We start from the raw sequence: 144179 nt of genomic DNA on the forward strand, positions 1-144179 counted from the left end.
GAATTGTATTGCAGTCTGTTGGGTTGCTGATATAGCTAAAGCAATGGTAGCACGATATAGGTTGGTCTTGGTTCACATACTTAAATTCACAAACATCGTCCTTGAATGAGATGAGCTGGGGGTTGTGGAAGTTGTTCATAAAATAAAGCAGGGGATGTCTCCTATTTTTCATGTCTTTAATGATATTAGTACTGTAGCATAATGTTTTAGGTATTATTATATCTCTATTATATAAGCCAAGGGAGGAGGTGTGGTGTCCTTTTTTGAAGTGACTAGAATACCCTCTAATTATTTAAAACAATATTTTTCTTTTTATAAAAAATTGGAAAATGAGAATCAATGAAACTTGCCATATGAGTAGGTCAAATAGAATATGCAATACCATTAATAAGTTGACAAACAAGATTGACACAATCAATTCACGAAATCAATTATCAATTAGAATCTTCAACCAAAAAAAGTTAGCAATATATCGTGATAACATAATATTTCAAGCAATGTGGTTTATTAATATTTATAATTGTTAAAGAACTATATTAAAATTGCTGAAAAGAAATTATTAAATCATCGACCAAATTTTTCAGTGACGGTATTGAATAGTTAAAAATCATTCACCTTTAATTTAAAAATATAATAACATCTACAAAAGAACCTCAATAATTTACATCACTACAAAAATAATTTTAGATAAAAAAATATGTCCATTTATATATACCAATATAAGATTATCGACGCACGCATTGCGTGCATATGCAACTAGTATCTCATGTTAGAAGAGCGGAGAATGTTGTGGCACACTTAATTGCTCGTTGGGATTGTAATCCTAATAACGAGATTGTTTGGTTGGATTCTTTTTCCCCAAAGTATTACTACTTTGGCGACTATTGATTTAGTTTAATAAAATTCTTTCTCTTTTACCCTAAAATAAAATCATATCGATCAATTCACAAACTTAATCAAGCATTAAATCAAAACGGAAAATCCAAACAATTAACAAAGTGAAATGATTTATTTAACACAAAAGACTATGTTAATACAACATAAGAAATCCTAAATAAATTCACTTAATATTCTTAAATTTATTATTCATCAAGTTTAATTTTAAAAACCTAACAAAATAAGTAAAAAAATTAATAAAATAAGGGTTAAGTGACGGAGGCGTAATTTACGAAACTTTTCCAAAAAAAGGAAGTTTGCCAAAAAAAAACCTTTTACTAGTTTATTTTTGCGAAAAAAACCTTATGAAGCATTTTTTGCGAAAACAAACCAAATCAATTTTTTTTTGCGAAAACAAACCTAGTATCATTTTCCGGTGTTGACCATACAATTTCTAGCGTTGACCACCTCTAGCCACCACTACCAACACCTGCGCACATCCCCGCACCCACCCCTGCGACCCCGACTTCACCCCTAGCCCAGCCCCCACCACCTGCAGCCCACCCCACCCCCACCAGCCGCCCCCAACCACTCCCTCCACCCCCTCAGACGGCAACCCCCCGCCACCCCCCTTCACCCCTACCCTCTCTCCACTCCCTACTTCCCTCCCCCCCTTCTCCTCTCCCTTCTTCCATCCCCCCACGCCGTAGTCCACCCCATCCTCCAGCAGCTCCCCCTTCGCAACCCAGAAAATCTGAACCCACCACCATCACATGACCATAACAATATGAAACCTCCCCCACCACCACGAAACCCACTACCACAGCAAATGAAACAAAAACTATCAAAAATAGAAGAAAAAAAACCATTGTTTCTGAGTGGCGCAACGGTGGGGGGTTTTGGGTGATGCAACGATTGGGGGGGTGGATGAAGGGAGAGGAGAGGGGGGAGGGGTGAAGGAGGGAAGAAAGGAGAGGAGAGAGGGCAGGAATGAAGGGGGAGGGGTGGGGTGTCGCCAGAGGGGGTGGAGGGAGGATTGGGGGTTGTTGGTAATGGTGGCTAGGTTTCATCATGCAAAAATAATTTTGATTTTGGTTTGTTTTTGAAAAAAATTTGATTTTGGTTTTTTTTTGCAAAAATTACTTTATAAGATTTTTTTTTTTCTCAAGAATGAACTCATAAAAGATCTTTTTGGCAACTTTTTCTAAAATTTTATTGGAAACTTCTAATAATTTTTTTTAAGAAAGGAGGTAGAGAAAAAAGAGAAACGAAAAGAGGAAAAAAAAAAGTTCCTAGCTTGATAAAGCTTAACTTAGGAAAAGCTGAGGCGGTGGCCGCTCACTTCTCCCCCCTCTCTCTCTCTCTAAACCCTAGTCTGCCTTACCCTTTCTTCATCAGTTAGGGGCTGCCATGGATGTTTTCATCCATGGTAAGCCCCTCTTCCTCTTTTATTTTCAGTTTTTATTTTTGTTGAATAAATTAGTATCTCTTTATGGGATTTTTTTAGTACTCTCTGATGTGGAGATCTCCTTCTCCCCTATGGGAGTTGTGAATATGGTTTTTTTTTTTGTTTTTAGGTATGAGAAATTGTTCTCATTGGTTGAAGTTCGAGACTCAACATGAAGGTATTGGAATCTCGGATGCGGTAAACATGGCTCGATCAAGATTGTTCTTCCCAAACTATATCCGAATGATATACTTCCTCATCAATAGCTGTTTGATTTAGCAAATACAAGAGGGCTGCGCTGTATTGTTCGATTTGGCTCATTGTAGTTTTTTCGAACACGAATTTAATTTAACTTTGTTTGATTGTATCTTTTTTTTTTTAATATCTATTGTAGATGTCGTTTGACCTTCAATTAATGAAATTTCTCCTTCAAACAAAAAGGAAAAAAGAAAAACAAGAAACATAGAAAAGGAAGTTTTTGCCCAACTTTGCAACTTCCCCGCAAAAAATAAAAGTTTGTTAACCTAACTATCCTAATTCCAATCCGTAGCATTTCCTAGGGAAATTCCATCTCTCTCTCCCTATAGATTACAGATTATAAATTACAGATTTCATTGCAGTTTCCCTTTTACCTAAAAAGTTCGATTTGCGATTTCGTATTTCCAGCATCAATTCAAGATATCACAATATATTTGTTTCAGTAATACTCAAGGCCTGCACAAAATGGATCAAAGTGTCATCAAACCTCCAATGTCAATGCAAATACCAAACCAAGCAATACCCAAGAAGTTCCATCATATGAGTCGCTGCTACCCAACACCTAAGATAAGGTGTGAAATTGCTCCAGAGAAAAGTGTGAAGTTGCATGAATCGGAGGAAAATACAAAGATGAAAGCAGGTTCAGGTCCTTACCCAGGAGGAATGGGCCTATATACGGGAAGGGACCCAAATGTGAAGAAACCAAATTGGTTGAGGCAGAGAGCACCTCAGGGGAAGAAGTTTGAGGAGGTCAAGGACTCTCTTTCTCGCTTGAATCTTCACACTGTTTGTGAAGAAGCCCAGTGCCCTAACATTGGTGAGGTCTCTCTTTCACCTTTCTCTCAATTCCCATCTCTGTTTTCTGTTAAAGAGAACATTTAGTGAGCTTTTCAGCACAGTAAGTATAATGAATATTTACCATCTACTTCAAATTTATATGGCAGTGTTGGAATGGGGGTGGGGATGGTATTGCAACTGCCACAATCATGGTTCTTGGTGATACATGCACTCGTGGTTGCAGATTTTGTGCAGTTAAAACGAGTAGTAATCCTGCACCACCTGATCCTATGGAACCAGAGAATACAGCCAATGCTGTTGTAAGTTGGGGGTATGTATAATAGAATTTTCTGGTATTTGTTTTTCCTCTTATTTCAATCAATTGCTTTCCTCTTACTTGCAGTGCATGTTGTCTTTTATTTGGTATATGTAGGAGTTAAAAATTATTAATGTTATTAGAATTTTGTTAACATGGTGTTCAAAGCATCTTGAATAATATGAATGTGATTTGGACGATAAAATATTTGGTTAGGTCCATGTTACTTACCCAAAAGAGGGCTTAGATGGAGCAAGCCTTAGAAATACTCCTATTAGGTTGGAAGTTAGGCAGGACTACAACCATCAAGTTCCAGAGAGGTATTTCTTAGTTCTTACCTCTATAAGATATAGCTATCCTCTCTTAATTAGGGGGTCCGTGAAACATTTTTCTAGAAACTCTCTTGAGCTTTTTGTGAGTTTCTATTTGAATGTAGTTTAGAAGCACATTGAATTTTGTGAGGCTTGATTTTGCAATCTTAATTTTTGTATTGTTGGCTTATGAATCGAGATCAATAGGTTGTGAATATGATCAAGTTTACAAGTTTAATGCACCTTTCTGCTCTCATTCCCATAGTGCATGCTATTTTCAACTTAATATGGGCCTATATACCTTTATTTCTTTTTGCAGAGGGTGCATTCTGTTGACCTGAATTTTGCTGAATTTAGTTGAACTTATTACTTGACTAAACTTTTCAGAACTTATTGTAATTTGTTGAAGCTTCTTTTATACTCCCTCCGTTTCCTAAAGATCTTCCTTGTTGCTGTTCCTACATATACCAAGGAGGATCCATTTGTGTGGGGTGTGGGGTTTGTAAAGGAGGAGAGAGAAAGTGGTTAAGATAAATAAACAAATAAAAAGGGTTTAAAGTAGGAGAGAGAAAAGGAGTAAAATTGAATTAATAATGTAGTGGTTGACCATATGTTAGGGACATAAGAGGGTGAAAAGGGAAAAAAAAATTCCAAATAAGGAATAAAGTAAAAGAGGGAAGATCTTTTGGAAAAGCACTTAAACGGAAAGAGGGAAGATCTTTAGGAAACGGAGGGAGTAGCTTATTAGAACTAATCTGAACTCATTTCTTTTAAGATGAAGAGAATGCAACCTAATTGAATGTGTTATATACTTTTAAAGTGCATGAAGGATTTGGGTATTTATTCTACAGGCATATATGACTTGCTATAGTTTAGGATACTAGGGTCCCCCAAAATGATACTCGTACATGACATTTTGGCTGAAGAACCCGTGTCGACCCGACCTGACACGGGGGTCCAGGTATGAAATACGGGTCGGATACCTCACTTTGCAGTCGGATAATGCTAGATCTGGAGGAGATGAAGAGAGAGAAGACCGATTATCTTATTTGTAAACCCTAGATTTGAAAATTGATCGCGAAGTACACAATTTTATTTCTTGAGATATAGGGGCTTTAACTCGGGAGGCTGAGTCGTTTGCAATGGTTGAAATTTCGTCATCATAAGTCATTTTCTCCGGCGACGGTAGAGGAGAGAGAGCGAGGTGCAGGGTGCTGGAAAGTGGAAAAGCAGATTGTCCTGTCGACTATGTAGAGATTCTGACGTTCTTTTTTTTTTTTACTTGATAATTAACTGTGGGGATAGGAAGGGGTGGAACTTGGGAGTAAAAAGAAGCACATGAACCAAAAAGAATACAGTTGTTCTTAACAAATAAAATATGGGTACAGCTTTACTACATGATACACCACAATTTACAGCTATTTAGTATACAGTAAGCAATTGCTTTCTTTTTTTTTTCTTTTACTTTTAAATTTTATCTTCGACTAGTACCCGGCTTTTGAACTTAAAACTGTAGAATATATTTTTTATTACGCAAGTGTTGTATCTCCGTAATCGTATCCAACATTAGGATGGTGTCTCCATATCCTAAAATTTTAAAATTACCGAATCGGACACTCGGCTCCCTATCCGTATCCGATACTCGTACCCATCACCAAGTAACATAAGACATGTCTGGAAAATGGAATTGAAGAGGGAGATAAGGCATTTTAAAGACCTCGAGTTTCATTTGTCAATATGTTTCTTCTTAACCGTATGATTTCTTGACATAAACCATGTCTAGGGTTCAAATTTAACTATGATACAGTGGGAATGTAGTGTCCAGGAACTAGCTTATGTAGTGATATACCCTGACTCCCGGTAACATCTTTGGTACCTTGTAATAACTAACATATGTTAACCAGGTCTCTTAGGGATGAACTTAAGAGCATTTTGTTTATCAGTTTGTCTGTTGTCTATGTCATCTCATGTACTGTCGATAGAAGCTGGTCCTTGGATTTAGCATCTTGCCAATGGCACTCAACAGCATTGAAAGTGTTTTATATTACATTTTTGAGCTGTTACTGCATTGTTATGTTACTTCTAGTTTTGGCTATGTCTTCATTAATGTTAGGCTCATTGAATTGACAAGCATGTGCTATTCATTTTCTTGAATAAATATGGGGTTTTCATTTTCTTGTCAAACCTAGCCATTCTATCATATCCCATTGAAGATCTTTCCAAGTGTACTAAATGCCTTTTTGTTATTCAATCAATTTTGTAAGAATAACAATTATTTTTGTTTGGAAGTCTTGGTATTTTGGTAGTGTAATTTCGTTCCGTATAATTTCGTTCCATCAATGTATCTCATGAGCAACGCAGCTTGATACCTAAATCTTTGTACAACATTTTGTTTTCTTTTACCCCATCAACCTTGGGTAGATGAATTAGTAGGATGATGTATGACGTATAGGACCTTTGCCCCTGTACTAATATCAGATCAGCTGTTCTAGGGTAAGGATGCCTACATCTGGATCATTCTAGAATCTTTTCATGATGGAGCCTATACTTGGGTAAAGAACAGGCTCTTTTTTTGGGAAAAATGGTTTCCGTTTGCTGATCAAAATAACATTTTTAGCCGGGTGAAAAATGTCTTTATTTTTAATATGGCCTTTTACTTTGTAGTGTTGATTACATTGTTTTAACAAGTGTTGATCGGGATGATTTGCCTGATGGTGGAAGCGGCCATTTTGCGCAAACAGTCAAAGCGATGAAGGTAGGTGAAACATTTTAGTGGCTTGTTTCCTTTGAGTCTTCTTATATTCTAGCCATGTGAAATTCCAAGAAATAACTGATGCAAAGTGCTTGACGAAGAGACTTTTGATGTTGCAGAAACTCAAGCCTGAAATCATGGTTGAATGTTTAACTTCTGATTTTAGGGGAGAGTTGACGGCTGTAGATACTCTCGTGCACTCAGGATTAGATGTTTTTGCTCACAACATTGAAACTGTTAAGCGGCTTCAGCGAATTGTAAGAGATCCTCGTGCCGGGTCAGTTTCGTGTTCTTTTGCTGTTAGCATTAATGTTCTGAAACTGCAACTCTTGTAAATGCATATCTTTCATAACTGTGTAGAGCATCCTGATGCGGATGTTCATAGGGGATTACATATGTATTGACTGTCAAGTCTTATAGGAGTTGACACATTCTGCTTTAAACCTATCAGATTAGGCTAGAGATCTCAAAATCTAACCAAACCAAGCAGAGAAAAATGGATCATAAATAGATATTGTGATCGGAAATCCGATGTTGAGCCAACTCAAATAAGTAATAACCAGTAAATTTGTGGGTCAGATCTGACCCATTGAATTGAGTATAAGATTTTATTTAGTATATATCTGATAAATGTATTACTCAAAAGAAAATAGTACAAGTCATTTTGATCCAAAACTACAGTTTTAGGCTTTTAGAAACCAAAAAAAAATAAAATTCAACTCCTTTCTGCCATGCAACACTAAAAATATTGAATGTCATTAAGGATTTTGAAATACGAGGAATATTCTAATTAAATGATGGATTTGTACATTAGTTATCGGATGCACAAATATTTTTTGTCATAATTCTCTCTTTTCTGTATCCTTGAGCTTTTTTCAGCCTTCTTATTATATACATTTAGGTTGAAATGTTATTTCGTATTATAACTTTTTATAATTAAAGAAAGGCGTCTAATCTGTTGGATCAACCCGTAACTAAAAAAATATGGGCATCTGTTTTCGAATCCGAAACTGAAATGACCTGACTTGTAAATAATCTGATCCTAAAGTCATCTTATTTCAACTCGACCGACCGGTTTGACATGTCTAGGTGAGTCTTCTTTTCTATTGGAGGCAATAGAAGTACAGTGGAAGCTGGACCAGACCTACTACTGTCTAAATAAATGTAGCCTCTCTTGTCCAATTATGTAATATGATGTGATGCATCAACTGAATAGGCCCAACTTACTCACTTACAAGAGGAGAAAGGCCCAAGGGGCACATCAGTAATTTCAAGAATATGGGAAACAAAATGATTCACTAGGAGACAAAAGTTGTTAAGAGTGAGAGTGGGTGTACAGGAGGAATTCTAGAATAAAAGGGGAGTGGAGAGAGAATGTTAGACAGCTGATCATTTGTGTAGAATTGGGATTTTGGGAGAGAGGGAGCCTCTCGAATGCTCACCATTTTGTAGTTATCTTCTACATATATCTAACATCATCTTCCTCTCATTCTTATTTCTTCTTCTCTATTTCTTTGTTTACTTCTTGTGGACTTTTGTGTGGTATTGCTGTGCTCTGTTTTTGGTGTGGATTTCTGGATAACAGGTGGTGGTGAACGGAGTTCATCACATATGACCAAAGTGCTTGTTTTTTTTTTTTAATCAGTTCAACTTGGGCCTTGTTCACTTCACCTTATCTTTACTAAACTAGAATTATTTTCAACGGGTTAAATTTTATGATATTTATTCTTGCTGATTAAGACTGATTTTTACTTTTTGAAATTGATTTTGATAATTTTTGCTGTATTTTTCTTATGCGTACTAATTTGAACTGATTAAAGTTTCTTTTTGCTGATTACAACTGATTTTCGTTGCTTTTTCTTTAGAATCCTTCCTCGGACTTTTTCTATTGCAGCATATGGTCTTCCACGCTTGCTAATGCACAACTTTTGTTATCTTTTATCAAGTATCAGCAATAATTATAAATAATTGATATTTTAAAAATATAGATTGAGATGAAACCAACATCATAATTACTAGTCTCTTTAAAAAATATAATTCAAACAATTCGCTCAAAGCTAATATATAAATAGACATAGTTTAAAAGGCAACATGTTGCAATAGTGAATTAAGGAGGAAATTTATCTTTTAAGTTGAAGTACAGTGCCTTAGAGGAACTGACAAGCTGGGAGTGATCAGTGGCTTGGAAAAGCAGGATCTGTGGCACACTCTGTATGGTGTCACTGGAGAAGGGAGAGAGAAAAGACCGAGAGCAGGCTTGTCAAGAGAGAGCATGAAAGTCAAAGGAGAGGACAGAGTTTAATATTGAACATAGGCATCTCTTGACCTTTCGACTGTTGTTTATTTGTAACTGTATGCTCTAAGACCAATTCAAACACATCCCTGCAAATAATGATTATGGATGGTAAATTAAACTCGGACTGCATTCAAATGAAGCATGTATGTTGCTGAATGGTTCATCTATTCTTCTTGTCTGATCCTTGACCGTGTTTGCCCTCCTTGGGTTCTTAACAGTTAATATTGGGGAAGTTTTCACCACGCACTTGTATACTTTCTGATAATGCACAATATACCCCATTTTATTTGTTGCACCTTTGACCGGAACTATTAAGAAATCCTGTGCTGGACAAAATGTGAGGGTATGTTATTTGAGATACTAAACTACATATGGGTACAGGGTGTAAAAATGGGCACATGGAGGTCTAAGAATTACTGCAGCTTATTCAATTCTTTTTCTTTCCTTTTTTACCCCCTTTACTTAATGGCCTAGCGCCCTAGCCTAATCCAACAAGTAGTGAGGTGAGAAGTAGATTGGGTATAAGTGTTACCCTGTGTTCCAGAAGACGTGCATACACTTGTTGCTATAGTGATACTAGCTGATGATGCAGGTATGAACAGAGCTTGTCTGTACTGAAGCATGCAAAAGTTAGCAAAGAAGGGATGATTACAAAAACTTCTATCATGCTAGGGCTTGGTGAAACTGATGACGAATTGAAGGAAACCATGGCTGATCTTCGGGCCATTGATGTTGATATTCTTACACTTGGACAGTATTTACAGGTAAGAATATATCAGCTTGGTGGCTTTGTTGCCATTGTTGGTATTGTGCTGTGGCAAAATTCAAGTCTAATTACGTTCTGACCCTCAATCCCCTATCCACTTATTTTTCTAAAATAACCCTCGTATATTGGACACTCTCTAAAATAACCAAACTTTGGGAGATTCTGCTCTGAAATAGGGTTGTTTGGAGAAATGTCTGTGCAGGGTTACCATAGTAAAATTGCTCATCATGGTGTTTTTTCATATGCTATATTATTCGTCAAGGACTTAAGACATATATTTGCTTGCAGCCAACACCACTGCACCTCACAGTTAAAGAGTATGTTACACCCGAGAAATTTGCTTTCTGGAAGGAGTATGGAGAAGCTATAGGCTTTCGCTACGTTGCTAGTGGACCTCTTGTAAGCATATTACCCTGCTTTGTTTGATTATAGAAAATGATTTTTCTGTCTCATGTATGGACTAAATACCTAAGGAGGTCTTGAATTAAGTGGGTTGTTAAAATCCGCATTGTTCGAGCAAGTCATGTGCCGAGGAAGTAGTAACAGATACTGTGCATCCTCCCAATAACCTCACATGAATAGTAAAACCGCTATGGGCCAATCAATTATCCTTTTTTTTTTCATTTGTAATTTTTTTTTTGAAAAAAAAAAAAAAAAAAAACTAAAATGGAAACCATAATATGTAGTTTCCAAAATCAACATGGCTATTATATCTATGACTAATTTTGAGTTTATTATTATAAAATCTTTATGACTTTGAAATCTTAGACCCAAAGCTACCAGGAACAGCCTTGAGTTGCAGTTGGTTAACTACTTAGGGGATTAATTATTCATGTGAGAGAACATCGGACAGGATACCGAGTACATGTTATTGGTTTGTCATCATCATATGCCTCCACAGCTTGAATTTCTGAATGTCCTTTGAACAACTTTGATGTTTTCTCGTTATATAATTGGTATCCATTGAACCTGAAATGTGCTCCATCCTTGCTTGAATTGTAGCAATTCAAGTGTTGTGACATACTAGCCTTGTTATTCTGCTGGTAATGTGTGTTATGTCAGCATCATTACTGAAGTGAATGAATTATGGTTTCTAAACGTTTTTGTAGGTACGTTCATCATACCGAGCTGGAGAGCTCTTTGTTCAGAGCATGGTCAAAGATAGAGCTAGAGGCACTTCGAGCATGAACTAACTTTTATTTTAGATAATTATTTTTTTTGAGAATATTTATAGTACACCTGGGTGTATCATGCTCATAGTACATCCAAGACTATTTTCTCCAAATGAGCAAAATGAGCAAAGGAGTAAATGAGCAAAATGAACAAATGAGCGAATGTTTTTACTCATTTAAGAAAATGAGCAAATACTTTTATTACAAAATGAGCAAAATAAGCAAATGAGTAAATGAGCAAAATGTTCATATGAACAAATTTGGTGTCAAATGAGCACCTGAAGTTTTAATTTATTATAAAAATATACCTGGGTGTACCATGCTCATGGTACATCCGGGTGTACCATGAGTGAACTCATTTTTTTTCTCGAGAACAAGATGATTTTGGTTGGTGAACGCTTTTTGTACTTTCCAATTTGATGAATAAGTAATATATAGTATATGATGAAATTGTTCATCTAACTTTGTGAAATTCAGTAGATGAATATTGAATAATGCATTGAAATGCTTGAAGCAATATAACAAGAGTTTTAGAGAGAATACAACTCTCTGAATTTTAGAGAGAGGAAAATTATATTGTATTTCATTGAGAAAACAATTATTACAATCTCAGCTATATTTATACAACTAAGCTATAGTAATAACTAACTCTAGATGAGCTGTACAAATTTGTTATTACATATTAACAGAATGTGCTGAGCTGGCTTAGTTTGTTAGAGGCTGAGCTGATAGTAGCTGCTGATCCTACTGCTGATGCCTTGCTGATATTTGCAAGTTGCTGAAGCTTTGCATTCTGCTTATGTAACTTCAACACCCCCCCTCAAACTAGGGGATAGAGAGGTAGGAACCATACCTAGTTTGAAAAGGAGATTTTTATGTTGAGCAACAGGAAGTATCTTGGTAAAAACATCAGCTAATTGGTTCTGTGTAGGAAGATAGCTAAGCTGAAGTAAGCCTTCTAGAACTTTGTCTCTAGTGAAATGACAATCCACTTCTATGTGCTTGGTACGCTCATGGAAGACTGGATTGCGAGCAATGTGTAAGGCTGACATATTATCACAATGTAGAGTGACAGGAGTGAGATTAGAGATGCCTAACTCTGTAAGAAGTCTGACTAACCAGCAAACTTCTGAGGCAGCTTGAGCCATGGCTCTATATTCAGCTTCTGAAGAAGATTTAGAAGTTGTGCCTTGCTTTTTAGATTTCCAACTAATGGAGAAGTCCCTAGGAGAAGGACATAACCAGTAACAGATTTTCTGGTATTGGGACATGCAGCCCAATCTGAATCACTATATGCTTGAAGAGTAAGCTTATCAGAGGCTTTGAGAAGGATTCCTTGACCAGCAGTAGAATTGACATAATGAAGGGTATGAACAAGAGCTTGATAGTGAGCAATTTTTGGAGAATGCATGAATTGGCTTAGACTTTGAACAGCAAAAGCAAGGTCAGGTCTGGTATTAGTTAAGAAGTTAAGCTTGCCAACTAGACTTCTATAAGCTGCTGGATCATGATACAATCTCCTTCATCAATAATAACTTGACATGTGTAGGAAGAGGAGTAGAGGTCTTTTTCTGAAATGTTAAACCACTATCTTGAAGAAGCTCTTTGGTGAATTTGTGTTGAGAGAGAATAAAACCATCAGAAGTGGTGAGGACTTCAATACCTAGGAAGTAATGCAACTTTCCCAGATCTTTGATACTGAAGGTGGTATGTAAATAAGCTTTGAGAGAGTCAATAGTAGCTAAGTTGGTGCCTGTGATGATTATATCATCCACATAGACAGCAAGGATGGTGATATCATCATTTTCTTTCTTGATAAAGAGAGAATAGTCATTTTTAGACTGAAGGAAGCCTTGAGAGCAAAGCAGAATTGAGCTTTTGAAACCATTGTCTGCTGGCTTGTTTTAAGCCATAAAGAGATTTGTTAAGCCTACAAACAAGCTTGTGAGGATTAGGAATACCAGTAGGCATATGCATGTATACTTCTTCATGGAGATCCCCATGCAAGAAGGCATTATTTATATCCAATTGATATAAAGTCCATCCTTTGCTAGCAGCCAAAGCAAGGATACTTCTAATAGTGCCATCTTCACCACTGGAGAGAAGGTCTCTTGGTAATCTATACCATATTTTTGAGTGAAACCCTTTGCAACCAACCTGGCCTTGTATCTATCAATGGAACCATCTGCTTTTCTTTTGATTCTATAAACCCATTTACAACCAATGGGTTTCTTGCCTTTAGGAAGAGACATAACATCCCATGTGTTGTTGTCTGTTAATGCTGAAATTTCTGAATCCATGGCTTTGACCCATAATGGATCCTTAGCAGCTTCATTATAACTGGTTGGTTCAATATCAGTAAGCAAGGAGGCTAGGAAAGCCTTAGATGGTGAAGGAAAATTTTGATAGGAAACTAAATTACACCAGTTAGAAAGTGTAGTGTGAGAGCAAATATAGTCATTAAGATGTGTAGATGGTTTAGAGATTCTGGTAGACTTCCTTAGAGTAGGAAGAGAAGAATCAGAAACAAGAGAAGGAGTAGAAATAGGAGAGGGACCTGAGCTGAAATCAGGAGTAGGAGAAGAAGTAGAGAATGGAACTGAGCTAGAATCACTCAGATCAGTTACTGTAGGAAGAAAAATTTGCAAAGGATAAATTTGTGAGAGAGGTTTGTTTGTGGTTGAAGAATAGTGAAAAGGGAAGTGTTTTTCAAAGAAAACAACATCTCTAGATATCAGGATTTTGTGTGTGACAAGATCAAGGACATTGTATGCCTTTTGTGCAGGGGGGTAACCAAGAAAAATGCAAGGATGAGCTTTGGGATCAAGTTTGGTTCTGTTTACAGAAGTGGTGTTAGCATAACATAAACACCCAAATATTCTCAAGTGTTTGAGGGTAGGTTTGTATTTGAAGAGTTTTTCAAAAGGAGTGGCATTTTGAATGCTGGTGAGAGGCATTCTATTGATCAAATAAGTGGCAGTCAATATACAATCACCCCAATATTTTGTAGGAATTTTTGATTGTAACAAAAGAGACCTTGCTGTTTCAAGCAAATGCCTATGCTTGCGTTCCACTACACCATTTTGTTGGGGTGTACCACTGCAACTTTTCTGATTCTCAATGCCTCTGTCAATAAAGAGCTGTTTCATGTCTCCTTCTATAAGATCAGGTGCATTATTTGTTCTCACAGTTTTAACCTGAGTATGAAACTGATAGTAATGAAATTCAAGAACTGAGTCATTAAAGCAACAGAATCAGATTTGCTTTTCATTAAATGAGTCCAAGTGACTCTTGTAAAATCATCAACAATAGTAAGGAACATGTTATGACCAGAATAGGTACAAGTTTTGTAAGGTCCCCATACATCTACATGAAGTAGTTGAAAAGCAAAGGTAGATTTTATTGAGCTAATAGGAAAAGATCTTCTAGGTTGTTTTGCTATTGGACAAATTTGGCAAATATGTTCAGCTAGACAACCATTAATGTCTACAGAAGGATCTAATTCTGGAATTTTGTTAAAAGAAATGTGTCCTAGTCTGAGATGCCATAGCTTGGCATTTTCTACAGCAGTGAAACAAGTAGAAAGATTTGAAGTAGACACAGTAGACACAGTAGTATTATTGTCTATAGTAGAAACAGGAAGAGGTGCAGAAGAAAGAACATCTTCACTTAATTTGTAGAGACCATGCTCCAGCTCACCAAGAACCATGCAGTGGTTCATCAAAGGGCCCTGAATGAAACACTTGTCATGAGTGAATTTAATTGTATAAGAATCATCTTGACATATTTTGGGAATGGAAATGAGATTAAAATGAAAGCCAGGAACATGTAAAACATTTTTAAGCTCTAAGAAAGAACCCAATTTAATGTTTCCAACATGTTTTACCTGAATTTTGCTTCCATCAGGTATAGTTATGAAGTGATTTGTACCAGATACTTCATGATAATTGATAAATAGGTTTAAATTGGAACACATATGATCAGTGGCACCACTGTCAATGATCCAATTTTGTTTCAAAACAGAATTTAGACAAAATGTACCTGCTAGTTGAGCACTAGCTGCCAGTCCAAGAGAACCTCCAGCATTATGTTCAGTCTGTTCTACAGTATTATGTTGATTAAGAGCATCCATCAACTTCACATACTGATCTTTAGTGAATGATGCTTGAATCATCTCACTGTTCTCATCATCAGCTGTATCACCATGAGCAATTGCTGCTATTTTCTTGCCTTTGGCATACTTATGATTGGCAGGATATCCATGAATTTTCCAGCATCTATCCATGGAGTGACCTCCCATTTTACAGTGATCACAATAAAAGAGTGAAGGTCTCTTGTTACCAGTGAGAACCTTGCTAGAATTGTAGCCTGAGTTATTGTTAGTACTGAAAGTAACTCTGGCAACTTGTTGCTTGTAAGGTTTCTGATCACTCTTCCTTGCTGTAAAAGCTACAACTTCATTGTTGTTCTTAGTAGGGTCTGTAAGTCCTCTGTGACTTTCTTCTTGACATAAAAGTCTATATGCTTGTGTTATGTTTGGTAGAGGTTGCATCATGAGTATAGTACTTTTGACCAAAGCATATTTCTGATTTGCTTTCATTAAGAAACATAACAATCTAGCATTCTGTTGTGACTTCAGAATGAGTTTGGTTATGTTACAATTGCAACCAGTACACACACAAGCAGGAATTGGATCAAGACCATCAATCATATCCCATAGAGATTTAATTCTTGTAAAAAACTCTGAAATATTTTCATCTTCTTCCTGAGTTATGTCATTCAGTTGTTGTTGCAGACTATATAACTCAGTGCCAGAAAAATTACCAAATCTTTCTTCAAGATTAAGCCAAATCTCTCTTGCTGTTTTGAAATACAATATTGATCTAGCAATGACTTGATCTAAAGAAGCAAGAAACCAGGATATAACTAGATCATTGCATCTAGTCCAGATTTTCAGTAAATTTGCATTTCCAGATGGTTTTGATATAGAACCATCAACAAAACCTAGCTTATTTCTAGCTGATAATGCAATTACCATGGATCTTTTCCAATCAGCAAAACCAGAACCAGAAAAGACTATAGGAACTAATTTTGTAGTATTTAAATCGGATGAACTGAGATAATACACATTGTTAGGATCTTGTGAAAATTCAAGATGTGATTGAGATTCACTTAAGTTTGCATTTGCATTTGAATTTCTAGGTGCCATACTTTGATGCAATTTGAAGAAATTGGGAAGAAGATACCTCGATTTCTTGATTTCAGTAAGTGAAGAGGATTGATTCAATCGTCAGAAAAACAATTTTGATCTCAGTTCTTCAAATCAGAGATTTTAGGAATTGATGCGGAACATTATAATCCAGAACACTTATGCTCTGATACCATGATGAAATTGTTCATCTAACTTTGTGAAATTCAGTAGATGAATATTGAATAATGCATTGAAATGCTTGAAACAATATAACAAGAGTTTTAGAGAGAATACAACTCTCTGAATTTTAGAGAGAGGAAAATTATATTGTATTTCATTGAGAAAACAATTATTACAATCTCAGCTATATTTATACAACTAAGCTATAGTAATAACTAACTCTTGATGAGCTGTACAAAGTTGTTATTACATATTAACAGAATGTGCTGAGCTGGCTTAGTTTGTTAGAGCTGAGCTGATAGTAGCTGCTGATCCTACTGCTGATGCCTTGCTGATATTTGCAAGTTGCTGAAGCTTTGCATTCTGCTTATGTAACTTCAACAGTATATGTTGAGCTGAATTCTTTTGACTAATCCACTAAGCCTAAAAGCCTTTGTGTGCGAATTATTTTTGACAAATTTCATGCGCTTCACCCGTTCACCCATTCACCGAGACTAATAATATACATCTATCTCATGGGTAACCCACCAACTACAAATAGCCAATTCAAAGAAATATTATATATACATGAGTTGGATTATGTTCAACATCTATATATTATATATATATACTAAAACTCAAGGTAAAAATATATTATGTTGTCACATGTATTCCTTCCACACAATCAAATGAGATATATTAAACAATAAAAATGTGTGTTTTAAAATTCGAATTCATAACCTCTCATTTAAAATACAAATACAGTAATACACCAACCAGTTGCTCTACAATTTCATCATGCTGGTATTTATTGGAAAAGAAATTATTTAAAGACACGATAATATTTTTGTTTTTAAAATAATTAAATGCAAATTAATTCTCATTAAGCTAATGCTAATAATAGTGTGTCATACCTTTTAGTAATCTTATATATAAAAGAAAATAAAACTATTCAAATTTTTATAACCTCTGTAATTAACACTACTACACCAATTACTTGCATCGGTTATATTCTTATACATTAAACTAAATTTCAAAAACAATATATATATATATATATATATATATATATAATATGTATGTATCTATATAAATATATGTATGTATCTATATATATATATATATATATGTATATATATATATATATATATATCTATGTATGTATATATATATATCTATGTATGTATATATATATATATATATGTATGTATATATATATATATATGTATGTATATATATATATATATATGTATGTATATATATATATATATGTATGTATATATATATATATGTATGTATATGTATATATATATATGTATGTATAATATATATATGTATGTATATATATGTATGTATATATATATATATGTATGTATATATATATATATATATGTATGTATATATATATATATATGTATGTATATATATATATATGTATGTATATGTATATATATATATATGTATGTATATATATATATATGTATGTATATATATATATATATATATATGTATGTATATATATATATATATATGTATGTATATATATATATATATATATATATGTATGTATATATATATATATATACATACATACATATACTCTTTTGAAGCCGAATGTTATATTGATAAATAATTCACACTGGTGGTTTTCAGCACGCCCACCCAACTGCGTATCTCCTGCCTAATGGAGAAACCTGAAAGACTCTTAGAGAGAGAGAGAGAGAGAGAGAGAGAGAGAGAGAGAGAGAGAGAGAGAGAGTAATGAGTCACTAAGGAACTTGGCACTTCAAAAGGTCATGAGCCTAGAATCCCAAGCGATAGCAGATTGTTAGGATTGCTCATGCGGCGAGATGCGAAGCTCGCCGTTGTTTGTTCGTTGTCCGGATCGTGAACGACATTCACTTCTCCTTCCACTTTCGTCAGTCATCAGAGTTTTGAGTCCACCATCTCAAGCATGGACCAGCGACGCCATCTTTAACATGCGACTCTTAATCGGTTGTATTTGGTTTTGTTTTTTAGGGCATGTAAGACCTTAAGAAGCTCATTTAGGTTTGTTTACTTTGTTTTATGTTTGGTTGTATTAGCATCAGATTATACTTATTTCATTAATGCAAGATTTCTCGTTGTCAAAAAAAATCAAATAAGTAAATCAGATGAAAATAGTCATTTAAATATACCAACTTTATGCTATATGGGTAGTTGAGTGTGGATGCATTGTTAAGAAAGAGCTGTTCAGTGTCCACTAACGACTAACCAACAGGACTTGGAAATACGATAGAGGCAGCTTCTTTGTCGTTACCAGGTTCTCGCTTTATCCCTCCTCTATAATTCATTCTATAAATATCAGATCAACTTCATATTTCTTTACAAATCAACTTCTTTTATCACATCATCTTCACTAGTTAATCTTCCAAGTTTAGTTCTTCAAATTCAATAGGAAAACACTATATATCATGGGTGTAATCACATGCACATTGGCCGACTTCACCAGCACGGTTGCCCCGGCCCGATTGTTCCAAGCTTGTTGTATTGACAACCATAACTTCTTGCCCAAGGTTGTGCCTCACTTTGTTAAATCTATGGAACTCGTTGAAGGTGACTCCACTGCTGTTGGATGCGTCAAACAGATCAATTTCCCCGATGGTTAGTTATCCTTAGCTTAGTACCAACTTACATTTTACATTATCATTGTCACGCCAGATAACTTTTACATTTATGCCAAGGTTGTACCACGTAACAATAAAATTACATGGCACTAAAATTTTCTCATAATATACTTTTTGATGTTGATATACATTGATTGTTCATATATAACTGATAGAGTGAAAAGTTGCAGTATACTTCATATGTTAGTTATGTATACTTTGATTATAAATACTCATAATGAAAATCATTTTTGCAGAGGCACCATTCAAATATGTGAAGAATAGAGTGGATGAGATTGATGCTAGTAAGTTCTACCTCAAATATACAAGCATTGCAGGAGATGTTTTTCCTGACATAGTGGAGTCTGCTGTGTATGAAAACAAATATGAGCCTTCCGGCGCCGGAACTCACTATACGATGGTGGCACACTATCACCTGAAGGGAGATAATGTGATGAAGGAAGGGGAGGTTGAAAGTGCGAAAGAAGGCATACTTAAGATGTTTAAGGCTGTGGAAGAACATCTCATTGCCAACCCTCAAGTTTATGCTTGAACTACTATATCCAATTAAGTTCAATGAGTGAAACTTGATTAAGTTTTTCGAGTATTTCATGTGAAATAATTATGTTTAAATATGAGAATGTCTTATGTGTGTGGTAGTGTTATACTTCTTATATTCTACTTTTTCTTTTTCCTCATTTGAAAATAATGACGAAGTGATCTTAAATCATGCTTGCTGAGATGTGAAGTAGTAAGATATGTTAATTTTCGTCACATATTTGATATTGTATCTGTTTTTTTAGTTGCAACACTTTCTTATATTGGATATTCTCAAATAATGTAACATATCTTTTTTGGGTATACGTGTTCTCTTCTTTCATCTTTCTGCTATCATACGAGTCTACTAAAATACCGTGCACTGTTCCTATGTTACAATTTAAGAAAAAACAAACGGGAAATCTCTCTGAAAATTTTCAATGGCTAAAAAGTTCATGTTTTGAACGTAAATAGTAGTTTACTAGAACAATCACTATAGAATATTATATTTGTAATTATATTAGTCTCATCCGAGACAAGAACCTCCATCCTCCAATGATCTTTTTGCAAACTTTTTTGAGAAAACACTTCTATTACACAATCTACGAAGCCTAACGAAGGTGCCTACTTGTCAAAAAGTTTAGGAAGCTTCGAATACAAAGAGAGAAGTATTAGTTTGTTCGTAATATCATTCTCATTTATTTATAGACTACATTGTCCTCTATGTTGAGATAATATTTGTACCAAACTTAATCTTGTGACTAATGGAAGAAATGGAAAGGAAGATGCTCACTAAAGATGTTGAAGAATAGTTAGTTTGTCTTTGTTGTAAAGCTCATATTCGGATCAATATCCCTAAATTTTGGTATGAATAATTTGTAAATATCGAGCCTCAAAACCCAGCATTGTTGCACTTTTTTAACCATAACTTTTTCTATAGATGTTAGGCTAAAAGCAAAGCAATGTGAAAATGTCCTATTCTTTAACAAGATAAATCCAGGAAACAACCTCATACAAATATTTGATATGGACACAAGTGGAACTCCTCAGCTTTTTTTAATTCTTAGTTTGTATACAAATTCAAGCAACTGGAATTATTGCTCAACTGTATAGGTAATAAATCTTACAAAAGAACAAAAAAATATATTGTATGTCACACATTTCTCTCTTTCACCCCAAATACTAGCCATCACCAATATAAACGAAGGGACAAAAAAACACCCCAGGGAAAAGAAAGAAAATGAAGAGGGTAAAGTTACCCGTAATAAAACAATCAATCTTTTTTACTACTTTCTATTTCCAGCTCTCCGTTTCGCTTCAACTGATACAGGTTGCTGCCTTCCAATTTTTTGGTTTCCATTTGGTAGCTTCCTTGATGGTGAAGGGCTGAACGTGGGAATCATAGGCTTGCTGTAATTGTAAAAAAAAAAAAACACGAGCATGCATGAAATAGTGATGACCCAAGAAGAAATATGAAGCAGAATAGAAGACATAAAGAATGCTTTCTAATCAGAAGTTCACTAATGAAATGAGCAACACAACTCCCCCAAAAAAGGCTCATGTTAAGAATGAACGGTGCTATAGTCGTCTAAAGTGACTCACAACAAAGGATTCCCGAACCTTTTCTCTCATCTCCAAGGGCTGTTCTCATTTTTGTGGACCCAATAATAAAAAAAAGCATAGGACAAAAGATTTATTGAAACGGATCCGAAGATAATGAAGCCAATAAGTAGTCCAATGCTTACCTCAAATCTGGACTTTTAGCTGGTTTCGCATCAACTTTCTTGGACTTCAACCCAATACCATTTGAAAGTGTAGGGAGTTTACTGTGGTTGAATTGCCACAGCAAATCTGGCTCAGATGAGTCGCTTGTGGCAGCATCAATCTCATCCAAGTCATCTGCATTAGTCACTTCGAATTGATTACTTCCACTGAACATGTTGTACGATTGTTCTGAATATAATTTGGATCCATCAGGGAAATATTTGTGGTAGAATGAATCAGCCGTATGTCCATTGTCTGCTGCATCCCAGCATAAACGGTTCCCTGTTTTGGGAAGTGATTCATGCTTGTTAACCATGATCTTATCTACCCAATCACCAGAATCCAAGTCCTTCTCGTCATATACATAATTTTGCCCAGGACTATTTACAGGGGGCCAAGGAGGTGAATTCTTCAACACCTCGTCGAGATCAAAGCTTTGCCTTTTTTGTCTTGATGCAGACTTGTTACAGTCCTGAAAACCCAAAAGATTTGATTTCTCAATAAATATCTTTGTTGTCTTAAGATAAATTAAACTACTATTCAGATACCATGGGTGATCATGAGGTTGTAATCATAACAATTCTTCCATCTCAATCAGCAAACACATTGACTGATCCTATATAGAGCTTAATTTAAGTTTAACGTATCCATCCTACTATCTAGCGTTTTGTTATTTTTCAAGCTTCGCTCCTGCAAAAGTGGTTCCCAAAAGATTACATGTTCCATTATGTGTGTGGCGAAACCCGGAAGGTTGGTCATCATTACTAAAAGCACAGCATAATTACTCATGTAACACAGCACTTACTATTTCAATCAATGCCAAAATAAAGTAGGCAAAATAAGATATGAAATGGAAAATGTAGCCAATATCTCTCACCTCTATGTTGCCGATATCTCCCATCACTTGCTGATGTCTACTTAAATCAAACAATGCATTTCCTCCAATTTGGTTGGAACTAAGGGGGGAAGGGCCATCCACTTTCCCTCTATATCTCTCAGGACTGCTGGATCCTGACTGGTGAGAACGAACAGAGTCTGCATCCTTCCTTGCCAAGGCTGCCTTAAGACTGGCAATCTGAAACAAATGAGGAAATGAAATATGACGAGTTTATATGAAAGCATTGATGAAGCATGTAGTGAATGTTAAAAGCTATCTTCTACCTGCTCTTTGAGCTCTTTTACATCTGCACCATCTTTGTTCACTCGTGCAGCACCAAGTTCGACAGTGGCTACTCTCTCTGCAAATTTAAGTGTACTTAAAGTCTCTCCAACAGCTTCAGCTTCAGGACTTATGTGGACAAACATTAGTGTCTTGGCCTGCCCTCCTGCAGCAACAATCAAATCATGTCAAACAATAAACTTGCAAGTTATAATTTCAAAGAAGTTTTAGTAATATGCTCATTCAAGTTAGATATAAGTGGTGAATTGACCTAGTGAATCTTGGAGCAACTGTGTTAATTTGCTATTCCTGTATGGAACATGTGAGTTCTTTTGTGCAAGAGAAGCAATCACATCCCCTAGAGCTGAGAGAGATTTGTTGATGTGCTGTGCCTCCTTTAGCCTATCTCCGGTCACCTCTGATTTATCCACCCTTTCACTACCTGCCAAGTCAACCAGATGCATGCAGCCACGCAACACTGCTCCAGTTGTCAAGTCTTTCCCTTGAACATGAACGGTCAAGCAACTGCAGATCAAAATACAACAAGTTCAGAGTTAAAGAATAGAGAAACCGGCACATGTTATGCCCGAAACATATTCAGAACTTTATGCATCAGCACCTGTGAGAACGACTACTACGGTCATTTAAGGCCGTTGAACCAACTGCCCTGTTACGATGTCCAACATTCATCAGATGAATGACATCAGATGTCGATGATACTGAAACAAGACTTGCTTCTGGGACGTTGAGTCCATTTTGAGAACTGTTACGGATTTCTAATGTATAAATCTGTTATGGAAAATCATGTAGTAGAATAAATTTGATTTTCTCTCAATTGAAGAATTTTCCCACATATCAAATATGAATATGTGAGCAAGTTGATAAAAATCTTATGCAATTAAATCATGTAATAGTTCCACATTAACCAAAATACTTGCAGAACCAATATGAACTGTAGAACGTCCAACAAGTGCAAAGGATATCTTTTATTGAGCCCATCACTAACAAGAAGATCTCTGACTTGCTCATTATATATCTCAATCATCTGAACCGCAACATCATAGCGAAAAGTGTCTTTTCTTTGTTCCGCGAGATAAAATAAGTCACCCAAAGACCTGTAGTTTACACCTTGACTCTGCTCTGTGAGGTCTTTAGGTCCAGACTGGACACAAAGATTAAAAAACAAACAAACATAACAAAAGCTCTTCAGTATGTTACAATGAAAACTGAAGCTTTCTTTAGTATAAGATCATCAGAGAAACAATAAACTACCATTGTAAATGTTTTCCCTGAACCTGTCTGGCCATATGCAAATATGCATACATTAAATCCATCAAGAACAGAACGAATCAGTGGCTGCATATCGGAGAAGACTTCAGCTGTAGTAAGAAGACTCGAGTTAGAAACTCAGTGAACAAAGAAAACTATTGAAGAGTATGCATGAAGCATTTCCATATCATCACTAACCCTGTGTTGCTGATGGACCAAACACTTTGTTGAAGCCGAAGGATTTGAGACCCTTTCCATGTTTAGATGGTGCCCTGATTGAAATATTTCCCTCCTCAAAGTGTTCGATAGTACTAACATAGCTTGACTTCCCACCTAAGAAGGGCCTTACCCGACAATAAACCCTAATACTACCTATTAGATGGAAACAAAAAAAAAGATAGAGGGATTAATTATGTTTGTTTTGGATAAGCCAAGATAATTTATCATAGCAATCAGAGAAAGAATGAACATGGGACAAGAGAAGCATTCAGTTTACCCTTGAGATCTTGTACTTCATTGTACAACCTGCGATTTTCTTCGAGAACCTTGTGATATCCACTGGCAGCTTGAGCTAGACCATACATATGTGCACCTGACGAAGACAACATCATTACATGAGCACCAAAAAAAACATCATTCAATCATAACCCTCAAATTCATTTCCTCTTTTCACTAACTTAACACAATATGAAAGGAAATGTCACAGCTGGCATAATTGTCCATACCAAGATTTTGAAGATCCTCTTGAAATTTTGTTTGTATAAACTGCATGCCTGCTTTTGTTGTACGAACAGTGTGCTTCAGCTCCTACAGAGTCAGGTACGACCAGTTAGCATTCACAGATAGAAGTGATCATTGCTACCTAATTGAGACTATGTCAACTTCTAACCTGGATATCTCTTCCTTGCCGATCAAAGATCTCTAGTTGCTTCATTTTTTGAATTCTCAATTGTTCAGCATGAATGTGATTGTTTTCCTGCTTCTTGGTCGACGAGTAAGTTCTATGTTCTACCTTCAGTACCACATTTTAAAGATGTCATATAAAGGAAAGTAACTTAGTTGTGCATGATAATCTTCATTTAGAATTACATGCATATACTCATATTTAGGAGATACGATGACTTACCTTAGAGTTAGCAGAAGACATCTTTGAAAACGATTTCTTCCCATGTGATACAGAGAAATCTTTTGTTGTTGCTTGCCTTGGTAGATTAGCCTTGAGTATCACAAATATGATGGAAAATCAATAAGTTTAAATACTCTGGCAAATCTTAGCTGCATCCTCTCACAAATATTGTTCACTAACAATGTATTATCCTATAACTGCATACCATATTGTTTTTGGAGCCAATGCGCTGCTCAAACTCCTCCACAACCTTACTAAGAACTGACTCCACAAGCTGCAATGAACAACAGCCCAAGTTTCAGGAAACCACACCAGTTGAGTTGATGATAGTGACAATGATGAGTATAAAAGTACATGTATCACATTTCTTAAAAACACGCAGGCCAAAGAACTAATACCTTGCATATGGACATTTGTTTTAAACAATTTCGCTACATTCACTAGAATTATACAAATAGAAAGCATTCTTATATCTAGTATATCAGCTTTTCTAGCTACCACTCACCACTGATGGCAAAATTAATGAGTGCCATAAAAAGAACTTACTCATCAGTGATAGAACAGTTAATGTTGCCAATAAGCTATTGGCTTCCAATTCACCGTGGATCATAAAAGAACCAACATCAAGTCTCACATATCTATGTCATAAATTCTCAAGAATCATAATATATCCTCCAGGCTTCAATAATTTAGCGGAGAGGAGAAGACATTCAAACTAACCTGTGGAACTTCTTCAGGATTCTTATCTGATAGAAGTGCTTGCACAAGTGCACTCAACGAATGGGAACTTGGCTGCAATGTGGTGGAATAATTTACTTCAATGCTATGGAAAGAGCAACATTTACAAGAAATGAGACAAAGAGAAAAAATGGAAGAAACCCCACAGTTTTGAATGCACTAACCATTTTGTTAGTGTCAATGTCGTGAGAAAGGGCATTCAAGGATTTCTCCGTCATTGATGAGTTTCGAGTCAAGGAATTAGTGAAAGGCTCCGATTTTGTACGCACAAATTGTTTCACAGACATGGTGGGTTTTACGTTTCCACTAAATTTCCACACTCCAGTTCCACCGGTCTGCTTCCATTCATGGTAAGATTTGAGAGCTAGAACAGAATTCACCACCCTTGCTGATATCCCTCCCTAGAAATACAGAAACCAAATATATCCCACTTAAGAAAAAGTAAAATCATACAATGAACAGAAAAGAAGAGTTCCAAGCAATTCTATTAGCAACTATCATAATCAGCATGCTTAGATTTTAATATTTACAAGACTGTAAAAAATCTTAGTAGCATTGCTGAAAACATCACTTCAGTTCACAGAAATACATAGTAATCAGTAAAACCATACTTGCTCAAGATCAGATGCATCAAAGGTAGGAAGTCCCATTTCTTCTGCTGCTACAAGAAAGTTCCTCACGTTTTCAAAGTACTGATAAGCTGATAAAGCTGCTCCATCAGGAAGCAAGGCAGAATCAGTGGGGCTCTCAACCACCTGAAATTGAGCCATCCCTTTCTAAATCAGCAAGAAATTATAAACACCCAGAATTGAAAAAAGTGAGATAATCAGCTCAGACAAGAGCAACCTTTGGCACAGCTCCAGGTTGAACCTTGTTAAGAACATTACATAGTATTAACCCACTCCTCAAGCCAAGCCTATAATCTTCTTCTGACGGCTCGGCTGGCAAGTCTTTCGCCGCCACTACCCCCACCATTTTCCTCAGCCAGCTGGCTGCTTCATATCTTCTCATAGCTAAATTAAGCACATCAATGAAACCCCATTTAGCATCAGAAACGCAATTGAATAATAGTTTTACAGTTCCTCACTATTCATCTAGTGTTCTACACCAAAAACAATTCATCTAGTCATAATTCTTTATTATACTTACCCAATTTTATTTCAATGCAGATTAGTCCAAAGCCTAAATTATACACATTAATCAAAGTTCTAATGGATGAAGATATTTTAATTTTACAAGCCATAAATTACAACTTGAATACCATCAAAAAAGTAACAGAGTCCATTTGAATATATGAAATCATTGAACCTAAATCGCCTCAAATATAAATTACAACTTGAATAATCAACTAATAACAGCAAAATCACAAGGAATTTTCTCAAAAAATAAAAAAAATTATACCAGCTTCCTCAGCTCTTCTGGAATCTAAATCAAGACCTTTAAGCCGATTTCCATGTTGTTGAAGAACATCTTCAACAACAGACGCCACACTAAACGATAAAGCATCACTCGCCGCCATTAAAGCCCCACCAAATTCTCCAAATCAAATTTTTTTCCCACAAAAAAAAAATCCAAAGAAAATGAACTAATCAAAGTGGAAAAAGAATAATAAAAGAATCAAAATCAAATCAAATCTTAACAAATCATGCCCAAAAAAAGACAAAATGGGCAAGTAATTAAGACAACCCAACTCCCAATTATCCTCTAAAAAATCAAAATAATAAAAATCCTTGATTAAATTCTCCCAGAAAATCTGTATTTTGTCAATTTTATGTCTGATTTTTCAACACAATCAGAGATTGCTGAAAAAGGGAGAAAGGGAAATTGAGAGATGAGTGAGAATAAAAAGCTTTATTGGAGAAATGGGGTCGAAATCTTTTGCAGTTAGATGATAGAGATGGTGGATTATCTTTTGCTTTGAGACTACTACACACTCTCTCTCTCTTAGTCTGGAAATCATCTATCCGCCATTTTTAAACTTTATATTATTCTCCCTCTTTCTTCATCAAAGTTGGTTTCTCTGCTTTATAGTTGTAAGTAGGGAAAACCAGTGTGTGAAGAAGTTGTAAAGGAGAATTCTCAACCGAGGCTAAGCACGAACGTAGTGCGTTGTAAGGTATATAACGGTATTAAGTTGGGAGTAGTTTTTTGAATTTGGGACATATTTGGTCTTCAAGTTTGATCTAACGTCATTTTAAGTATTATATAATATTAAATATATATGTTCGTAAGTCACATCCACTCACCACCGCCTCTTCTTGTGTGACTTGCACGCACACTTTGGAGGTTGTTATCTCAAATCAATATATATATATATATAAAAGAGGAACTTTTCGGGAGCATATAAAATCACAAAATAAAATAAGAAAACCCGATTCTTGAGATTTGCCTAAACCATACGATAACATCTAATGAATTGCTGCAATTTTAGAGATAATAAAATTTAGAGTTTGAGAGATAATAAAATTTAGAGTTTAAGAGATAATAAAATTTAGAGTCTGAGAGATAAGAGTTTATTCACTTTACGACTATGACAAAAACCAAAAAAAATTATCTTTTAGGGATCTATTATAACTAGGAATCTATTATAAATTCTACTATACTGTATATTCACTCAACGGCTATGATTCAGATATAAAATCACAAAATAAAATAAGAAAATCCGATTCTTGAGATTTGCCTAAACCATACGATAACATCTAATGAACTGCTGCCATTTGCATTTGTGGCCACTCAATATCTACTTTATTTTATTTTCAAACTTTTATTATAGTAATATACTGATATGTTAGTTGACAACACCGGTCAACATGCCTTCACTTATTAGAGATGGAAACAACCATTGCAATACTAACTTTATATCAACTTTTTATAAACTTATTAATAGATAATTAAAGATAATCTAAAAATAAGGGTATAATGACAAATATTTTAGCAAATTCTTTTTCTATTACAATAATGAACTTGAGCATGATTTTTAAGAAAATGAAAAAAAAATGTGTAGTTTAGCATAGAGGTAGCGTAACTTTATGAGGCAATTTAATGAATAATTAATGATGATTTTATTAACATAAATTAAAGATAATACAAAATCAATACTGTTAACAAAAAATTACAAAAAAAATATATAAAAAACAACCCGTGCAACGCACGGGCTTCAAAACTAGTTCTCAATATACTCAAACTTTAAATAAAGTTTTAGCAAGAATTAAAAAAAACAACCAAAAAGAAACTTGTTTTTTAGGATAAAATTATCTCTATTTCATATCTCTATTATATAAGGGAAGAGGAGCAATGATGTCCTCTTTTAAAATGCCTATTTTGCCTCCCTTCCCTTTCTAAATTACAAAAGGAATGTCAAAATCAAAATCCACTCAAAGAAAATTACCGAAAATTAATTTACAACACTCACTTACAAATCACTTAAAAGAAGATTCTTTACAAATCACTCATACAATTGAGAAAATCACTTTATAAAAAATCACGCAAATCACTCAAATAATCAATAAACTTTATTAAAACTTAAAATTAACATACAAACTAAAACTAATAACCTAGAATGTCAATACATACAAAAACATTTACAAAAATTTATTTACAGATCACTATTCTCAAGAACCATTCACAATTAATGATGGACCATGATAAAAAAATAGAGGTGTATTTGTAGTGAAATTAGAATTTAGAAGTTAGACAAGGAAAAAAATTATTTTCTTTTTTTATAGTGTTTCCTATATAATAAAACTTTTACATATATTTAGACCTGTCTTTTCTATTATATAATAGCGATCAATTATCAAGGTAAAAAGGTTTATGTAAAATATCATTCAAGAATTAAAGTACAATATATCTCTATTATATAAGGGAAGGGGGGAGCTATGGTGTCCCCGAATGAAGAGACTATGTTACCCCCTTCCCATTCTAGATTACAAATTCACTTACAAATCAAAGGGGGCTTCAAACAAAAATACCAAAAATATAATTATAACAATCACTCACACAGTCAACTAAAATCATAAAATTGCATAATTTACATTATGCAAATCACTAAAATGAGCAAACTTTACAAAAACTTAAAATTCACTTACAAACTACAACCTATGAAAAAATTGACTTGAAATCAAAGTGTCCAATTTCTTTATAATTTATGAAATATTGTACTTAATTCAAAAATCAACTAAAAAATTACAATATTAAAAACTATAAATAACTTCGATAAAATTTCAATTTTGTTCATAGAATTTAACTTTGAAAAGTAAAAAAAAAAAATAGTGAGAGACTCAAGTGACAGAAACTAAACCAATCAAATTTTGCAACTAAAAACAATTATACTTCGTATGTCTAATGTTCAAATTTTGACTCTTATGCCGAAGAAAATCGAGTTTCTGTTTCGAAAAATATTCAAGCACGCATCGCGTGCAAAAAAATCTAGTGTGAAGAGGGGTAGGACACCAAAATAATTTCAGAAATTACATCCAATAGTATGAGAAAAAAAAGGGGGGGAAAGAAGGGAAAGAAAGAAAAAGAGAAACACACAACTAACTATTATTAAAAAAAACACACACGTAAACCAACGTGGAAAAATACCACAAACTGTAACGACCAAAACAACCCAAGTGAAATGTGAATTTTGAAATAGCCATACATTTTGAAATACAAATCCTTGATTGAGAGGGAAAATCCCAGGATTAACTCCCACTATCCAAACAAATGGTTGCTTCTCTCTTCTTCTTCCATAACCTCCTTCCGCTTCTCTATTCAAGAAATTTAACTTGTTGATTTCTTGCTGTAGTCTTCCTTATCTCTGTTGTAATAGACATCGACTAAGATTTAAGATCATTAGAAGATTCTTTAGAAAACTTTGATTAAGAAATGGTTCAACAAACATAATCAGGTACTGCATTGAATTTAATGTTTGGTAAAGATAATTCTTCTAAACAACTCATCTGACATCAGTTTTTGTGTAATTTTTGTTATGGAACAGGGTGAAAGAAAATACGTACCATTGGCGAATAGTTTATTCATCAGGTATTCATTAATATCCAACTGTAAATATTTTGTTCATATAATTTGCATATGTTTACTGTATATGGTCTACATTACCAACCTAAAGATACAGTAAATTGAATTATAAAAATACAAAATTCACCCAAAATTTACAGTGGAATTGGGTTTGACTTTTTAAGGTTTGAGGTTTTGGAGAGATGAAATGGATATTTGAGGTGGGGGGAGAATTGTGGGGATGGAAGACGACAGAGAGTGGTAGCTAAGGTGGTCGAAGGGCATCAAAAAGATAGGTTGATGAGTGGTTGGCGCCATTTTTAGGCGGTGGTTAAAGGTGGTGGTTGTGGTGGTGAAAGGGAGGAGAGAGAGGCACATGAGTGTGATTGGATCTAGAAGTTTATAGAGGAAGAAGGGGGATGCTAAAGAGAGTAGGAGCAACAGAAAAAATATTGTATGAAAGAAATATCATATTGAGGATTTTTTTTGTAGATAAATATATATCTTACATTAGACATGTCGTGGTTTTTTTGTTGGGGTGTCGTATTGCAGTAAAAATTATGATAAAAATTATGAAAGTATATTATAGAGATAAAATGTGAATTTTGGTCATAAGTTCTATTTTATTTATTTGGATCCAAGCTTTAGCTTCATCATGGGCGTTTTTTATGTGATAGTTAATACCCTAATAAAAAAAACTCTACTAAAAAAATTAATTCAATATTAATACATCTAACTCTTCTCATCCTCAACGGTAACCTCAGATTATCACCTTTAATTTTTTTTTGTTTTATTTATGCTTTCGCATGCATATAAATTCGAAATAATATAAGGTGAGAGAAAGTGTTAACTCTATTAACTTATTATTTTTTTACTCATATTGAGAATATAAGGTTTTTTCACTCGCTTATTTTCTTTACTCACCTAATTTAATTTTATAATAATTTCACATGCATAACATGCATATAAGACTAGAAAATTAATTTTTCCACTGCCATGCGAAAGAATATGTGATCTTGCATGCATAGCGTGCATATAAGGCTAGTATATATATATAACATACCTATTTCATTTTAGAATATTTGACACTACTTGACTTATGAACTATTCACAAATTTTCCATTTATCATGGTTTGTGATTTCTTTATAAGATAAAATATAATGAAAAATTATCTCATATGACCCTAAATTTAAAGTTAGAACATTTTCCCAAATAAGTTTTCAAAAGGACAAAATCACCTCTATTCTCCTAGTCTATTAAACCTCACAGCCCCAAACCCCACGCAGTCCCAAAACCACCATCGTCCCTCTGAATACCACCACTTGACACAGGGAAGCCTCGCCTAAAGCCACCACGCAACCCCCCGAAACCCTACCCCAACCCCCAAATTGCTTACTGCTGCGGTTGTATTGTTGTGATTTTACTCATATGTAGCAATATATCACGTAAAAAGAAAAAAGAAAATATAAATTAAAGATATTGCTGCGGTTTTGGCCTAAAACCGCAGCAATATGGTATCAACATGAAAATTTTTGAAAAAAAGTTGACTATTTGACCAACATATTAATGCGGTTTTGGTAAAAAACCGCAGCAATATATTAAAAAAATAATATTTTAATATATTGCTGCGGTTTTTGCAAGCAACCGCAACAATATCATAAAAAAAATTAAAAAAGAGTATAAAACATGCGTGTCTAACTGTCAATCACTTAGGGTTTTTTATTTCCTCACACGCAGTTACTACTGTGCTCTCAACCTCTCATCTCTCCTCTATTTTCTCATCTCTCCTCTATCTGATCTCCAAATCTGCTCACAATAATCTGTTTGAAATACACGTGTCTATTTTCTCATCTCTCTCACTCCTAATCTGTCGTCATTCTTTGCGTTGGGGCTTGTTCGAAATTTCTTCGTCTTCTAAATTGTTCGTCTCCGGCAAAATCTGTTCGTCTTCCTCTCCAGCTAAATTTGTTCAACATTTACTCGAAATATCTGTTCGTCTTCCTCTCCGGCTAAATTTGTTCGACGTTTGCTCGAAATCACCATCAACCGGCGACTTCGTCTTCTCCAGTTGGCGACCGACTAGATCTGCTTCCTCTTGTTCATCGTAGAACGGCGACCGGCCAACTGCATTCTCTTTCTTTCTCCTCTCGTTCATCGCAGACCGGCGACTGACCTACTGCATTCTCTTTTTCTCTCCTCTCGTGCATCACAGACCGGCGACCGACCGACTACATCTCCGTCATGATGTCGCTCGCTTTCCGGCGTGATTCCTCGATGTTAGTATTTTTTTTTTGTTAGATCTGATTTTCTGTTTTCATCATCTTTGTTTTCTTTGTAAGTTGGTAGGGTTATAATTTTACTATCTAAAATTTTACTTAGATGTAAGTTGTTTTATTTACTTAGATTCTGCTTAGGTTATACTGTATTTTACTTAGATGTTAGGAGTTTTGATTTTTCATTTATTTTTTAGAATGACTTGTTAAAAGAGGTACTTAACAAGTATTTTGGAAAATCCGTAAAGTAAATATGCATTAAGTTAATTGGGAAAGATGGATTATTGTTTAAAACGGAATCTAAAGGACTTGAGTTAGGCCACCTATTTCAAATAAGGCGCACACAGTCCAATTAGCTCCCATTCTCCCCAACGCATCATCAAAACCGATTCACAAAATTGAATTGGGCTTGTTGTAATATCTCATATTTTTTAGAATTTATTTTAGTAATTAAATATTTCTTTTCTATAATAAATATTTTAAGCAAAAGGTATTTTAGTAATTCCACTCATTTTAAATTATTTTGGCGGGATTATGGCGCCTAACTTGGATTTGTTAAACCTTTAAATTAAAATCCTAGTCAAAAAGTTTATTGGGTTATTTTAATAAGCTTTCAACATTTAGATATTTAGTATTGATTTTCTCCTTTATGATGGAGATTTGTAAAAAAAAAAAATTAAAAATAATGCTTGTGGCCGGCCACCATTGTAAGGGGAGAGGTTTTGATTGTCTTATACCCCCCAAATTAATGGTGCAGGTTACAAATCCTGAATTAATCTCCTAATTTATGATGAAGGTTACAAACTATTTAATTTTGGAAATTAAGTACTACCTATTCTGCAATTATAAATACCCAAACCTCAAGCCATATTTTCCACATAAATTTTTGAAGAATCCGAACTCTCTTATTTCAAGGTTCTTTCTTCTCTTCTTCATTTATTTTGGTTTTGTATTTCTTACTCAAGTTTCAATTTTATGTGGTTTAAGTAAAAGATTTTCATGTTTCTAAGTTTAATATTTGTTCATGATAGGTTATGTATATAGTTTATTTTTAGGAATTTATTTTTTTAAAATCCTCCTTAGTGGAGTCGCCCTATTGTAGGCATGAACTTTTCAATTCCTTTAATGCCTACACGCGATGTAAGCGCGTTTATTTGACTACCCCATTGTTAAGGTTTTATAAAAATTTGTTTTGAAGTCACTAACAATTCTTTAAAGGAAGAATCATAAACCTAAATGGATATTGACTTAGAAGGAACATCTTAGGGACTTATCCAATATAGAGTTTCCTATCATGACTCCATAGATGGCCAGGAACCAAAAATTGAGTTCGAGGGTGACAGTACAATACTATCAGGAACTATATTACCGATTGCTGGCCTCTACTAAATATCGATTCGTTACATATTTTATGCCAAAGAATAATCACATAATGTTTTAAACACCCTGTCTAGGTTGGTTTGAGAAACACATAAAAGACTATTTTTAGTGACAAGTTATTATGCAATCAATTTACAGGGAACCTAGCAGGTTGTCCAAAATAATCTGATTAATTAGAACAGTTCTTTAGGTCTTGATTAACCATAAATACAAGATGATAAATATTGCAATCATGCATAAAAAATAATATGTCAATAAAAAAAGAAAATAAACTATTGCAAGGAGTTAGTATCATACTGTACAATACTTACAGTTGCAGGAATATATTAATAACCTACATCACGAATAGAAGGTTAGTAACTTCAAGAAAATAATAAAAATAAAAATAAAATAAAGTTAGTTAATTTAGTTGACCCTCAGAAATTATACCACTGTCCGGGGTCGTTGATTTGTACGTATCTTGGAAAATTGAACAGTTGTACGAGTCTTTAAAAGTTTGTGTCTTGTTTTGTATATGTAATAAGGTGCGTGATTTTTTGTAGGAGTATACGAATGATTTATATGACAGGTGGAAGAATTAGGGTCTGTTCTCCCCAACTTATTTTCAGTTCAGTTTAGTTCAGTTCAGTTTAGCTCCATTCTTTTTTTTTTTTTTGAGGGGAAAGAGAAGTGTATTAATGAAAGGGACAAGGTGTCCATAAGTACATAAGGTGCTACAACACTAGGACAATAACGCTCCCAACATTGCTCAACACCAAACGACACTACTCTAGCAAGGTTATGGGCAACAGAATTCCCATCCCTTCTAACATGAGAAAAAGAAATAGAAGAAAAGGCAGAATGTCCCCAAGTATTGCATCCAAATCTGAGAAGAAAATTGCTGCTTTTGTTAATCTTTTTGTAGCTACTAGAGATTCGGACTCGAAAATCACATCACCATACTCATGAGCTTTGGCCAAGCGGGTTGCTATATAAATGGCCTTACATTCAGCTACCTCGGGAGGCTAGAAGGAATGCACACGTCTAGCTGCAGCAAAGCACACCTTACCTTCCGAATCGCGGGCTACCACGCCAAGTCCCACCCAACCTTCATCGGCCAAGCTAGCATCTGTGTTCAATTTAATAGCTCCAGCAGGGGGGATACCATCGGGATGGGTTCGGAGCCGTGATGGATCGCATTCCACCATAAATCCTCACAGCATAGCAATTAAATTCATTAACTTGTCTCATGATTCTCTGATACACAACAGTGGCGAGGTAGCTAGTATTCTCAAACACTTTCTTGTTTCTTTCACCCCAAACATTCCAGAGGATATAACAGCCTTTTTGAACCACATTTGCATCCATCTCACTCCATCCGACGAGGGTATCACACATGGCTTCATCTTCCACCCCTTGCAATAACATATAACAACCCAACTCTTCCCACAACTTTAGCGACATCGAGCAGCTATAGAATAGATGTGATTGTTTCTCATCCTCTCTGGCACAACAGGGGCAAATAGCTTCTTCGACGAGGTGACGTCGCTTAAGCACTGCCCTTACCGGGAGTGAGCTTGTGCAAGTGCGCCACATGAAATGACGAAACTTAGGCGACACATTTAAGCTCCACAAAATGTTCCACACTCTATGAAAATCATCCAGGTTCCCACCTTTACCCAACATATAAGCAGTTTTCACCGAATAAGTGTCATCCTTAGAGTACACCCAAGTTAATTCGTCTTGTAAACATCTAGAGCTTAGAGGGATCGTCATAATATAATGTTGGCCACGTTCATTGAAATGTCTGTTAATAAGTTCCGTATTCCACTCCCTTCTTTCAACATCCATTAAATCCCCATCACTTCTAGTCCCTCCACTCGAGCACTCTTGATAAATCTACCTTCTTCGTCCCCCACCCATGGTGCGCTCCATATGTTAATTTTCATGCCATCTCCAACCCTCCAAATCAGACCCTCCATTACCAAGCTCTTCGCACCCCAAATACTCCGCCACGAATAGCTAGAAGAATATCCTAACCTTGCTTGACAAACATCACCATGAGGATAATACTTGGCACTCATTACCCGACTCAAAAGTGACTTCTTGTAATGTAATGGATGCCAAACTTGTTTACCCAACAGAGCATCATTGAAAACCGCAAGGTCCTTGAATCCCAAACCCCCCATACATTTGGGTTTCCACATTTTCTCCCAACTTAGTCAATACATTTTCCGTTCGTCCCCTCGCCCTCAACCACCAAAATCAACCCATAGCAGAGTGGATTTCTTGTATAACAGCAACATGAAGCTTGTAGACTCCCATCAGATATGTAGGCAAGGCTTGTATAAAAGCCTTGATGAGAACCTCTTTCCCAGCTCGGGGCAACAACTTTTCTTTCCAACCCCTCAATTTCTTCCACATTCTATCTAAAAGTTCCCGAAAGAGCACTTTCTTAGATCTCCCACAGAGAGACGGAATACCAAGATACTTTTGGTGTCTGTCAACATGCCTCATATGGAGAAGATTAATCAATTCTTCTTTTTTGTTGTAGCTTACGCTTTTACTGAAAGATACTTCCGACTTTTCATAATTAATTTTCTGCCCGGATGCCGCTTCATATTTATTGAGAATATCAACTATTGTCAAACATTCCTGTCGGATAGCCCTTGAAAAGAGAAGACTGTCATCTGCAAAAAAAGGTGAGAGATTTCTGGACCATTTCGGCTTGCTCTCGCACCATGAATTTCTTTCGTAGCCACCTTTTGTTGAATCATCTGAGAAAAAGCATCAGCAACCAAGATACACAGAAACGGAGATAAAGGATCACCCTGGCGCAATCCTCTGGAGGGAGTCACCGAACCACATACTCGTCCATTAATAACGAAGAAATACGATACAGTTGAGACACAGCTCATCACCAGATTAACCCATCTTCCATCAAAACCCATTGTCAGCAAAAGCTTCCTGAGAAAACCCCACTCCACTCTGTCGTAGGCTTTACTCATGTCAAGTTTTATCGCGATCAAGCCTTTCCTGCTGTTATTCCTCCTCTTCATAGTATGAAAAATCTCCAGGGCAATGAGAGAGTTATCCGAAATCATTCGTCCAGGGATAAAAGCACTTTGATTCTCAGTTACAATTGCAGTGAGGAATTGTTTGAGCCTCAGAATAAGAGCTTTACAAGCTATTTTGTACAATACATTACATAAACTTATAGGCCGAAATTCAGAAACAACAGTAGGAGATTGAACTTTAGGAATAAGAGCAATATTAGTACAATTCACATCTTATGGGAAAGAAAAGTTATGTAAAATATTGCTAATATAATTAAATACCTCGTCGCCAATGATATGCCAGAACCTCTAATAAAAAATAGCATGCATCCCATCAGGCCCAGGAGCCTTACAAGGGTGCATATCACTCAATGCAGCATAAATCTCCTCTTTTGTGTATGGGCGAACCAAAATGTCATTGTATTCCTGGGTCACAGAAGGCCTCCAATGCTTTAAAACTTCTTGCAGATTATCTCTAGATGGCTCAAACAAGGTGAAAATCGTGTCAAAATATCGATCCACCTCCCTCTCAATATTCTCTTCCTCCGTTTGCCACACACACCATATCTATCCTTGACGCCGTGAATATAGTTCCTCTTTTTCCGCTGAGACGCCTTATGATGGAAATAGGCAACGTTCCTATCCCCATATTTTACTTCGCAACTCTCTAACGAAGGTACCAGTAAGCCTCATTCTTAGCATGTAAACCATCAAGCTCACTCTCCAAAGCCACACAAAGATCACAATTCTCCCTTGAAGTTGGGCCCTCTGCGCCTCATGAAGCTTTTTCTCAACTCGAGCAATTTTCTTTCTTAAATTCCCGAAACTCTTCTTACTCCACCCTTGTAAATCTCTCGCCACTACCCCCAATCTCTCAGTAATATGCTCACCCTCCTCTGCGCCCCCAAGCATTCTTCATTACCTCCTCACAAGTCTCATCTAACAGCCACCCAGTCTCAAATATGAATCCACGACTCCCCCTCACTCGATCCCCATCACTAGCACTCTCTTTTAATACCACTGCAGCATGATCCGAGCTATATCTAACCGAATGCTCGATGAATGCCTCCAGAAACAAATCCAACCAATCACGAGTTATGATAAATCGGTTAAGTCTCTCTCTAATTCTCGTCGCCGGACTTCGACCCCTCTCCCAAGTGTACCACAGCCCCACATACCGTAGATCACCCAACCTACAATTCGCCATCACATCACCAAAACCTTCCATAGCCCTCCTATTTCTGTTCGAGCCCCCTTCCTTCTCATCATAACTCAAAATTTCATTAAAATAACCACCAAAAACAATCGGCCCCTAATACTCCTCACATAGATTTTTAATCAACGTCCATTTTTTTGTTTATTTTCCTCCTCCGGCCACCCATAGATTCCCACAAATCTCCAAGTTTCATCACCCCTACTAACCACATCACCACAAATATGATTATGGGAAAATGAGACCAAAGAGAAAGAAATAGTTTCGTCTTTCCAAAAAAATGCAAAGACCTCCTGCTTTACCCACACTCGACACACCATACGCACTGGAAAACCCCAAAATCTCCTTCTTTTGCTCCACAATATTTTTTGTAACCTTTGTTTCCGACACAAAAAATATGTCGGGGGTATACGACTCATAAAGTCGCCTCATCTGTCTAACTGTCCAAGGTTTACTCATTCTCTGACAGTTCCAGCAGAATATTTTTATAACTCCGGGAAGGGCTGGTCACTCCCAACCTCCGCCTCGACAATGTCATTACCACTGCCAGTAATAGAATACACACTCAACTTTTGTTTTTTAGCACCAGAGTCAGCCTCAACAATATCGTTAATACTATGAGGTTCAGAACCATAACTCTTCTTGAGTTTTTTAGACCCAAAATCAACAGATTCAACCCCACCATCCACCATCATATTATCAACCAATTTACGCTTCTCACCCGCCATCAATCCATCAGCAATAATACAAGGGTTTTCAGTTAAAGAAACATCAATATTTTTTAAGACACGTGATTGACTTTTTTGCTTCTTAAATTTTTTAGCAATCTCACCATTCCCAGCAACAAAAGTCAATGAAGAAATAAAGGATTCACCTGGAACATGAGTTTCCTTTTGTGCATAGGAAAGCGCGCCATCCTCCAAGGAAATTGGAGCCTTACCACGTTGACTTTGCTGCTGCATCACTACAAGTGAACTTGCCACATTTTCATGTAAACCACCTTCCACTATTAGTGGTTTTTCCTTCTCCTTTACCTTCTAACCTGCAGCCCTGAATTCAAGACTTCGATCCCCTTTCAAGAAGCTTCTTGCTTCCTCTTCAAGCTTTTGTCTCCCTCTTCTTGGAGATTGCCTCAACCAAGCCCCCCCATTGTTTATCATCTTCTTTAATCTCCTCTGAAACATGAAGGCAATCACGCTCAATGTGTCCAATCACTCCAGAGGCAAAGAAAAAAGTTGGCAAGCGTTCATATTTAAACTCTATCATGGCAGTACCACCGTGCGAGCCAATTTTTCCCACGAAATTCCGTCCGAATCCAGTTCTATCGCCTCACCAAGGCTGCCTCCGATCATCCTTACATGCGCATCCGATCGACTTCACATAGGTAAATTATATAATCGGACCCAAAAAGGACAGAGATTCATTACTATGTTCGAAGGCTGGATATCCGCATCAATCTCCTGTAACATCACAAGGCTTTGATCGAAAGTCCAAGGTCGCCCAACCATCACTTTATCTTTGTCGCGCTTACACGCAAACTGGATCACAAATAGATCATTTTCAATATTACGAAAGAGAGCACCTTTAGAAATTGCCCAAACCTGATTTAGGGTTCTTTTTAACGCCTCAAAGTTGAAAGATCTTCTTGTCATCACTTTTCCCACCAAAGCTAGGGCAAAATCGTGCTTGTTTTCGGAGTCAGGAATATCATCTAAAGAAATTGTTTGGTTCTCCTCTGATGTAATCTTTAATGCATAAACCTTTAGCGTAATATCATCAACCGTCACGACTAACGAAAATCGCCGAAGGGATCACAAGGATTGAAATCTTGAGTAAAAAGAATGGAGTCCCAAGACGATCACTCTAACCTTAGCAAATCGCCAGAGAGAGACTTTTTTACACGTAGCTATCCAGTTTAGCTCCATTCTTTTATAATCATTTTGTCAAATATTATTATTATGTGGGTCTAATTTATTTTACTAATTACTTTTACCATTATTATTATTTATTTATTTTTATATCATTATTATTATTATTATTATTATTATTATTATTATTATTATTATTATTATATTTCTATATATCATTTTGTTTATTATAACTTTAGTCATTATTATCACAATTATTATTAGGAGGAACATGGTGTAGAATAAAAGTACAAATAAATCCACGTTTTTTAGCCCATAAACCAATCAAATCGCGTCAAAATGGTTTATGATGCAATTTATTTACGCGGTCCGACCTAATCATTATTTTTATTACTAAATATTATTATATTATTAAATTTAATTATTAAGATAGTAATATTAATTTACTTCTTAGATATTATTGTTATTATATAATCATCATCAAGTATTAATATATTAATACAAATAATATAAAATAATTATTATTAATTATCATTAATTATTATTATTAATTTATGATGATTAATATTATTTATTTATAAATATCATCTAAAAATATCCAAAATACTATTATTATTATTCATTATTATTACTTATCATTATGATTATTATTTAATATTCATATTATTATTGTTTAAATATTATTTATATATTTATTACATTCAATTTAATTCAATTCAGTTTAATTCAATTCAATTTATGGCCTGTTTGGATTCTGGAATTTCATTTGAAATTCTGGAATTGGGCCAAATCACTTGTTTGGATCATCTATGAATTTGGAATTGTATTTGGCCCAAATCCAGGACTAATACGAAGTAAGGCATAATTGGAGAATTTGAAATCCAACCAAAACATATGTCATTTCAAATCCAAAATAAGTGTCAGTTTATTTCTATCTCCTCTCTCATCACTCTCCCCCTTCTTCTCTCTCCCACCATTAATAATACCATTACAAACATGTTCAAATTATGCATTTGAAATTCCTAATTTTTCCCAAACAAATCATTTGGATTTGAATGTGGGAATTTACAATTCTAGAATTGAAATGAAATCCATGTTCCCAAACACAACCTTAATTTAATTCGATTCAATTCAGTTGTTTTATGCAGAAGAGAACAGACTCTTAAGGGGGCTATAGGCGCAGGTTATAAGATTAAGTAGGTGATTTGGTGATAGGCGATGTATGTTGCGCTTGGGGTTTATGGTCGGGGAATGATGATGAATGATAATTGATGATCCGGTAGTAAATTTTGGATTGATAAATGATGATGATGTGACTAGAAAAAAAGTCTCCTGCAGCTTTTAGTAGAGGATGATTATGGTTCGATGATGAATAACCAGGTGGTGTAGGTGAATATGTATGTGGTTGATGTCGTGTGTTTATGAGTTTTGCCGAGGGAATTTGTTATGTGTTGTGAGATGAGTTATTAGAGTTTGTGTAAATTAGTTCATGGATGATAATTATATAGTGTAGGTAGGTTTAGGTCAAAGCATGGATTATGCATTAGGGTGCACAATGAGCATTGTGCATCGAAAAAGAACATATCATTTATATAAAAGAATACAAACTTTTTTTCAACAACTTTTCTACTTTAGAAAAGAACACACGACTTATAAATTTATATTTACAAAAGAACAAAAGTATAATGAAAAAAATATATAGTAAATGAACATCTATATTTAAGCTAAAAGAACATATACCTTTTAAATTTAAACTTGAAAAAGAAATTTTTAGTTGCAAAATTTAAGGAAGCAAATAACAATAATTTTTTTTAAATTATAGACTCTGTTGATGATGAAAAGACATAGTTTAGAAAAGGGTGCATCATGCTCTACATGCACTTGGGTGCATGTACAATTTGCGGGTTTAGGTAGTTGTATTGTAATAGATTTCAGAAAGTTAGTAGGTCTCTCTAAAACATTTTCATAAAATAGTTTAGGAAAGAGTTAGATAACAGATATTTAAAAACGGTTTGGGAAAAGATTATTTTTATAAAACATATTTTTATTAATAAAACTAATCAATATAATTAAGTAATTCTATTAATTAAATTGGGCTAGAAAAGGAATTTTAAAAATCGGGCGTTTATAAAATTACTTTTAAAGGATTTTCAAAGATGGGCCTTTAAAAGTTATTTTAAAACGTTTTAAGAAGTCGATTTAGTAAAACTATTTATAAAAAGGTTTTTCGGAAATGAGTTAATAAAGAGAGCTAGAAAATGAATTTGGGCTTGAAACATTTTGTTTTAGACTCGTTCTTTATTATTTCCTCGATCTGGACCAATTGGAGCGGGGTATTGGTCATCATAGAGTACTTAATGGGGAGACACAATTATGTGTCTACACGATGATATAGTTGAATCCGATATACATGTTTGCTTCTTGTATGCCCATGAAATAGCACCTCCTCCAAGAAAGAAACACCCATCCACTTGTGGATAAATAATCTTCCTTATTTGAAATCCGACTAGCATTCGAGTAACCTTCTAAAATAGAATGTTCTCTTTTATAAGTTATGACATAATCCAAGGTTTTATTCAAATACCTAAGCACTCTTCTCAATTCTTGCCAAAACAACATACTAGGATTACTAGTATACCTACTGAGCTTGCCAATAACAAAAGATATATCTGGCCTAGTGCTAGTCATGACATACATCAAGCTTCCAAGTAAGCTTGCATACTCCAATAGTGAAATAGGAGTACCACTACTCGGAACCAAGTGAACACTAAATCCATCGGGTAGCAAAATGAGTCGAGTTCGATTCATTAAACCTCTTGACCACTTTCTCAATGTAATGAGATTGTGACAAAGAAATTGACCCTTTACTTCTCACTATTGTAATACCAATAATAACATCTGCTTCACCCAAATCCTTCATTGAGAAGCTAGGAGAGAAATCATTAATGTCTTTTCCACTTGTTCCAAATTAGTCCTAAAGGTAAACATATCATCAACATATAAGCAAATTATAACTCCATTACCATTAATTTCAAATTTACTATATACACACTTATCAGACCGATTCATTTTGAATCCATTAGACAAAATAACTTCATCAACTTTTTGATGTCATTGCTTAGGTGCTTGCTTAAGACCATACAATGATCTAACTAGTTTCCAAACCTTAGTCTCTTGTCCTTTTATTACAAAACCTTCAGGTTGATTCATGTACACTTTCTCCTCCAATTCACCATTAAGGAAGGCGGTTTTGACATCCATCTGGTGAATTACTAGACCATGAATCGCAGCAAATGCTATCAAAAGTCTAATGGTAGCTATTGTAGCAACCTTAGCATAAGTGTCAAAGTAATTGATAACATATCTTTGCCTAAAACCTTGGACCACTAACCAAGCCTTATGTTTTAGTATGGTTACATCAATCTTCCTTTTCCTTATGAAAGTCCACTTACAACCGGGAGGTAAATTATCTACAATCTAAGTATGATTTTCCATCATCAAATCATTCCATCATTCACTACCTCTTTCCAAAAGGCAGAATCATGAGACTTCATAGCCTCATCAAAGGCCCCAAGATCATCCTCTACATTGTAACAATATGAAATTTGAGTCATTATTGACTCTGTTGACCCTTCAACTAAGTATACTTGAAAATCCGATCCAAAATATTTCTCTTTTCTAATTCTTTTACTTTTCCTAATTTATGGTTTTCTAGTATCATGATCATTGTTAATGTCATCCACAATATTGGAACTAGTACTCGGTATCATGTCCTTTGGTCTTGGAATCGATGAAAATCAAGTCTCATCAAATATTGCATCCCTTGACTCTATCATAGTATGGATAGAGACAAAATCATTGCGCCAAATGACATAAAACCTATAGGCTTTTGCTGTATTCCGCATAGCCTATAAAAACACAATAAATTGCTTTTTCACCTATTGTTTTCCTTTTAGGTTCCGATTTGGCAATTGCCTTACAACCCCATACCTTAAGGTAATTGAGATTAGGCTTTTTGTTACACCAAAGTTCATAAGGGGTAGTCTTATTCTCTTTATTAGGAACTCGATTTAAAATTAACATGCAGTTAAAATTGCATCACCCCAAAAATCGCTACTAAGACTTGAATTAGAAAGCATGGTGTTAACCATTTCTTTTAGAACCCTCTTTTTTCTTTCCACCATAACATCATTTTGAGGTGAGTATGGTGCGGTTGTTTCATGAATTATATTAATGGAACTAAAATAAATAGGATTATATATTCACACACGCCTATCCGTCGAAGTCTTTTAACCTTTTCATTAAGTTGAAGTTCCACTTCGATCTTAAAGATCTTAAACTTTTTTGGTGCTTCATCTTTAGTAAATAATAAATATATGTAACAAAACCTTGAGTAATCATCAATAAGAATCACTATATATTTTTTATTTTTCAAAGAAGGTAAATTATGAAAGTTACACAAGTCACTATGCACCAATTCTAGTAATACTATTTGTCTAGTTGGCCTTTCCCGAAAGTTAAAGCTTTTCTCGAGGTTAGCAACAATTCTACTTGGCCTATGCCATTTGCCTTCACTGTAAAATCATATCCATATACAAGATTGGAACATCATCCCATTCTTCCAAAGACTTGAAGAAGTGTCTATTATTGCACACATGTCTAGAGGCCACCAAATCTATCCACCAAGAGTCATCAACCTACACAACCATAATTTCATAAATCATAGCCACAAAGTTCATTTCTATAATTACATTTTCATGTGTAATTTTACCTTGGTTTTGAACAACACTAGGTTGTTTATTCTTTGTCTTCTTCTTCTTCTTAGAAGGACAATCCCTCTTAAAATAAGGTCCAACAAGAGAGGGCTTTCCTCTTATTGTTTGCAACATTGGTTTTAGAGTTGTTATTATTGGATTTCTTGGTCCCACTAGGCCCACCAACCTCTACCATATTCGCGGTAGACTTAGGAACACTAGTATTAGTATCATTAATCCTATCTTAAGCCTGGATCCCTTCCTCAATACAAAGATGGGTTCCTAATTGCTCCATGGACATATCTTCTTCCTTATGTTTTAAGGAATTGAATGCGTAGTGTCTTTCCAAGAGTGGTAATTTATCATTGATTGAGGCCATGACAATAGCCTCATCCATCATGTGATCTTATTTGGTTCAAAATATGTTGGATATTATGAAACTGATGCTCTATTACAGGCCTATAATTAGTCATTTTAATTGAATTAAAATTATTAACAAGAAATTTCTTACTGGAAGCATTTTCCGAAATATACTTGGCCTCAAGAGAATCCCAAAGTTCCTTTTCACTCTTCACATTTTGGTAAAGATCAAACAAAGTGTCGGTAAGAGAGTTCATGATGTGACCCCGACAAATGTAGTCGTCATTCTCCCACTTCGTTCTCTTCCTTGTAATCTCCAAGGTCTCTTCCTTTCCATCTTATGGAAGCGGTGGCGTGTGTGTTCTAAGAATGTACACCACATTCAAAGTTGTCAACAAGAAATGCATCTTCTTTTGCCATCTCCAATAATCCACTGCTTCGAACTTGTCCAACTTTTGGAAGTTCATAATCATATCTTTGAGTGATTGAGCCATATCAGAAAAAGAAGAAATTTAAACTAATTGATTGTTAGTTGTATGACCAACAAAGAAAACGGATATACCACTCCAAGGCACGGAAACTACGATTTCCTATTAGTTTAATGTCGCCCCTCTAGGATCAATTGGTTAACACGAAATAACCAATGAGATACAATGGAGAGAACAATTCACATAGATGATCTTCTAATTGAATCAACAAGAACTTTGTGTTTGATGTTTGTGAAGAACACTTGTAAGAAAGAGTACAAGATTTTCTCTCAAGAGAAGCAAGTTTGTTTAATGAAAACTGAATTTCTCAAATCACACCATTTGGAAAGAAGTTAATCTTCTTATATTAACTTAGAGAGGTTAATGATGATGTGTCTCCATCCTAAGTGAGTTAAAAGATCCTTATTTGATCACTTAAAATCGGACAAAAATGAACCATAGTAAAGCAATGAATTGAAACCGTCAAAATCAAAACTCGCAGAAAAAGATAGAAGCAAATCGCACGGTGCGGTATATATCGCACCGCTCGACCAGTAGGGTCGCACCCTGCGACGTAGGTCGCAGGCCCTTTTTCACTTGCTCTTGTTTACCTTCTTTTGTCCAACCTCCACTGGACCATTCCGAACAACCTAAAGCCAATTTAACTATAAATGTTTCAACAATTCAATTACTAAATTGTTGTCACAAAGCCCTACACTCAAATATTTTAATGATTACTTTTAAACTCAAATAAATAGTATTGTTATTTATTACTTGTTATGTTGAAATTATATATGTAATGTTAATGTCGACAATGAATCACTACCGTATAAGACAACACATGAAAAGTTTGGTGTCCACTTGAAATAACTTAAATTTTCTTTATTTTTTAAAAATATTGTATAATTTGATGTTAATAATATACTATGACTAATGTACATTTACCTTGAATCACACATTAGGTACATTTGAATCTAATATGAATATTATTGTAAAGAAATTTTTAACTCCTAATAAATCTTTGTTGGATCGAATTGAGTACTCTAATATGAAAATCTAAAATTTTAAATATCCGAATTTTCGGATATGCTAATCTTATTAGATAACATACGAGTATCAATTTTTCATTTTGAGTATCTGAACTTTGCACAAACCTGCCCAAACATGCTTCTAGCTTCGGAAAGCAAAATGCCTTGACCTACTAAAAATATAGGAGTTGCCTTTGATTCGAAAAATTCACTGAACACTATGTTCAAGTGTAAAGACAGTTGTATACTTGCATATTAATTGGATTTGGTTCTCACTCCAAGAACCATGCTAGACTAATTGTCCTTTCTTTATTAATTAAAAACAAAACTAAAATAAAACCAAAAAATTACTGAAAGATTAACTGCATGTCAAATTGTCAACGTGTAGTCGTGTTTTTGAATTTGTTTACTTCAGAATATGGGGGACCACAAACCCACAACTCGGCTGGTAACGCATCAATTTCCATCGTTTGAGTAATTTGTTGAAACCACCACCACTGTCCACTTAATGACTTAACCAATCAGTCACTTTGATCATCATGATTGTCATTTGTGACACTAAAGTGTTGTTTAACGGCTACTACATCTATCCATTTATATATATTAATATATAATGCTTTGTAAGTCTGATTCTTTTTTCCATCTTTTGGAGAACGGGAAGAGGAGAAAATAAAAAGAACTTGTTTTTCATATTAGTGATTTCTTTATGGTTATGGTGGATTCGGTACTTAAAACTTGAACCAGTATTACTAGCTACTTCTTCGTATAAATGCATTTTATTTATGGATGTTGAAAAAGTGGATTCGTGATCTACTAACTGCTATCTTGTTGAAGATAAAAATATTTCGATGAACAAACGGGAGGTTCAAGTAATAATCGACAATAATATAGAAGGCAATTTTGAGAATTTTCACCAACTATGAAGTAATTGTAGATGACGATTACGAGCTCCCAACGGATATCTTCTTAAAGTTTTCTTTAACTTCCTTTGAAATCTTATACTTCATCTGTTTCTTTTTAAGTGCAACACTTTGACTTTTGTATTATTTACATACCTCACTTTGACCACATTCTTTTATTAATATATAAAAGCAAAATTGATCATATGACGTGTTGTTGATTTGTTTCAATGAATATTTTTATGATATCAACTTTGTATCACTCTTACAAATACATTATTAGAGATATTAATGGTCAAAGTTTTACGTTTGCAAACACGAAAGCCAAACTGTTGCACTTATTTAAAAACAGAGGTTAGTATTATGTTTAGAATATATGTAAAAATCGAAAAATGATAAAATAAAGTCCATTTATATTAAGTAGTAAATCCAGAGAATCGCGTGCCGAAGTTGATTGAAGTAATTGTTGGTCAGTTTGATTCAGGTTTTTTTATGGTAGATTCGAGTGAAGTTGGGAGTGTGTGTGAGAGATATGTACTCTCTCCGTTTCATTTTAATTGTTACACTCTGATATTTTATACAATTCACAAATTTTACTTTGACTATCATTTGTGATTTATATGCAGATGAAAATATAGTCACGTGGAATCTTGTTAGATTCATCATAACATGTATTTTATTAATATGTATTTTTTATAATTTTTATAAATACAAAACTAAAGATATATGTCTTCAAAGTTTTACATTGACATGCGTGAAGAATGTAAGTGTGTAGATTAAAATGAAACCGATGGAGTAAGATATTAGGCAAATTGTATAGTTTTCTTATATGTTAATTAGGATATTATTATGTTTAGTTTAGGAAACAATCTTGTGAGAGATTCTTGTTGACCATGTCCATATCATATTCTATTCTACAATTAGAAGTGAGCCAATAATACTTTGATTCTCTTCCATAAATTTATCAGGTTGTGTTTACAACCTTGAATTTGTCGTGTAAAAGACCGCCTATTTTTAAAGTAAAACTAGGTAATGGTAAGCCCAATATTAAAAAGAGAATTAGTCCAATAGTGACTAGGTTGATTTCCTACAGTGACTAGTTTAATCCATTTAGTTACTAGGTTTACTTTTATATTAAAATTAGACTGTCTCTTTTAATAATTTTTGTAGAACTTTAGTTTGAGTTTATGTCTGGCCCGGTTCATTTAGTTTTAGACGAAGTTCAAGTCTATGATTTTTTTTTTACTCGGTTTATGGTCAGCTCGCCCATTTAGATTCACGTTAATTCGGGCCAGCTATATCAATATATGAGATCCTGTAAGTTTGAAGCACCTCAAAATATGTTGGACACATCTCTATTATATAAGCCAAGGGGAGCAATGGTGTCCCCTTAGAAATTCACTTAATTACCCCTCTACAACATAAATATTACATTTCAAGTTTCCAAATACAACCTCTAGCAGGTAATCAGAACCAATTTCATGCATAAACATGCCAAAATGAAAAACCCTTCAGATCTCTATTAAATCCAATCAACTCATATAATGCTCAATCACATAAACTTAACAATGAAAAAGATTCAATCAAAATAAAAGATTCATATTCAAGAATTTGCCACACATTAATACCAATTACAATAATAAAAAAAAAAAATACACGACATTCTCATTACAGAGACAACATAAATTCAAACTCAAAGAAATTTTCCTATAACACAAACTTAATTACAAACACAAACTTCAACCAAAAAAAGTTCAGTTCTCTTCATAGATTGGAGCTTGACGACATTTTCACATACGATAATCTCAAATTAGCGGATATTTTACTATTAATCAGGTACACATTTTGTTATTGAAAGTAAAAGTATGAGCAATGTTCTATATTCACTAAATCTTAAGAATATCTAATATGTTCGAGTAAATTTAAATTCAAATTACAGTAAATCTTATGAATATGTGTTGTGTTATAACTTTTTTTAAAAAAAAATTAAAATCAAATTACAGTTTACTTAAAATTTCATTCAAATAAACTTGAAATTCAAATTAAATTACATCAGAAATGGTAAAAAAAAAAAATTCAAATTTCTTCAAAAAATATCTTCAATTTTGTGCCCATATACTAAAAAAATGAGATAAAATACTTCAACACGAATTATTTTTGCGTTCAGATATTAAAAAGAATATGAGAAAAAAATACTTCAACCCATATATTAAAATAAAAAATTTGTGCCATAATCGAATTTCAGCCTATCAATTACATATTCAAAAATACCTTATTGATGACATGAAGAGCATCAACATGACCGTCAAAGCTAGCTCAAATTATAACGGTATCATAATCAAAGGTCTCATGAGAGTGAACTCCGCGACCAAGAAGCTGAACTTTGCGAGAACTCACTGAGAAACTCAATGCTTTTCTTCGAAATCCATAAAAGTAGAGATTGAGAGGTTTAGCTAAGAATGATGAGAAATCCAATGTGTGGTTTGATTTGGGAGAAATTGAAGAAAATGATAAAAAAAAAGTGACGATTGCATAAGTGCATTGTTTCAGTTAAATAGAAATGGAAAAAGAACTGCGTGAAATTGAGAGACGGGTTTGTGAATTAGGAGAATAGCTAATTAAGAATTAAAGACAAAGAAATAGAATTGCATTATTTCTGTCTCTTTTTGTCATAATTCATAGGGTTGTTTAGAACTTTGACAAAACAATTAGTTAGAGATGCAATTTCTTACTTATACTTATTTATTAATGTGTTTCTAAATAATATTTGTAAGTATTTCAATCTTTCTTATTCACAAAATGGAGGTGAAATTAGATACAAACTTTCATTTTTTTTGGGTTTGTTTTACTAATGAGTAATAGTTATTCCTAAAATGTCGTCGCACGCATAACGTGCATAAAAAGCTAGTATGTAGTAAGGAATGATTGATATAAAAATGTCTAAATTATACGTCTTATGTTTCTTTTAAGTGCAAAAATTTAAAATTTACACTATTCACACATCTCACTTTCACTGCTTTTTATCCCTACTATACGAAACAAAAAAGATGTTATATTTTCAAATATCAAATTTTTATAATTTTTACAAATACATAATTAATTGTCAAAATTATGCTTTGACAAGCTTTTTTTTTATTTGATTAGAGTTTTTTAAGCTACTCACTCTGTTTTTCGGGCCCTTTACTAGTTTTGAACTTTACATATGAAAGTTATGATCTCTAACCCCTACGGTTCTAATAGAGGATTTAAGGTTTATTTTTGACGATTTTAAATCAAAATTCAAAACCATAGAAGGAACATCCGAGTGCGTCTCAGAGAATTGAACACGAAGCATCACACAAACAAGCACCAGAAATCTTTGTATCTCCACCACTGAGTTACTTAAATGTTTAATTGCTAGTGCACATTTTTTTTTTCAACCCTTTGTAAATTATAATCAAGCCACAAGAAAAGAAATACATATTTGAAGCTCAATACCTCTACTAGAAAAAGTGGTTCTAATACCGGTCTCTTTTTTTAGATCACCTATTCTACTTAAACTAGTTATTAGATCCGGGCTATGCCCCGGGTAAGAAAAATTTCATTTATTAATATTGTACTTTGATATGATATCACTAAATACGACTTGATCTAATGGTTAAAACTTTAGTACATGAACTTGAGGTCACGGGATCAAAACCTATACCATGCAATTTCTAATTTTTTTTATTGTACATGGATTTTTACATGAACGAAAACTCCCTAGGGAGAGCGCCACGTGGCACCGTTCCTGGTTTACGCACACCTTTTAATATATTAGTATAGATACTATATATTTCCTCCGTTTCAAGATAGTTGTACTATTTAACATTTGGTCACTATTTATCAATCAACTTTGATAAGCTTTCTCTCACTATTATATAAGAAAAATATAATCAAGTGGGATCTTGTTAAATTCGTCTCAATACGAGGATTTTAAATATATATACTTTTTATAATTTTTGCTTATACACAATTAGAGATATTAACATTTAGAAAACATCTTGGCAAATGTGAAAAAGCAAATTGGTGCAACTACTTTAAAACGGAGGAAGTACAAGAGAGACAAAGCATACTTCTCTAATCTCTACGCCTAACCGAACAAAACAAAATCCATGCAAGACCGAAATACTTTATTTGAAAAATATTTTCAGAAAGTCATTTAATGATTATAGAAGTGGTCTATCTTACGTTTAACTTTTGTTCTTGAAAAGCAGTACATCTAATCTCCATTATATAAGGAAGGAGATAACTTAGGGCCCGTTCTGTATTACTGTGGTTTTCTGTTTTTTGGTTTTTTATTTTCAAAATTATATTATATGTGTCATGAATAAAAATTTAGTCAAATTTATTGGGAACATGATAATTTTGAAAACTGACAACTGAAAAGTGAAAACCGCTTTTTCTGGTTTTCAGTTTTTCGTTTTTAGTTTTCAAAAAAACTGAAAACAAAAAACGATGAGCGGGCCCTTAGTGTTCAATTTAAACTAATATTATGCCATTAAATAAATAAAAACAATCAAATTTCACCAAACTTTTATGGCAAAATTGGCCTTAACACCATAAACTATTACGCGAGTGCACGCGCTACCAACTTTGACTACAAGTCAAAACACCACAAATTGTAGGCATGGGTGCAATGAGTGTCATAAGCCGTAATTCACTTTTCTTGTCGGAAGCGTGGAATCCATATATAATAATTCTCTTTTTGATTTTGCCCTTTTTTTCTTCCATTTATTCTATATTTTCCTTGATTATAAGCCTAATTCATGTGAACATGTGTCGGGAAAAAAGTTAGGTTTAGTGTTAGTTATGACACTCACTACATCAAGGCAAATAGTTTGTGGTGACTTAGTTACTAGTCAAAGTTGGTGACGCTAAGTGCACCGAACGCCATAATATGTGGTGTTAAGACTGATGTGCTTTATTTGAAGAGGCCAAATTCCAAGACAATTTTATCAAATTTCATGATAATTTTCATTTACTTTCTCACACATTAGGTACATATAAAACTAGTTTGACGTATGGTATTGGCTCAGGATAAATTCATCCAATTGCATATTAAATTAAACGTTCAAAAAATTCAAATTAGTATGTGGTTCGGGAAGAGGTTCAGAACTATGGGGACGAGAGCGGGTACCACCCACTTTCAAGCGAGACCCATGAGTCTTTTTAACATGTGGCATGAGCTTAGTTTTTGACACTTTTTTCTCTTAATTTTGAGGAAAATTTTTAATATTATTAATTCAGGAAAATTGATAAAACTACAGACTAAGGGTCTGTTCTCCCCAACTTATTTCCAGTTCAGTTCAGTTAAACACATCTCAGTTCAGTGTAGCCCCATTCTTTTATAACTATTTTGTTAAATATTATTATTATGTTGGTCTAATTTATTTTACTAATTACTCTTATGATTATTATTTATTTTTATATCATTATTATTAAGTATTATTATTATTATTATTATTATTATTATTATTATTATTATTATTATTATATTACTTTGTTTGTTAAGCTTTACTCATAATTATTACTATAATTATTAGGAGGAACATGGTTTAGCTCAAAAGCACAAATAAACCCACGTTTTTTAGCCCATAAATCAATCAAATCGCGTCAAAACGGTTTATGATGCAATTTTGTGCGGTCCGACCCAATCATTATTTTTATTACTAAATATTATTATATTATTAAATTTAATTATGAAAATAGTAATATTAAATTTACATCTTAGATATTATTTTTATTATATAATTATCATCAAGTTTTTATATTTATACAAATAATATAAAATAATAATTATTAATTATCATTATTATCATTAATTATTATTATTATTATTAATTTTTGATTATTAATAATATTTATTTATGACTACCATTTTAAAATACCCAAAATACTATTATTATTATTCATTATTAATTATTCATTATTATTACTTACCATTACAATTATTATTTAATATTCATATTATTATAGTTTAATTATTATTTATATATTTATTACATTCGATTTAATTCAATTCAGTTTAATTCAATTCAGTCCAGTTCAATTCAATTCAATTCAGTTCAGTTCAGTTCATCTCCAATCAGTTCAGTTCAGTTCAACTGTTTTATGTCAAAGAGAACATACCCTAACACGAAAAATCACTAAGAACAACAAATAGTTTTCTGCCATGTATTGTCCATTTTCGATTCTTGCCTTACGTGTCCTATGTGAAGTAGTTGTCCTTGAACGGCCAAATTAGCCAAAACTAACATGAAGGTTACAAATCACAAGCGCACATATGATCGCGTGAATACAATCGGTGCACAAGTAATATGGCCCTCAATCCAATTAAAAGGAAAAAAAAAAGTTAATTACTCTCATTAATCCCAAAATTTTGGATATATATTTTTTTTATTAGGAAAGATAACTCGTCCAAACACTAACCCTTTCTAGGCTACTAGCTTGCAGGACATACCAGCTCAAACGCTGGGTACAATGCTATACAGCCCAACAGAAAATACCCAAAATATTGTTGGGATGATCACTCGAACCCTGGGTAATTCCCTGAAATTCGAGGTGGTGCTCCACTAAACTACCATCACTCGCTCTCAAAATTTTGTATATACTTGATCGTACTCTTTACTTCCAATAAAATAAGTATCGATCATGACGGATATTAAGACAAAGTGAAATCTTATTTCATTTGAATAAAAAGGATTTATTTTTAGTGGAAAACACTTACATTATTTTTTTCTTTTTAACGGAAAATAAAAGTATAGAATTAATGTTGCATGGTTTACAGGGCCGTTCCTGAATCATTTTTGGCCCAGGGCGAAATAAAATAAAATAGGCCCCTTAATGCATTAGAAATTTATTGAATGAAAGTTTTTATTAAGCTAAACTAAAGTTAGATCATTACATTTTTACAAAAATTGAAGATATTAAGCATTCATATTTCATAGGACTATCTCATTATTTATATTTTCATTTGGCTCAAATTTTCTACCTTCAGGCTTCACTCCACAATGTTGCCCACTGTTTTTACGAAAAGATGGGTGAAAAACTCTCCTTTTATGATTATAAAATTACATTATAAATTTAAGAAAAATTATACATAGACAATAAAAGTATAACACTCCAACAAAAGAAATGATGGCCAAAACTTAGAAGAAAATTTATTTAATTTTAGAATTTATACCAAAAATTTAATTCGCAATAAATTAGAATTGCACTCAACAATAAAATTTAATATAAGAAATCATATTCAAATTTTAAATCTCATTGATCAAATAAAATAAAATCACAAGAAGACTGTAATGGTTACTTGCTTAGGACAATAGAGTGTTTCAGTTAAAAAGAGAAATTACAATGACTGAAAATTAGGAAACGAAATATTAAGGGAGCTGGGAATTTGAAAAGTATTAATTAAATCTTTCACTTATACAAATTAGTTAGGAAACTTTGGAGTTTGGAGTAATCCCACATGACTATTTGAAGGAAGCTTTGGAGTTATTCCCGCATTATTCATTTCAATTGGCAATGTTAAGTTTGATTTTTTTTTTTTTTTTTGAATTAAAGAAGGCTTAACAAGATCTTTTGAAAAATTGGGCCCTGGGCGGGCGCCCCGCCTGCCCCGCCCCAGGGCAGGGCCTGATGGTATAATGTGCGGAGGAGTTTGATGGTGTAAAAGATTTCATATTATCATTAATAATGATGCATTGGAAGCTTAAATTATGAGGATTTTTTGGAAATTAAATTATTATCATGATGGTATTTTTGGTATAATTATTGATTGAAAATATAAACATGACTTATATTTTGGGACACTTTAGAAGAAAAGGGGACTTATATTATGTGGAGAAGGGAGTATATCCTTATTTTAGATATTAGTTTTGAATAACCCGTGCGATGCACGAGTTGTTGTTTATTTTATTTTTTACAAATTTTTGTTAACATTGTTGATATTTTTTTCCTGTGAAATGAGATTTTTCAACACCATTGTATTTATATACTTCCTCCATTCTTTTTGTATTGCAACAATTACCACTTGGAGCCATTCCACTTTTGAAAAAAAAGCAGCTATAGTTGACAATATTGCCTTTATTTTATGTTATTAAAACCGTCATTGATTACTCAAATTGACTTATAAAGTTGCGTTTACTTTATTAAGGATGTACTTATCCCCTACTCTAGCTAACCCCTCCATGCTAAACTACCCTTTTTATTTCATAAAAACCATACCCAAACTCACTGTCACAGTAGAAAAAGGCAGATAAGGTCTATCATTATACTTTAATTTTTAGATTTGTTAGTGTAATATATAAAGTTCATATTTTAATGTTCAATTGAATATTGTAGCTAAGTCTATTATTAAATAATATCCAAATAGTTGATATGACTAACATAATTTTAACATGGAAAATACCCGAATCATGTATTAAGAAAGTAGAGGGTCATAATTTAATAGATTACAGGAAAGAAAGAATAGAGAAAAAAATACGAGTGACAACCACACCCTCAACTTTAGCACATAAACACTAACACATAGAGAATAGAAGATGGAAAACTAAAAGAAGATCATAATGATGGTATCAAGAATAAATTCATTAAATATAAATAAACCTCTATTGATAACCGAAAATACTATTTAAGAGAAATAAAATCTCTTCATCAATCATGACCATATCAGTACGTACCAAACTTTCTCCTTTTTTTATGATATGCGACCTCAAATAGTCTAGAAACTACCTTGATTTTCCAATTTGTTTTAGTAGAATTAAGTTTATTAAAAAAATAATAAGATCTGACATATATATATATTAAAAATAAAAACATAAATAATTAAGTATACAACAAATATTATAGGAATAAAATAATTAGTCAATTGTATACTACCTCTGCACATTGACAAACTTTCATTTGATTCTTCATGTAATGTCATCATTGTATGATACAGGTTCAAAACTATATATATGTATTTTTTTTATCTTTATATAACTCAATTTTTAAAATTATAATTTTGAAAGACATAATTGTTATTATTTCTTATACTACGCTATTTTTATAGTAATTTTTCTATGTATTTAAAATAAAAAATAAATAATACGTTATTTTTTATCTAAATAAATATGTTTGCATAAGTTGTAAAACTATATTTTATATGAAATTTATTAGGAAACATATTTCGAGCATTATTTGATAGTTAAAAAAATTATAATATTGTGATTAATTATGTGGCAAGAGTTATATTTAATTTAAATAATTGAATAATTTACTTTATTTTTTTAAAATCAGAGTGTAATATACACTTATTAAAAACACATTATATATATATAAATATATATATATATATATATATATATATATATATATATATATATATATGTGTGTGTGTGTGTGTGTGTGTGTGTGTGTTAAAACTATTTTTTTCAAAAATTAAAAACCATATGACATGTCTATAGATTTCTATAATATTTTAAGGTTGTTTTTTAAAATCATACTCTAATTTTTTCATCACCCAAAACTCTAATATATATATGTGTAATTTTATCTCTATAGATTTCACTTTTTATTGTAACAACAAAGTTTCCTTAATAAATTTTGTTGCAATACTAAATTGTTTTGGTTCAGTTGAGTAAGTCTGGTGTTTGGATCCTCTAGAGTTCTAAAAGAACTCTATAATATATAGTTTGAGCAATATCAACCATTGTAGAAAAAATCAATTGCACATATATTATCTTTCGAAAATCCCCTCTATTTTTTCTCATCAAAATTTATCCCCTTACTTTCCCCTTACACAAATACGAACCCTTGATTTTAAAAATATATGGTTAATATACAACGCTACCTTGTACAATTATTAAAATTGTAGAGGATCTATACTCGTAAGGCTGATGTTTTGAAAGATAATATATTTAATCCTTTATATTGGACATATGATAAAATGCTATAGTCACGTATAATACACTATAGTTATAGCTAATAATGCCTTACATTTATCTGGTCAAATATACTTTCATGAGTTGTAAAACTATATTCTAAATGGATCTTATTCAAGGTTATTTCAAACACTCTCTGATGGTAAAAAAAACAATGCTTTAGATTAAGATTATATTGTAAATAGATCTTATTTAAGGATATTTCAAGCACTCTCAAATGATAAAAAAAATGACAAGGTTTTGAATTAGGTATCACAAGTTGTATTCAATTAACATAATATAATAATTTATGTTGTTTATTCAAAACCAAACTCTAATTTCTCGTTATCCAAAACTCCTTTTATGTATTTAAATTATAGAACTCTATTTTTAAAAATATTTAAAATAAAAATTAATGACATGAGAGTATTAAGTGTCACTCTATATTTCATAAGTTGTAAAACTATATTGTAAATGAATCTTATTTCGGAGTATATTTCAAGCACTATCCAATGAAACAAAATTATAATATTTCGAATTACGTAGCAAAAGTTACACATAATTTACATAATAAAATAATTGAGGTTTTGTTCATTCATATCCAAACTCTAATTTTATCTTATCTAGAATTCCTTATACATATTTAAATCTATATATAACACTATTTTTGTAAAATATAAAAATAAAATTTGATTACATGACAATCCTACGTGGCGCGCTCTATAAATCTAGAGGAGCTCCCTGCTATGCTACCGAAAAATTCATCACATATATATGCTAGTTTTGAAGCCATTGCGTTGCACGGGTCATTGTTTATTTTTACTTTTTTGCAATTTTTTTGTTAACATTGTGGATTTTTTGCTGATGTGAAATGAGTTTTTTCAACACCATTGTATTTATATACTTCCTCCATTCTTTTTCTATTACAACAGTTACCACTTTGGAAAGTTTCATCTATTGGAACCATTCTACTTTTGGTAAAAAAGCAACTATAGTTGTGAACATCGCTTTTACTTTATGTTAATAAAATCATCATTAATTTCTCAAATTGACTCATAAAATTGCGTTTACTTTATTAAGGATTTACTTATCCCGTACTCTAGTAACCATCTATGCTAAACTATCCATTTTTTCATTTTCTTGAAAATCATGTCCAAACTCATTGTTGTAATAGAGAAAGATTGAGAAAGTATTTGTTATTATCCTTAATTTACAGATTTGTTATTGTAATATATAAATTTAAATTTTTTAATGTTCAACTGAATATTGTAGTTAAGTTTATTCTTAAATAGTATCCCAATAATTGATATGACTAACAAAAGTTAGCACAGTTTTAACATGAAAAATACCCGAACGATACTTTAAGAAAGTAGCGGGTAATAATTTAGTAGATGCAGGACAGAAAAAATAGAGAAAAAATATGAGTGACAATCACAACTTCAACTTTTAATATAGCACATTAACACTAATGCATATAGAATAGAAAATGAAAAAGCCAAAAAGAAGGTAAAAATGATGGTATTTTTTGTTTATCAAGGAAAAACAAACTAGGAAGGATCCCAAGAGATGGGCCACCCTAAAGCATCCTTTCAGATGATCAAAGAAAAAACAGTATCCGGAGATTCGAACCAATACGTAAGATTAGAAGAAGAGTTCCCCCGATGGGCCATCCAATCTATCGCCATGTTACCTTCCCTAAACCCATGGTTGATACGCATATCGTCAAACCATTTTAAATCTTCACCTGCATCCAAAATCAGCGAGTGAATTGCCCAATGATTTTCCAAATCCTTTTAATAGCCTGGATAGCACTCAGATTATCCCCTTCAATAACCAAATTTTTAAAACCAAGAGCAATAGCATTTTTAATACCTTCCCTTATCCCCCATGCTTCTGCAACTAAAATAGAAAATTGTGGACTAAGAGAATTAGCAGCACACAACTTAATTTCTCCCTTATCATCTCTAATAACAAATTCAAAACAAGTAGCCCATCCTTGAATTTCGAACCATCAAAATTAAGTTTAGTAAAAGAAGGAGGGGGAAACCAAGCAGTACTCCTCCTACAAAGCTTTTTAGCCCTACAAGGAAAAGAAGGAAGGCTTTGAGACAAGACATCTTCAATCCTTACTCCATCTAGCTTATCCGCATAAGCTCGAACCATTCTACTTAATTTAGAAGGAGAGAGGGAGTAATGTCTGAATTAACTCCATTTCGATCATACCAAATAAACCACCAAGTTAGAGCAAACTTAGCAATTTGATCCACAGAAATAACTTTGAAAAGGTTGGCTAAGTAATCTTTAAAAGACATATCAGCCTGGATAGGTGGGGGAAGAGACTAATCACAAATTCTAGAAAGTTCCTCAAAAATATTAATGCAAAATGGGTAAGACAATAAGAAATGAGCTAAATCTTCAGAGTGATAATTACAAAAAACACATTCCAGGGAAAGAAAAACATGGGAATTTAATCTTTGGGGGAACTTTTAGACGCCAAATTCAAATAGAGGGGTCTGGGGTGGGAGAATCCAATCCATAGCCTTGAAGTAAAGAGACACCCGATTTAACTGAATAACAACCATCAGGAGAGAGAGCCCAAACTAGCTTATCCTCCATATTATGCATATGAATGTAAATGAGAATAATAGATTTGATAATGGACAGAGGAAGAAACAAAAGAAGCCGAGTTTTATCCCATTGTCTCTCTTGGTTAATAAAATAGTCAACTATCAAATTTTCACTTCCCTAACGAGTAAACTTCACTAAGGGGATACTGGAGAACCTAATTGTCATGTCAAAACGAAATTTTCTCCCCCCTTCCTACTATCCAACAAAACCCTTTTTTAAACGAGTTTCTCAAAGACATTAATTTTCTCCACTGCCAAGAAACATTGGCTTTAGTTTTATAGTCAAATAAATTTTCATCTTTTAGGTACTTTTTAGAAATAATTTTTACCCAAAGATTCTCAAGATTCAAAAGAATTTTCCAAAGCAATTTAAATTGTAGAGCCACAATATTAACTTTGGCTTTCCTAAGGCCTAACCCACCAAACCGTTTTGGTCTACAAACTTTCTCCAATTCTATCAGATTAGAAGCCTTAGAATCAACATGTTTATTCCAATAGAAATTTTTATTGCATTTATCCAACGATTCCAGAATTGAGTTACGCAACGTAAAACATTGCATCTGTAGTTTTCCTTTGTTGCTATATTGGAATGAATAAGAATTGTACGGTCTGCTTGGGACAGAGCATTAGCCTTCCACTTAGACAATTGAGAATGAATATTTTCTTGAATATCCATGAACTTTGTGTTAGTAACTTTACTATAACTTTACTATCTATAATCGGGCAGCGTAGATACTTTCCTAACAAAAAAGATTCCCCCATATGAAGAATGTTCGCAAACGAGGCATCTATAGCAGGTATGGTATTGTGAGAACACTAGTATGCAGATTTATCAAAATTGACTAATTGCCTAGACAACTGCAGTATTTGTGAAGGATATTTCTAATAATGGTACAACTTTCCACGGAAGCTTTAACGAAAATCATCGTATCATCTGCAAAGATTAAAAAAGGAATCTTCACTCTAGTTAGATCGAGTGTAACTCCTATGACTTTGGAGCCAGAAATACTCCATTTTGCAGTTGGCGCGCTAAAATTTCTGCACGTAAGATGAAAATATACGGAGAAAGAGGATCACCCTGACGAATCCCTCGAGACGGGATAAACATTTCACCAGGAATTCCATTAACTAGGACAGAAGAAAACTGTAGAAATACAATCCTTCATCCAACCCCCCCCCCCCATTTCTCACAAAAACCCAATTTCTCGAAAATTTTAAAAATAAAGCTCCACTCTAGCCTATCATAGGCTTTCTCCATATCCAGCTTTATTGCTAACCATCCTTCTTTTCCTTTTTTATTTTTAAAGGAATGAAACTCCTCATGAGTTAGTAAGATTTTATCTTGAATTAACCTCTCTGGAACAAAGGCTCATTGTAAAGGATGGATAATTTTACTTAATACTACTTTGAGGTGAGATGCCATAATCTTAGAAATTACCTTGTAAATTGTAGGAGCATCAATCTCGGGGATTAGAGTAATAAATGTATGATTCACTTCTTTTAATAAATTACCAAAATGAAAAAAGCTTTGTCTGCCTTAAGCACCTAACTTCCCACCAAAGACCAATATTTTCGAAAGAAAAAAGGGGGAAACCCGTCAGAACCTGGAGATTTGTCAGGGGCTAAATCGAAGAGCGCTGTTTTAACTTCCTCCATATTTATTTCCTTACACAAGAAGAGATTATCCTCACTAGAAATAATGGATTCTAACTCCTGAAAATCAACTCCCTCCTTAAAACTACAATCTAGGTTTGAAGGGAAGTGTCGAATAAATGCATTAGCGAAACAATCTTCCACTTGCTTCAGATATGAAACTATATCTCCTTGATCCTTTTTAATAGTAGTTATAAAATTACGATTCCTTCTAATGGAGGCACAAGCATGTTAATATTTTGAGTTTGAATCACTTAATTTAACATAGTTAGACTTAGCTTTCACCTTCCAATGTATCTCTTGGTATTCGAGAAGCTTCGCTTGTCCAATATTTTATTTTGAACATAGATTTAAGCAATTTGGATCTACAAGAAGTTGTTCCTGTATTAATTTAAATTTAGCTTCAACTGTCCTAAGTTGAAGGAAGATATTCCCAACCTAGTAGTAGACCAAATTTTGGCTTTTGCTTTTTAAGTAACTTACAGTTTTTCGTTAGACAATACATATAAGAACCATTAAATTTCGCACACTAAGATTTCTTGATTACTATATCAAAATCTTTCTTTGTCGTCCAAATTTTATCAAACATAAAAGGAGGTGATTTCTGACCTTAATGCATAGCTAATAAAGAAAGTGAAACATGACAATGATCCGAAGATGTAAAAATATGATCTTTTACTTTAGCGCTATGAAATTGATTTAACCAATCCAGATTAGCAACACCTTTGTCTAACCTTTCTAAAATATTATTAGGACCACTACGTTTCTTTCGCCAAGTATAAGCTTGACCACTAAAAGGTAATTCTATACATTCAAGAGAAGAGGCGATTCATATAATTTAGTCGGGCAAAAGTAAATTCTACCCCTCCTACTTTATCATTATGACTACTAAGCTCATTAAAATCTCCTAATATAATATATGGACAATTGAGAAACTGAACATAATTAATTAATTCTTCCCAAAACACTAATTTTTGACTATGATTAGGGAGAGCATATATAAAAATAAGCTTAAAAACGCAGTTCATATATAGTAATTGCACATTGCAAACCATTACTCTATCAAATTTTGCTTCAGCATTAAACAAGAAGGGATTACTAGGGAGATCCCAAAAAAACCCACATACCACCTGCGAAACCAAAAGATGGGAGGAAGTCATGATGGTGAAGCCCAATTAGTCTTACACAAGCCTCCGAAAGAGGAGAAGATACTTTGGCTTCACAAAGCATATCATGGCATGAATCTTATTAAATTTACAAAAACATTTAACTTTCTCCATAGCAAGATGTCTCTTACTACCCTGATATTCCAAAAACTAATATTCATAAAATAGGCAGGTGGAAGATAGAACTTGACTAAGTTCTACCCCTCTTCAGATTGGATGTAGCTGATTCTTCATCATAGTCCATCTTCCTTCTCTTAGCAGAGCTGGAAGCAGATGCATTCTCCTGGAGGCTAGCCCCTTCGACTCCCATCCCCTCAATCTCTATTAATAATAAAACTAACCTCTATTAATAATAATAATAATAATAATAATAATAATAATAATAATAATAATAATAATAATAAATACTATTTAAGAGAAAATAATCTATTCACCAATCATGACCATATCAAGACTTATTAAAGTTCCTCTTTTTTATGATCTGTCACCTCAAATAGTTTAGAAACTTGAACCTTGATTTCCCAATTAGTTTTAGTAGAATTAAGTTTATTGAGAAAAAAATAAGATCTGATACATAGATATATAAAAAAAGAAAAACATAAATAATTAAATATACAAGAAATATTATAGGAATAAAATAATTACTCAATTGCATAATACCTCTGCAGTGTCGTTGACAAACTTTCATTTGATTTTTCATGTATTATCGTCATGTTATGATATAGGTTCAACACTATATGTACATATTTTTTATCTTTATATAACTCAATTTTTTAAAGTATTATTTTGAAAGAAATAATTGCTATTATTACATGTAATATGCTATATTTATAGTTTTTTTATATGCATTTAAAATAAAGAATAAATAATATGTTATTGTAATACACTATCTTTACGTTTATTTTTATTTGTATTTAAAATAGAAAATGAATTGTACATTATTGTTCATCTAAATAAATATATTTTTATAAGTTGTAAAACTATATTGTATATGAAAATATATTTCGAGCACTCTCCAATGGTAAGAAATTTATAATATTACGGATTATGTAGGAAAAGTTATATCAGTTACCCTTTTAGTAGACATTCTTTGAGTGGTTGGTTTGTTCTACTGGGATACTCAGCAGTTTCCTGGAAGACCACGAAGCAGCCTACTGTATCTCTTTTTTTGTCGAGGCAGAATATCGTTCTATGGTTGCTATTGTTTGTGAATTAAAATGGTTGAAACAGCTTTTGGGAGATCTTGGCGTCCAACATCCTGCTGGGATGTGATTATTTTGTGATAGTCAATCTACTTTATACATTGACAGGAACCTTGTCGTTTTCCATGAGCGCATAAAACATATCGAGTCTGATTGTCATTGTGTTCGGGATGCCGTGACTGAAGGCATTGTTACTCCATCTTATGTGCCTACCAAGTTCCAGCTGGCGGATATTTTCGCTAAAGCCGTCGGATGGACTCAGTTTGAATTTTAGTTATCCAAATTGGGCATCCAAAATTTGCATGCTCCAACTTGAGGGGGGTGTGAGGAAATAGGAATCTATTCAGTATTTATTGTTAGACTTCATTATGCAATAGGATTTCTTTTTCTATTTAGATTTGATGAAGGACTCTTGGTGATAGGCTGTATAAATAGATTTTCCAGATTAATGTGAGGGGTGAAGGAAATTGATTGAAATCTTACACTTTTCCACTCTAAAATTCTCCATATATCTACCCGTTTTCTTTATGTTGGGTGGGTTGAGGGGTAAAAAAAAGAAGAGCATAATTATACTTGGTAGCAACTTACAAAAATGATCGCCTCCCTTTATATCTTGTTTTGTTGGGAGTGATTTGCAATAGAATGCATATGATCACTAATGATGACTTCGAGAAACTGTGAATTTGTGGATACCATCTACATTCACTGCTCCTTTCATTAAATAGGGACAATTGTCAAGAGATCATAGGAACTCTTATTCTCACTAAAAATTAATAAGAAATCCTCGTAATGACCTTTTCAATGCCATTTTTTACCTTTTCTCTTTTGCATTGGCCTTTCGTGCTTTCAGAAATCATATAAGCTTAGATTATGCCCAACAAAAGAATATATAAAAGCATTATTTTCTTTGGCTTTGGATTTTGTAATTGTGTAATAGTATTAAGAATCTTTACCCAATAAAACACCTTAAATAACTTATAAGAATGAGTTACCATTAAATAACTTCATAGCTTTGCTTTTAAGGATGTTTGTGTTGTTGCAGGTTACTTAAACTCCTTAGTTTGACGGAAATCAGCTAACTAAAACAACACATAAAATAAAAAATCAGCTTTCTAAAGCAAAGGCAAAATAGAATAATTAATTAATATAAACATAGTTTAGGCCTCTTATAATAAAGTTCACCTAAATTCTTCTACTTCCTCCGTTTTATAATACTCGATACACTTTACATTGTGGGAAGTTTCACATTACTTGTTACATTTCCTTTTTTTTCAGCAATAAACTCTCTCTATCTCTCTCCTCTCACATGGGGTCCTTTTCTTTTTACTCTCTACTTCTCTCTTTTGCCTAGGAGTCCGTAAATTGAGAAGTGTAGCGAGTAATATAAAACGGGGGAAGTATGTACTTTTGATTTTAATAAAAGGAGTACAAGGACATAAATTATTTTGCACATATGTAATTATATTATAACTCATGACGTTATAATTCTTGGCATAATTTTTCCGACAAGCTAACAAGAAGTTTTTTAATTATTATTAAGAAAGATAATTGGTAAGAAAACCAACCCCTGCTAGCTAAGAGGCTGGATATAAGGCTAAACAACCCAAAAATAAATGCCCCAACATATTGTTGGAATAAAGATTCAAATTTTGAACAATGCTCTGTATGTAATTTGGGGTGGTAGTCCACTGAACTATCACCTCTTTATTTCGAAAAAGGAATGTCTTAATTGTACATGCCATAAACAACACAAAATCATGCTATTATGTCTTAACTGAATTCTAGTAATATCTAACTTAAATGAGCAAATTACCACTTAGACATGTTACTTGTACAATATTAAATGATGGAAAGCATAACATTGATCTTCCACTACTTTTTGGTGTACCTCTAGACCTTTGGGCCGACCATTTCTATGATTAAGCGAAACTTTTTTGCTGCTCTGGATGACATTCCCTTCTCATCATCCATATGCCTTTGGTTTTTTTTTTTTTTTTTTTTTCCCTTTTTAAAAAAGAAAAGAAATTGGGCACCCATGTCTTCTTGATATCCAGATATTTTTCATGGTGGCAGTGGCAGTGTAATATTCAAGTAACCCAAATTTTTGTTTTAATAGATTTAAGTAACCAATTCGTATTGCCTTTTTTCTAAAATAAAGCGTTTCGGGCAGCTACTAAGCTAGCACACACTGACAAATAAATATAACAATCATGATAATTTTAGTACTATCAAGAAATTGTATAATATATAATGGCAATTACATGATAATACCTAAATAATGATAGTAATATATCGATAACATGATAAACGAAATTGGTAACTATTCGTAACAAAATCTAAATTTTGCAGTGTGTTCATTAATCTGCTAACAATCAAATAATATGAAAGGCTTTTATTCTACGGAGTTTTAGGAGAAATAATGTTTTGTGACGTAGAATGAAAAAGAAAAGATTAATTTATATCAAAGTTGAATGTGTGTGTGATGAAAAATTAGTGTTTCGGCCCATTAACCCCGCTAAGGGTCCCGCGCCAGCTGGCACAGCCACACAGGCATTGTGGGACCCATCCTTCACGACGTGGCCAACAGTCTCTTGGACTCCCAACTGACAACACCACCAATCCCTAGAAGGCCCATCCTATCAAAAAGGTCCCCTCCTAGGAATTACCACTGCTATAAATACCCATTGTCCCATCAAGGAAAAATTATTGAATTCTTACCTAACTAAACAGAACTTCTCACTCTAGACTCTCTCTCTGCCTCAATCATCAACTGACTTGAGCGTCGGAGGGGCGATCCTAGAACAACCCCCGGGGTAGTCTAACGTGTTTTGCAGGATTCCGGTGAACAGATACCCAGCTCCGGAACCATATCCTTGGATTAGGGACCTGCTCATCACAGATCATTAACCTTAATTTCTAGACAAAAACAGTTAGTAGTCACATTCTAAAAATAGAAACAAAAGAAATAGGTAAACTGATAAGGAATATCGCAAAAAGGAATACGGGTAAACTAATAAAAATAGGAGGGAATATATCAATATTTTTAACATCTTATGACTATTTCTTTCATGTTTTCATATAATGTCTTTACTACTCAGTATTCCCAAAATAGAAAGGTTCTTTCCTTTAGAGTTGGTTTACTTTGGAAATACGGATAATTAAAAAATGCAAATTATTAGGTGTTTATGCCAGTAAACAATGAATGTAACAATTTTATTTGAATCATACCTTTAATTGTTTCAAAAAAGAAATTGGCAAATAAAAAAGAAATTAAGAACTTTGAATCACTTTTTTAGCAAAAATAAAAAAAGATATATAGGAGAAACTTTGATTCCTTTGATATGTAATACAAAACTTTGGTGAATGATACAAACTTTTTCTTGGAAGTGAAGATTGTTTGGGCTTTTTCTAAGGATTGCCGAGCTTAAAGGAAACTAAAGCCCAACAGGCTCCTAAGCCCTTCAGGGTCCCATTCAAGGTGGCTTCCTCCAGCTGTCAGTGCCTTCCAGCTAGCCTACAGCTGGGAGCCCCTAAGCACTATAAATACTCAACCCCTCATCATGAGAAGGTATTGAATTCTTACCTAACAAACCAGAGCATCTCTTCTAGACTTTATCTCTCTAGCTTGATCACTGACTTGAGCGTCGGAGAGGCGATCCGGAACCATCCGGGGCAGTCTAACCTACTTTTGCAGGATTCCGGCGTACGGACTATTGACACAGGACATTCAGATCTGACCCGGTATTTCCTTGACAAGGCAATTAGCATCCTTAATTTCTAGATAGAAACAGTTTGGCGCCGTCTGTGGGGATAGTATGAAAAGTTATTTCGCCACCACTCATTGAGACTTATCTCAGTAGCTACTCAGCTTCGATCTTCAATCTTTGAACGCCAGTTAACAATGGCACCAACCAAAAACACCCGCGGCAAGCAAGCCTCTAACCAAGTCCCTCGACCGAAGAGAGGCCACTCACCCCCACATAATAGGGAGGCTGAGCAGATCCCCTCACCGGGTCGGAGGTCGCCCACCGTTCAAACTCTGGACCCCCGGTCAGCCTCTCAACAAATTCAGAATGTTGAGCCCCAACCGCTCTTTGCGGCCGACATTGCCCTTATTACTGCCCAACTCCAAGAAACCTTTCAAAAAGGTATGATGGACATGATGGCCATGCTCCAGCAGAGGCAACACCAGCTCATCCCACTCAATCAGCCTGAGCACAGAGAGCGCACTATAGTCCGCTCTCAAAGGGATCAAAGGGATGTGCACTCTCGTTCTAATCGGGATCAGCAGCCTAGCCGGCCACGATCCGATGCGAGGGACCCAAGTCATCGAGAAAAAGAGAAGTCAGCACGACAGGGGTCGGCCCGTCAGCATGCGGAGACCCACGTATCCAAGTCCCCAAGAGGGGGCGCGGGTCGGAAGCCCCAAGACGCCCGGGACTTTCTTAACAAGAAGCGCCTCAGCCAAGGCTACGACGCCCGGGAGTTTCTCAACAAAAAGGCGCATAACCGAGAGGGTCATGGGGACTCAGCCCATTCTCAGCCGCCTAAGCTGACTGGAGTGGGGCTCAAGTTCCTGATCCCCTTCAGTCAGGAAATCCTGGGGACCCCAACCCCGGGAAAAATTAAAACTCCATTGATCGAGCCATTCGCGGGCCTAACCGACCCCGACGATCATATGGCCAGCTACAAAGCTCAGATGAGCGTTCAGACCAGCTGTGAGGCCACCTGGTGTCATTTCTTCCCCACCACCCTCAAAGGTCGTGCCCTCAACTGGTTCCAAGAGCTCCCAGCCGGGGTCATCACGGACTTTGCCATACTTGAGCACCTCTTCATCCACCAGTTCGTCGCTGGAAAGAGACAAAGGAAGACCAGCCTCCACCTCATGGGGGTGATGCAGGACAAGAATGAGCCCCTGGCGGACTACATTAAGAGATTCAACGAGGAATCCCTCAAAATCACCGACTTGCAAGACGCGGTTGCTTTTGCCGCCCTTATGTCTGGTCTTCAACCAGGTCGGCTCAGGTGGTCTTTGGCTGAGAATGAGGTAAAAACCTTCTCGGAGGCCATGCCTAGGGCCCAGAGATTTATCCAAGCAACGGATATCTGTCGTCATTCAGACGAATGGGGCAAGAAAAGGAAAGATGAGGGGAACCATAGGGATCAGCCTAAATATCAGAGAACGGGAGGCCGAGGGGACCGGCTTACTGACAACGGCAATGATCCTCGGTTCAATAAAAATCGGAAAGAAATCTATTTTGACATCAGGAACAAAAATTGGCTTCCTAAGCCAGCACCCATTCGGACATCGTCGTCTCGAAGGAACAAGAGCTTATGGTGCGATTACCACAAAGAATGTGGGCACACCACCAAAGACTGTAGAGAGCTCAAAAAATCCTTGGACGGTTTAGCCGACCAGGGAAAGCTCAATCACTACCTAAAGCACTCGACCAAGGAAAAGGGGAAGCAAAAGGTGGGTCAGTCGAACAGCGGGGACACTGAAGGGTTCATCGGTGTCATCGCAGGAGGATTCGCGTCGGGAGGCCTGACCGGCCGAGCACGCAAAGCCCACCTCCAAAATAAACCTCAAGCATCAAGTGCTCGATGTCCAGCTACCCCGACCCAGCTGCCCGGTCATGACCTTTGGGGAACCCAGTCGGACGTTACATACGCCACATGATGGCCCTCTGGTCATCGAACTCAAAGTGGCAAATACTCGGTTAAAGAGGGTGTTGGTAGATAGCGGGTCATCCGCTGACATCATCACCCTCAATTGCCTCAAGAAGCTGAAGTACACCGAGCGGGATGTCACCCCCCCTGAATCAGCCGCTCATAGGCTTCGGGGGCAACTCTGTCCACCCGGTCGGGTCAATAAAACTACCCACTCGGATGGGTGAAAAAGGGAAAGGGAGAAGCCTACCAATCGACTTCTTGGTGGTGGATCCCTTTGCCATATAACATAATAATGGGGAGACCCACGCTGAATAAGGCTAAGGCCGCCATATCCACCTATCAGCTCCTCATGCAGTTCGAAACTGATGACGGAAAGGTGGGAAAGATTCAAGGCGACCTGCAAACAGCAAGAGAGTGCTATGTGAATGGCCTCAAAAATAACGACGTCCAAAAGGACTCGAATAACGACGTCCAAAGGGACTCGAAAAAGCGAAAGTATGAAGAGGGTCAGCCCTCAACCGGCCTCGGGGTATATATAACTGACAACCCCAAACAATACGAACGCCCTCAGCCAGCCGAGGAGGACGAAGAGGTTGCAATCGGCCAGGACCCCAGTCGGACTGTGAGGGTAGGCAAAGCCATGGACCCTCAAACAAGGCAGGATATCATCCAAGTGCTCGCAGAGTATCAAGATGTCTTCGCCTACGAGGCCACGGAAATGCCTGTCCTCGACCCAAAAGTCATGTGCCATGAGCTTAACATCAAAGAGGGGTTCAGACCGATCAAGCAAAAGCTCAGGCACCAAGGTCCTAAAAGAAATGTTGCAGCGGCCGCGGAGGTCAAGAAGCTGCTGGAAGCTGGCTTCATTCAAGAGTGCCAGTACTCAGAGTGGTTGGCCAACGTGGTGCTGGTCAAAAAGCCGAGTGGGGCATGGCGGATGTGCGTAGATTTCACTGACTTAAACAAAGCCTGCCCGAAAGACAATCACCCTTTGCCGAAAATTGATAGGCTGGTCGATTCGACGGCAGGGCACGCCCTTCTCAGCTTCATGGACGCAAATGTCGGCTATCACCAAATTCCCATGGCCGAGAAGGACCGGGTTCACACGGCATTCATCACTCCTCAGGGGGTCTATTGCTATAAAATGATGCCGTTCGGCCTCAAAAACGCGGGAGCTACATATCAACGAACTGTCAACAAAATCTTTCACGACCAATTGGGTCGGAACATCAAAGTATATGTTGATGATATGATAGTCAAAAGCAAGGCCCAGTCGGATCATCCGGCAGATTTGAGAGAAACGCTGAGCACCCTGAGAAAGTACCGAATGATGCTTAACCCAAAAAAATGCGTCTTCGGAGTCAAAGGTGGGAAGTGTCTCGGATTCTTAGTGGATGAAAGAGGAATCGAGGCCAACCCGGACAAGATCAAAGCCGTCTTAGAGATGAAGTCCCCTCGGAATGTGAGAGAGGTACAATGCCTAACCGGCTGCCTAGCGGCACTCGGACGCTTTCTCTCCAGATCGGCTGATAAAAGCTTGTCAGTCTTCAAAGCCTTGAAGCGAAAAGAATTCACTTGGGATGACGAAGCCGAACAAGCCTTCACCTACCTCAAAAATCACTTGGCAACTTTGCCTAAACTCATCTTCCCCTTGCCGGGGGAACCCTTATTCATATACTTGGCTGTCTCGCACTACGCTCTTAGCGCAGTCCTTGTAGCCGAGCGAGAAGGAAAACAACATCCTGTCTACTTCATCAGCCACGCCTATAGAGGGGCTGAGGCGAAGTACAGTGATGTCGAGAAGATGGTCTTTGCCTTAGTAATGGCAAGTCGGAAGCTCAAGTCCTACTTTTAAGCGCACCCCATCAAAGTCCTAACCGGACAGCCGCTTCGAAAGATCATTGAGAGTACGAACCATTCAAGTCGAATGACTGATTGGGCGGATCAGCTAGCGGACTTTGGGCAAGAATTCGAGCCACGAAGGGCAATCAAAGCCGAAGCCCTTGCTGATTTCATCACCAAATGTGCAACCAGACCTCCGGTCGGCTCGCAAGAGGAATGGGAATTACTGGTCGATGGATCCTCCACAAAAAATGGTTGTGGAGCCGGCCTAGTTATCAAATCCCCGGTCGGGGATAAAATTGAGTATGCTGTTAAGTTCGAGTTTCTCGGATCCAACAACGAAGCCGAGTATGAAGCCCTTATCCTCGGATTGCAACTCTGCATCCTGGCCGGAGCAACATCAATCGTAGCGAAATCCGACTCACAACTAATTGTGGGTCAGATTTCATGAGAATACGAGGCCAAGGAAGATAACATGAGAATGTACTTGGCCAAAGCTCGAGCTGTCATTGGAAGGTTGGTCGGGTTCCGGATCGCTCACATTCCCCGCTCGGAAAATCAACAGGCCGACGCCCTAGCTCGGATGGCCAGCTCTGCGGAGGGGTCGGCCCCCAGAACCATAACTTGGGAAGTGCTGAAGGAACCCATCATAAATGCCAAAGAGCAACTCGTCCTCAACCGTTCCTCGAACTGGATGGACGAAATTGTGAAGCACTTGCAAGACGGAACCTTGCCAAGCGACCCTAAAGAAGCCGACCGGGTCAAACATAAGTCAGGTTGGTTCCTATGGCATGATGGCCAACTCTACAAAAAGTCTCTCACTCATCCTCTTCTCAAGTGTGTGACCCCCGAGGAAGGAAACTACATCCTCAGGGAAATACACCAAGGGGCTTGCGGGAGCCATCAAGGGGGCAGAACAATAGCCGGAAAGGCCTTAAGAGCAGGGTATTACTGGCCCACCTTGAAGGCAAATGCCTCGGATCTAGTCCGGCGATCCCCCTTTTGCCACATCCACTCGGACATACCAAGAGCACCTGCTACTCCCCTTACCACAATTCAAGCAGTGCTGCCCTTCGATAAGTGGGGCATGGACTTACTCGGACCTTTCCCCCCGGCATCAGGGCAAAGGAAGTTCTTGATTGTAGCCATCGACTACTTCACCAAGTGGACAGAAGCCGAACCACTGGCATCAATAACTGACAAGCAAGTCCAGATGTTCATCTGGAGAAACATCATCACCAGGTTCGGAATTCCAAGAGCTCTGGTATCAGATAATGGCCGACAATTCAACAGTGGGCCGACCCGAGACTACTGCGCCCGATTCGGCATTCAAACAAGGTTTTCCGCCGTCTCCCGTTCCCAAACCAATGGACAAGCCGAGTCAGCCAATAAAATTGTCCTAAAGGGAATCAAGAAGTCCCTTGACGCAGCTAAAGGGGCGTGGGTAGATGACCTACCCGACGTCCTTTGGTCGGCCAGGACAACCATAAAAGAAGCCACGGGGCATTCCCCTTTCGTACTGGTATATGGCAGCGAGGCCGTCCTCCCAGTTGAAGTGGGCATTCCTTCTCCTCGAATAACATTTTATGAGTTTGACAAAAATGAAGAAGAGAAACCCATAAGCTTAGACCTGCTGCCCGAAACCCGAGGCAACGCTCAACTACAAGCCATCCGGCACAAGCAGAAGATCACTCGGCATTTCAATAGACGAGTGAAGCCCAGGCCGATCTGCCTTGGTGACTGGGTCGTCCGAAAAGTGGAAGCTACTGGACTCTCCCACCTTAAAGGGAAGTTGGGGGCAAATTGGGATGGTCCCTATAAGGTTACAGAGGTCCTCAAACCAGGGACCTTCCGACTCGAGTCCCCCGAAGGAGTTCCCCTGACTCGGCCCTGGAACCTGGACAATCTCAAAAGATACTATGTATAATTTATTTTTGTTACTTGCAGTAGGGGCATATTGTACAACCAACGCCTCCTAGTCGGATTTAACTAGCTAAATTCGAATGTAGCAACTCGGACTTAACCAGTCCATGTATCAAGTCGGGTTTTTTCCCTATGAAATGGAAGACTTAGCCAGTCTATTATAAAAATGTTGCAAGCAAGACTTAACCAGTCCATTATAAATTGTGATATTGCAAATAACAAAAGATTAAATTGCATGACAAAATGACAAGTGAAATTGCAAAATAACAGTTGTATTTCATTGATAAAGTTGCAAAACACAACCAAAAGTTTGCAAAAAATACAAGGATAAAGGCGAAAATACAAAAGGCCCAAAATTACAAAAGCACTCCATCGGAGAGGCCATTAGCAAAATAAGCTAAGAAAACAAGGAAGATAGGCCTAAGGAAGCTGGATGGAAGGGTCGGCTTCAGGTTGCTCGGCCGTGATCTCAGGAGGAGGCTGCTCGGTGCTTCCGCCGTCCTCAGCATTTTCATCATCATCGTCGTCATCTTCCTCATCGTCCGTGCTGGCCTCCTCGGCCATCTTGGCATGAATCTCAGCGGCCTCGGCTTCAGCGAGCTCTTGGTAGCGGGACCAGACCGAATTGCAGTCCGCTGAAGGGCACGAGTCGGCAAGAGCGGCCTTGAGCTTGGAGAGCGCCTCGTCCTCGCCCATCTTATGAGAGGCTTGGCCTACGTCGGCGCAGAACTCCGTGCAAGCATCAGAGGCATGCCACTCAGCGAACCATTCCGCCTGAGAACGGGAGGCCTTCGTCTTGGCTTCCTTCAGCTGAGCCTCGGCCGTACCCAGCTTGAATTTAACTCTCTCCAAGTCGCCTTGGATTCGAGTCACTTCGGCCTCTGCGGTAGCCTTGGCCGATTCAGCATTGTCTTTGGCCACTGTCAGGTTGGCCCTCTCCCGCTTCCAGTCTTCCTGCTCCTTCTTCCAGGCTTCCTCGCCCTTGTTGATCTTCTCATTAACCTCGTTCAACCGCATCTCGGCCAGACGTTTACCTTCCTTAGCTTCGAAAAGCTCGTCGAAGTGCGTCCTGGCCGCCTCCTTCAGTCCCTGGACCTCTTGAACCAGCGCAAGCCGGTCCTCGGCCACCTTGGTCATCCGGATAGAAAACCGTCAAGAGAGAAGTTAGTTAAAAGGGGCAAGTTAAGAAATAAAATGTAAAGTGAATAAAGTTACTTACGTCCATCCAGGAGCGAAAGAGCTCGCTCGACTCGTTTCTCCCATTCACCGCCCTGATATGATCTCGGTCGGTTTGGGTGCAAAGGATTTCCAGCGCATCGCTGATCCTCTGCTTCTTCTCTGATTTGGACAGTTGGGTAAAGGGGAGCGGCGCCTCAGACATAGTCTGCTCGGCTGGAGACCCCCCCTGCACGTGGTCCGGACTTTGAACCGGCTCGAAGTCCGAGGCACAGATGGATATATGAGTATTGTCATCATCGGACACCGGCCGAGGGCTGTTCACCTCAAGAGAAGGCTCTTTCCTTGCCTTCTTCGCAGAGGCCTCCTTCTCGGCCCGAGCCTTAGCCAAGGCCTTCTCGGTCATCTCGACCTTTGCCTCGTCCCGCTCCTTGCGCTTCTTCGGCTTGGGGTTGGACGGGTCCTAAAAATCCCAAAAGTTGGTAAGATTGTAAAGCATAAACAAAACCAAGTCGAATGGAAAAGATTCATACCTTAGGCTGGGGGGGGGGGGTTGTTGATCTTGTTGGCCTTCATCTCAGCCCTTATCCGAGCGGCCTTCAGAGCAGCGGAGGTCAGTCGTTCGGCCATCTCTTGGTCGGTTTCCTTGATGAATGCGAGGGAAGCTTCTGCAAAAGCATGAAAGAAAGTTAGAAAGGCATAATAAACAAAGCAAGAAGACAAGTCAACCAGACCCCCCATGCCGAATTACCCTTGGGGAAAGCTGGGCTCAGACCGAAGGCCGCCAAGAAGTTTTCATTCTTAAAAAGTTTGCAGCTCGGGAGCCAGTTCCCCGCTAGGAAGACCTCTCCACCATCAATTATCTTGGCCTCCAACTGCATGTAAATTGCGGCCACGACTTCCTCTTCCGATAGCTCGGGCACTTTAAAGTTCAGACAGTGGTTGGGGTCGGCAGATGGAGGCACAGTCGGGATACCCCACTCTCCCCCATAATATACGAAGGCAAACCCTCGGCGGAACCCCTTTTGAGAAGAGGGAAGGTCGAGAACGGTTCGGTAGCCCCGCCGAGCCTGTAAGCACCACCAACCAGGACCATGCTCCCCGGTCGTCATTTCACATAACTTGTACATATGACGCCATAGGGTAACGGTCGGCTTAACCCCGAGGACGTCACAGATGACTTGAACTGCCAAAATTCCTCCCCATGAATTCTGAGACAACTGACCCAGGCATAAATTGTAGGCGTTCAGCAGGTCCATCTCAAACTGGGTCAGAGGAAACCTCAAGCCCATCTCCATAGCCTTGTAATAAAAAGTCGTGCATCCGGGAGGAGGAGCTAAGATGGTGTGGTTGGCATCGAGTCAGACCAGCAAGAAGGGGTCCTTAATCTGAAATTTGGCCGCTGGGCCTCGGGGGTCCTCCAGCAGGGCCTTTATTAGCGACGGAAGGGGGAACTTCGCTCCCGGTCCGCCTTTTGGATCTATATCTGGATACGCGAAACGCCCGGACGTGGAAGCCTCGCCTTCTTCTCCCGGCATAGTTACCCTAACTACACCATCAGACACATATTTGTCTAAGTAACTCTTCGAAGAGGGATAGGCCAGGGACACCTCCCATGGTAGGGGGACGGCACCCTCGGCCTCCTCCTCCTCGTCTTGCGAAGGAGTACTCGGGAGGGAAAGCACCTCAGGCACAGCCGAGGGATCGGGGCAACTTATTAAAGTTGACACCAATACCATTCCCATACCCCTCACCTCCTCGGCTAAATTATAAGGAGGTGAAGGAGGAGGTGTCACCGACTCGGACGAGCTCCCCATTATTTATCAACAAGAGGGGTTGGCCGATTTTATTAAAAGAAAGAGAAAAAGACTTAGCGAAAAATCAAAATAGAAGCGTACCTGGTCGGACGAAGAAATGAAGCCCGGACTTAGAGAGAGAAAGAGCTGGGAAGTAGAGAGAGAAAGAGCAGAAAACTTGAAATCTAGAGAGAGAGAAATGTGAAGAAAAGTGACAAATCTCTCTCCTCTCTCCCTACTTATAGGCGATTTTCTAGGGTTCCGCGTCCCGCGTCAAAATATGGACTAGGACCTGCTTTTCCGCCCTCTTAATGGGCCTCTCAGATGGCCCAAAGTAACCCAAAGGCGCGGTCCTAAAGAAGGCGAAGAGTCACGAAGTGCCATAAATTGCCGGAAGTTGAATCGCCACCATGTTTTCTAGCACGCCAATAATCCACGATTGCCACGTGGCATTCTAGGTTTCAAGTGGCCAATAAGTTCATCAGCTTAAATTTCCATTAAGTTCATCAACTCAAGTTTCACCAGCTCAGGTTCATAAGCCAAGATCACTAGCTCGGTCACTCTCGCCAGCAATCCAAAATTCCCGGCACCGACTCGGACAAGCATGGGGCTCATTGGCCCCTCATCCGAGCCGCGTCCACCTAGCTCGGCCCAAGGAGGCTCTCCTCTTTGGTTGAGTCAATCTCCTAAGTCCCCGATTGACTTAGCGAGAGCAGACACCGGCTCGGACAAGCATGGGGCTCATTGGCCCCTCATCCGAGCCGCGTCCAACCAACTCGGCCCAAGGAGGCTCTCCTCCTTGGTTGAGTCCATCTCCTAAGTCCCCGATTGACTTAGCGAGAACAGGCACCGGCTCGGACAAGCATGGGGCTCATTGGCCCCTCATCCGAGCCGCTTCCCACCAACTCGACCCAAGGAGGCTCTCCTCCTTGGTTGAGTCCATCTCCTAAGTCCCCGATTGACTTAGCGAGAACAGGCACCGGCTCGGACAAGCATGGGGCTCATTGGCCCCTCATCCGAGCCGCGTCCAACCAACTCGGCCCAAGGAGGCTCTCCTCCTTGGTTGAGTCCATCTCCTAAGTCCCCGATTGACTTAGCGAGAACAGGCACCGGCTCGGACCAGCATGGGGCTCATTGGTCCCTCATCCGAGCCGCGCCCACCTAACTCGACCCAAGGAGGCTCCTCCTCCTTGGTCGAGTCACTCTCCCAAGTTCCCGGTAACTCAGCAAAGAAACATGACCGGCTCGGACAAGCCTGGGGCTTATTGGCCCCTCATCCGAGCCGCTCCTGTCCAAGTCGGCCCGAGGAGGCCCTCTTGGCTAAGTTTACCAATCATATCACTAAGTATCCGTGTAAGCAAGACCGACTCGGACAAGCGTGGGGCTCATTAGTCCCACGTCCGAGCCGCGTCCCGTGTGCTCGGTCCAGTAGCGTGGGTTACATTACTCCACTCTCCTTAAGGAGACCGGGTCGGCATGCTTATCCACCCTTTCCTCAAAGGAGACCGGGTCGGCACGACAATTCCACCCTCCCCTCAAAAGGGACCAGGTCGGCACATGCCTCCCCTCTCCTTGAGGAGACCGGGTTGGCACGACAATTCCACCCTCTCCTCAAAAGGGACCAGGTCGGCACATGCCTCCCCTCTCCTTGAGGAGACCGGGTCGGCATGATCATCCAACCTCTCCTCAAAAGGGGACCGGGTCGGCACCTGCGTCCCCTCTCCTTGAGGAGACCGGGTCAGCATGCTCATCCACCCTCTCTTCAAAAGAGACCGGGTCGGCCTATGCCTCCCTCCTCCTCGAGGAGACTGGGTCGGCATGCTCATCCACCCTCTCCTCAAGGGAGACCGGGTCGGCACATGCATCCCCTCTCCTCGAGGAGACCGGGTCGGCACACCGTCCCCTCCAAGACCGGGTCGGTCCTGCCTCAGGATGGCCCAGGTTCCGCCACGAGTAGGAAGCGCTTCAGCAAGGCCTCGAAACTCCCTATTCCTGGCGTGGGGCTAATTGTTTGGGCTTTTTCTAAGGATTGCCCAGCTTAAAGGAAACTCAAGCCCAACAGGCTCCTAAGCCCTTCAGGGTCCCATTCATGGTGGCTTCCTCCAGCTGTCAGTGCCTTCCAGCTAGCCTACAGCTGGGAGCCCCTAAGCACTATAAATACTCAACCCCCTCATCAATGAGAAGGTATTGAATTCTTACCTAACAAACCAGGGCATCTCTCTCTAGACTTTATCTCTCTAGCTTGATCACTGACTTGAGCGTCGGAGAAACGATCCCGGAACCACCTCCGGGGCAGTCTAACCTTACCTTTTGCATGATTCCGGCGTACGGACTATTGACACAGGACATTCAGATCTGACCCGGTATTTCCTTGACAAGGCAATTAGCATCCTTAATTTCTAGATAGAAACAAGGATGATACAAAATGTTGTTCCCAGTTTGCTACATAAATAAACCTATCTATGAGTTCAAGTAACTTTTTGTTAATAGATAGCTGTAATGCTCCCTATGTTGGGAATTTGGATTTTGGGAAATAAAAACTCACATATACAATTTTAAAATGTCTAGAAAAAGATGTGGTCACACTTCCTAAAAAAGTAATGATTCACAATTAGATTGTCAATATGTCACGACTTGAATTAAATATTTAAATGCCGAAAAAATATAAATAAATGGTTCAACTATAACAAAAATCTTTTGTAAAATCATGTTAACTATGGTGGATTTGGACAATATGACAACTAATATTGAAGATAATAGATATTACATGCAGTTTTATGGTCTTCCTAGATGCACTTATGTTTAAGATGCCATCTTCTAGATCAATTAAAGTTCCTCAATTTTAACAGATTTTCCGTCTTTGTTACACCCAATATAACAGAATATAACAGAAAAGATCAGAGCTTATAATTTGCTTAGGTTCCGTTGATTTGTGTCCAAAATAGAAAAGAGGGGAAAGGAAGGTAGACAAAAGACATCATGAAAAGGAAGCAAATGTCATACAATGGCCCAATCAATTCATTGATCTAAACCCTGATTAGTTTTAATCGTTGTATAATTTGATAAAAGTGAAGAACCCACCTGTTTAGTTGAGCTAATGAGTTGTCAAATTATAAGGCATCATCACCTCCACCTTTTATGAGTGCAATTAGTCTGGACTTTGTGGATGGAAAGACAAGATTTTTTTTTTCTTATCTATTTCTTTATCTAAAATTAGTAATTGGGTTGTAACGTACACAACGGTTAGTAATTAAAATAAAACAAAAAGGAAAGTGTAGTAAATAGTGAAAGGCAAAGTATCCTTTTTTTTTTTTTCTTTTACTTTGATGTAGGGTAATATGCTCTTCATGGGAATTAGGAGGCGTGTCTTTCAATTTTTGGCATAGGAAAAGTGGATTGCACCACTTCATTGGCAAAATGGAAAGAATATCATTAGTAATTTTTTGCATACAACTACTTTTTAAAGGGTATCCTAGATTGAGCACCACCAACTATTTTGTTCTTTTCTGATTCTTATTTTGGGCAAAGACCAACGTCTTTTAAACTATGTAATACTATAAAGAAGGTAATAAAAGAAGCTTACATGAAGAATGTATACAAGGAGACAACTTCCCAATTTATCAAAATCACATTTTAGATGATAACGGGTATTTGGACCCGTGCAATGCACTACGGGTCTGTTCTCCCCATCTTATTTTCAGTTCAGTTCAATTCACTTGAGTTCAGTTCAGCTCTGGACAATACTTTTACTCTCACATATCATTATTCATTTAGTTCAATTCAGTTCAGTTCAGTTCTGTTCAATTTAGTTCATTTCAGTTCAATTCAATTTAGTTTAGTTCAGTTCAATTCAATTTAGTTTAGTTCAGTTCAGTTCAGCTGTTTTATGCCGATGAAAACAGGCCCTACATGTTTATGTCAATAAGAGGAAACTGGGTAAGGAAAAGAAAAGTTGAATTTTTTTATTTATATAACTCGTAACCCATTAAGTTTAGTTGGTGTCTTGGAAAATTCTATGAAGAGGTATCGTACGAGTATCAAAGCAATTGGTTGCCATTAATAACCAATGACGATGTGGAAAAAATGAAGGTGGGACAAAAGATAAATATAGATTAATGATGATCAATACATATACTCTACCAAATATGACAACTTGGTGGAGTTACTTCCCATGCAGAATTAGAGTGTGTCTGTCTAATCAGCATATTTTCCAATTTTTCATTATGAAGTTTTGAGTAAAGAGTAATGGATATATCGTTAGATGTGTCATTAAAAACTGATTAAGATGATTTTAGAATCTCATTAACATTCAATCTTATATTTGGTTTTGCAAGGGAGGAAAATCTTTTGTGAGAATTAGCTAGGCATCTTCAGTAATCTAAAAACTCGCAACTATTACAAGCTCGATGAATACTACACGAGAAAAAGGATATTTCTCATATTAAAAAGGAAAAATTGTTTTAAATAAGTTAACCTTTGCGCGGTCTTCTCATTTTAAGTCTACCTTTTGATTATCCCTGATTGAGTTAGGCTTGTATGTTTGTTTTCTTCTATTAAGTTTTAACCTGTTTGTGACTTGTTTAGTAGGTTAATTATAATATATTTTACAATGATTCTTCTTCTAAAAAAGTGAGGGAGGTGAGGGTGGGGATGAGACATAGTAACACGTATCATAAGTAACCTACTAAACAAGTCACAAAAAGGTTGAAACTCAATAGAATAAAACATACATACAAGCTTAACTCAATCACGGATAATCAAAAGGTAGCCTTAAAATGGGAAGATCACGCAAAAATTGACTTATTCAAAACAATTTTTCCTATTAAAAAATAGGTATGTAACCCCCAATTGTTTTCGAGAGGTCCAAGCCAAAACTTTAGCTACAACTCCAATGATCTTACTTTTTTTTTTAGCAAGAAAGAAAAAACTAGGTAGGAACCCAATTAACAAATCACCCTAAAACATCCTTACGAATGATCTTGAAAAACGTAATATTAAAGGAGTCAAACCAATAGTAAACATTAGACAAAGAATGGTCACGATTAGCCATCTAATCAGCAACATAAAACGACGTTCACAATTTAAGAAAAGAGAGGTAGGCAAGAAAATGTATTGATTTAGTACAAATGTTGTCAAAATATTAGGAAAGCATGAAATTCAATAGAAATGGATTGAGATCCCACGCCAAAGAGCTTTTTGTACACAAAAACCAATCTTCAATGAAATACAAATGTATCAACAGCACAGTGCCCAATAACAAAGTAGTATAGTCCTTTCACTGTTTTCACATATATTGTCACAGCATTTGCAAAGTCGACCAATATCACCTGGAAAGTCTACTTAATTAAACATTATCATCATCATCATTTTCATTGTTGCTTCCGTTGTACTAACCTCACCCCTACGTTATGTGAAAAAATTCGCTGCAGATACTTTCTTATGTGGCGGTGAACCCAGTTTCTAGGCCACCAAAGAATTGAGAGAAAATTATGGTTGCAGGTTGGCTTATCCACAGTAATTCATTGAAGGCAGCAGAACAGACAACGCTCCATCTGACATTCAAAGTGCATGAGGTTGCGTGTCGGGATTAAATACATCAACCAGAGACCGGTGAATCATCTCAAAGCTGGTAAAGGTGATCACAGCAGCTGGTGTAGTCCTAAGCAGATTGGTGGCACAACCACGGTAAAACCCTGACATGCCTTCTTGTTGAAATACTTTCCTAACACAATCAATCACCCCCAAGTACCGTTTTTCCGAATGGTGCCCTTGCTCTTGAAGCCGTGATCGAACCACCTGCCAGATACCTCATTCTTATCAGATTATAGTCTAACACAGTTGTATAAAAGTGAACAATAATACTTTTACATGTCATGATCAGCATTAGGGAAGTAATTTAATGGCAAGAGAGATGGGGAGAAACCAACATATTAGCAAATGACAGAGGGTTGAAATAACGCATCGACGAATTTTCTATATGCTGAAAGAACTATAATTGATATTTTTATATCCTTTAACAATTAACAATCAAATGACAAAGAAATATGAACATTTCCTTTGACATCAAGAATATATTGGAGGCTTTAACAATCAAATGACAAAGAAATATGAACATTTCCTTTGATATCAAGAATATATTGGAGGGCAGTGGCTTCACTATCAAGAAAGTAATTGTGAAAATATGAACTATTCCAATGCACATCATTGCACACGCTTCTATTTTCACTTGTCCCATAATGCTCATCTTCTTTATGCTAGTAAGAATTTAATAAGCACTAGATATGTGTCGACATAATAAATTCAGCTACGTAGAATAAAACAATCATCCAAATGCGAAGAACTTACGGATTAATAAATGCAACATTGACCAAGAAATGATACTCACGACTCACGAGCAAGTCATCGACAAAAATAATTATAGGAGGCACTACAAACATAACCTATGTAGTACAGAGAACAGCATTGACATTTTAATTAGTGAAAATATAGGATCATATTAGTTCCACACTTTCCAACAACAGATGCAGTCAATAACTTTTATAGCCATGTTAGAAATATCAGATAAGCTCTAGGCAGTATCCCCAGAGTATGTTACTCAGACACGGATTGAGTGTCTACTCGGATACGGGTGTCCAAGTGTCCGACTCGGCTATTTTGTAGAAAAAGTCAAGTTTTTAGTTTAAAATGAAGTATCCAAGTAAAAACACTCCGTTTTTGAGGTCAATGAAGGTGTCGGAGTAACACTGTCCCCAGAAACCCATATCGAGTAACATACCAGAACTTGAAGCACAGAAATCTACCCAACCATAGAATACCCCATCAACTAAACTAAGAATATCACAATCTCCTAATATGGAAACAAAATAACACTAAAACAGAAAATTATTTAGCACATCCCCCCCCCCCCCCCCCCAAAAAAAAAGAAAAAATGTTCAAAAACATTAGTAAGAAAAATCACCCTCAATGCAATAATTACTTTACACTAATCTCAATTAATGAATAGGATTACATGAAACAGATTTGTCTACATGACGATTACAAGTTAAAAGATAAACACATCATTGTTCATTATAGTCAGAACAAAATGAGTTTGACTAGCTAAAATACTGAACTCCTCACGGATTGAGACAAAGAGTACAAGACATCTGGACTCTAAATTGTCTACTGAAGCTTATAGGCTTTCCTTTAACCAGCATCATAGAAAAATAGAATATGCCAGCTAATTGAACTATAAAGTTTCGGAGGTTGATGCCAAAGATTCATTTCCAACATGTCCCCATCAGCCTATCGTTATTGTAGGAAACAATTCATAGTTAAACAGAAAGTGCTTAAGAGGACCACTCCTCAAAAGTCTTCACAAATACCTCATGAGGATATGTTAGTGTAGATGCAAATATCTTGGAGACTGATGAGGCAACTGCAACATCACGCGCAGGAATCTTATCAATGGCAGTCTCATCTAAAAGCACAAAACAATAGGTCAAAATGGAGATCTGTTCAGCTCAAAACCACTTCTCACTATAATGAAGCAATTGAAGTACCTTTGTTAGCCAAATAGCTTTTAACTTGCTCATATATAGGAAACTGGATGGCTACATGACTGATTCCAGCCAACGCAGGGACCAGGCCACTGTTGATCCATATACATAAAATAAAACAGTCAGTCAATGTTGCTGTGGCCTGTGAGATTACACGTTTGGTCATTATGAACTGACAACAAAAGACATAGAAGCACAATAACATTCCAGATTATGCGAAATGATTATGTGAGTTGAAGCAAATTCGGTCATTACTCCATTTCAAGTGAAGTCAGTGACTTACAATTCCTTGCCTCTTAAATCAAAATAAACTAAACTATAGGGCTTAATAACCAGTCAGTACTTCTCATTTGATAGGAGATAATAAGCAGTCATTATGAATTGGATTAAGAGGCTTACATAAATTTTAGCCACTATCGACATTATAAAAGTGCGTCCATCAACCCCCCTATCCTCAACCCCACCTATGGCAGGAGCCTCATCAGAGGCGTTAGGTCAGGTTAATGTTATATGTGAGAAAAAGTGAACTCAGTGTTGAAAGGCGCAAAGCGTGAAGCAAAGGAGGCGCAAGGCGAAGGCGCACACATCCCGTATGCGGTGTCCGAATCCTTAACTATCAATTGTAGAACATAGTTTATGCTCAAACAACATAAAAATAATTAAAATAAACTATAAGCTGCTGTAACTTAAACTATAAGCTGCTGCCCACTTATTGTAAAATTAGCTACTGTGGTCTCAATGATTTCTTTTTTTCAAGTCTACCCATGAAATTGATCTACCTGTTACCAGCAACTGTATTTAAAAACCAAATGTAAACTTCATTATTGTTTGAAAAAGAATCTGACCAGAGGCTGAAAACGACAGAAGCAGAACAGAAGAAGAAAAGGAGAGGAGAAGGAAAAAGACAAAAACAGAGAAAAGAAGATAAATTAAAATGAAGAAAGAAAAAGAAACAATTACTTATGACAAAATTAGGGTTTTTTTTCAGATTAGGGTTTTGATTTAGGGATGAAATTTAAGCAATTTTACGCAATTACTTAAGGGCTTTTGTTCGAATTTGAGTTTTAAATCTTGGGTAAGTTCTAATTTCAAGAAATTTCACTTTATGAAAGGTTTTTAGCTCATATCTTCTTCCCTTCTCACACATCTAGCCTGAAAGCGACTGAGGCAGCCGCCTAGCGCCTCCCCAAAAAGTGGCCTGAGGCGCACGCCTGCATGCACCCATCGTAGGTCACCTCGCCTAGGACTTCCAAGGCGATTTTCCGCAAATGCGCCTGAGGTCGCCTAGCGCGTAGGCCCGTTTTTTAAAACTAAGAGCAGCAACCAGCAAGAATCCAGTGTTCTGTAACCTTTTTGATAAAGTTTTGATAATTCTCCCTCTAAGGATTAAATATGATGTTTTATCTTTTTCTGTTCTTCAAACAGATAAATTTAAGCCTTCATCCTATTTTGATGATTATGCCCCTCATTTTTGCAGGCTTTTTATGCTTTGTTGTTTGTTCTCTATTTATTTGTGTGATTATAATTAAAGATATTAATGATTAAAGTTTGTGTATGGACGTGAAACTCTACATGTTGCAATTAATATGGAACGAGGAAGTGGATATTAGTGGTCAAAGTAATTATTCAAGTACCCAGGGAGTAATTGCTATGTCAAACAATCTTGTGGCTCCTTTTGCTATGGCTCATGAACTGGATTTGAGTGAACTTACATCTATATACTTTAATGCCACATATTCTTATGAATTAGTCAAGGCGAAAAGGTTACAAATCAATTTATTCGTTTTATTACTTTCGACCAAATGCAAAACTTTGACTTTCAAAGTCTCCAATCATATCTTTGACCACTTATAAGTATTATAACTTTTATTATGCATTTACAAATATTATAAAAAAGTTGATACTTCGACAATAAATATTAAATCAAATCTAAATGCATCTTACATGATGATATAATCTTTCTATATAATAGTAATAAATGGGATCAAACTTTGTGAAGTTTAACTGCAAAAAGTCAAAGTGTTGCATTAATTTGAAAACAGAGGGAGCATGTAAAACAAAATCTTAAACAAGGTGGAAGAAAGGCGAGTAATCTGCTTCTATGGAGCAGAAATCCAAGGACCGGTCATGCCAAGTAATTACAGAACAATTGAAGCCGGCAAGGGCCTAACTTGAAGCTAAGAAGCCCAGTAGTTTAACTTCTTGCCAAGTTGAACAAGCAATACTCTAACTTGTCTAATAATCACTCATTCGAGAAGATAACATACTACTAATATCCATCTTGTGTTACTTAAGGTCGGATCTCGTAGTGTCCATACCCAGAAGTGACAAAGTGTCCATAGCCATGCCCCAGGGGCGAGGACCCTAGGTGGGTACTTGAGATAAAACGAAGAGTCAGAGTAACATAGTATACATAACCGTTTGGAGATTTTTCTAATTAGGTCTTATGTTATTAATTTAGGACCATTTGTTTGTAAGCAATCGTTATCAGAAGAATGACTAAGTTTGGGGATATTTCATAAACTTCAAAGCATTCACGCTTAAATTAAATGAATTTCGAGAAAGTATTCAACATGTTACATGACAGAGTAGATATTACTGGGCTTTGGGTCATAATTATTCTCTTTTTTTTTTTCCAGGTGAATCTGGTGAGCAAATACGATATAGAGAGAGATGACTGATGAGGACGACTACAAGTCTATGATATCAAGTTGCTTAGGTGTTAAAGGAGTCGTAACTTGTTTGTAGGGTGACTGGTTTCCAGTGGTGGTGAACAAAATAATTATGCATGAAACTAAACTAATTATATAAAAGCCAGTCGTAGCGTAGTGATGACCTGTGTTTCCAAGTTGGGACACAGCAGTAACACCCCATATGAATAGAGGATTTTGAAGATTTTGCTGCAGATCATAGTCTATTGTTTAGAAAATACATCTATATAGCACATGAACAGGTTGGGGTTTACAAGCACAAACCTATACAGTCCACGAATGCCCTCCTCTTGAGCTATTCTCCTCAAAGCAGACAAAGTGCTCTTGTATGGAACCACACCTTTTCTCATTCCTTGCGTCTGTACAAGAGAAAATAAATGAATGCTTAAGCAACAAATAAGAAATTACTAATAGATCATAGATGTATGAAATCCTATTCCTCAAAAGACTGGGGAAAGGTGAGGGACCTAGATATCGACTTACATTACCCTGCATGCAAAAAGGACATATATTTGAAAAAATGAGAAATAAAATAGGACTTTCATTAAAAAGAGACCAACCTGGAATCTCGTCTTTACAACCCAAAGAGGATTTGTAACAATGACTGTAGCAGCCCCAGCTCCAGAAGCAGCAATCACATTTGCACCCACTGAAAGCTGATGCCTCCCATCTACTCATGTACCACAACCGGAAAACTGTCACAAACTTGCGAAGGATATACGACAGACAAGGTAGATATTTTATGACAGGATTAAAGCTCCATACATCCTCACTACCGAGTTCCGACATAGATAAGATTAGGCTATGGTTAGAATAATTCTTATATGAGGACGTAAGAACTAATAACACAAAGCATTAATCTTTTTCAAAACCAATGAGTAATCCATTTTGGGTAAAATGTAACCATTTTTTCCCTCGAGGGGCCAATCTTCCAAATCATAAAATTCTCAGGTTAAAGGATTACCATGAAATATCTTATTTAAGGATTACATTTTACTAGAAAAGATTATTATTCCACTGTTCATATATATATAACCTTAGTGTACAGACACAGAGCAACCCCCTCTTTATAACAAAAAGGTCAGCAACTAACCATCTGAGCCAAGCAGGCTTTTTAGCTGTTCGTACATCGTAAAATACACCTGCATTTAATATACAGCCAGGTCACTTGGTTGAAATCAGATGTAAAATAGTTTAGATAAGTGAACACATGTTCAAACAGAACGTTAAGCTACACACGATAGAAACACACAGAATAATATGGTTCTGATACTATTCCCCATTGTATTCTTAAAATTGCATCAGGCTTGGCAAAATTGTGAGCCGAAATCAAACAAATAACTAAGATTTTCATCATCAGTTAAATCAAAATTGGTTATTTCAAGATTTAGGTCCATTTCCTGAAAACGCAACAAACCAACATAAATCTCTCTGCCTGACAGCTATGGCAGGGAATTAAAACTCTCCCGTTCCGTTACAAAACGGCCGTTCTGTAACGGATTTTGGATTTGCCGTTTCGCAAAATCCCTTTATGGAACACCAAAATAAAATTCACATACTTCTCGCCGTGTTGTCCGTTCCGTAACGCGAACTTGCCGCGTTAGAACGCTTTTATTCCCGTTACATCCGTTCTTTTCAAACATTGGCCATTTTTTTTTATGATTTATTTATAGTTGATGAAACATGATATTCTATTAGATTTGATTATATTATGTTGTAATAATGCTTTATAAACTAAAAAAAATGCAAATAAGGTTAAAACATATTAATGTGAATTTTTTTAAAAAATTCACGCCGCTTTGGCCGCGAATGTTTTATTTCCCTGTTATAAGCCGTTCCCGCGATAACGCAAGTGTTCCCGCGAACTTTTTTTTTCCCGTGAGCTATAGTCACTATGCATGTCGCTTTATTCTAAAAAGTGACACTACTTGTAAACTGCAACCTTGGTACTATGTAATCCGCCCTGCACATTAGATGTAAAAAGGGTAAAAGGAAAAAGGAGAGCCAAAATAAGCTGATGAGATGGATTTTAACGTACCAAAGAATAATTCATAGAATTTACACCATAAAGAATTATCCTAAAATCACTCCAACCTGGTATGAGGTAACGTATCGCCCCAAGGAACTACAAACCCGAGAAGCTAAAGCCTATTTGATGGTTGCCCCGACAACAGGGAAATAAAGAAGGGCAACAAAATCAAAGAATCCTAGAATGTTTGTACACCACGAGAAAGTCAAGAATGAAATCCTCTACAACCCAGGAGAGCCATCTTAATTAAATGATGCAAGTTCATTAAGTACAACTCGAGACTCCTTCATATTCCGTAAATATATGAAGAAAACCTAGCAATCTGAAAAAAAGAATGTTAAAAGGCTGAAAGGAAGAATTTACATGGAGGACCAAAATCAAGGTAAAAGGAAAAGAATGACAATCATATTTGCATCTAAAGACTAAAACAGAAAATAAATAAAAAATCCCCATAAGTATGAGCCCAAAAGAAACCTAAATGCTACACTTGATCATACTAGCTGGTGTAAATATGGCCTTATTTATGGGCCGCTAAGGACAGCGACACTGAATTCTTTGTAGGACATCCAATTGATTTCACCACCGTGCCTCCTCGCTGGAAGGTCGAGGCTATGGCAGAGTCCACTACGACGACACTCGAGCATTTGAAGTTGTTTCTGCAGTCTTGGATAATTAGGCTCATTTTTCTTGGGTTGGGGTGGGTCCCCATGTTATGGGCACGGGTATATCATATGACAGCAAAAGTTAGCATTGTTGGTTACTGATTGTCAACTTTTATTATGTTTGCCTCTATTTTATTTCTTTATTGTTTTGAATCTTTTCGACAACCAAGATGGATTACCAAATTGAGGGTTGTGTTCTAAATGTTATTGTCTATTGATGCCTTATATTTGTTTAAGATTGCTCAATTATAGCATAGAAATCATGTGTTGGCAAATTCGCTATCTTGGATACAAGCAACTTTATTTAATTAGAATTGATAGAGAGAAGGAAGAGTGTATGTTATTTCTTAATTGAACATTATAACAAAGCTAAAACTTATGAGCTAACATACTAAGTAAAAAACTAATTAGAATCACAAATCACTAAAAACAATATGATATATCATAAATATCACAACTAAGTAAAAACAAATTAGAGTTTTTTGAGGGGTTGGGTCTCTCCAAATATAAGATGACCCTAATTCTCTTACTTAACACCCCCCCCCCCCTTTCTTTGTATTACAATTTCCTAGATCCTATTTTCTCTATATAACTCACTCCCACATGTCAGTGTAATAATAATTCAAAACCTCACTCAATTGCAAGTGCGAGTGTTCCACACCTCCACTACCTTCAGCACCATTGATAGCTATTCTTTCTTTTTTTCGAACAGTCCTTCCACCCTTACTACATTCCTCCAAGCTCACTAAATCACTAGGTATCATGCTTACAGAGAAAGATTTAGTTCACTAATCCTGTTTTGAATGATGTTTTACTCTATAATGCTTTCCAATTAGTCTCACCTAGTTAGGAAATTGGGGAAGAATTGTGGCTCCATAGATCTGAAACTTCGTAGACCTGAAGCCTAGAGCATTCAATGAATTAAGGGAAGAGATCCAACCACCTTAAAAAGGTATGAAAAATTGTAAAGGGAGATCGTAACATGATACAAGACAAAGAATAACCTAAGAAGTTTTTTTTTGTTTTCTATTCTTTTGCACAGGAAGGTGAAGGTCAAAGAGTAAGAAGAAAAAATTTAAGAGCATGTTATGGAATATGATCCAGCACTGCAAGAAGGGTTGACACACACTTTGAGCTAAGAGATGCGGCCGCATAAGCAATTGCATCCCTCTCACATGCTAAAGAGTTCTTTAATCAAAAGGTCTAGGGAGTGAATACGTCATGTCATAGTGCGTAATGCAACCAGTCAATCCCACCCCCTACTCCTTGGGACAAAAAAAATCTTAGAGAGTATAAATATACACAATTTCTTGAGTGGCCCCTTTTGACCAATTTCCACCTCTTCCTCTAGCTTGCCCCTTCACAACTAAATTTGCTTTTCTCAAACAATGGTTCAATCAAACGCTCACTATTAATCATGCTGATAGAAAATGTTTCACTTTGCTACTTCCTATCTGGAAAATCATTTCCCTCTATTGTCTTCTGGAATCTCACAACAGCTCTCCAACTCAGTTTCAACTTTTTAGAGAAAGGCCATGGCTCCATAGAACTACTGCAAACTAGCCAAAATCAGGGGGATCCTCATGGCAATGATAAGTCAATAATTGCTGGTTATCAAGTATGTCAAATTCACCGGAAAACTCTTGGGATCGTTTAGTTCAAATACAATGGTATGAGAACTGAGAAACCAATGATTATGGATCAAAAATCCAACCATTTTTTAGATGTTTGGATTACTAAAAGTATGGATTTAGAATCGATTACAAGGGGGGTATAGGGTTAACAATCACAAGGGGGTGGTGGCAGGAGATTCCATGGCTTAGGGGGGATGATAAACAAGTGGGTAAGACCTCAATCAAACAACTTTTTTCATCATTGATAGCATCTCAGTTCCATCTCATTTCAAACCATCAACCAAAGCATGTCTCTAATACAATTAAGAGATATAATATGTAGATAGATTCTTACTTCAATTATGCCTTATGAGTGTTCACAACAATAAGTTGTCTCCAGAGATATCATGAAGAATAAGAATGCAGTCAAACAACAAAAGATGTGGCAGTTGAAAAAACTTAAGCCACTTACAGCCCAATTAGGAAGCAAAGCCAAGACAGTGGGAGAAAGACCACGATACATTCCACGCAAACCCTCTTTATGAAATATCTGATTCAAACTAGAAACAATGACGCCACCTGAACGGGTGAAAAGAATTAGACGTTACAAAAAAAGGAAATATATAATTAAGCACGTAATAGACATACATTAAAGATTGCTAAAGAAGTCAAAGTTCTCCAAAGGCTGTTCATTTTTTTTTGGGGGGGGGGGGGGATGGTGGGGGATTCCGATCAAAAACTTAAGAAGTGGTTTACAACCTTATAGAGAAAATCAGAAAACTTATAGAGAATTATATAAGAAATCTATAAAGGCCAACTTCTATGGATGAAAGATACTTTAAGTTGACACACAATCCCTGTCCACTTCTTCACCCATAGAACAAAAAATTCCTAATGAACTGAGGATATGTCATGTCGTTTCTATAAATCAGAGGCATTTAGTAAAAAATAAGCTTTCTGTAACGGATTTTGGATTTCCCATTCTGCGAAATCCCGTTACGGAAGGCCATAATAAAATTCAGATACTTCTCGCCGCTAACGCGAACTCGCCGCGTTAGAACGCTTTTATCTCCATTACATCTGTTTTTTTCAAATATTGGCCAAAATTTTTTTACGATTTAACTATAGTTGATGAAACATGATATTCTATTATATTTGATTATATTATATTGTAATAATGCTTCATTAACTAAAGAAATGCAAATAAGGTTGAAACATATTTATGTGAAATTTTTTAAAAAAAAATTATGCCGCGTCAGCCGCGAAACGTTCTATTTCTCTGTTATAAGCCGTTCCCGCGACAACGTGACCGTTCCCGCGAATGCGGCCGCGTTTTTTTCCCCTGGTGGTGGTGGGGGCGTGGGGCTGACTTGTGGATTGGTTGACATAGGTGGTAGATGGGTCAGTGTTGGGTAATGGGTACGGAGGTGAATGATGGTTTTAGGCTTTGTTTGGTATGAAGGCTTTGGATGGAAGAGAAAGAAAACGAAAGGTAAAAATAAACTTTCTCATGTTTGGTAGAAGAAAATAAGAGTGGTTTGATTGGAAAGGAGAGGAAGTGGAAGGAAAAGAAGACTTTTAAATCCTTGCTTCCCTTTCCTCCCAAAATCGAAGGAATTTGACAGGAAAGCAAGCTAACAAGCTTTTTACCTATGTTTCTTTATTTCTTTCCTTTCTTTTCCTTTACTAATGACAACCAAACATGTGATTCCGCTTAAATCCACCAATTATACCAAACGGTGAAAACTACAACTACTTTCTTTTCTTTTCTCTTCTCTTCCTTTCTTTTCCTTTCTCTTCCTTTCTTTTCCTTTCCTTTACTAAAAAAATACCAAACAAAGTGTTAGTGTTTTAAAGGTTAGAAAGTAGTAGAGACGTTTAGGGAATTCAAATCCCAGGGCAGGGTAGGGAATTATGAAACCGGAACAGGTGCAAAGAAATATCTAAAATAGTCAGCCAAACATCCAATAAAGAAAACCAGAGTGCTCTTTACCTTTCCCTTTCTAGATTACCCTCAACCAAACGCACCCTTTCATTTGTACCTACTATTTTCTTGTAGTATAATACATCGACATTAGCTTCAAACTAGTGCAAAACCCCATGGACCATAATATATACAAAGTCCTATGCTTGACAGTTGACACCCATGACCCAATTGCCTGTTAATAATAAGTTAATAACTAAGCTATATTAACCTTATTCAGATAACTGTTCCCTTACCCAACAAAATGCCTTCAAAAATAAAAATCACTAGTCCCCAACCATTCTGAAGTTCCATTTATCTACTCGAAAAAACCAATTCAACCTACTATCTCAAATATCAGCTAGAAAGGAACTCCGCCTACCTCTCTTAACAAGTAGATGATCCATCTCCCTTATCCTACAAAAATCCTCAGCAATTTAGGTCAAATTTCCCCGCCTGGAACCTGCCCTTTGCCCATCATAATTCCACCAATAATTAAGAAAATTCAAATCATACATGGCTATCATCATTAACAGAAAACATAAACTGAAACAGTAGTATACTAGTATTTCCAAAGTACTTCAAAACTCGTTAAAATAATAATTTATAGATCACAGAACATTAGAAAAGCTTAAAACATTTTTAAGGTACAAGCAACAAAGTTAACAAACAGTTCCAAAGACACAAAGTACATCAATAAAGAATAATAATAATAGCAGTCAAAAAATGGAGCAAGAAACAATGAGCGCCAAACTCTTGAGAGACAAAAACCAGATATTCTCATATTATTAGTACTTAATCAACAAAAAACACAAAGTACCTTTTGCGGCTCCATTTCCAAGAGAGGAAAGCCCGTGAACCTGGAGCCTCGTTTTAATAACATCTAAAGGACACACAAAAGTCGCTGCAATTACACCTGCAAAATTCCACCAACTTACAATTATAAAAAGAAAATACGGCGTTTTACATTAGTAGAGTATTAATACATTTCCTACAAGAGAATTTATAGTGTTATTAATGCTTAGTTATTGCTTAATATTTCCGCGGATAAAGAAAGAATCAGTTTCGAATTTCACATCATAATAATCTAATCAAGAAGAAACTCAAAATTAAACTTTTACCAGCAGCAGCACCAGCGCCTGCATTACAGAGAATGGAATTATGAGAATCAACGGAAGTCATGGCAGCTAAATTGAGAAAGATGATCAAATTGAAATCTGCAAATTCGTGAAGAAAGAGACCGAGTTCCAAAAGAGTCCTCTTTGAAGAGGCAGATTGTCAAAAGGCAGGCTTGCATTGCCAGAAAAAGACTGGAAATTTGGGGCTAATTTCCGACGATATTGCTGATAAAAGTTAGGGTTTCCGATTGAAGAATCGAGGTAACAAAACAGAAATTTATAAAGAGAGATAGCTTAGCGAGGTCTAGCCATAGATGGAGTCGCCTTCCGAGAAGAGGAGAGAGAGAAAAAAAATTGATGAGAATTGAGAAAAAGAGGACAGTTTTTCAGGGAGTAGACTTGAATTTTGGGAAATTGGGGATTCTTTATTTATCTTTTTTATTAAATGAGGTAGTTGGAAAAAAGGAGAGGTTCTTGAATTTTGTATTTATCAGAAATTCACAAGTCGATTCGCCACGGTGTAGGCCCAGATCCTTATCAGTATTTTTTATCATTATTAGTAGGAAAGATAATTGGTGTGAAAATCAATTACTGAGAAATGTTGTTGTCGAACGACATTGCTACATCTGTCTAGTGGGTAATGTACCCACTACTAATAAAATCATTAAAATATTATTAATTATGTGAGTTCGATTCCACTATCATCACTTACCATTACTTTCTAATCTCTATTAGTAGTGGGTATATTACTCGGTGGGTAGACTAATTATTTTCCGTTTTTGAATGCGGGTGATATTCCACTGAGGTACCACCTTTCCCTCGAAATGTTCATCTGTATACTACTTCTTTTTTATATAATTGTAAATTTAATGAGTATTTTTAAGACTTGTAACATCAAGATTTTTTTCAATATTACTCTCTTTCTCTCTTTCATTATGTGGGAGTTATTTCTCCTTTTATCTTTCATCAGTTTCTAATCCATGTCCCCAATATTACAAGTATTAAAAAAGAGGGTGAAATATTAAATTTGAAATTTTTTTCGTAAATTTGTGGGTGTAATTGTTACACCAAGTAACACTTACGCCTTGTTTGGTAAAGAGATGTTTGGGAAAAATTTAGAACTTATATTAGAGGATTTGACTAGTCAATTCTCTAATTATGTCGTAAAATTATTGAAAATTACATTAATAAACAATAAAGGTACAACAATAGATTATGTACATGTCTTTATTGGTCCTTTTACATAATTATTTAGCAATAAATTATCAACTACTTACCAAACACCTTTTTACAAATCAGCTAGTCAAATCACTTAATACAATTAACTATTAGTTATTAATTAATATAACCAGTTATGAGCTATCAGTTAATACTATCAGCTAATACTTAACAATTATTCGCTAATTATCAAACATAGCATTACACATTTTTCAAGAAGAGAAGAGGTGTTAGTGTTTGTGTTGGACAATAGTGACACGTATGCCATCCATCACGTAGAAGTGGAAATTTTTTTGTTTTTATAATGTTTGGGGAAGTTGTGTTTATCTTACTTGATTGGTGCTTTTGGATTTGGGTTGTGGTGATTGTGTCATTGGAAATCAACATCAAGCAAGCCCACTTTGAGGAGTCAGAGGGACTTGAGACGTAGGTTTTTTTTTTTTTTGTCTTTACTAGCTAGTTTGTACCAAAAAAATTAGAGCTTTGCTAAACAACGCCTAAAATTTTCCTATTAACGCCCTAAATACGGTATTTTATACCGTACTTATATCCTTACATTTCTTTTCTCTCTCCTCCCCTTGACTCACTTCCCCAACCCCACCTTTTCCAATTTCAAAAGTTCTTACACCACCACCACCACCACCATCACCGACCATGGTTGCTCAATGCAAGAAGAAATGAATGAGAAGCGAATGACGAGAAGCACCAGCCCAATAATGCGTGCTCTTCTGATTTTACCTAAAGCTGGAAGAAAGCGTAAACGGCATTTGGCTCTACCACCAATCCTCCCCCAACAATGGAGCAAATTCAAACAGAGCTCTAAATTGCAAACTTAAAACCTATTGCCAAGGCCTCCTCTCCTCTGTTTTTTCTTCATTAAAATTTTTTTTTTTAAAAAAAAAAAAGGGGGGCGCCCTTGACAGGCGCCCCTTTTTTTTTGAATTTTTTTTAAAAAAAAAGTAGGTAGGCGTCCACCATGGACGCCCCACCACCGGTGGAGGCGTCCATGGCAGGCGCCTCACCATGTGGTGGAGCGCCTGCCATGGACGCCTCCACCGGCGGTGGGGCGTCCATGGTGGACGCCTACCAATTTTTTAAAAAAAATTCAGAAAAAGAATAAAAGAGAAGAGGGGAGGGTGTGGGGCTACGGGGTGGTGGTGCAGTGGTGTGGCGGCGGAGATGCGGCAGCGGTGGTGTGGTGGCGGAGGTGCGGCAGCCAGTGGTGAGCTTTGTCAACATGTTTGGTTTTTTTTCTTTTTTTTTTAAGAAAAAACATTATGGGAGGTGGTAGTGTTGGTGGTGGTGGAGGAGGCATGAAGGTGATGGTAGTGTGGAAGAAGAAGGAGAAGTGAGGAAAGATGAGAAAATGAAAAAAGAAATGAAAAGTACAAAAATATAGTATTTTATACAAATACAGGGTGTTACCAGGAAATTCTAGGGCGTGATTTAGCAAGAGAGAAATTACTTTCACTATTAAGATATATGGTAAGAGGAATGAATTTAGTCGAATATCATTAGTTATCAAGGGCGGGGCAAACATAATGGGGGTTCTATACGCTCTCTTAAAATTGGGCCCTTCATATTTAGTTCATAAAAGATATTAGATTCTCAATTAAAAAAAAATACTTTATATTGAAAACAATATATAATTACATCATATTAAAATAATCTAAACACATCTACTGGAAAATCGCAAAAAAATAAAGGAATGTGAGTAGAAATTAATGAGAGAGTGATGATTAGTTAATTCCTTTTATAACTTTTTGTGAGGAAACTATCTAACTTATTTACTTTCAAAGTCTAGATAAGATATTCTTCTTTATAAAATCATTAACGACTCCAATCAAATTATATACTCTTTTTACTAACTAATGCATTTAGATTATGAACAATATACCGTAAACTTTTATCTAATTAAACATCTTCTTAGAATTATTGTACTCAACCAATTTCAGAAAACCATTGTAGTTATTTTAGTTCATCATCATAAGATTACCTATTCGATTCACATATTACAATAATAAAGACTTTCACAAACTAACAAATCTTAGTTCTCATTTCTTACTTTATACTATAGAACTTATCTTTCAAAACTCAATAAACCACTATTATAAACATATAACCAGATTCTAGGAATTAAGAAACAAACCTAGGAACTTGATCGCATCCCTAAACACTAACAACCATCAATTAAAGCACAAAGTAATAATAATTCAACTAAGAGTTCCAATCAGTAATCAATATACCTCAACCATCATACTAATGACCAAATATAATCATTCCATTCTAATCCGCATATCACTCATCAATGTAATTAAGACCTTGTTAAGTAATTTCCAAACTGGAATCGAACATACGTATTTAAACTCGGATATTAACTCATCTTAGTAAATAGTACCAACTAATCTAAGTTTACTATATGATAATCTATTTAGCAGTTGAGATAAATAGTACAACATTACTCTAATTTATTGATCTCCTTAACAATCACCTCCACAACAACAATAACGATACCAATAAAAGTTAGCTCAACTAAAACATACAATAACTAATTCCCAATTCACATTTATAGTTCCAACTTCTTATATATAAATCTCAAGGATAATATCATCATCCTGAATTTTATAATTCTTGATCACCCAGTAAGCTTAAGTTCTATATCATCACTTCGACAACAATAACATTAAATATCACTTGTTCTGCCATAATCTCAAATAAGAAAATAAATTTGATTCACTATTTACCGACAAGACTACTTTTCCTGTTGCAAAAATGTCTAATACAACTACATAATTATATCTAATTTAATCTCATTGGACTTCCAAGAACCATAAACCAAATTCTGATTGCATACTAAGTGAGTCATTCGCATACTCCTACGTCGACTAACCCGACACCCAATTATGAATTGATACTTGTAAATTAGCAACGTAACTAAACTTAGTAAAAACAACCCAATTCATCACATGATTACATTTGCAGTTTAAGGGATTAGAGAGATAACCTGATTAAGCTTACAAAGGAATCCTAACAACAACGACAACCACTACTACATAGCAACAACACAACAACAAGAGCAACAATATAACAACAATAAAAACAACAATATAACAACAACAACAACAATTCAAGAATAACAGAACAAAAATACCAACAATTACTACATAATTGACATTAAGTAACACATTTAGGTAACACTTTTTAAAATGTAGATTTTCTATTCATTAAGTAACACTTTTGTAACTCTTTGTCCATTTGTAACTTTAAGTTAACACTTTTATAATATGTAACATTTTATAAGTAAAACTTCTGAAATGGTAAACACTATAAACTTTGTAATAGGTAACACTGCACTTCTGAAATAGTAACACTAGGATTTTTAAAATAGGTAACACTTCTAAAATACTAAAACTAAAAACTGTAAAATACGGACTTTAAAATTTTCCTTTAATTAATTAGCTTTTAAACATTTGTTGTAGGTCAATAAAAGTTGGAAAAAATAATAGTAAGCCAAACATCCATTAACCATTGGCGGTTTTGACGCAATTCTTTGCCTCTACGAAAGTCGAAAAATTAGAGGAAAAAATTGAAAGGAACCCCCCCCCCCCCCAAAATTCCCTTTCCTTCCATTCCTTTCTAATTTCAATTTCTCCAATTCCAATAATGCCCTAGAAGCTACAAGACACCGACCACCCTCCCTTTCCAATTTCACCCACCCCGGCTCTCTCCTAGGTCGACTAATATAGGGTATTGATATTGAGCTTGCTGCACAGAAGTAGAGAAACTAGGGTCTTAATTCTCCTCCACGAATTGTGTCCTCGGAAGCCACCGACTAATCTTCTTGAGGCTGCTGAGTTCTCCGGTGGATCTTCACGCTGCTTGCGTTGGTCCATACTGTATGGCTTCTTCTTTGCTAATTTCTTTTTTTCGTTGCAAACTTGAATGTGACATCATAATTTAGTGCTTGACAGTTGCATATTTATTCCTTGGGATTCACTTTAGATGAAATTAATTAGTAAAAATGGCAGCTTTATAAGGTTTTCTTTCTCTCTCTAGCATTTTTCCTTATCTAAATTGCAAAACAAAGCAGCTAGTTGGATTAAAGATTAAGCGTTTAAGAAACATTTCCCTTGAACATTTTGGGAAGATATGAATGTTGATAATATTGACACAATATTTTGCGTGTTCATGTTTATTACACTTTGTTAATTGACTAAAAAAAGCAAATTTATAAATCAAATATAATGAGAAATTCATCGATTAATCTTGAGTGTGTTGCTTTTGGAAATTGAGATCAATCTCAATTCTCAAGTATCTTTCTATTTAATATTCATAATTGTTAGGGGATAACAAAGAGAATTTCCCTTTGAATTTTTCTCCCTAAAAACATGGCAATGATTTTTTTGACATTTCCATTATATAGATCAAAGCATCTTGCGTGAGACGTGTCTCAACCATTTAGAACGACTGAGACAAAGTCAAGTTATCAGTTTATGGGCATAAGACTATCAGTTTATGAACTTAAATAGATATATATCTTGGGTTAAATTGATATATGTTATGGGTTAAACTCATAAATGTCGGGCTTAAACTAGTAAACTGTCTCACACAAGACAATTCATATGTTATAGAAATTATGCCTTTAATGCTAGTCAAATGGAGTTGTTGTAGGCCCTCCCGGTCAAGTCGGGCAGTGCCACCCTACCGAGTGGGGTCGAAGGTCTCAACAGTGGCTTGGAAGCAGGCAACCCGATCGGCCCTGAGAACAATGTGGGTTTGGGAAAAGTTGGTTGCCCAATCGGGCGGTGGTTAATTTGACGCGGGAAGGCGATTTCCACCTGGGTTATAATATGTTATTTAACCTATTTAAGTCGTCATTGGTGTTAAAACACATTTGTAATATGGAATTACTCATGATTAATAAAACTTTTCTCTCTCTCTGCCCGTCGACGTAGCCAACACACCGTTGGTTAACCACATTAAATATGTGTGCACTTTTCTTTGTTTTGCATTCAATATTTGTTCTTTCTCACATTCGTTATAACAAATTGGTATTAGGAGCTTTATCTGAGTGAGAAAGATGTGTGGGATGAATGTGAAAATTGATAAATTCATTGGGAGAAACAGTTTCAGTCTGTGACAAATCAAGATGCGGTCATTACTGAAGGAACAAGCTAAGGGTTGTGGGCAACGTTGGCAAAGAAGTCAATGGATTCAGTTACCATTAAGATGAACGTTATGGAGGAGAAGGCACATTCAACAATTATGTTGTGTCTTGCTAACGACATAATCACTGAAGTCGCGAAGGAGGAAATTTAAACTGCATCTGGTATGTGGTTGAAATTGGAGAGTTTGTATATGACAAAATCTCTAACCAACAAGTTGTTGTTGAAGCAACGTATGTTCAGTTGCACATGAATGAAGGTACACCTCTTTGAGATCACCTAGATCAATCAAATAAAATTTTGTTAGAATTGCGTAATATTGATGTTAAGGTGGAGGTCCTAGAGGATGAGGATGCTGCTTTATTCTGCTTGTTTCTTTACCATTGTCATATGAAAATTTATGCAATATTTCATTGTTGGTAAAGATTATATGTCCCTAGAAGAGGTTATATCATCTTTTCATACTAGGGAATTGCGTCATAAGGCATCTAGTAGTACAGATACAAATAATCAGGCCTCTATATTAGTGGCCAGTAGTAGTAAAGGACGTGGGAATTCTGGGAAAAAGAATTTAAGGAAATCCATCAATTCCAAAAAGGGTCCCAAACCTAATGATATATGTAATTACTGTAAGAAAATGGGAATTGGAACAAGAAATGTCTTAAAAAGAAGAATCAAGAAAATAACTCTGGGTCTTGTTCAGCTGCTGTTGGAGCTGAAAATTCGAATTCTGAGGATAATCTTGCTTTAGTTGCTAATGAAGAAACATATTGCAATGATGTGTGGGTACGTTCTTGATTCTGGAGCGTCGTATCATATGAGTCGTCATAGAGAGTGGTTCACTACTGATGAGAAGGTATATGCATGTAATATTTCAATGGCTAACATGGTAGATTCTGCACTTTGAATTATGTCAGGATTGTTCCACAGATGACCAAGAATCTGATCTCACTTGGTCTATTAGACAGTAAGGTGTTCAATTTCAGAGGTGGGGGTGGAGTTGGTATGTCTGCAAGGGCTCAAAGGATGTGTTGAAGGGGGGGGGGAGTGTGGTACCTTGTATGTTTTGCAGGGTACTACTCTATGAGGTTCAACTGTTGTTGCTTTATCTGAAATTCAGAAGGAGGATATCACCAAGCTATGGCACATGAGCCTTGGGCATATGAGTAAGAGAGGGATGAAAATCCTCTCTAAGGCAGATTTTTGTGTGGCCATAAGGCCATAAATCTTGAGTTTCGTGACCATTGTGTTTTTGGGAAACTACATCGTAGCAAGCTTCCTAAGGGCATTCATATAAAAAAAGGTACTCTAGATTATATCCATTCCGATTGTTGGGGTCTTTCACTTGTGAAATCTTTGGGAGGTCACAAGTACTTTGTATCCTTCATAGATGATTTTTCCGGAATGACTTGGTAAATTGTTATGAAGTCAAAAGGTGAAGCTTTCAAAAGTTTCAAGCAGTGGAAGGCATTGGTGGAAAATCAAATTGGGAAGAAGATCAAAAAGCTACGAACTGATAATGGTCTGGAGTTTTGTTTGTCTAAGTTCGATGAGTTTTGCAAGAATGATGAGATTGCTAGGCATCATACTGTCAGGGATACACCACAACAAAATGATGTAGCTAAATGAATAAATCAGACATTTCTGGAGAGAGCTTGCTTCATGCTCTCTAATGTTGGGATGACTAGAATGTTTTGGGAAGAAGCCGTTAGTACAACATGTTACCTGATCAACTATGGATCTCACTCTAGAATCAATCTCAAAACACCATATAGATGTGGTCAAGTAAACCGGCAGATTGCTCAGAGTTGCGAGTTTTTAGTTGTAATGTTTACTATCATGTAAATGAGGGTAAGTTGGAGCCAAGCGCCAGAAAGGGGGTGTTTGTAGGATATGGGGATGGGGTGAAATATTATAGAATCTAGTCCTCCGTCTGAGGGTAGGGTTATACTAAGTTGAAACTTTGTATTTGATGAAAATTCTATGTTTAATCCTACTGTGAAGTCCATTATTGTAGGAGATAGTGGTAATGTTGATATGAAGGTGGAGCAACAAGTCACTCATGATAAGAGTGATAATCAACACATTAATTCTGAAGCGTGAAATTTTTCAATACCAAGTGAAGAGGCACCTAGTCTTGCTTGGAGCGTCCTCTTAGGACGAATTTTGGGAAACCCCTAAATAGGTATGATTTTCAAGATATGGTGGATTATGCACTGCACGTTGCTGAGGAGGTGGATGTTTATGAGCCATCTACCTACATGGAGGCATTACATATACAGAGTCTACCCATTGGCTTGTTCCAACAGGAGATGAGATGGAGTCAATTCATAAGAACGAGACTTGGGAGCTTGTGCCTAAGCCTCCGGGGAGAAAAATTGTTACATGTAAATGGGTTTTCAAGAAAAAGGAAGGGTTGACATCTACAGAGGGGGTCAAGTATGGGGATCGACTGGTTGCAGGAGGGTTCACACAAAGGGAGGGAGTAGACTACAATGACATTTTTTCACCTATAGTCAGACATACTTCTATCAGGGTGTTACTAGCAATAGTTGCAGATAGGATTTTGAGCTCGAACAGCTAGATGTTAAAACAACTTTTCTACATGGAGAGTTGGAGGAGGAGGTATACATGGCTCATCCAGATGGCTTCGAGGTTCTGAGGAAAGAGAATCCATTTTGCAAGTTGAAGAAGTCTTTATATGAGTTAAAGCAGTCTCTCAAGCAGTGGTACAAGAAATTAGATAGCTACATGATGAAGCTAGGCTACAATAGGAGTTTATATGATTGTTGTGTGTATCACAACAAGATGACAGACGGATCTTTCATCTACTTAGTGTTGTACGTAGCTGATATATTGATAGCTTCTAAGAACAAGTCGGATGTTCAGGAGTTGAATTAAGGAGCTTCTCAGTGCTAAATTTGAAATGAAAGATTTAGGTGTAGCTCAACAAATTTTGGGAAATACTGTCAGAAAACATAACATTGAATAGTCTACCAGCAAGGACCATTTACGTGATCTTAGTTCATTGGTAAGTACAAGTTTTGGACAGAATAGGAACATTAACATCCGACCACTCTTGGTCCTTTACATCATAAATAGAATTCCTTCACGTATAACTTACCCATTTACCAGTTCAGTTCATAACTCCAAGGCAGCGGAACCATTCACATTTGATAAAACTTGCATGTATCAATATTCTTGAACAACACCCATAAATCATAAATAGTATATATAGGATACACATCACTTTCATAACTCACATATAACATTTATGATATCATATACATCACACTTTATAGCATATGATCATCACATGATTAGTATCACATAGTCGTACATACACATACACACGGTCATACACATATTTTATGGACATAAAATATTAAACATGATATATATGAGCAATCACATGTAATGCTAGACATAAAGGTTACACTTAAAGTATACGAGTAATCACATATAATGCTAGACATAAAGGTTACATGTAATATTTACGGGCAATCATATAGGGTGTTAGACATAAAGGTTACATGTAACATTTATGGGAAATCATATAGGGTGCTTAGACATAAAGGTTACATATAACATTTACGGGCAATCATATAGGGTGTTAGACATAAAGGTTACCTTATACGCTAATTTTTTTTTCCTTTACTCCTTAAGTATCATCATCTCTTAATCTCTAAGAACCATCCTACATGAAATTAGTAGCTTTCTTAACCAAAGAAATAGATTTTTGGGTTTCATGAATTATGATTAGAACAAAAAAGTAAGAGGAATGTATAACAATTGGCAATAATAATAGAAAAATTTCAGAGGGTCTGACTCTTTGCTCCTAATTCCAAATTGTATGATTTTTGTGTCTAAATTCAATAACTTTTCGAGATCTACAACTTTCATGAAGGAAGTATGTGTAAATTCTGACTGTAAGAAGAAGATATTGGGGAAAACAATACGATAACCTAAAATAAAAAGAGAAAGAGAGTGGTTATTTAGGGCCATTCATGGGTACTCAACAAGAATAAGACAGAAGTCCACATAATTCAGGAACATGACGACAAACATGACATGATGACAAAAAATTTTGACAGACCGTGATATAATGACAAGTTGATTGACATATTTTACTTCTGGACTATAAATAATCAGTCGAATTAGCAAGAGCATGAGATGAATAGACTGCGCCATGCACTAGAATGTGCGTTGCGCAAACCCTATGTGTCCGACGCAAGAGAAGTGCGCCAGGTGCACATAGTTGCGTTTGGCGCACTACCCCATGGCATGCATATTGTCAATTTGGTGAAAGTTTAGACTATAATGACTATTTTTTAGACGCGATTTTAGGTGCAATACATAGCAATGCTTTGACATATTAACAACATGCAAAAATTGCAATCACAAGAACATGTCATGTAACATGGATGTAAAAAGTTCTCAACCTAAAGTCTAGTTCTACATTTCAACTATGGCCAGGTTCAGGTTAAGGCTGAAAATGGTCCATGACTAAAGAGATTGATCCTACACTTCGTACCTTTGCTTAAAAAAGTGGTCATGTGTAAGATGCACTCTAGATAAATGTCATGCTTGGGTAGCTTTGCTTATGACTAAGATCCAACAATATCGCTCAGGAACCTTTCAGAAGGACAAAGTGCAACCCCTCCCTTCCCCGGGGTGATCTCATGCATATAACATGCGCTAATGAGGCAAGGAAGATTGTCCTTATGGTGGGCTAAACAATATTCATGCATGTGCAAAACAATATGTCATTCAAAAGCATAAAAACAGAATGAATCGTATTTTTCAAGTTTCACCCGCTCATTTAAAAATTTAATTTTTTAAAATCCTCCCCATTGGAGTCGCAAAATTGTAGGAGTGATTTTATTTTGCCTACACGGTGTGAGCACGTATCCACCCCCATTGTTTAGGTTTTATTTAAATACATGTTGAAGTCGCCAATAAGTCTTTAAAGGAATACTCATAAACCTAATTAGATATTTGGGAAACCGTAGGGATAATTTCGGGACTTATCCAATTTCCCCATCATGACTCCATAGATGGTCAAGAACCAAAAATCGGGTTCGGGGGTGAGGGTACGAATATGGTCAAGAACCACGTTCATCCATTGCTGGCCTCTACCAAATAGCGATTCAAATAAAAATTTATGCAGAAGAATAACCATCTAATATTTCCATACACCCTAAAAATATATTAGTCGATTGCTTTTTAGTGATATGTTATTAAGCAATCAATATTACAATAGGTTCCTAACATGTTGTCCAAATTATCTGATTCATATTAGAACAGTTCCTTAGGTCTTGATTAGCAATCGTAACAGCCCACCGTCATATATAACACCTCATAAATTATCCTAGGTTATACTTAATGCATTGGCAGAAGCAAATAAGGAGAAAACGATACAGATGTTATCACCTGCTGGAGTCAAACACATTAGTATGGTTGGGTTGACTCTATGAGCGTAGTTCAGAAAACATACATATTACTAGATACAGTTTAGTTATTACAGAACATAGAGTAAAATAGCGTAAGATATACATTCAAGCATTCTTCACAACAGTCATTTAGTAATAGGAGATGATCATGTTCAAGTTTTGGTTCGCTATGGATTAACCGATACAAATTCCAGAGCTTCTTGGCTGCCTATCTTTTTAATTCCTGCACATAACAAAATCAGCTTAAGCTGGTACACCAACTAATACAAAAAAACTACTTGTCGCGGCTGAAAACAAGGAGTTACACTCCCATATTTCTACAAAAATAAATGTTTTATCAAATTGACTAACACGAGTTTTCAAATACCAACGTTCAAACACATCTATTTGCCAACATCTCATATCATGAGCACAAGTTTAGCTGAATAGAATCTAACATAGGCAGAATAGATCACACATTAAGGTACACCAAGGTGTAGGCCTCCATTCGAAGCTTAAGCCCCTACTTTACTTGCTTGCAAGCTGTTATAGGACATGTTGTTAAACTTAATACACACACTGCTTTTCCCACGCAAAACTAATCCAAATTTACAAATAATATTCACAACTTACTAAAATGGGTTCGAAAATGTTTTGCTTGAATCATTGAGTTGCAAAATCATTCCAAGACTTCGGTAAAAATGATTTGGGAGGCTTACGAAGTAGCTACATTACTTCGTGATGCAAATAAAACCCACGGGCTCAATCAAACAATACAATTTAACTTACAGAGTGGAAATTGGAACATTCATGAGTGAAAATGAGGTTTCGGCTCATAAAAAAAGGTTTCTTTTGAAAACAATCCCTTACATTGAAAGTAACACTTAACGATATAAATTATTTGGTTACCAAGCTACTGTAAATCTCTAATTATTTTAGGGAAATTCTTCCCTTTGAAACTCTCTTGAAAATCAAGCATCGTTCAACCTTAAAATGTGATTTTTCGTGGTTTTCCGACATTAAGTGTAGTGATAAATGATGAAATAAGTTTGACAATTCTCTACTAGTGAAATACAATATCCTATTGCAAAGATTTTACTATAAAAGATTCAAAATATTTCTCCCACAATTCAACAAATAATCACTTCATTGAAATAGTAAAAGAAATGTTGTTTTAACACCTCCTATAGTGTAAATGATCATCTCTTATTAATAAATGACTTTTGTGAATAATGCATGAATTTATATTTTACGCTATTTTACTCTATGTTCTGTAATAACTAAACTGTATTTTGTAAGATGTATGCTTTCTGAACTACGCTTATAGAGTCAATCTAGCCATATTAATGCGTTTGACTCCAGCAGGTGACAGCCTCCATATTGTTTTCTCCTAATTTGCTTCCGCTTGCTATTAAGTATAATGTAGGATAATTTATCAGGTGTTATCGGTGGGTTGTCATAGCAATAATAACATGTGCGGTGATGAAAGTATAAATAGGACAATCATAACATCATGTATATATAAAAAGTAATTAAAAAAAGACAAAGGGTTAGAATATACAAAAAAGAATGGTTAATTTATTAAAGATCTACATCATGAAAGCAATAGTAGTAACTTCAATACATAAAATGAAAGAGCTTATTCACGGACCCTCATGAATATACATATGCGGCTTAGGTTTGAGAGAGTAACGACCTTCAGGACGAGCAATCGTAAAGCTTGAAGATCAATATGAACGTGGAAAGTGTCGGAAAGTATTTGTTTGAAAAGTATGAGTATAGGAAGATTTCGTAATTCGGGAGCAAAAGTATGAGTAAAGTATATGTGAAAGTGTGTATTAAAAAAGTCCTCTTTCGATTCAGGAAATCGAGGCCTATTTATAGGCAAAAGCAATTTGCGCATCACATAGAGAGTGCATTGACCTTTCACGTCTCTGTGCGACACACAAAGACATGTGTCAAGCGCAGATTGGTGCGCTTTACGCACACCAAAAATACCTTAAGCACATGTGGTGCGCTGTTTAAAAAAAGATAAAAATACCAGCCTGTGCATCATGCAGATAGTGTGTTAAGCCCACATCTCTATATGATGCACATAGATATGTGTCAGGTAAGGGTGTTCATTTTAGATATCAATCAGAAACGAAATTTCGGATCGGAAAAATGCGATCCAATTCCAATTCGAAATTTTTTGGATCGGATATCCAAAAACTAAAAATTTGAAACTTTCCAAAGGAAAAGTTCATAAAATAAGTTAGTTTCGGATCGGATCATCAGATATTTTGGATATCCGGCCTTGAAAACGGACATTTCAAATCGAATATCCGAAAAGTTTCCATGTTTATAATATTTTCGGATATACGAAAATGAAAATTTCCGATCCGTATATGACACGAATATTTTTGGATATATTCGATCCAAAATATCCAAAAACTAAAAAATTGGATTGGATATTCGAAAAACAGGATCATATCGACCGGATCGCGGATCGGATTGACTTGATCAAACTATGGTCACCCCTACTGTAAGGCGCAGATTGGTGCGCCTAACGTAACATAACCAATGTGTTGGGCGCACGGGGCGCGCCAAGCGCAGTGCCTGCATCTGACATGTTTTGCCAGCTTTTTTTCTCAAATGCGTTTTCGGATTATTTTCTTTTATCCTTTGAATTCGAGAATACAAATTTAAGGGATAAAAATCGAATTTCAATTGTATTTAATTCTGAAAATATTTACTAAAATAATGAATAATTAATTGGTCTTTTTCAAAGGATTGATCTTAAAATATGAGCTTAAAATATTTTTATGGACTCAAAATACACTTAATTATCAGAAATGATAAATTGGGCTTTAAATAAGAATTTGAATTATTATTGCAAATAAACTTTAAAATAGTTATGGGCCTGATTTTTCAGACTGCTCTTCTATTGGGTCGGACAAACTAAAATCGCGGTATGTTTGATCATTGGGCCCTTAAATGGTTCTTCCAAAAATATTCGTGGGTTTCATATATATGTCGTAGTTCTTCCAAATCAAACACGCAAAGAACTGTAATCCACCTATCTCACTTGCGAACCTCGATTCATTGCCAAAACAGTTTTCGAAGAACTATATAGCTCTATCTCTACCAATTTAGATCTCTTAATCTTGCATAACCCTGACCTTGCATTACATTTCATCTTTCCTAGCCTTGCATAACCCTGACCTTACATGACGTTTCATGTTCCTTAGCATTGTGTAACCCTAATCCTAGTGTCTCATGCATCGTTAGAGAGTCTAAGTTTGCGTTATTGCATCATTATGTGCACTATCTGAGTTCTTTGCACCTATTTGCTAAAATCTTCTCCTGCATGTAATCAGATTACTTATATTTATCGTCTTGCAGAGTAACTTTGTTTTGTAGAAACCAACAATATATAGATTAGTTCTAGGCTACAGAGTGTCTAGAATCGTTCTCCGTCCCAACACCCTATACTTTTACTTTTGGTTTTCTAAACCTCAGAAAAAGTGGAGGCTTCTATAGATACAAAATCGTATCTCCTTACTAAGTCCAATTATGAAACATATCGTCGCCCTAATTGGTCCGGTCCAAAGGAAGAGCAATCGAACAAGCTAAGACCAAAAGCATTTCGAAATATAAAGTCTATTTTAAATCCAAGCTCGATTTTAGAAAGCCGGATTAGTTATTCCTAATAATTAATTGCATTATTAATATTTTAATGTTAATTATTTTCCGATAATTAATTTTTAAAGGATATTCCGAAAATTTGTTTTTTTTTATTCCTAAAATATGTGATTTCGGATTTCAAAGGATAGATGTTATCAAAGGATAAAAGTGGTGCGTCTTGCGCACAAGTTGTCCGTCAGAGTGCAAAGCGGTGCGCCAGATGAACAATTTTATCTTATCTATTCGATTCGTTTTTTGTTTCTTTTGCCTATGAATGCCTCACTTCTTTGAACGACTTTTCACAATGCTTTCCTACGACTTCTAAACATACTCTTCTGTACCTAAACTCACATTCAAACACATTCATAACTTCGAATTTCTTATTTCAAGATTGCTCATCCTGAAGACCTTTGCATAAGACGTAGACGACAGATGTATAATGCCTGAGGGTCAATTGCAATTTAATTTCTTTTTCACTAACCATCTACGTACTTGTCACGAAGTAGATCTTAAAGGGAATTCACGCTATACTGTACATTATTCTCTAATCTCCCTTTTTTTATATTTCTTTTATTCAATATTATATGTTCATATGCATGATTGTATTTTTTAACGATTTTCATCACCAATATGATTATTATTGCAAATTAAAGACCTAAAGAACTGTTCTAACATTAAATTCAGATAATTTAGACAATCTAATTAGGATCCTAGTAATTTGATTGCATAGTAACATGTCACCAAAAATTATTCTTTTCTTTGTTTAATGAATCGATATAGATTAATTATTATACTGCATCAAAATATTATGTGGTTATTTATTTTCATAAATATAAATATGAATCATATTTAGTTGAGGCCATTAATGGGCAAATTTAATTCCTGATCTTATTAGTATCCTCACTCCCGAACTTAATATTTGGTTCATTGATCATTAATGGAGTAATGATTGAGAAATCTACATTAGATAAGCCCCCTAAGTTGTGCTACAAAATTTTCAATATCTAATTAGGTTTATGAGTCTTCTTTTACCGACTTGTTGGCGACTTCAAAATATTTTTCCATAAAACCCTTACAATGAGTTAGTCAATACGCGCTCATCTTGCATAGACAATAAAAACATGTCTATAATTATATTAATGACTTACATGTAATTGAAGTAAACTGTTAACATGCGTAAATTATGCGTTGAATATCACAACATTGACCTAAATCGATAAAAAATTGTTATTCGAACATACCTATATGATTAAAGTAGACATTATAAAATTAAATTTAGTATAACCAAAGATGATAAAAAAAATACAACAAACTCCATTTCTTTAAATTGTTCTTGGTTTCCTAGTGAGTTACACAAAGTTATTCCTACATGGAGTATTAGCTTATTTTGAACAATAAATGTAAAAGAGAAGTTCCTTGAAATAAAAGAGAGATTACAGAAAGTGGGTCTTCCTTAGTTTTTTTTTTCTCACATTTCTCATATGGTTGACTCAATGTATTTTAACTTATCTTGGTACTGTATGCCCATTATTTTTGCTTAGCAATACTTACTTAACACATTTAAACTTATACATTTTCCGTGTTTTGTTAATCATTAGACATTTAGACTTATATTCAATTAGGTTTATGACCGAATCTTCCTTTTAAATACTTGTTGGCAACTTCAAAATATTTTAAAATAAATCCTTTACAACGAGCTAGTCTAATTCGCACTCATCATACATATGCAATAAAAACACACCTACAAATATATTATGAATTTACATAATTTAAATAAACGAGTTAACGTGCGTAAATTATGGGTTGAATATAAAAACCTTGACCTAAACAGATGAAAAAATTATTGTTCAAACTTACCTTTCTGATTAAAGTGCACATTATAGAATTAAAATTAGTGTAACCAAAGATGATAATATAAACATACAACAAACTCCATTATTGTAAATTCTTCTGATTTTCCTAGTGAGTTATTTCACAAAGTTATTCCTACATGGAGTATTAGCTTATTTGAACAATAAAATTTAAGAGAAAAGTATTAGCTTACTTAAATACACCAATGTTCATATATTTTTATTTTCTATAAATAGACATCCATTTTGATATAATTTCATCATATTTTTATTTTATCCTTCTCTACCATTATAAACAAACACCATCCATTTATATAGAAACACTATTTGTTGTTTGTGCATATAATATATGTTGTTTGTGTATCAACATATGTTGTTTGTGTATAAACATATGTTGTTTGTGTATAAACAAATAGTGTTTATGTATAAACATATGTTGTTTGTGTATAAACAAATAGTGTTTGTGTATAAACATATAGTACTGTTCGTATTATTTTTTCAAACACATCTGTTTATACACAAACACTATATGTTGTTTGTGCACACAATATATGTTGTTTGTGTATCAACATATGTTATTTATGTATAAACAAATAGTGTTTGTGTATAAATAGATAGTGTTTGTATTTTTTTTACATATCTAAATAATAGATAGAGAAGGTAAAATAAAAATATGATGAAGTTATATCAAAATGGATGTCTATTTGTAGAGAATAAAAATATACGAATATTGATAAATTTTTTTTAGAACATATTATTTGAGATATACAAATTTAAAAATTACAAAAGTGATTTTTTTTAACAAACAATATCATGACATTTATGTCACTTGTGTGCTGCCACATAAATGTTAGATATTTAGTAAATGTCTAACGATTAGATATTTATCATTCTTTCTGGAAAACTACTTGGTGTAATTGATAGGATTTCACCTTATATGTTAATCTTTACCAATTGTGATTCTTAAAAATAGGGGATTTTCTTGTCATTTTTCCCACTTTAAGATATAACTAACAGGGGTGGTTCTTGGCCCATGCAGTATAGGCGACAGAATAGGGACCCAAAAATAGAGGGGCCTCGAAATATATTATATGTATTAAATGTTTGAAAGAAAAACAAAAAGAAAGCACTTGGATCAGTGATAAAGTGGTAAGGGATGGAGTAAAAGGGCGCTGGTTCGTTTCTAGTCAGGAGCAGATTTTTTTTTACTTTTTGCTGTTTTAAGCTGTTTTAATTGTGACGGTTGATAATGAAGATATTGGAGATAGTTTAACTAACTGTGGACTAGACCCTGAGGTGGTGTTTCTAGGAAAGGATTTGGTTTAATAACTACAATTGGAGTAATATATTAAAGTGGACTATTCGAGTCATATTTGCGAAAATGAGTTAGTACGTGAGTTTTGATAAATAAATGAATACAAGTTTAGTGATTAATTTAAATGAGCTTGAAATATTTAATTCAGTTGTTATGTAATTAAGAAGTGATGGACTCGTCAATGCAAGTGTGAGTATGGTTCCTAGATGGGTTTATTGTTGGTCACGTTTATTATATTTCAGCTAATGATGTAACTAGAACCATATTTAGTCACTTTAATCAACCTTTGGTTGGTGAACCTCGAGTTGTGGAGTTTAAGTTAACTCTCGTTAGTTAATTCTAACTGAGAGAACTAGTGATATTATTGTTGATATTTTATTGAACATGATTATTTACTATCAATTGTGACTCATAAGTTTTATGATTGGAATTGGAACTGGAAAACATATCTCATGTTTTATCGAACATGAGTATTTATTGGTTTGAAGTATTTACTTATAGAAGTTCTATGCAAATAAATATAATTATATGTGAAAGAAATATCCTAGATTGGTTGATTACTCAAATATTGTTAAGAATAATTTGATTGTGTCTAAATGATAATCGAAATAAATCTAAAGGGGAAAGTAGCCTTGTCTAAGTCGACAGATGAGGTGACATGAACTGTACCCCCATGGACTGTGAACCTTGGGGGGTCCCCATAGGGGAACCTGCCCATTGCTCTGTGGGGGCGGTAATCGGGCAATATCTCAGGAAATGTGAAACCTGTGGATGGCTGATTGAATCAGTGGAAAAATGTACTCCAAAATAGTCACGGTTATTGGCCAAAAGTAAAGCGAATGGTTGGGTGACGACCCCCACTATCGGAGTGTAAGCTTTGTCTCCTCAGCTGCGTTCTCTTTCCCCTGGTTAAAAGAAAGTTATCTCAAATTATGAAAGTTGTTTCGGTATTGGATTCCCGATAAGGAATCATATCAAGTAAATAATTAATGTTTATTCAGTATTTGAATATGAATATTGATATTGGTTTTCTGATAAGCAATCATATCATGGTAAGTTATACTAAGGTTGGATTTCTGATAAGGAATCGTATCTTGTTATTAGATTCCCGATAAGGAATCATTATAGTGAAAGTTGTTATGATATTTATTGCCTAAAGTCTGGATTTCCGTTAAGAAATCGACTAAAGGAAATGAAGAATATTGTTTATATCAAAGTTGGTGACCTCAAATTCCTATTATGGAATCGTGGTAGGTTGAAAGGTTGTTAAATGAGAATATATATGAAACATGTCATTGTTGGGAGTCACCTTATTGTGTTTGTTACTATGTGATTGATGATGTATTATGAATCGAGGAATTGGATAGAAATATAATATATATGTTCAACAAGAATATTGCTGCTAAGCATGCTATGATGGATGTGATTGTTCAACTTATGTTAATTGCGTGAGAGTCGTTTTCAAGTAAAAGCCACCAAAGCATGTGTTAATCTTATTTATGGGTTTAGTACTCAGCTTTGCTTATGCTTTTTTTTTTGTCATTTCTGTGGCCTGTCTTGGTGGGTGGCAGCTCCCTAAATGTTTAGGATAAAGCATAAGTTTATATGTTGCAAGTTGAAGCTGATACGAGCTGGAGCAGTGTTGTATATGTTTTCGAAGTGAGGACGCTTGACTTTGTAACATTTAGTTATTAATTACTTATTTTCAGTTTGATATTTCTAAGAGTCGTTAGTGCTCCTTATTCTCTATTGGTTGTTGCTCCGCGAAAGCGTTGAAACTGTCGTATTTTTCTAATTTGAAATATTTTATAAATTAAAATTCTAAACAGGTTTAAATTATTTCCCGCTTTAGGGTTGTCATATTTTCAAAGGAAATTATGCCGGATTTTCTATAGAAATTTATGAGGATAAAGTCTGAGAATCAGTGCGTTGTTGTAATAGTTAATTTGAATTGAATAAAATTGGAAATTGAGTTCCACACTCTCTGATGTAGTTCGGTGAGTGTGATGATAATAGTCCGGGTTATTATCTCGACTAGAGTCTCTTTCGTTATGCTTAATCCTCTATAAGTTGGTCGAGAGACTTCGGACTGTTACACTTAATTAATTTGATGCCCAGTGCACTATTCCTACAATAATATTAGTCAACCTTGCAATTCCTAAATTTCTAAGAAATGATGTTGTAGTTGCTTTATAACTATTAAATCGACAAAATGTAGTGTAACAAGGTCATCTAATGTTGGGTTGAATGCATAATTGATATATACCTAGCAAAAATAGTGTGGCTGAGGCAGTTTTTTCTCTTCCTAAAGTCAATGTTGGTAGTGTGTGTGGTCTTATATGCTTAAAGAAAGTTGTTCTTATTATTCCTTGCCTTTTTGTATGCCCATTTATGACACTTCCTATTGTTCTTGACACATCAGTTGAACCTATGTTTCTTATTCTTTGTTGTGCATTATTGACTTTTGCTCCTGTTTCATACATTCCGGTTGAAGTTCTTATTTTTATTCTTTTTCGAGATGTTTATTTTTTCCCTTTTACTATTATTCTTTCCACATAGATAGGAGTTAACCACTTACTGGTAGTCTTTCTGGATCATTTGAAATGTGGAAAATTAAATTCTTAATCCTTATAATCTTTCCAATCCAAACAAAAAACTACTTTTTCTTCTTCACAAATTTAAATATAAGAAACTTGTACAATCTTTGTTTGTATCTAAACATTATTAATGTTTGAAGGTATATTACTTTCATACCCCTGATTATAGGTGTGGTCTTGTTGATTTCATAGAGAATATATGCCTCGGTTACTCTTTGTTGGTACCATCTTGTTAAGTGTACTAAGACTTTACATCGTTACAGCCTTACATGATATGGATCCAATACCTACACAAGTAGTGATTCCTTTCCACCCTTTGCTAAAACAGATTACTACATGCCTCAAATTTCCTAATCCTGTGTATTAGTTTCTGAATGCTTTTAAGAACAATGTGTGTGTCTATGTTAGGACAAACTATGGTCCTATTGCTTATACTTTATATTGGTGGGGAGGCTGGGAAGGTAGAAGTGTCTTGCGAAAAGGTTGCGCAAAAAGCTATCCGGGATCTCATGAAGAAGTATGGGGTGTATGTTGAAGATGTTACATCTATTAAGACAAAGGCGTTTGTCCGGTGTGCTGCTATATATAGTTTGAAGGAAGCCAAATTACAGTGTGTTGATGAAGGGCTCCCAAAGATTGCTTTGCATGAGAGCTTGTCTAACAGTGTTTGTAATGCAAGCAAGCCTGTGTGTATTGATTTTGTGTAGGTATTACGGTCTATTTTTAAATCAATTGCCATATGATGCACCCCTATTGAAACCATTAAGCCCAACCTTGGCCAGTTACCTCCCAGTTCACTGTGACACCACCAAAGAATGCTTTTGGTATTGAATGCATCCTTGGTGACTGTTGTGCTACCTAAACTGCAGCTAAATAGAGCCTTTCCAAAAAGGTTATTTTCTACCTCATAGGTGTTTACGACTTTGAGGTTGTCGATGTCAATTATAACTCGTCAGGTTATAAGTTTGAAATTGCTTTGTGTACCCTTACAAGGGAAAGGTACATGTGCTTTAAGGAATGTGTGATGGGACTAAAAGGAGATCTTGACCCTTCTTTGATTCTTGTGGAGCAATATTGTCTCACTCCATGAGGTCCTGCATTTCAGATACCTTTTGTTGGTCCTCTTTCGCTCCCTCCAAAGAATCGCAAGTCCTAGCCGGCTATTGTAAGGCCTTCTGTTGATGTTGACTCTAAAACTGAAGTGGGGCTTTATTTTCGCAAGCTTAACATAACTCGATACTGTTTTTCAGCGTGCCAAGTTTGCGTAAACGTCGCAGTAGCTTATGTCCCATTTAAGCACTAGGATTAGGCCCCATGTAATAGTTATTTTGGGTACTGCAACTGTGTAGGGTATGCTTGTCCTGCAAGATGATTTTGGTGTTATTATGCAGCCATGTAGTTACATTAATACTTATTTCCCATTGAAAGTGTTGTTATCGTCACTAGTAGAAAAAGGACGATTTGCGTCCCCCAAGTGCGTCGCATGAATGGCAAAACGACGCAAAAACATAAATTGCATCCCACACAATTAAGAGTGCGACGCACAACATGGGTACAACAACACCAGATACGAGCTATATGTGTCGTATCTTGTTGATGTGTGTTGCAAAAGACTAATTTGGGTCAGACCTCTTGGCCCATCCGACGCAAATTGGTTCATCTTGGACACAAAAATTGTCACATTATCTGCGTCGTACTTGCCTTAGGTGCTTTGCAAAAGCGGCATTTGTGTCGGACCCTTAGGCCCATCCGACGCAAATCCGCATTTACCCGAATAGAATTTTCGCCCCAGCAGCGCTCCCACAAAGACATTATTTCGTTTAGAGCCCTAAGTTACATGCAAAAAAAACGAACTCACTCTTTCTTATTTCTCACCAGAAAACGACCCTTTCCACTTTCTCTCTCGCCGGCGCTCCCTCACCCTCTCACCGGCGCTCCCTCACCGTCGCCGGTGACTTGCTTCTTCGGAAAACTAAAGACCCCTCTCCGGTGGTTTATGGTTTTCAGATTCACACTTTCTCTCTCTCATTCTTCGTGGTGCTTCTCCGCCCCACTTCGCTGGTGAAAACTTGCCGTCTTCTCGCCGCCGGTGCCATTTAAAGGTCACTCAATTTTGTGTCTCATCCCACACTCTCTCTTTGACTCGATTTTTGCGGTGGTTCGAACTCAGAGTTCTTTCTCTCTTACTTGCCGCCGCTTAGACCGACACGTCGCCGCTGCCGCTTCGAACTGACTTGCCGCCGTCGGTACCGCTGCCGGCAATGTATGTAATCTTGTTTTTTGTTTTAATATTTTTTGTATTATAGTTTCCTATTTACTTGTGTTTAGTGATATGTTTTGTATTATGCAATGTATGTAAGTCATATGTTTTGTATTGAATCAATTTCTTGCATGTGTTTTTTGAACACTCACTTTAGAATTAGGGGTTTGATTATGAGTTAGAAATCTTGAATGCTCACTTTAGAATCCAAAATCATCTCTTTCAATGGTGTTGCATTATCTCACATTGTCATTCCTTTACATTGTACTTCAGTTACCACCTTAGTGCTCGTCGGTTTGCTGGTTCTCCAAGCTCGCGTCGTTGTGCTTGTCTTCGTTGCTCCTTGAGAGTTGAGGTATGTATTATACCTTTTGTTATTTTTTGATTTACGTTAATGTAACCATTACTTTGGATTTGTGGATTTGTTTTAATTGTCTCTATAATGTTGAATCATGACCAAACCTATATGTGCCGGGGGGGGGGATCTAAGGAATTTTTTGGTAAAATGATTGGGAAAGTATATGTGAATTGTTTGGTTATTATGTGATTAGGAAAGTATATGTTGAATTATAAGCAAACCTATATGGACATACCTTAATGAGGTAGGGACGGAAATCTAAGGAATGGATTGGTTTGTAATGTTTATTTGCAATGTGCATCATTTGCCTAGATACCCATTAGAGGCTTACTCATTAGGAGTAAGTCTTGAATAGTACCCGGTTTGGGACAATCTTTGAGTTTCTTATCTCACTTAGGATGTGAATGAATGTTTGGTTTTCGATTCTAAGCAAGATCCTGCTCATTTTTCAAAGCATTCTCTGGGTACATATGCTGATAGTTTAACTACTATCTTCATCGTGTACTTGGAGAACTGTAGGAAAGTGTTGCCGGATTTTTCTTAGAATTAAAAACCAAATGTTCATTCACTAGTGAGATGAGAAACTCAAGGACGGGTTAGGTTGGAGTGATAAGGACCCAAATGGTCATGACTGCATTTGATAAGCCACTTTGAATGATATGATCGATTATGTTCCTGTTTGGTGTCTCTAGTGTATGAATATGGATCGAAACTGGATGTATGGTAATCGGATTTCGGCGACATTTCTACAAGGGGTTGATGAATTTATCAGGGTTGCGTTTGAACATCCACATAATGGGTCAAAGTTAGTCTTGTGTCCTTGTTGTGATTGAAATAACTCAAGGGGGTATCGTGATGTGGATCAAATTAAAAATCATTTGATTCGTCGTGGGTTTAAGAGTAACTATACTAGGTGGACATGGCATGGAGAGTTTCATGATCAGGGTATGAGATTGACTAGCTTGTATGATGATTTTCATGTTGATCACATTAATGTTGAGGTTGAAGAAAAGGAATCGATTGTCCGCATATGTATGATAGTGTTATAAGTAGTGCAGCGGACAAACCTATGTATCCGGGGTGTAAAAATTTCACTAAACTTTCTGGCATCCTCACATTGTTCAATATGAAATCGAAGCATAGTTGGACAGATAAAATTCTAAGTGAGTTGATCACTTTTTTACAAGAATTGCAACCTGAGGGGAATGAAATGCCCAACTCTACCTACAAGGCAAAGAAATTGTTGTGTCCATTAGGTATGGAATATGAGAAGATGCATGCATGTCAAAATGATTGTGTGTTGTATGGAAAAGAATACAAGGATTTGCGTGACTCTCCTAGGTGTGGAAAGTCTCGATACAAGATAAAGGAGAATGATGAGGGGGTGAGAAAGAAACTCCGGCGAAGGTAGCTTTGGTATCTTCCAATTATTCTGAGATTTAGGCATTTATTTTCGGATGAAAATAATGCTAAATTATCAAGGTGGCACGCGGAGGAGAGGAAGAAATATGGGATGCTTAGACATCCGCCCGATTCTCTGCAATGGAGAGGTATCGACCGACAGTTTTCCTATTTTGGTAAAGAAACTCGAAATCTTAGGCTTAGGACTTTGTACAGATGGGATGAACCCATTTGGCACACTAGGTACCCAGCATAGCACTTGGTCGGTTCTACTGGCCATTTATAATCTCCCTCCTGGTTATGTATGAAGCGGAAATTTATTATGCTATCGCTTATTATTTCGGGTCCTAAGCAACCCGGAAACGTCATAGATGTGTATCTTGACCCACTCCTTCAAGTTCTGAAATTATTGTGGGATGAAGGTGTTTTGATGCGTATGCAAAAGCTGACTTTACATTGTGTGCCATGATATTTTGCACGATTAATTATTTCCCAGCTTATGGGAAGTTAGGGTATATAGTTAAAGGAGAAAAGGCATGCCCTATTTGTGATCAGGATATGATTGATGAGCGGTTACATCATTGCGGGAAGAATGTGTACCTGCATTATCGTACATGGCTTTCTTTAGATCATCCATTTTGTAAGAAGACAAAGTAGTTCAACAGAAAAGTGGAGATGAGAGAAGCCATGTACCCTTACGTGGAAAAGAGATTTCTAAGCGGGTAAAGGATATTGAAACAATGTTTGGCAAGCCCTTCAAAAGTGTCTCAAAGAACTTATACAAAGGTCTAAGTTTTGGGACCTTCCATATTAGGAATGTTTAAAAGTCATACATTGTCTTGATCTAATGCACATTGAGAAAAATTTTTATGATGCCATTGTCGGAACATTGTTGAATATGCTCGCGAAGACAAAGGATGGAGTTAAAGCTAGAAAAGACATGGCTGAAATGGGCAGACTCGAACTAGCACCTCAGGAGCGGGGACAACGCTATTATCTTCCCCCAGCTTGCTACACTTTGTCTAAGAAGAAGAAAACCAATTTTTGTGAGTCCCTTCATAGGTTAAAGGTTCCTGCTGGATACTCGTCAAATTTTCGAAATCTTGTCTCACTGAAGGACTTGAAACTCGATGGTTTAAAATCTCATGATTGTCGTATCTTGATGCAGCATTTATTACCAGTTGCAATATGAGAAATTTTGCCTTCCCAAGTAAGATATACGATCACAAAGTTGTGTTTCTTCTTCAAAACTATCTCTAGCAAGGTGATTGATCCTAACACTTTAGATAACTTGCAAGTCGATGTCATAGAGACGATGTGTCGATTTGAAATGTATTTCCCCATCCTTCTTTGACATCATCTTGTCCGAGAAATTAAAATTTGTGGGCCCGTTTGTATGAGGCATATGTGGCCTTTTGAAAGACATATGAGTACTATGAAGGGTAAAGTGATGAATCTAGCCAGACTTGAAGCAAGTATTGTCCAAAAAACAGTTGCGGAGGAAGTATCTGAATATGTAAGTCCGTATGTAGCACGTGCACAAGCAATTGGATTGCCAAAATCTAGACATGAAGGAAGGCTTGATGGTTGTGGTACTATTGGGAGAAAAAGATTGTATCTTGATGGAGAGTTGAAAAGAAAAGAAGAATTGATTATGTTAGGAAATCTAAAACAAGTTCATCCTTACTTTGATGATCACGGGACTAAGCTTAGTGTTCAGTTGCCATTGAAGAATGAACGTGAGTTGATGATTGAGCATAATCGGACTTTCGTTGATTGGTTTAAAGAATGAGTTATGAACCAATTATCTGACACTTCTAATGATCTATCGAATACGTTGAGATGGTTGGCATATGGGTCAAAGATACAAGTTCTTTCCTATGAAGGGTATGACATCAATGGTTATACATTTTACACTAAGCGACAAGATGACAAATCCACGATGAAAAACAGTGGTATTACGATGAGGGCTTTGTCATCAGAGTATAAAAGTAAAAGGGATAGACGATTGTTGAGAGGATGAAGTCTTACTACGGGTTCATTGAAGAGATATTAGAACTTGACTATGTTGACTTCAAGTTTTCGCTCTTCCAGTGCAAGTGGGTTGATATTCGGCGTGGTGTAAAGAAGGATGAACATGTGTAACATCCTGAATTTCTCTGAAATTTTCGCGCGTTAATTACTATTATATTGGATGTTAAATTATATTTTACTAATATATTTTCCGGTAAATATAAACAAATATATATATATATATATATATATATATATATATATATTATTATATATATATATATATATATATATATATATATATATATATATATATTTACATCTACATTTTAGTTCGATAATATTTATACATATATTTATATATTTATAATGTGAACTTAAGTGTAGCATTGTTTAGTAAACGTGCAATGCTTGTACTTGCGTCAACTATTTTAAACGGACAATGTAGCGCTCGAGTATGTGCAAAGTGTAAAATGTGGTTAATTTGTAAGTACATATTTATATTACGTTAATAGTTATAATTTTTAATCATAAAAATTACTTACTTATATATATTTATTTTCAACGATTTACTTTGTTCTTGAAATAATTGTACTAGCCTTTACCCACATTTTGTTACTTGACTTAGGGGGGTCCGAAAATTCTGTTTACTATGGGTTTATGAAGGGTCTTGGACAGCCACATTATTCCTTTGTAACGTTAAGCTAATCAAGAGTTAACCCTTTCACTCGGCCTCATAATTCCTTGTCATCATGGCCAATTAATACCCCTTAATCACCCTCACTTCATCTCCTTTTGACTGAAAATAAAATCAGAAATTCACTCCCTCCTCCATCCTTCCATTCACACGCCTAACACCAAAGTAAAGAGGGGAAGATTTCTCTTGTTCCTCGCTTCACATTTCTCACACAAAAACTAGTTTCTATTACTTGTTTTCAAGCTATTTTGCACCGGTTTTCAAGCACGTGTTGAGTTCGCTGTGGTTGTGTTCTTAGGAGATGAAGGTGGTGATAATTCACAAGGCGTTTAGACTACGATCGAAGCATTCTATTACATTCTTCTAGAAGAATAAGGTAACTAGCGTTATTCTAGTTCGATAGAGAATAGATTTTGAACCTAGGTTGTTAGAATTGCGTTAGAGAACTTAGAATCACGCTAGGTGGAACTTAGGTGATTGTATGCGTGTAGTTTAACGTAGAATCATGACTACGATGGTTGTTAGTGGTACTTTTCATGTATTGAACATGTTGTTATGATCATGTTGTGAGTTCTCGATAGTTAGTTTGTCAATTTGATGCTTTTGTTGTTGTATTGATTTGGAGTAACTTTGATTATTTATTGGAGATTTAAGTATTTGGTTGTTGTTGATGATGTTTACCCTCATGCTAGGGTGTTTAGCTGGTTGTGTTTGATGTGAATTTGGGTTGGTTTGGATGTTTGAGACTGAACATAAGCTTCTTGGACTAGGCAAGGGCGTACGAGCACAACCCACAAGCCACGAGTTGCAGCAGATGGTGACTCGCGACGCCCATGGTCGCGCCTCGCGACCGTTGTTACACCTCGCGACGAGGGTTTGCCCTCTTGGTTGCGTATTTTTTGATTAATTTCCTTTTTGGCTTACATCATGTTTATTTGTTGGTGGATGGGCTTATGCATGTATGTTAAGCATGTTTAAGTACGTTTGGGTTGGTCTGAGCTATTTTATTAAGGGTATGTGCCCAACCTTGTTGGGTAGCTTATGGTTGTTTGGTTTGGAGTATGTTGAGGGACTATACTTTGAGTTGTTGACGTCGAAATGCTCGGGGGAGGATAACACTGCCCTTAGCATCTCTTTGCCAAGAGTTATGTACGGGGAATATAGTGACTTAGTCATAATTGACATCGTACCCCAAACTCAAACGACGTTTTTTTGTGTTATATGCCTTAACATGTATGTTTGATGTCTTATGGATGTGATTTTGCTTGTAAACCTTGCCGTGTATACATTTGAATGTTGGTTAGTTGGATTTTGTGTATACCTTGTCGTGTATACCCACGTTTGAACGTTGTTGGATTCCTTTGTATGCCTTGCCGAGTATACATTGTTCTTTATTTGTGTTTGATTGATCCTATGGATGACATGGTCCTAGGAATTTGGGTTTGGTTATCCTAAGGGCGGTATGGTCCAATGGTTCGCTCAAGGGTGGTATGATCCGTTGAGTTTTGCTATTCGGAAAGGGTGGCATGGTCCTCCGATATGCAACGTAGGCCTTGGGCGGCATGGTCCAATGATTCTACTCACAGACGACATGGTCTGTTGTGTTTGATCTTGATGGTGTGATTGATTGTGTTTGTTGCATGGTCTAACTGGGTTTTTCTTTAACGTTGAGCTTTCTTATTATACATGCTTGTTGCTTATGACTTGTTGTGAGCATTTTATCTTGGTGATGTATGTCTTTGGCGTTGCTTCTAATTTCTTTAAGTTTATTATTTATTCCTATTTGGGCTAGGAGAACTGCTAGTTACTACCTACTGATTGTGGAAGTTGTTGATTTATTATGCAGATGTTGATGCTGTTTAGGATCGTTATGGTTTGGACCGGGATTGTGCGATTTGACCTTGTGAGCAAGGAGGTTGTATTAGTCATAGTGGACGAGCACTTTGAGACAGGGATTAGGACTAGTTACTTAGTGGGACTTAAGTAGCTTTCCTTATGTTTTTGTCGTATGTTTGAACTAGGGGTGATAATGAGCCTGACAAGCTCGCGAGCAGCTCAGGCTCGACTCGGTCAAAGCTCGGCTCGTTGAAGCTCGGCTTGAACTTGGGCTCGGCTCGAAACTTAAACGAGCCGAGCCGAGCTAGGCAAAGCTCGGCTCGTAAAGCTCGTGAATAACTCGATTATTATTTATACTAAAAAAAATTATATATAAAAAATTTTTACATTAAAAAAATTTAATACAAATTTATATTTTAATTTAGATTACAAATTATATATTTTAATTTGTGATCCAACTTCACCTCTACTCCATTAGGCAAAAAAGTCCCACATTAGATAAGAAAACAAGGATCAACCTTATTTTCTTTATAAATAGCTATTAAACCTTACTTCAACTTAAAGTTTAATTTTGTATCTCCTTGGTTGGAAAACAAAAACTATACTTTATTTTATTCATAGAGGGAATAAAGTATATTTTTAAATATTTGATTATTTAATACTTAAAATATTTGATAGTTGTTTATTTAAATGCACTTAAGAGTGTTTATATTGGTACAAATATGATTTTTTTTTTCATATGACATGAATTCCCACATTGAAATTTTAGTGAAGTTAAGAGGAAAACCAAGTTATAAAAGCATATGTAAGGTGAATTTTTTTCTTTAACAAAACAATGGAGTCCCACATTGAAATTTTAACAATGTTAGGAGAGACTCCAGGTTATAAAAGCATATTGTTGACCCTTGAGTTTTGAAGATGACCTAACCACAGAAGACATAGTATATTTTATTTATGTTGTTGCAAGGTAATTCATGCTCGAGCTAAGAGAATACTTGATTGAAGATTAAAGCGGAGAATTAATCAAGATCGAAGTAAAGATGTTCGAGAGATGAAGAATCAAGCATGGAATGAAGATTAGAATACATTAGGGTATTTATTAATCTTCTTGTTAAGGTTGAGTAAAAGCTTTATTAAGTTCGTGGTGAATTCTCAAAGGAACTTGGTTCTGTTCCCATGAAAGGAAAGACCTGGCACTATAGGAACAAGGTTAGGAACAAGACTTAAAATTAGGGAACAAGACTTAAAACTAATTTAGGAACTTCTAAGTGACCTAATATTGTGCGCCTAAGTAATTTGTGCCCAATATAGTTGTTAGAGTTTTTAGGGATATTTTGACTAAGATCCATATTTTAGGAAGTTAGTTTAAGTTTGTTAGGAAAAGATTTTAAAAGATTTTCTGATTTTAAATTAACTGATTTTCAAATTTATCTTTTTAAAATATATATTTTATCTTTTATATTTTATTTAAAAGATTTAGTTTTCGAAAATTAATATTTCCGGTTTTTAAATGTTTCGGATTTTTAAATAAAACTGTTTTCCGGTTTTTATAAAAGATTTTGAAAAAGAATTTTTCCTAAAAACTAGCTAAAGATTTTATTTATTTATTTCCTAAACTAATTACACGCCTAAACTAAGCTACAGTTTTATGTAGTTAGTGGATTTAGTGGCTTAAGTTAATTATCCTCCAAGTATTTAATTAAATTAAATAAGTTAATTATTCTCCAAGTTTTAAAACCACGTAATTGTTACTGCTTCTATGAAGTGAAGTAGTGGATTAGTGGATGCTTACATGACATGAATAATTAATTTAATTTAATTAATTAATTAAAATCATGGAGACATGTGATAATGGTCTAATTAGTGGAAACATGTCTTGTCTTAATGTCTATAAATAGGCGCCTAATTCATTGAGAAAATTGTGTCTGACTTAGTTAATTTGTCTTAAGTTATCTAAAGTGTCAGTGCCTTTCCTTAAGAGAATTCATACTTACATTAATCGAGTTTATTACTCTTCCATTTTTACAAAGTGTATTTTTGAGAAAAAGGGTTTGAGTGAACTCTTGTAAGTGTGAGAAAGCTTTGAGTGAAGCAAGAGAAAGAGAAAGAGAAAGAGAAAGGAACTTCGAGTGAAGTTTGAAGAAAACGTCAGTTGTTGGGAACTGTCGTTGGGAACTTGAGTTGAGTGACTTAAGTTGAGAATCGAGAGAAAAGTAATAGGTTGTAATCAGAGTTGTTTTGGCCTATTATAGTGGAAAGTTGTTTAAAATCCCTTGTGGTCGAGGTTGTTTCTTCCTACTAGGCCTAGGAAGTTTTTCCTCGTAAAATCTCTCGTGTTCCCATTGTTTGTTCCCAAGTTTACTTTTAATTCCGCAAAAAGTAGTGCTTATTCTCTCACTATAATTCACCCCCCTCTTATAGTGCTCATATTATACAACAATTGGTATCAGAGCGGGAACTCTAATATTCAGGAAACCCTGTTGAGTTCAAGATCTTGAAAAATATGAATACTAGAGAGAAACTGGAAGAAGGGTACTCTACGCAGAGGCCACCAATGTTCAATGGTAAGTTTTACACTTACTGGAAGAACAGAATGGAGATCTTTATCAAAGCCGACTTACCAGGTATGGAGAGTCATAGAGGTAGGTGATTTTGAAGTCACTACCACTAATGACAAGAATGAGGTAATTCCTAAATCTATATCTGATTTTGATAAAGCTGATTTCGAAAAGATGGAAATTAATGCTCTTGCTATAAAATGCTTCATTGTGGTCTTGGCCTCATGAACACAATCGTGTCATGGGATGTAAAACCGCAAAACAAATTTGGGATCTTCTTGAAGTCACTCATGAAGGTACGAGTGAAGTTAAGAGATAAAAATAGATTTTTGATGAACCAATATGAACTTTTTCAAATGAAATCAAAAGAGTCTATCCAAGACATGTTTACACGCTTTACTAATATATTAATGAGCTAACATCTCTTGGTAAAGTGATTACATCTGAGGAACAGGTACGAAAGGTCCTAAGGAGCCTTCCTAGGGATCGTTGGATGGCTAAGGTAACTGCCTTACAGGAAACTAAGGACTTTACTAAGTTCAATTTGGAACAACTTGCTGGTTCCCTCATGACTCATGAGTTGCAATTGGACAATGAGAATGGAGACATGTCCAAGCAAAATCGATTGCCTTAAAAGCTGATGAAAGTGAAGGCTCAAACAGATGAAGAAGAATCGCTCTCATGGTCCGAAAATTCAAAAGAATGTTTAGGAACATGAAGAAGGAGATTACAAAGGTAAGAATAAGAAATATTCTAACAAACTTGTTTGTCATAAGTGTGGCAGTTCTGAGCACTTCATCAAGGATTGTCCCCAATGGGAACAAGAAAAAGGCAAAGGAAGGGAACGAAGCAGAGATAGGAACAAGAAATACAAAAACTCCTATACTCGATCTGACATGAAGAAAGCTATGGTTGCTGCATGGGGAGACTCTGACTCCGAGGAAGAAGATGATCCTCAACCAAATGAGGAGACTGCAAACTTCTGTCTTATGGCTCTTGACAATTCCGAATCTGATGAAGAGATTGAATCTCTTGAGGCAAGTCTAGACACCATCAAAACTCGTCTTAATTCTTTAAGTAAAGAAAAATTATTTGAGTTTATTGTTGACGCTGTAAATGATTGCAAAGATGAAACCATTAAACTAAAACAATGTCAAATGCTTTAAGTGTAGCAAAGGAACATACCTCTTGGCTTAAAAGTGTTCGATTGATATTGAGAAAAGATTTTTCGAATTGTTTGACAAAAATCTTAAATTAAGAGAGGATTTCGAAAATCTTAAAAATGAGAACTACTTGTTAAGTCTTGAGTTGTCACAACTAAAAGAGTTTGTTCCTGAAGTAAGTTCATTTGACATTAAGTCAGTTCCCTTGCAAAGTTTCAAATCTGAAATAAACGAATTGAAAAATCATGTTTCATTTTTGGAAATTGAAAATAAGAACTTGTAGGGGAACTGCACCAAATGAGAAATGAAAAGAAAATGCTACCTATTCCAAACTGGATTAAGAACCCTCAAACAAAACGAACTGAAGGTCTTGGTTTTAATCACAAAAAGAAATTTGAAAAACCTAAAAAGAGAGTTGATTTACCAAGTGATAAAGTTTGTATGTTTTGTGGGAACACTGGTCATTTTAGGAACTCTTGTCCTAAAAGACTTGGTCGCATCAATGAGAACTTGGAAACAAGTAAGTAATTTGGAAAAAGAAATCTATTGTTCCTGAAGGAAAGGAACCCAAGAAAGATTGGGTTCCTAACTCTAACAATTAGTTTTCTTGCAGGTTGGAGTGAGGGGGAACAACACATGGTACCTAGACAGTGGTTGTTCTAAGCATATGATGGAGATAAATCAAGATTTCTCTCACTCTCAGCCTAAATGGTGGAAGTGTGACTTTTGGTGACAACAAGAAAGGTAACATAGTTGCCATGGGCAAAGTTGGTAAGTCATCGTCACATTCCATAAATGTGTTTCTAGTTGATGGATTAAAGCATAACTTGTTAAGTATTTCCCAATTTTGTGATGAAGTTTAATAGTGAAAAATGTTTGATTGTCAACAATAGCACAAAGGTTATCATTTTGGAAGAAACAAGGAAAGGGAACACATATTGTGGATCTCAACCTTGTTCCCAAAAACAAATTCACATGCCTTAGTGTTATTGATGATGATTCATTTTATGGCACAAGCGTCTAGGTCATGCTAGCTTTTCCTTGCTTGACAAACTGCGTTCTAAAGAACTAGTTTTAGGTTTACCCTCTACTAAGTTTCATTTAGATCATGTGTGATGTGCATGCGCAAAAGGAAGCATGTTAGGTCCTCTTTCAAGTCCAAGAATGTGGTAGTACCACAAGACCTTTAGAGTTAATACATATGGATTTATGTGGACCTATGAGGATACAAAGTAGGAGTGGAAAGAAATATGTTTAGTAATTGTAGATGACTTCTCTAGATTTACTTGGGTTATTTTCTTTCTAGCAAGGACGAGACTTATGATGAGTTCCTTGTCTTTGCAAAGAAAGTCAAAATTTGAGTGGTCATAAGTTACTTCACCTTAGATCCGACCATGGAAAGATTTGAAAATTTAAGTTCGATGACTTTAGCAGAGACAAGGATTAGATCACAATTTCTCAGCCCCTGAACACCTCAACAAAATGGTGTTGTTGAAAGGAAGAATAGAACACTAGAAGAGATGGCTAGGACTATGTTGATAGCTAGTGGTCTTCCAAAAACTTTTGGGCAGAAGCTGTGAATACTGCTTGTCATATATAAATCGAGCCATGGTAAGACCTTTATTAAATAAAACCCTATGAGCTGTATTTTGGTAAAAAGCCCAATATTACATATTTCAGAACATTTGGATGTAAATGTTTTGTTCATAATAATGGGAACAAAATATTGGAAAATTTGATGCTAGAAGTGAAGAAGTGTATTCTTAGGATATTCTTCTAGTAGCAAGGCTTATAGAGTGTATAATAAAAGGTCTATGTGTGTAGAAGAAAGTGTGCATGTTATTTTTGATGAAACAGATAAATTTGATGCAAGCACACAGGTTGAAGATGACTTCGAAATAGGATTGACAAAAGACTAAGTCTTATTGATGAGACTTTGGAAGACGAAGTCATGGGAACAAAGCCAAGGGAACAACATCCTGTTCCTGTTCCCAATGAGGAAGAAGAGGAACTAAGTGATGATGCACTAGTGAATGAATCCACTATTGTTGAACCTGGTTCCCAAGTACAGGAAATGAAGATGATCAAGGAAACCAAGTTTCCATCCAGGATTTCCAACCAAAGCCTTGGAAAACTCATCGTTCCCATCCTGTGGAACTAATAATCAGTGACATAATAAGGGAACTCAAACGAGATCTCAATTGAAAAACTTTTGTGCTTTTCATGCTTTTCTTTCTATGTTGGAACCTAGGAATCATGAAGAAGCTCTCACTGATGCTGATTGGATCGTAGCAATGCAGGATGAACTTCATCAATTTGAAAGAAACAAAGTTTGGCACCTTGAACCTAAGCCTAAACATAACAAGGTTATTGGTTTAAAGTGGGTGTTTCGAAACAAATTAGATGAGTTCGGAACTATCATAAGAAACAAGGCCAGGTTAGTTGTGAAAGGATACAATCAACAGGAAGGCATTGATTATGAAGAAACTTTTGCTCCAGTTGCAAGATTGGAAGCAATTAGAATCTTCATAGCTTTTGCTGCCTTCATGGGTTTAAATTGTATCAAATGGATGTAAAATGTGCTTTTCTAAATGGTTATCTTAATGAGGAGGTATTTGTAGAACAACCTCCAGGTTTTGAAATAAAGAATTTCCTAATCATGTCTTTAAGCTTGACAAAGCTCTTTATGGGTTAAAGCAAGCTCCAAGAGCATGGTATGAAAGACTTTCTAAGTTCCTTCTTGAAAATGAGTTTAAAAGAGGAAAATTGGATCGAACCTTGTTTTTAAAATCAAAAGGAAAACATTTATTAGTTGTTCAAATATATGTTGATGATATTATATTTGGTGCACTAATGAATCTTTGTGCAAGGACTTTGCTAATCTCATGAGTAAAGAATTTGAAATGAGTATGATGGGTGAGCTCAACTTCTTCTTGGGGTTGCAAATCAAGCAAACAGAAGAAGGAATCTACATCCATCAACAAAAGTACATAAAGGAACTATTGAAAAAGTATGGTTTGGAAGCATCCAAATAATCATACACCTATGGGAATTCAACCAGATTGGATGAAGATTCTATAGGAACAAGTGTGGATCAAACCAATATCGAGGTATGATTGGCTCATTACTATATCTAACTGCAAGTCGTCCTGATATTGCTTTCAGTGTAGGTTATGTGCAAGGTTTCAAGCCAATCCAAAGGAATCTCATCTCACAGCTGTGAAGAGAATCCTAAGATACCTCAAGGGAACAGATGATTTAAGCCTATTCTATTCGAGAGTGATACCTTTGAATTGAAAGGATTTGCGGATGCTGACTATGCAGGAGATCTGGTCAATAGAAGAGTACATCAGGTATGGTTCAGTTCCTTAGTCATAGTTTAGTTTCTTGGAGCACCAAGAAGCAAAACACAGTTGCTTTATCTACAGCAGACTGAATATGTTGCAGCAAGCATGTTGTTCCCAAATGCTATGGATAAAACAACAACTACGTGACTATGGAATCTACTTTGAATGTGTTCCCATCTATTGTGATAATACTAGTGCTATTAGTATTTCTAAAGATCCCGTCATCATTCAAGAGTCAAACACATCCATATTAGGCATCACTTTCTGAAAGATAATGTTGAAAAGGGTCTTATTAAAATGGAATTCTGTGAGACTGAACGTCAAATTGCAGATATTTGACAAACCCTTAAATAGAGATAGGTTTGAGAAATTGAGACTTGAACTTGGCTTAATCAATTGAAATGATTGCTACATTATTCCCCTTTGTGTTAATTCTTTGGCATTATGTCTGGATGTGCATTTTGATGTTTTTATTTGCTTAAATACATCACAATTCTTATATGATTATTTCATATGTATAAGTAAAAATGTCTGAAAACTGCTCACCAATGTCCAATAATATTCCCCTTATTGTTCATAGACAATTCTATGCCTTAAGTGATGACAAAGGATTAAAAGAATTAATGGAGTTCCAAAGTAGCAAAATTTCTTTGTTCCATTCATTGTTCCCAAACGCTGTTCCCAGCGAATTTGATTTAGATTTTTTTCTTTTCAAAATTCGAAAAACCAAAAATATTCTGTTCAGATTTTATTTCCTAAAAATCTGATTTTTCCTTATATCTCTCAAGTTAGTTGAAGATATTTTTTTAGATAGAAGATTTTTTTTAAAAGTGTAATACACGGTTTTATATTTATTTTTCTCCTTAAACAAAAAATTTTTTCCTTCCTTCTCATAAAACCGAAATACTCCACAAAAATGAATCCCAAAAACACTCATCACTCTCTTCCTCCCACAAAGCCGAAAAACCCTCTCCTTCCTCACTAAAATTGAATCACCACCCATGGATATTTCTCCCAATTCTTCATCAGAATTCTAAGGAAAAGGAAGAAAAGAAGAATCGGTTGAAATGGAGGTTGAAGAAGCTCATGCAAAATGAGGGGGAATCAGATGTTCCCGAGAGAGGAACAACTGGTTGTCGAAAAAATTCCAACATCAGGTATGTGCATGGACTTTTTATTGATGTTTCTTGGTGCAAAAGAGTAAATTTCGTCAATTGCTTAATATGATTAAGTTTCAAGGTTGGGAAAATCTTTTTGTGAAATGTTATGGAAATAGTTTGATTCCTAAATTATGGATGAATTTTGTGAAAACTTTTCCATGGATGAAGAAGGAAATTGTTCCACTTGGTAAAGGAACTCAAATTGATTTTAATGCTAAAATTTGGGTAAATGCTTGGTGTTCCCGTGAGAGGAAGATGTTTATTTCAAGAAACAACGTGGTCCTATCCATTTTCGGATATCTCTTTTGATCAATTGATTGTTAAGTATGGTGGTCAAAAGGGAAAAACATTTCTTGATCATAACTTCTTTCTCCCTTATCACAAAATTTTTTTCACATCCTAAGAAAGCTTTATTGCCTCGTCTTTCAAACGTGCTCAAGTTAGCATGTTGGATTTAATTTACATTCATTGTTTAGCTCTCAAACACATAAATTTCCTCTTTAATGATTCAACATTGAGTCATTGCATTGAAAATGGATTTGTTGTTGGATATGGAGCTTAGTAACCGAAATTCTACTTAAGTTTAAAGTGAAAATTTCGGGAACTCAGTCCATGTGTGTCCACGGGAAATATGTTGAATGTGCGTGCCTTGAATAACTTGAATGTTTGTGTTGTGAATGGAGAAGTCATTAAGGGTCGTGCTAACTTTGATGATGATGAGGATGATGATGTGGATGATGAAGTGGAAGAAGAAGAAGAAGAAAAATAAATTGAAGAGAAGAAAAATGAAAACGAAAAGAAAAAAAAGAAAAATCAAAAGAAAAGAAAATGAAAAAGAAAAGAAGAACTAAGAGAAAGGGAAGAAGGTGGTTGATGAGGTGGTGAAACCGGTGTTAAAAGCACTAGAGCTAGTCAAAGGGTTCAAAAATGAAAGTGCTTAATTTTCCTTTCTTGATGCCGGAAAGTTTGAGGAAGATGAAGTAAGGTGATTGATAGGGAAGATTATGAATCTAACCTACCTTCTAGGGAACCGACTCCTGTTCCCATGGAAACCAATCCTCCTTTTCCTCCATCTCCACAAAAATCTGCCTCACCCTCTACCCTAGCACCACAAATGATCCTATCCCTCCCTCTACCTCAAAACCCTCCTGTTCTGTTCCTAAAGCTAAGGAAACAGTGTGTTCCCATTCTAGAGGAACAACCTGCTGTTCCCAAACCTAAGGAACAAACACGCAACCCAATCCTTCTCAAGCTCCCTCGTCTTCTCAAAATCCTACCATTGGTTCTACATATACTCTAGCTCATGCTAGAAGGTTGGATTCTTTGTTTCCTTGGTTATGGGTCATTCGGAAGCAATGATGGAGTTTGCTACGGAAGCTAAGGATTTAAATGGGTTGGTAAAAGGGGTTATGCACAAAGTTGACAAAGCCTTGGAGGACAACAAATATTATGGCTCGGCTTGGTGAACTTTCTTCCTCCATTCAGCAATGAACTTAGTTGTTGAAGTTGGAAGACTTGTGCTCAAGGGAAATGATACATTGGCCGAAAATCATCAAGAAGTGATGGCAAAGCTTCATGATGTGGTGGAAGAAGTAGAACAACCTCCCTCTCCTAAATCATAAACTTTTCTATTTAGTTGTTTTATTTTGTGTGGGAACATGAACTTTGTTTAATATTTGTCTTTTCTATCCTTCTCCTTTAATCATGCTACAATGGAACTTTATTTGCTTAATTCTAAGTTTGATCTTTTTGCATGTGTGCGTCTACATGAATGGCTAATATTCTTGGATTGCGGTTTTTGAGAGTTGAATGCTTTATTTGCTTATACTAACCAACTTATTTCACAAGTTTGGTGGTGTGATGTGTTTAGTGAATAATATTCATCTTTTTGAAATCATGGACTATGTTTTTGAAGATGCCAAAGGGGGAAAGATAAGGCAAATCAGAGAAATTTTTTTTGTCATGAATTATGTTCTCATATTTCGCTTTACAAAATAAAATAAAGAGTCTATAATACTTAATTTAACTTGGTTACATACTTTGTTAAAATTATTTTTATATGACTTATGTGTATTATTTTTAGTATATGCCTTTTGTTGCCATCTTCAAAAAGGGGGAAATTGTTGACCCTTGAGTTTTGAAGATGACCTAACCACAAAAGACATAGTATATTTTATTTATGTTGTTGCAAGGTAATTCATGCTCGAGCTAAGAGAATACTTGATTGAAGATTAAAGCGGAGAATTAATCAAGATCGAAGTAAAGATGTTCGAGAAATGAAGAATCAAGCATGGAATGAAGATTAGAATACATTAGGGTATTTATTAATCTTCTTGTTAAGGTTGAGTAAAGCTTTATTAAGTTCGTGGTGAATTCTCAAAGGAACTTGGTTCTGTTCCCATGAAAGGAACAGACCTGGCACTATAGGAACAAGGTTAGGAACAAGACTTAAAATTAGGGAACAAGACTTTAAAACTAATTTAGGAACTTCTAAGTGACTAATATTGTGCGCCTAAGTAATTGTGCCCAATATAGTTGTTAGAGTTTTTAGGGATATTTGACTAAGATCCATATTTTAGGAAGTTAGTTTAAGTTTGTTAGGAAAAGATTTTAAAAGATTTTCTGATTTTAAATAACTGTTTTCAAATCTTATCTTTTTAAAATTATATTTTATCTTTTATATTTTATTTAAAAGATTTAGTTTTCGAAAATTTATATTTCCGGTTTTTAAATGTTTCGGATTTTTAAATATAAAACTGTTTTTCCGGTTTTATAAAAGATTTTGAAAAGATATTTTTCCTAAAAACTAGCTAAAGATTTTATTTATTTATTTCCTAAACTAGATTCACGCCTAAATACGCTACATTTTATGTAGTTAGTGGATTTAGTGGCTTAGTTAATTATCCTCAAGTATTTAATTAAATTAAATAAGTTAATTATTCCAAGTTTGTAAAACCACGTAATTGTTACTGCTTCTATGAAGTGATATAGTGGATTAGTGGATGCTTACATGACATGGAATAATTAATTTAATTTAATTAATTAATTAAAATCATGGAGACATGTGATAATGGTCTAATTAGTGGAATCATGTCTTGTCTTAATGTCTATAAATAGGCGCCTAATTCATTTGAGAAAATTGTGTCTGACTTAGTTAATTTGTCTTAAGTTATCTAAAGTGTCAGTGCCTTTCCTTAAGAGAATTCATACTTACATTAATCGAGTTTATTACTCATCCATTTTTTATAAAGTGTATTTTTGAGAAAAAGGGTTTGAGTGAACTCTTGTAAGTGTGAGAAAGCTTTGAGTGAAGCAAGAGAAAGAGAAAGAGAAAGGAACTTCGAGTGAAGTTTGAGAGAAAACGTCAGTTGTTGGGAACTGTCGTTGGGAACTTGAGTTGAGTGACTTAAGTTGAGAATCGAGAGAAAAGTAATAGGTTGTAATCAGGATTGTTTTGGCCTATTATAGTGGAAAGTTGTTTAAAATCCCTTGTGGTCGAGGTTGTTTCTTCCTACTAGGCCTAGGAAGTTTTTCCTCGTAAAATCTCTCGTGTTCCCATTGTTTGTTCCCAAGTTTACTTTTAATTCCGCAAAAAGTATAGCTTTTTTTCTCACTATAATTCACCCCCCCCTCTTATAGTGCTCATATTATACAACACATATGTAGGATGAGTTTGTTTATCTTAAACAAAACATGGAGTCCCACATTGAAATATTAGCAATACTAAGAGGGAAACCAAGTTATAAAGCATGGGGATAGTGAGTTTGTTTTTCTTTAACAAACCATGGAGTCCCACATTGAAATCTTAACAATACTAAGAGGGAAATCAAGTTATAAAAGCATATGATGGGTGAGTGAACAAGCTCACCTACTTTGTACTTGACCTATACAATTAGGCCTACCGCCTAATTATTGCTTTAGTATTGATGTGGGCCTACACGGATGGGCTTCGAGCCTAAACGAGCTCACTAGTCGAGCCTAAACGAGCTCACGAGCCAAGCCTAAACGAGCTCACGAGCCGAGCTCGAGCCGCAAATTCTAATCACGAGCTCATGTCGAGCTCAGCTCCCCCAAGCTCGGCGAGCTCACGTGCCGAGCCCATGAAAATTTAAACAAGCTGAAGCCGAGCCCAGTACTATTCGGGCTCGGCTCACTCGATAAGCACCCCTAGTTTGAACCACGGGTTTTGGTTTTGTCCTTTGGTTTTGGATTACTCTATTTTGAGGTCTTTTGGGGTTTCCATAGTTGTTTTGGAACTTCGGTGGGAATGAGGGTATGGGACCTCGTTTCCTCTTTTATATGATTTCGGAAGTTAATTATTATCTTAGAAGGATTATTGCTTGTTTATAGTTTAAATTCTACTCCTTACGGCCTGTTTGGTAGTTGTTAATAAATTGTGGTAATGGGAATGAATTTTAAGTGTAATTTTATTAGGGAAGCACCCTTAAAATCTCCATGGGGAGGCATTTTTTCTCCATAAGCAAGCAATCTCACCCATGAAGTTGTGTTTTTATCTCCAAGGGGAAGCAATTTTCATTACCACTCATTACCACATACAAGGAGGTATTGGATGGGAATGAAAATTCAAGAAGGAAAGTGGACAATTTAGGATAAATTAGCATTACCATGGGAATGGACAATGATATTTTTCACAAATTTACACACAAATTCATTCCGATTACCACCATTTATGACCAACTACCAAACGGGCCGTCAGAGTAGAATCTCCGTTTTAGTGGTATTTATGCTACCACTAGTTGCTTTAGTTCATTTACTTTTGTCTCTTTTCTTCCTTGTATCGGACGGGATGTTACAACATGAGTTTTTAACATTAGTCAATTTCAGCCGGTTAGGGCATCATGAAGATAACTTAATATTAGCATCATGAGCAAAACAAGTTCTACATGGTTGGCCCTGCCGATTCAAAAGGGTTTGTTGTCATAGAAGGAAAAAGGAGAACGCTTGGAATAGATGATGTACACAATGAAGAAGAGTACCATATACAATTTAATGAAGTCCTTGCTTCCTCAGTAGTCATTCCAAATACATTAGGGGAAGAGCTAGACACAATTACATTTGTCGAGACCATAATGAGGGATTTTACGTTGTCAAAGAAAAAATTGATTAATAGGTAAATTATGTAATATTGACTCAACTATTATTGTTTAAAATCTTTAATTATATATTTTGTGCTTTGTTTAAATTATTTTCTACTACTTTATTGATGAATCTAACATGTATTTGGTTTCAGACGTAGTGATGGAAGATGAGATAATGTGTGATGCATCTAAGCTCGAGAATTGATGAAGCTGTTAGGAAGAAAAAAGTGAGAAGGCCAAGAGGTCCTATAAAAGGGATACGTTCCAAACCCGGGGTCCAGAGAGTACTTCAGTGGGGTGATTTAATACGTCCGATTAGGGAGTCTATCTTGTACGACAGTAGAGATGATATTCCAGAAGGCATAAAGAAGACTTTATGGGAAGATGTTAAAGTAAGTAACCTTATTCTCTTAATATAATCGAGATCATATTTATTATACTAATCGTGTATTATTGGTTTATTTTGTATATTGAAGAGAGAGTTTGGAATAGAAAAGGATGCGAGGAAGAGACGAGATGTCCTGACAACTTGTGATAAGCGGTGGAGAGATTTCAAGTCAAGATTGGTGACTAGATGGATCACAAAAATGAGGAAGAGGCCTAACAATGATACGCCACCATACATATTCTATCATTTCATCACGCAAGAGATCTGGGACCAATTTGTGAAAAAATGTAGCTCTAAGGAGTTTAAGGTATCTAATATGTATGTTACTATCATATGAAATTATATAATGACTTGGTTTTCTAATATTGACTAGTTACTAAATCTTATATTAGGCTAAAAGTGAAAAAGCAAGAATGTCTCAGGCTGCTAACAAGCATCCTCATTTTTGCGTCAAAAGTCATATGCGGAGATGATTCCCGTTTGGAAACGCAAAGGGTATACCCCTTCATCCTCTACAACATCATATGTTGACTCCTCTACGTCATCAGTGGTTTCCTCCTTGCCGGATCGAACATTGCCACGGCTTTTTGCGAGATCGAAAAAAGATAAGCATGGAAATTTTTTCTTCCCTAATGAAGAAACACAAAATATAAAAGAGTCCATTGTAAGCATTCTTGAAGTTTTATAATATTTTCTTGTCTAATTACTCGTATTCTACTAATCATACAAATTTTTTTAATTAGATGCAGGATGATTGAAAAAGGAAAGAAAATGAAAGAGAGTTTGTTCAAGGTTGAATAGATGATGCTCTATCACGTGCTTTGCAGAGGAAAGACCGTCTTGGGCGTATGTTAACAGTTGGGCATAGCATTGGGATTATATTTTTTTGGGGAGATCCTGATCAGAGCAGTACTGCTCGCAAGGGTAGGGGCATGGATGATAAGGAGATGCAAACGTTAGAGGCTAGAGTGAGCCAAAGGTTTTTTTGTGATTTTGCACACCCTTCCATCATTGCATTACAGTAACATAACCTAATCACTTTAAGTGGACTCTATAGTGGTACTGGAGGAGAAGGGGTCCCACCACCTAAGTTACAACGAACAAGGCGTCCAAAAAATAAGGCCTAAAGGTAAGTATAACTATATTTTTACATTATGTTTTATTAAAGGGCTGCAATGAATACATTACCAAACATGATTAGCGTTATTTATGCATCAGAAGTGCCTGCTGCAATTATTGGGCAGTCATTGCTAACAGAACCGCTGAAGTTGCTTCAGCCTTACCATTGCTTAAAATGTAACACCAAAAAATTTGCTAGACCAACATGTTTATAGCGCTCCTACATCTGATGAGGTGGCTGATATATGGGTTGGCAATGGTTCTTCAAGCCATACTAGCACCCCTCATATACTTGTCTCTTGTAAGTCAAATCATTCGCATAGGATCATGCATTTTTATGGTTGCTATGATCCATTGCAATATCTACTTCTGTTCCCTTGTGGTGATTGCGGATGGAACCAGGGGCTTAAGAAAAAATCAACTGGGGGTCAGAGACAATGAGCTACTCAGCAAGATCTCGTTGCCTCATGTGCTTTACACGGTGTCATGGAATTTATCACAAAAGAGGCCATGCGTATGCATACTATTGTTTATTTTTCAAATATTTAGCACATGTACATGTTTTAGTTGAGAGGGAAAACGAGTGCCTAAACGTATTTCTTCAACAGGTGCAACAGGAGGAAGGTCCAAAGCAGACAAACATATTTCTTGTGGAGAATATTATGCTTATAAGCTTCAAAATCGGCCTAATAATTGGCCTACTTAGAGCTAGAAGATCCTTGCAGCAATATATAGTTAATACATATGTCAAGGTTGAAAACAGACAACTGGATTTATGTCGCAACAATCAAGACACCTTCATAGTACATTTATACGAAGGCATACTTGATACTCTTGGAAGTGGCGAAAATAGTGCAGCTAATGTTGGGCGTCATGTGATCTTGCCACCCTCTTTCCTTGGAGGACGTCGGGACATGAAAAAAAGATATCTCAATGCTATGTCCTTGGTCCAAGGATATGGCAAACCTGATTTGTTTATCACCATGACGTGTATGTCAACTGGCTGGAAATTAAACAAGAATTAGTTATTGGTGAAGTAGCACAGAACCAACCTGATTTGGTTGTAAGGATCTTCAGGGCCAAATTGCTTGCACTCAAAAAACTAATCATGGAGAAGAATTTATTTGGAGAAGTTGCTGGTACGATTTATGTTGTTGAGTTTCAAAAACGAGGGCTGCAACTTCCACATGCACACATGCTCCTCATTTTAAAACCGAATTTCAAAATTAGGTTCCCTGCAGATTTTGACAAGTCTCCGTGTGCTGAGATACCCCCGACAAGTAACCTTAGCCTTAGGAAGATAATTCTAAAACACATGATGCATGCTCTGTGTGGGAGTCTCAACCCCGAGTGTGCATGCATGAAGCATAAGAAGACTTTGGGACAGTGGAAATACGGATATCCAAAGTGATTTTGTGATGATACAACAAACAATGCGGATGGTTATCCAATGTATATGAGACGGGATACTGGTAATAGTGCTAGAATTCGCACAACATTGGATAACAAATGGGTTATACCATACAACCCGTACCTATCATCATTGATTGATTGTTATTTAAAAGCAGAAGTGTGTTTCACGATCCAAGCGGTGAAGTATCTCAAAAAATATGTGTACAAGGCGTTTAATTTTCGCCAGACAGGCGAAGCACAAATTGTCGATGAGATAAAGCAATGTCAGTCAGGGAGGTATATTTCCCCTTGTGAAGCTAAGCGGAGAATCTTTGGGTTTGATCTTTTTGAAATACATCCCCTTGTCATACTACTTCCAGTCCATTTGCCTAATATGCAAACAATTCAGGGTAGGCCTCATGAATGCCTTGATGTTGTCATCTCTGATGACAAGCGCTACTGCACTGCTCTCACAGAATTTTTTTAGAACCAAACGTGGAATTGTTGATGGTACGGGTTACCAATATGGGGAATTTACAGAGTTGTACAGATAGGATGCATCTGCAAAGGCGTGGTTTAAAAGAAAGAACAAAAGGATTGTTATTGGGAGAATTGCATTTTTGGCCCCTTGTGAAGGTGAAAGGTATTTCTTAAGGTTTTTACTTATTCATGTGCGTGCACCCAAGCCATTGAAAGATTTACTCATTGTTGATGGTTATCGATGTGCAACCTTCCAAGAAGCAGCCCTAAAATTACGGTTCCTAGATTAAGACGATGCAGTTGATACATGCTTAGTTGAGGCATGTCAAGTTCAAATGCCATTTGCCCTCCGACACCTTTTTGCAACTATTTTTCTCTCCTGCCAACCAAGTGACCCTCACGCAATCTGGCTCAAGTACTACCGTGCCCTCTCTGAAGATTTCAGACGAAAGTTTCCAAATTGCGTAGAAAAGGTAAAATGTCTAATAGCTAGGTCTGTTGAACAGTTTGTAGAGGCAATGGGAAAGTCTCTTAAAAGCTTTGGCTTGGAACACATAGTAGAGGTTAAAGACGAAGAATTAAGAAGGGCAAGAGATATTGTGGATGTAATGGATGCATCAATATCGCAAGAATGTATTGAGTGTCGTGGCAACCTGAATAGAGCGCAACAACAAGCCGTCGATGTGATTATAAATCATGTCAAACAAGGCAAACCTGGTGCATTCTTCATAGATGGACTAGGCGGAACAAGAAAAACATTTTTATACAAGGCACTCTATGTTGAGGTCCGTTTCATGAACCTAATTGTGCTTGCCACTGCAACTTCGGGTATTGCTGCATTGAACATACCTTCTAGGAGAACAGCACACTCCAAGTTTAAAATACCCATTGATTCAGATGCTTCATTGGCTTGTGATTTTCCTAAGCGGAGCAGCTTAGCAGCATTGATCCGAGCAACAACATAAATTATTTGGGATTAGGCTTCCATGGCGAACAAACAAAATGTTAACTCTTTGGATATACTTCTCAGAGACTTATGTGATGCAACCATACCCTTTGGGGGGTAAAATTATTGTTTTGGGGGGAGATTTTCGACAAGTGTTGCCTGTTGTTCCCCGCAAATCACAAAGAGAAGCAGTTAATGCTAGCTTGGTGAGCTATATCCTTTAGCCTCTATTCATCAAATTTAAGCTCACTGAAAACATCCGAGCTAAACAAGATCCTGTGTTTGCATCATTTCTGCTCGCGCTGGTTCTAACTACCCGTTCCAATTACAAAGGAAACAATTCCCTATAAATCTTAGCTTTGCAATGACAATCAAGAAATCTCAGGGCCAAATACTTTCTCATGTTGTTGCCTATCTTCCTAAGCAATGTTTTTCACACGACCAGTTATATGTAGCACTGTCTCGTGCTAAGTAATCGGCTAAAGTCAAAGTTATTTCGACACATACTGCACAACATCATTTTGAAAACAGTGACAGGAATGTTGTTTCTTATGATGTTCTAAGAATGGCAGGCATCATATAGCTTAGTACCTATATATGTAAGTGATCTCTTGCAATCTGATCTATTTGGGTCTGAATATGTGCATGCTAACCTCTTAAGTATATTAGTTTTCTTGACATGATAAGATACTTAATCTAAAGAATGGAACTATTCCGTTAGTATGCATTAGATCATGACTGTTTTGCCTAGTTGCATCACATGCTTCATTTTTCCCTTTTCTCAGGGCATGGCTTGGTGGATAGTTAGAGCCTTCAATATTCAAAGCTTAACTAAAACTTTTTAGCAGCGTGAGCAAGCCTCAAAGAGAGTTGTGAAATCATTAGTTGATGGTTATTGGTTTCACTTTTCAAATGCTTTTGTGGTTGAACATGAGGTTACATCTATACCTGTTAACAGATTTTCACCTCCACCTATTATATTGTCAGTCAACCATTAATTTTGAATATTGCTAATGTAATTGAATTGAACAAAACCTAAAATACGAAATCTTACTACTTTGTTACCTATGTTAATGTTTTGTTACTCATTCAATTAGTCTCTAAACGAGTTGCAATAACGATTCTTTTTTATTTAGATAAAAAAGTCTCAGGTAACAAAGTTTTAGAGTTGCTCATTCAGTTATAAAGATCTTGTTATTCTGATATGAACTATGTACATATATCTATGTTTTGTCTTCCACTTCATGAGATATTTATATTAAACACAAGCACGTAGACAATTGTAACAGGCAAAAGATGAGGTCCTGACTAGATAAAAGGAGAATTAGTGTTTGAGGATTACTATTCCAAGCAAGCTTGCGAGACCACGCATCTAAATTGCACAGCAAATTAGATTACGCAAATAAAGAACGCGAGGTATGCTATTGGTAACTTCTGTTAAAGTTAACGTTGAACTAATGCATACAAAAGTTGTAACATAGTCTACAACTCTAAAAGCATATTAAATACCTAGACAATGAAAACAATAGCATTTTTACCTTGTTTATTTAAAACAGATGTGTAAAAAAGGGAAGGGCAAAGATATGACAACAATAAATCTGTTTACAAGAAAAAATAAAAATAAAGTATTATAAAAAAAGAGCACTCAGAATATGTAGGAAGCTTGAGATGACTAATTGAATGAATAGTGGTACACAATAGGCTACCTAAAGATATTTCCTTAAAAAAAATTGTAATACATTATACTAGACTAGGTAGTACTTGTCAAATATGGGGTTTTACCGCTAAGGCATGGCTATCAAAGAAAACAAGCCAGATTACCTCTTCTTACACTTAACCAAGTACAACTTATTTACTATTTGTAAACAGTATAGTTGTTTAGTCTAGATCTGGCCCCTTGTTTGGTAAGGCATCATAACTTAAAAATATAAATTTAGCTTTTCTAACCATTTCACACATTCAAGACCCGTTTCTGAAGGCATAGAATTCCTACTCTCCTAACTTTTAGCAATCTCAGGCACATGCAACTTCCATAACATGTACTAAGAAAAAAAACCTTTAACTTTCTTCTTTGTATATTTTTCCTTGAACTAATTGACATAAATGCCACATTCCTCTGCATATTCTTTTTAAAAGAGTATAATACTAAGTGTTATTCATTTTTGCTTACTTACACTTATGTTTTGCTTAGATTGAACCTAAAAACATGTTGTCATATATGTTATGTCCTTCTGTATATTAATTTGGTAATCTCACTATAAATGTT

At 35.9% G+C, this 144179-nt stretch overlaps 7 protein-coding genes across 9 annotated transcripts; 4 read left to right on the top strand and 3 right to left on the bottom strand.

The window, feature by feature from the left end:
* The first annotated feature begins 2801 nt into the window (after positions 1 to 2801).
* Positions 2802 to 11230, top strand: LOC104899159 (lipoyl synthase, chloroplastic). Its single transcript, XM_048647895.2, has 7 exons — positions 2802 to 3403; positions 3526 to 3689; positions 6650 to 6740; positions 6857 to 7014; positions 9626 to 9797; positions 10088 to 10198; positions 10909 to 11230. Exons 1-7 carry the CDS (start codon positions 3047 to 3049, stop codon positions 10990 to 10992), a joined length of 1137 nt encoding a protein of 378 aa, XP_048503852.1. The 5' UTR covers positions 2802 to 3046; the 3' UTR covers positions 10993 to 11230.
* Positions 11231 to 18665: 7435 nt separating this feature from the next.
* Positions 18666 to 19827, top strand: LOC104899158 (major strawberry allergen Fra a 1-3). Its single transcript, XM_010686298.4, has 2 exons — positions 18666 to 18964; positions 19224 to 19827. The coding sequence occupies exons 1-2, from the start codon at positions 18775 to 18777 to the stop codon at positions 19517 to 19519; spliced, it is 486 nt and encodes a 161-aa protein (XP_010684600.1). The 5' UTR covers positions 18666 to 18774; the 3' UTR covers positions 19520 to 19827.
* A 671-nt stretch (positions 19828 to 20498) lies between these two features.
* LOC104899156 (kinesin-like protein KIN-14I) lies at positions 20499 to 27701 on the bottom strand. Of its 2 annotated transcripts, XM_057396214.1 has the most exons (19): positions 26961 to 27701; positions 26406 to 26572; positions 26171 to 26314; positions 25724 to 25960; positions 25542 to 25613; positions 25027 to 25095; positions 24822 to 24911; positions 24585 to 24707; positions 24421 to 24502; positions 24192 to 24287; positions 23894 to 24067; positions 23699 to 23805; positions 23408 to 23588; positions 23046 to 23205; positions 22698 to 22951; positions 22429 to 22592; positions 22145 to 22342; positions 21249 to 21739; positions 20499 to 20913 (listed from the first exon to the last, which is right to left on the bottom strand). In XM_057396214.1, the coding sequence occupies exons 1-19, from the start codon at positions 27076 to 27078 to the stop codon at positions 20790 to 20792; spliced, it is 3051 nt and encodes a 1016-aa protein (XP_057252197.1). In that variant the 5' UTR covers positions 27079 to 27701; the 3' UTR covers positions 20499 to 20789. The 2 variants fall into 2 exon arrangements, with proteins under 2 accessions (XP_057252197.1, XP_057252198.1); XM_057396215.1 differs by lacking the exons at positions 26171 to 26314; positions 26406 to 26572; positions 26961 to 27701 and having other exon boundaries at positions 25542 to 25644; positions 25724 to 25901.
* A 10434-nt stretch (positions 27702 to 38135) lies between these two features.
* LOC130589528 (uncharacterized) lies at positions 38136 to 38477 on the bottom strand. Its single transcript, XM_057390800.1, has one exon. It carries the CDS (start codon positions 38475 to 38477, stop codon positions 38136 to 38138), a length of 342 nt encoding a protein of 113 aa, XP_057246783.1.
* A 29833-nt stretch (positions 38478 to 68310) lies between these two features.
* Positions 68311 to 70089, top strand: LOC104899176 (uncharacterized). The gene has a single exon (XM_010686313.1). The coding sequence runs from the start codon at positions 68311 to 68313 to the stop codon at positions 70087 to 70089; it is 1779 nt and encodes a 592-aa protein (XP_010684615.1).
* An 11826-nt stretch (positions 70090 to 81915) lies between these two features.
* LOC104899155 (nicotinamide adenine dinucleotide transporter 1, chloroplastic) lies at positions 81916 to 94901 on the bottom strand. Of its 2 annotated transcripts, none has more exons than XM_010686294.3 (9): positions 94457 to 94901; positions 94156 to 94251; positions 91845 to 91951; positions 88162 to 88210; positions 87629 to 87738; positions 87333 to 87427; positions 84361 to 84449; positions 84184 to 84278; positions 81916 to 82615 (listed from the first exon to the last, which is right to left on the bottom strand). In XM_010686294.3, the coding sequence occupies exons 1-9, from the start codon at positions 94515 to 94517 to the stop codon at positions 82379 to 82381; spliced, it is 939 nt and encodes a 312-aa protein (XP_010684596.1). In that variant the 5' UTR covers positions 94518 to 94901; the 3' UTR covers positions 81916 to 82378. The 2 variants fall into 2 exon arrangements, with proteins under 2 accessions (XP_010684596.1, XP_048503861.1); XM_048647904.1 differs by lacking the exon at positions 94457 to 94901 and adding an exon at positions 93718 to 93803.
* Positions 94902 to 140545: 45644 nt separating this feature from the next.
* Positions 140546 to 140974, top strand: LOC104899175 (uncharacterized). Its single transcript, XM_010686312.1, has one exon. It carries the CDS (start codon positions 140546 to 140548, stop codon positions 140972 to 140974), a length of 429 nt encoding a protein of 142 aa, XP_010684614.1.
* The last annotated feature ends 3205 nt before the right edge of the window (positions 140975 to 144179 follow it).

The sequence above is a fragment of the Beta vulgaris genome, chromosome 7 (genome assembly GCF_026745355.1).
Source record: "Beta vulgaris subsp. vulgaris cultivar EL10 chromosome 7, EL10.2, whole genome shotgun sequence".
In the NCBI taxonomy this organism is placed as follows: domain Eukaryota; kingdom Viridiplantae; phylum Streptophyta; class Magnoliopsida; order Caryophyllales; family Amaranthaceae; genus Beta; species Beta vulgaris.

Coding starts and splice junctions, on each gene's coding strand:
- LOC104899159 (XM_048647895.2), top strand. CDS start 3,047: ATGGATCAAAGTGTCATCAAACCTCCAATGTCAATGCAAATACCAAAC. Junction 7,015..9,625: donor GTAAGAGATCCTCGTGCCGG/GTCAGTTTCGTG, acceptor CTGATGATGCAG/GTATGAACAGAGCTTGTCTG. Junction 9,798..10,087: donor CACTTGGACAGTATTTACAG/GTAAGAATATAT, acceptor ATTTGCTTGCAG/CCAACACCACTGCACCTCAC.
- LOC104899158 (XM_010686298.4), top strand. CDS start 18,775: ATGGGTGTAATCACATGCACATTGGCCGACTTCACCAGCACGGTTGCC. Junction 18,965..19,223: donor ACAGATCAATTTCCCCGATG/GTTAGTTATCCT, acceptor TCATTTTTGCAG/AGGCACCATTCAAATATGTG.
- LOC104899156 (XM_057396214.1), bottom strand. CDS start 27,078: ATGGCGGCGAGTGATGCTTTATCGTTTAGTGTGGCGTCTGTTGTTGAA. Junction 23,206..23,407: donor TGATGGGCTCAATAAAAGAT/ATCCTTTGCACT, acceptor AGATTTATACAT/TAGAAATCCGTAACAGTTCT. Junction 20,914..21,248: donor GCTAAAAGTCCAGATTTGAG/GTAAGCATTGGA, acceptor TTACAATTACAG/CAAGCCTATGATTCCCACGT.
- LOC130589528 (XM_057390800.1), bottom strand. CDS start 38,477: ATGGAAGGTTTTGGTGATGTGATGGCGAATTGTAGGTTGGGTGATCTA.
- LOC104899176 (XM_010686313.1), top strand. CDS start 68,311: ATGGCACCAACCAAAAACACCCGCGGCAAGCAAGCCTCTAACCAAGTC.
- LOC104899155 (XM_010686294.3), bottom strand. CDS start 94,517: ATGACTTCCGTTGATTCTCATAATTCCATTCTCTGTAATGCAGGCGCT. Junction 88,211..91,844: donor CTTTGCTTCCTAATTGGGCT/GTAAGTGGCTTA, acceptor TATTAAATGCAG/GTGTATTTTACGATGTACGA. Junction 87,428..87,628: donor TTGTAAAGACGAGATTCCAG/GTTGGTCTCTTT, acceptor TCTCTTGTACAG/ACGCAAGGAATGAGAAAAGG.
- LOC104899175 (XM_010686312.1), top strand. CDS start 140,546: ATGTATATGAGACGGGATACTGGTAATAGTGCTAGAATTCGCACAACA.